This window comes from Rutidosis leptorrhynchoides, chromosome 5, assembly GCF_046630445.1.
Source record: "Rutidosis leptorrhynchoides isolate AG116_Rl617_1_P2 chromosome 5, CSIRO_AGI_Rlap_v1, whole genome shotgun sequence".
In the NCBI taxonomy this organism is placed as follows: Eukaryota; Viridiplantae; Streptophyta; class Magnoliopsida; order Asterales; family Asteraceae; genus Rutidosis; species Rutidosis leptorrhynchoides.
This window is the reverse complement of record NC_092337.1, coordinates 50,736,878-50,881,056: the sequence shown is the minus strand read 5'-3', so window position 1 is coordinate 50,881,056 and position 144,179 is coordinate 50,736,878. Positions and strand designations below refer to the sequence as shown.

Below are 144,179 nucleotides of genomic sequence, written 5' to 3'. Positions count from 1 at the left end.
CCGACTCTTCTTCCGGTTCCTCTTCGGGAACTTGTGAATCAGTCCACGAATCATTCCAATTTACATTTGACTCTTCATTATTATTAGGTGAGTCAATGGGACTTGTTCTAGAGGTAGACATCTATCACATAATATCAAACGCGTTAAGAGATTAATATATCACATAATATTCACATGTTAAAAATATATAGTTTCCAACAAAATTTGTTAAGCAATCATTTTTCAAGTAAACACGGTCGAAGTCCAGACTCACTAATGCATCCTAACAAACTCGATAAGGCACACTAATGCAAAATTCTGGTTCTCTAAGACCAACGCTCGGATACCAACTGAAATGTCCCGTTCTTATTGATTAAAAACGTTCCATATTAATTGATTTCGTTGCGAGGTTTTGACCTCTATATGAGACGTTTTTTCAAAGACTGCATTCATTTTTAAAACAAACCATAACCTTTATTTCATAAATAAAGGTTTAAAAAGCTTTACGTAGATTATCAAATAATGATAATCTAAAATATCCTGTTTACACACGACCATTACATAATGGTTTACAATACAAATATGTTACAACAAAATAAGTTTCTTGAATGCAGTTTTTACACAATATCATACAAGCATGGACTCCAAATCTCGTCCTTATTTAAGTATGCGACAGTGGAAGCTCTTAATAATCACCTGAGAATAAACATGCTTAAAACGTCAACAAAAATGTTGGTGAGTTATAGGTTTAACCTATATATATCAAATCATAATAATAGACCACAAGATTTCATATTTCAATACACATCCCATACATAGAGATAAAAATCATTCATATGATGAACACCTGGTAACCGACATTAACAAGATGCATATATAAGAATATCCCCATCATTCCGGGACACCCTTCGGATATGATATAAATTTCGAAGTACTAAAGCATCCGGTACTTTGGATGGGGCTTGTTGGGCCCAATAGATCTATCTTTAGGATTCGCGTCAATTAGGGTGTCTGTTCCCTAATTCTTAGATTACCAGACTTAATAAAAAGGGGCATATTCGATTTTGATAATTCAACCATAGAATGTAGTTTCACGTACTTGTGTCTATTTTGTAAATCATTTATAAAACCTGCATGTATTCTCATCCCAAAAATATTAGATTTTAAAAGTGGGACTATAACTCACTTTCACATATTTTTACTTCGTCGAGAAGTAAGACTTGGCCACTGTTGATTCACGAACCTATAACAATATATACATATATATTAAAGTATGTTCAAAATATATTTACAACACTTTTAATATATTTTGATGTTTTAAGTTTATTAAGTCAGCTGTCCTCGTTAGTAACCTACAACTAGTTGTTCACAGTTAGATGTACAGAAATAAATCGATAAATATTATCTTGAATCAATCCACGACCCAGTGTATACGTATCTCAGTATTGATCACAACTCAAACTATATATATTTTGGAATCAACCTCAACCCTGTATAGCTAACTCCAACATTCACATATAGAGTGTCTATGGTTGTTCCGAAATATATATAGATGTGTCGACATGATAGGTCGAAACATTGTATACGTGTCTATGGTATCTCAAGATTACATAATATACAATACAAGTTGATTAAGTTATGGTTGGAATAGATTTGTTACCAATTTTCACGTAGCTAAAATGAGAAAAATTATCCAATCTTGTTTTACCCATAACTTCTTCATTTTAAATCCGTTTTGAGTGAATAAAATTGCTATGGTTTTATATTGAACTCTATTTTATGAATCTAAACAGAAAAAGTATAGGTTTATAGTCGGAAAAATAAGTTACAAGTCGTTTTTGTAAAGATAGTCATTTCAGTCGAAAGAACGACGTCTAGATGACCATTTTAGAAAACATACTTCCACTTTGAGTTTAACCATAATTTTTGGATATAGTTTCATGTTCATAATAAAAATAATTTTCTCAGAATAACAACTTTTAAATCAAAGTTTATCATAGTTTTTAATTAACTAACCCAAAACAGCCCGCGGTGTTACTACGACGGCGTAAATCCGGTTTTACGGTGTTTTTCGTGTTTCCAGGTTTTAAATCATTAAGTTAGCATATCATATAGATATAGAACATGTGTTTAGTTAATTTTAAAAGTCAAGTTAGAAGGATTAACTTTTGTTTGCGAACAAGTTTAGAATTAACTAAACTATGTTCTAGTGATTACGAGTTTAAACCTTCGAATAAGATAGTTTTATATATATGAATCGAATGATGTTATGAACATAATTACTAACTCAAGTTTAGTAGGTAAACCTACTGGAAGTGACAAGAAATGATCTAGCTTCAAAGGATCTTGAATGGCTTGAAAGTTCTTGAAGTAGGATCATGACACAAAAACAAGTTCAAGTAAGATTTTTACTCGAATTAAGATAGTTTATAGTTATAGAAATTGAATCAAAGTTTGAATATGAATATTACCTTGAATAAGAAAGATAACCTACTGTATATAACAAAGGTTTCTTGATCTTAGATGATTACTTGGAATGGATTAGAAAGCTTGGAAGTAAATTAGTAAACTTGAAGGGATTTTTGAAGTGTTCTTGAAGTGTTCTTCCTATGATGATTATAGCTTGATTCTTGAAGTGATTTTTGATGAAGATTATGATTAACTACTGGAAAAATACGTTCATAATAGTGTGTGTGTTGAGAGAGAATTAGAAAGAGAATTGGAAGTGAAATGGAGTGAATGATGAGTGGTAATTGGTGAGTGGTGAGTGGTGTTAAAAGGAGTTCTAGTTAGTTGACTAGCTCATGGTAGAAGTTAAAATTGATTAGTCATACATGACATAATCAAGAGTGGAATCCCATGCTAGTTCTTATTGGTATATACCCATAGTAAGTACGTTTTGAAGCTGTGTATAATACGGGTAAGAATACGACTAGAATTCTTGATGAAAGAAAAGAATGGGAAAGTAACTGTAACCATTTTCGTTAAGTATGAGTGTTTTGATATATGTCTTGAAGTCTTCCAAAAGTATTTTAATACATCTAAATACACTACATGTATATACATTTTAACTGAGTCGTTAAGTCATCGTTAGTCGTTACATGTAAGTGTTGTTTTGAAACCTTTAAGTTAACGATCTCAATTAATGTTGTTAACCCATTGTTTATTATATCTAATGAGATGTTAAATTATTATATTACCATGATATTATGATATATTAATATATCTTAATATGATATATATACATTTAAATGTCGTTACAACGATAATCGTTACATATATGTCTCGTTTTGAAATCCTTAAGTTAGTAGTCTTGTTTATATGTATATAACTCATTGTTAATATACTTATGGAGATACTTACTTATCATAATCTCATGTTAACCATTTGTATATCCATATATATATCGTCATGTCGTTTTTACAAGTTTTAACGTTCGTGAATCGCCGGTCAACTTGGGTGGTCAATTGTCTATATGAAACATATTTCAATTAATCAAGTCTTAACAAGTTTGATTGCTTAACATGTTGGAAACATTTAATCATGTAAATATCAATCTCAATTAATATATATAAACATGGAAAAGTTCGGGTCACTACATTTGCTTAGATGTAGAGCCCCTAGTGAAATGGATTGTTATCATTTGTAAAAATTAAAAGGTAACTTTAGTATTTTTAACATTGAGCCTAATTAAAAGAACCATTATTATGTATTTGAATATTTAACCCCTGTCACTTAATTTCTTAGATTAAAATAACGAAAGTTATTTTTATTTATATAAATTAAGCTTCAACATTAAAAGTGATCTAGACGAACTTATGACTAATTTACTAACACTAAATTAAAAGTAAGGTTCAGTGGTTTGGGTAATATCACTAGTCATATAATAGTGAAATTGTAAAAAGGGAAACCGTTATGATTTGGGTTTTGGCGAAGGTCAAAACTGGGTTGGATCTCAATTTAAATACTTAAGGACTAGTAACTATCTAAATATAATCCAATGAAAATTAAATTTAATTTAGTTAGTCAAAACTTATTATTTATTCGAAAGGAAAATATAAGTTTTATACTAAACATTTTAATACGAGCTTAAACTTAAAACAATCCATGGATCTAGAGGTGACACATTTAAGTAAACACTCCCTATTTATATATTGCTAATTATTATTATTATTATTATTTACATTTATTTATTTAGTAAAGTAAAACAAAAAAAAATTATTACACGACATTATAATTCAGTTTATTCGTCACTGTTTTGTCACATCAATCATATCATACGCGGAACGCGTATAATTCTACACGATAAGCGTACATTTTAAAACATACGCGGAACTCGTATAATACTACGCGAAACGTGTAAGTATAAATACGAGTACTGTAGCGAATTAGGTTAAAATCTAGGGTTTTAAATATTTTATTATTATATTTAAGTTATTAATTTATAATTAGTATTAATTATGATAATTATAATTAGTAATTAGTTTATAATTAGTTAATTATTATAATTCCTCTTAATTTATATTAATTTAGTTAAAACATGCTATTTAGTTAATTTAAATAAATTTATATTATAATTGCGCAAAACAAAAATTCTAAACAATTAGTTTTATTAAAAGTTATTATTTTATTAATTATCATTTAGTAATAAATTTATTAGTATAATTTCAATTAATTCACTTTTAAGTTAATAATTATAAATAATGTATTCGTATAAATTAATAAGTAGTTCAATTAAATTAGGATTAAGTTATATTTTATTATTATGTAGTATTATCAATTCCTAATCCAAAACCCCCTTAAAATAAGTTTAACTTCAAAAACTATTAAAAACCATTGAACACTGTCTCCCTGTGGAACGAACCGGATTTACCAACAAACTAAACTACACGGATAGGACCAGTTGCCTATATATGTTTGAAACCAACCTAAAATCGTTAAAACACCATATAAACAATAAAACAATTCGTGTAACAAAACAACTCAAATCCGTTCATAAATAAAGGTACTGTTTCAACGCAACAGTGGTTCTTGGCTCGATTGTGTTAGCCGTTTGGTTACCTTGGGGATAGCATAATGGGACTTTGAGAAAGGGTACGATGCCTCATTATCGTATACTTTGGGTGGTAGTTACACAATAGCCATTATTGTGTACTACAAGGTGATTACGTGTATGTGTTTATTTGGGGTTATCTCTAGGTTGACCGCATTTGACTAGTGATAGGTGATGAGTGATATCTGGAAGGATTAGCTCTTCGTTAACCACTCTTGGTTGTGATTGATGGTGAGCCGTTTTCGGAAAGAACCATTACTTGTAGGTTTATGATGTTAATTGACCGTATGAATTGTGTACATAGCCGTTTTGTGCACATGGTGGTGAGTAATAGCCGATTTTTACTCACAAGTTGGTAATAGTGTTGCATAGCCGTTTTTGGAACACCTTGGGGATTAGTGATATATTTCGTTGTACACTAACGGTTGTTGGGAACACCGATGGGAAATTCGAAGTACCATTCCCTTGTATTATTGGTTAATCGTGGTATAACCATATCGGAATGGGAGTACCATTCATGTGTTTGTCCATATTCGATAGTTATGCACATAGCCGTGTTTGTGCATATGGCTGTGAGTAATAGCCGTGTTTTACTCACACGTTGATCAGGTGATGCCATAGTCGATTTGGACGTTAGCGGTTTTGGTCGCTTGCTTACGATATTACGATAGTTGCGCACTAGCCGTGTTTGCGCACTACGGGGGATCTTAGGTGGCAAGTGTAATCCGTAAGGATTCGTTGTTACTTGGTCTTCATCGTTTGGGTTGTTGACCTTAGGTTGAGACTTGCTTGTTTTTAGCATTGTACTTGGTGAGGGTACGCTCAGGGATTGATATCTCGGTACGAGATCGGTTGAGTTTTCCCGATTGGAGGGATTGAACAAATTCGTGTGCTTGGATTTGTGAATTTTAATAGATCGCGGGTGACGATTTGGTTATTAATGGTGACTCTTAGAGAAGGATTGCCTAGAGGAGTTGGAAGAGTACGTGGCGGTCTCGCATATTCTAAGTGATCGTTATAGACTTCGGATGTTGTGTGTATTGCACATTTCGGAAGTGTGTATTTAGTTATTGGATTAATCTTCGGGTTAATGTGTAATGTGGTGGAAATCAGATTGTAACGTTTGTTAAGGACCATAGAGTGCGGTTCCGGGTGGTTAAGTGACGAGGATCACGAGGACGAGATCGATTTTAAGTGGGGGAGAGTTGTAACACCTAAATATTTATGGTACAAAGAGTTATAATGATGTACGTATAGTGGGTAAAGCGTAGTTTAAATTTAAAAGCTGACTGTCTGATCTGAGCTTAGTGCGCGCCGCGCACCTCTAAGAGTGCGCTCAGCGCACTCACCTGACGACAGTTTTCTGTCTTTTTCTTTTTGAATTAAATGATGGGCATTTTGGTCATTTCACTTGGGGGCGGTTTGAAGCCTTCAAAGTTGATCCATTGATCATCTTATCCTCATTTGTACACCACAAACACTCTCATCTTCAACCTTAGAGAGAGAAGAGGTTTTAGAGAGAGGAAGCTTCATTTGGAGAAGAAGGAGTTGGATTCTCACCAAAGCTCGGGTTTTAAAGTTGTTCATCTCGTTCACGGGTACGTTGTGGTAGTTTTGGTAAGTTCAAACTCCGAATTTCATTGTTTGATTTTGATATTCAAGTTAGGGTTTGAACTTAAATTGTTAGGAAACCCATTTAAACTCTTGAAGTGAGTTTATTGATGCTAGTAATCGGGTTATTGGTTGTTGTTGGTGGATTTTAGGTTGGTGAACAAATTGGCCATGATTAGGACTTGTATTTGGGTTTAATCACTAGGATTAGTGATTATGGAAGTGTTAGAACCCATTTTGTGTATATGAAAGACTAATTTTGGAAATGAGTCAAAATTGAGGTTTTGGTTGATTTTGAGAATGATAAGTGTTTAACACTTAAAATTGGGTTCAATTGGCATAATAAGACCATTTTCACTTGTGTTAGTGATTATTGGTTAGTTTGGGCGCATTTTGGATTTGTAAGTGTAATTGGTCGAATTTGCACTAAGGGTCGAATTGAGTTGGTTTGTAAATCCACTCTAAGTGTGTTGTTGTATTTGTGATGATGGAATAGGTACATTCCATCGGCGAGTTGCGGATTATTCGGTAGCATTTCATCAAGGCAACAAGGTGAGTGGAATGATTATACATATGTGTATATAATGTATTTACTTGTACGAGGTTCGATGTGGGTTTAAGTCGGGCGTTCGATACCACATCGGGTCAATATATGGCATGGGTTTAAAGTTTGGGCGTTCGATACCATGTTATATATGTGTTTCTAGGCGTGTAGTGTGGGTTTAAAGTTCGGGCGTTTGATACCACATTACACGTGACGGGTGAGTTTAAAGTTCGGGCGTGCGATACCACCCAGGGGTTAGTGATATAATTCGTTGTACACTAACAGTTGTTGGGAACACCGATGGGAAATTCGAAGTACCATTCCCTTGTACGAATGGTTAACCATGGTTGTGTGTCGTAGTGTAGCATATTATATTATTCGAGTTATATATATGTTGATGTTGTGCTAGCTTGTGGTCTTGAAGAATTTAGAGTTATACTTGCGAAGGTATGCTATGTAAATTTGCTAGCGTGTATGAGGTATTTGTGTGAGTGTTTACAAGTAGGTATATTATATATGTATATGTATAATTATTGCATTCACTAAGATTTAGCTTACCCTCTCGTTGTTTACTTTTTTATAGATTTGCATTGGAGGCGGTGGCTCGGGTGAGCGCGGGGATTAGTGGACTTGCTTTTGGATTTGATTAGGATTGGGTAGCATATCCCCAATCACCATGCTCGGCTTTTATTTTGTGTTAGAAACATGTGGTCGAAAATTGTATTTCGTACTTAATTCGTAAAACGGGCCGATGTGGGCCCGGTGTCGTAAAACTTGTTTATTATCAAAACGTGTTAGTTTTACTTATGGTATTATGTTGTTAAAAGCGTTTCGTCTAAAAGTGTCGGAAAGTGGTAGATCTTTTCGCGTAAAACGAATAATTTGATCAGACCTGTCTCAGGCCACTGTACGCGCCGCGCACTGGGTGGGGTGCGCTCGGCGCACTACACTGTGTGTAAAAAAAAAATTATTGCTGCGTATTTGGTTGGATAACGGGTTGGGATGTTACATTATAAAGTTCACTTAATATTATAAAAATATAGTGATATGTATTATTATTGTAATTATATTACGTGTGGTAAAAATATCTTTGTATCACACATTTATTTGATAAAATAATATTGATAATAATAATAATAAGTAAAAGTTGTATTATTTTGTAATAATAATAACAATATTTATATTTACTAATGATGATATTAATTCTTATAAAATGATAATTCTAATAATGATAATTTTAATAATAATGATACTTTTTAATATTAACTTGTAATAATAATATTTTATATAAAATAATGATTCTAATCAAAATGTTAATTTTTAATAATAATAGTACTAAAATGATAATAATAATGATATTTTATAATAACAATGATATTTCTATTAAAAATGATAATTTTAATAAAAATGATAGTTTTAATATTAATGATGCTTTTAATAATAATAATGATAATAATAATAATAATAATAATAATAATAATAATAATAATAATAATAATAATAATAATAATAATAATAATAATAATAATAATAATAATAATAATCATAACAATAATAATAACTTAGTTATAATTACGATAGTATTAATAATAACAATAACGATTTTAACGATAATAAAGACGATAGTAATAATAATAATCATTTTAATAATAATACTAAAATTTTAGTTGGCCATAACTTTTAATCCGTTCATCGAAACGATACGTTTTCTAAATGAAAAGTTCTTAATTTTTTGCCAGCTTTCCAACGACATGCATATCATATACCTTATATCAGTAGCATATGTACTAAATTCATGATCTATCATAAACTATTTAACGACGAATTTAAACATACAAACATGCATAATCATATATACTCGAGCACTAGTCAGAGATACACTATTAATATATAAAAGTTAAGTTATGAGTGCTCACGTATCAATATTGTGATTCAATATTGTAGACGCAACAGAGATGATAAACACTAGATTGACCTCACGAGCATACCCATAAACTATACCCATAATCTCCATAGCTATAATCCATAATTTCCTTAGCTCTATCCCGCTCATAAAACCCATTTTGAAATAACTCGTGCATGACCTCGTCGTAGTATTTTATGTAATAATAATACGAATACTACTAATAATAATAAGATTAATAATAATAATATTAATCTTAATATCTTAATAATAATAATAATAATAATAATAATAATAATAATAATAATAATAATAATAATGATAATAATAATAATAATAATAATAATAATAATAATAATAATAATAATAATAATAATAATAATAATAATAATAATAATAATAATAATATTTTAAATATATATAGAGAGTGCAGAGATAGATAGATAGAAAATGAAAATGAAAAACGTAAACCAGAAATCGAACGTTTTAAAGAAGTTTTCCCCACCTACCCTACCATGCGATCGCATGACTTGAAGGGGTAAATCCCATGCGATCGCATGGGTACCTTTACCAGCTCACAATGCACTTAATCAGGCTGCCGACACTCGTTATTATATAATATATATTTATATATTTAATTTATATAATTAATTATATATTATATTATATTTACGTGCATAGTTAACTTGTAATTTTTGTTTCGACGACTCGTACATTGTCGTTCTACTAATGTCCCGTTTCCGGTTTCTCGAACTCATTTTTGTACGCTTAGAAAACTAGCATTTTACGTTACGCGACGTGTACCATTATCAATAATTAGACTTAAATTAATGGAAAATTAACCCACTCAAAGTGTAATATAATCTTTTGAGTGTTTTGGTCATTTGCTTCTGTAAATTGATGTTTCGTTGTTTACCAAAATATATTATTTTAAAACAAAACGTTTTATAACTTATGCTATTATTATATCTTATTACTTTGTAAAATATATTTTCATTTCGAAATATAAATTCTAAATATTCATTTAATAGTATTTAGTTTTTCAAAAGTAATTATATTTCAACGTTCATTTATAATTATTTAAATAATAGAAAAATATTATGTCGTATCACATTTACGTTTTTGAAATAATATATATATATAATATATATATATAGCTTAAATTTTTTTAATTCTATAAAACAATTTACTTTTAATAACAACAGGTTTTAATAACTCAGTTACTGAAATCGTTTTCATAAGTTTGAAACTAAATTAAATAAATTTTAGTTTTTCAAAACTAATTATATTAGACTTATTTTAAAGGTTGTAATAAATAAACCTTGTTAATTCATAAAACGTTATAGGAAAGTAGATTTACATATAAAGTCCAATGAATAAATAAACATATGAAATCATCTTAATGTAACTTGTCAAATGGGTTTATCTTGTCGGCAACGATTAACTCAATAATTTACTTTACATAATTTAAATTTTATGAAAGTTAAATGATTTAACTTATCCAGAGTCACGAGGAAATTATTGTAAGGAATGAATTAGGAATCTCCACTAACCTTTGTCTAGTTCCCGTTAATTGACACATTTGTTCTTACTTGTAATTCACTTTACCATTTTCCGAATACCGTTAAAAAGGAAAGGTTTCCTAAATCAAAGTGGACCTCTCAACAAAGACTCGTAATCATACAATGTATCTGATAAATCAATCATTTGATCTTATCTTCTAATTCCATCGATAAACATATTGAAACAAGTACGTTCATGTAAAGTATTATACGTTTAATACTTTGTTAATATTCTCAAGTTATAATATATATACATATATATATATAATCATATTCATTTATATAATGGTTCGTGAATCGTCGAAATTTGGTCGAGGTTAAATGAATGTATGAACATAGTTTAAAATTTTTGAGATTCAACATTACAGACTTTGCTTATCGTGTCGGAAACATATAAAGATTAAAGTTTAAATTTGGTCGGAAATTTCTGGATTGTCACACACGAAGTGTAGTTAAAACAGGGAAGTGATGAGAGCATATGAGCTCTTATGATCACTAGAGAGATCATTTGTATGTAGGGTGCACCCCTTTATTTATAGATGGGGTATTAGGGTTTTGGGGAATGAGCTTTATAAATCAAACCACCACGTCATTTGACAATCGCGTGTCATCTAAATCATTATATACCACTGAATTTTATCCAGGCTAGGCCCAAGAGATTCACCATCACAAGGCCCAGACGTAACCCAATTTTGATCAAAGGGACAAACTGCATTGTTTAGCCCATTAGGGCCTCGTGAATAAAGACTATTTGACCTACTAGAGCCCTTCCATAGATATATCATATATGTGGTCCATTGACTAAAAACTAGAATAATCAAATTGACGCTCCTACTTTGCTTGAGAAAAATCATTTTCTTCACACGCCCAATTTTTATTTATTTATTTATTATTATTATTATTATTATTATTATTATTATTATTATTATTATTATTATTATTATTATTATTATTATTATTATTATTATTATTATTATTATGTTATGATACTAAAGTCAAAGAAGGTGGATGCCAATTTCCACATGAATCCAAATTTCATTACTATTTCACCTAACATATATCATTGAAGACACGGATGTATAGTAAAATTTTAGTACTATAAATATCAATCACTTGTAAGGATATCGAGTACACAATCATTCAATAATATTTCATACTTCATTCTTTCTTCTCTATTATTACTCTGTAGTAGATTATAATTGAAATAAACCACTAAAGGTAGTTATAAACTACTAAATTATAACACGTTATCAGCACGAAGTGCTCCGTATAATCAAGGTTTATCTAAGCAAGCACAAGTCACTAATCAAGGTAAGAAATTCTTTAACGATATCTTCTATTATTTATTAGTAAGGTAAATATTATTATAATCATAAGTAAAATTATATTTCTGTAATCTAACTTTTATTAACTTCACTAACATTTATATTTATGTTATTTAAGTTATATATGGTCGGTTACACCGCCTGAATTATATTTCTGTAATCTAACTTTTATTAACTTCACTAACATTTATATTTATGTTATTTAAGTTATATATGGTCGGTTATACCGCCTGAATTATATTTCTGTAATCTAAATCTTATTAACTTCACTAATATTTATATTTATGTTATCTAACATTTATGATTACTTATGCAATTAATCATTATTTATTTCATGCATACTAATGTTTATTCTTAAAATTTATTATTTATGCATAATATGTTTATTCTCTTAATCTTCGTATTTATACTAAACGTATTTATACTAAATGTATTTATAGTAATCGTATTTCTACTAATAAAATTCTTTTATTAAAATTATTATTAATACAACGAGTACATAACAGTCGTTAACGTCAACAAACGACGTTACAACGGTCATATATACATAACGGTTGTTAACGTCAACTGACGACGTTATAACGACTATATTTTTCAAATATAAAATAAACATATCCGTTTTCACATTTTCACAAATCAATCTTCATTTTTTCAGATTACCACTTTCAAAAAGTTTTTTGTAAAGATGATTCACACAAGGATGATTTTTCCTATTGTATTGGTCATACTAACTATCATCATTGTTGCTAATATGCCACCGGGTGAACCTATATTCTATCCTGCTCTTGTGATTTTATCATTTGCAATCATGCCATTATTCTGTTGTTTGCTACTTATAAATTTAAAATGATTCTAATTTCATTTTATTATTTGTCTACGAATAGAAGTTGATTATGATTATGATTTATGTTGTTCATCTTTTTGATAATAGAAAATGTCGAATTTGAAAAGGCTTAAATTTGCTCCTTTAGAATCAAGTGGGAACAACTACTTAACAGGGTTATGAATGTAGAAAAACATCTCGAATCAATCGGTATTTTAGAAACCCTGAATGAAAATAACAATTGTTCCGAACAAGAGAAAGCAATAGCAAGTATTTTTCTTAGCAAACATATTGACGAGTCCTTAGAATCTACATATTATATGATCAAAGATCCAAGTGTATTATGGAAAATACTCAAAGGTAGATAGGATATTAATTATCAAGAAATAACGGTGATCCATGAAAGAATAAAATTGAAGATGTTAGTAGACGCTCTTATAAGAATTCCGGAGATTCTTATTAATGATCTGGTAACATGGATCATCAGTCTAGTATTTCTTGAATACACGAACATCTTGTTTATCTCTACAAATAAGTCCCAAAAGAAAAGAAAATGAGAGTGAATCTGTTGAAAAATCTCGATTAAATAAATCCTGAGCTACCTTGAGACTTGAATGGTTTGAATTTTCTAAGATGCCTAGCTTGTTATGTATCACTCATAAATAAATAGTTTTAGACCATAACGCATATGTTTATTAAGTGTTATCTTTTATATACTTCAGATTGTAACTTATTTGCAGGTAATATAATTTGATTATCTTGCTGAAATATAACTCATTATTTGCTTAACTTATTTGAAGTTTTAGTATGAATCCTGCTGAAATACAACATCAATTAAATGGTAAAGACCTATGTATTGCAGATAGTGGTAACATACACACACACACACACACTTTGATCAAATCTAAGAAATATTTCATTGATTTATATCAAATGAAGGAATTATAAATACTATATCAGGTATTGCAAACTTGATAAAATGAACGAGAAAGGCAAAATTCATGTTACCAAATGGTACGAATTTTCTGATAAATAAAGTCTTGTTTTTTCTCAAATCAAAAAGATATTTGTTAAGTTTTTCTGATATATATTATAATGGATATGATTATCAGTCAATGATAACCAGAAATGAGAAATACCTATGTAGCATCGAAAAGCACATATGATGAAAAGCTCAGCGCATATGATTAAAAGCGCATATGATAAAAAGCGCATATGATGAAAAGCGCAGTGCATATGATTAAAAGTGCATATGATGAAAAGCGCAGCGCATATGATGAAAAGCGCAGCGCATATGATGAAAAGCGCAGCACATATGATTAAAAGCGCATATGATGAAAAGCGCATATGATGAAAAGCGCAGCGCATATGATTAAAAGCGCATATGATGAAAAGTGCATATGATGAAAAGTGCAGCGCATATGATTAAAAGCGCATACGGGGAAAAGGATATATGATGAAAAGTGCATATGGTGATTAATGAAAAAGCACATATGGTGATTAATGAAAAGCACATATGGTGATTAATGAAAAGAATATTGAGAAAGAATCACCAATGTTTCTTGAAAGAACTCAAGGTTGTATATATGGACCAATTCATCCATCATGTGGACCATTTCGATATTTCATGGTTCTAATAGACGCATCTAGCGGATGGTCTCATGTTTGTGTGTTATCAAGCCGTAATATGGCATTTGCAAAGTTTCTTGCACAAATTATTAAATTGAGAACACATTATTCTGATTACACCATTAAAAGGATGAAACTTGATAATGCTGGTGAGTTAACATCTCAAGCATTTAATGATTATTATATGTTTAAAGGGATTGTTGTTGAACATCCAGTTGCTCATGTGCATACACAAAATTGGTTTAGCTGAATCAATAGATAAACGCTTGCAGCAAATAACTAGACAATTGGTAATGAGTACAAAACTCTCAAAATTTATATGGGGACATGTAAATTTACATGATGCGACATTAATTCGCATTAAACCAAGTGCAAGTCATAAATATTCTCCATTACCAACTTAATTTTGGTCGAGAGCCAAATATTTTTCATCTTAAACATTTGGTTGTGCAGTGTATTTTTAATTGCACCACCACAACAAATGGTTCCTCAAAGAAGGATTGAAATATATGTTGGATATGAAACATCTTCAATCATAAGATATATTGAATCCATGACGGGTGATGTTTTTACAGCACGTTTTTGCTGATTGTCATTTTAATGAAAAATTGTTCCCTAGATTAGGGGGAGAAATGAAAAAAATAAATAAAATGATGTTTCATGATGTAAACATCAATTAAGGTATCTTGATACTCGCACAATAGAATGCGAAACAAAAATTCAAAAAAATAATGCATATGCAAGAACTTGCGAATAAATTGCCCGGTGCATTTACAGATACAAAAAGGACTGACTAAATCATATATACCAACAGTAAATGCTTTAGCTAGAATTGAAATTCCAAAAGCTGGCAATAATGTCACTCATGAGTCTTTGCCACGTCTGAAACGTGGAAGACCAATTGGTTCCAAAGATAAAAATCCTCGAAAAGGAAAATCAGCCGATAATGAGGTAAAAGAAAGTGTTCAAAAAGGAACCACAAATCAATACTCCTTCTGCAGAGGATATTGATGATAAAATACAGAAATTTCAATAAAATATGCAATATTATAGAACCGAAATGAAATGACAAATATTGATGAGAATTTTTCAAATAATGTTACAATGACATCATGAATAAAGATGATGATCTGGAACCAAAATCTGTCATTGCATGTCAAAATAGACATGATTGGACTCAATGGATAGGAGCAATACAAGCTGAATTAGAATCGCTCAATAAAAGAAAAGTTTTCGGATCAATCGTTATCACTTTTAAAGATGTGAAACGTATGAGATAAAAAAATGAATTTTTATCCGAAAAAGAAATGAGAAAAAATGAAGTTACAAGATAAAGCTAGACTTGTAACTCAAGATTTCTCTCAAAGACCATGAATGGATTATGAGGAAAGCTTATTCTCCTGTTATGGATGCAATTACTTTTAGATACTTAATCAGCCTAACAGTTTCTAAAAATTTAGAAATGCATCTCATGGATGTTATTACTACTTATTTAAATGAATCACTTGATAGTGATATATACATGAATATCTATAAAGGGTTTAAGGTATCAGAAACATCTAATGCAAAACCCAAGGAAATGTATTCCATTAAATCACAAAGATTTTTATATGGGTTGATACAATGGTATAACTAATTAATTGATTACTTGATAAAAAAAGGGTATACAAATAATCTTATTTGCACATTTTTTATTAAGAAAAAAAATGTTCGGATATGTGATGGTAGTTATTTATGTCAATTATCTTAAATAAAGAAATCTATGAATCCATTCAACTTCTAAAGAAAAAGTTTGAAATGAAAAATCTTGGAAAAGCCAAGTATTACGTTGGTTTTCAAATTGAGCATATGTCTAATGACCTACTTGTATATCAAACAACTTATACCGAAAAGATTTTAAAACATTTTAATATGGACAAGACAAAATCATTAAGTACTCGTATGATTGTTAGATAACTAAATATTGACACAGATCAATTTCGTCCCCGTGAAGATCTTCTTGGATTAGAAGTTACATATCTTAGTGAAATTGGGGCTCTTATATATCTTACAAATTGTACAAGAACTGACATTTATTTTGCAGTTAATTTGTTGGCAAGGTTCAGCTCACAGCCCTACCAAAAGACACTGGAATGGGATCAAACACATATTTCGATACCTTCGAGGAACTACTGATTTAGGATTATTTTATTCTAACGTTTCAAAACAAGATTTGGTTGATTATGTATATGCGGGTCATTCATAAAATTCTCATAAAGATAAATCTCAAACTCGATATGTATTCCTAAATGGAGGTACCACAAAATTATGGTTTTCTTAAAACAAACACTTGTTGCAACATCCTCAAATCATGACGAAGTGATTGCATTATATGAAACTACTCAAAAATGTGTTTGGTTGAGATTAATGATACAAATCATTATTGATTCTTGTGGACTAGAACGCTATAAAAGACCAACTATCTTCACCAACAACTATATATGAAGATAATACAGCTTTCATAATACAAATGAAAGAAGAGTATCAAAACAAAATATAAATGCTGACGAGGCGCCAAAGCCATAGACGGTCTAAACGGTCATAAGTTTGATGGAAAAGAATGGTATGTTGGTAAGGCTCAGAAAAAGACTGAAAGGGAATAGGAATTGAAACAACGGTTTGAGCAAATCATGAAGGAGACTGTAGAGAAATCACAGCTGCTAAACTTGTACACAAAAGATTTAGATGATATAGTTTCAGATTAAAACCTCAAATTCTTCTGATATACTCAAGATCTCATCAAGGACAACCAGATTGAAATGAGATATGTTCAATCCAGCAAAAACTCTGCCGATCTTTTAACCCAAGCACTTCCAACTGCTATTTTCAGAACGCAAGTTCACAATATTGGAATGAGGCATGTTCAAAAGATGTAACAGCTCAGCAATGTCTACTTGAGGGGGAGACAACTCTATACTGCACTCTTTTTCCCTTAGCTAAAGTTTTTTTTCCCACTGGGTTTTCTTTAGCAAGGTTTTTAACGAGCCAGTACTAGTTGATATCTAATGAAAATAAATTGACATCCAAGGGGGAGTGTTATGATACTAAAGTCAAAGAAGGTGGATGCCAATTTCCACATGAATCCAAATTTCATTACTATTTCACCTAACATATATCATTGAAGACACGGATGTATAGTAAAATTTTAGTATTATAAATATCAATCACTTGTAAGGATATTGAGTACACAATCATTCAATAATATTTCATACTTCCTTCTTTCTTCTCTATTATTACTCCGTAGTAGATTATAATTGAAATAAACCACTAAAGGTAGTTATAAACTACTAAATTATAACATATTATTATTATTATTATTATTATTATTATTATTATTATTATTATTATTATTATTATTATTATTATTATTATTATTATTATTATTTTTGCCATTTTCATTCTCAGAAACATCACTACACCCTTAACAATTTGAGAAATCAATGCATGGTTCAATGCCACAAGACTTCTTATCCTGAACTCTCTCAACCTTCAGACCATCAACAATAATTGTTGATATTCTTGTTAGTAGTCTCTAATCTAATCATGAAATTAAGTGTTGTTCTTAGATACTTGTAGTGTATGGTTGAGAATTGAGATTAATGTGCAGCGTTTATTGTGACAGACTGACAATATGGATTCTAGAAGCTTATGATGTAAAAATTCAGAGATCAAGGGTGTTGAAATGTCAAGCTTATCTTGTGTTAATGGGTTTTCTAACTTGCTTTGTTTGTCTGTTATTTCCAGGACTGCTGGTGCAGTGTTTCTGGTCCTTCCTTGCATGATGGTTCATTCCTCAGGGGCTATTGTTGCTGTTTGTTTGATCAAGGGGGCTGGTTGTAACATTTTTGCTTTATGGAGGGTGGCTTATGTTACTCTTAGTGTATATATTGGCTGGTGATTGTAGTGACCCGAACTTTTCCATGTTTATATATATTAATTGAGATTGATATTTACATGATTAAATGTTTTCAACATGTTAAGCAATCAAACTTGTTAAGACTTGATTAATTGAAATATGTTTCATATAGACAATTGACCACCCAAGTTGATCGGTGATTCACGAACGTTAAAACTTGTAAAAACTATATGATGACATATATATGGATATATATAGTTAACATGATACTATGATAAGAAAACATATCATAAAGTATATTAACAATGAACTACATATGTAAAAACAAGACTACTAACTTAATGATTTTTAAACGAGACATATATGTAACGATTATCGTTGTAAAGACATTTAATGTATATATATCATATTAAGAGATATTCATACATGATAATATCATGATAATATAATAATTTAAAATCTCATTTGATATTATAAACATTGGGTTAACAACATTTAACAAGATCGTTAACCTAAAGGTTTCAAAACAACACTTACATGTAACGACTAACGATGACTTAACGACTCAGTTAAAATGTATATACATGTAGTGTTTTAATATGTATTTATACACTTTTGAAAGACTTCAATACACTTATCAAAATACTTCTACTTAACAAAAATGCTTACAATTACATCCTCGTTCAGTTTCATCAACAATTCTACTCGTATGCACCCGTATTCGTACTCGTACAATACACAGCTTTTAAATGTATGTACTATTGGTATATACACTCCAATAATCAGCTCTTAGCAGCCCATGTGAGTCACCTAACACATGTGGGAACCATCATTTGGCAACTAGCATGAAATATCTCATAAAATTACAAAAATATGAGTAATCATTCATGACTTATTTACATGAAAACAAAATTACATATCCTTTATATCTAATCCATACACCAACGACCAAAAACACCTACAAACACTTTCATTCTTCAATTTTCTTCATCTAATTGATCTCTCTCAAGTTCTATCTTCAAGTTCTAAGTGTTCTTCATATATTCTACAAGTTCTAGTTACATAAAATCAAGAATACTTTCAAGTTTGCTAGCTCACTTCCAATCTTGTAAGGTGATCATCCAACCTCAATAAATCTTTGTTTCTTACAGTAGGTTATCATTCTAATACAAGGTAATAATCATATTCAAACTTTGGTTCAATTTCTATAACTATAACAATCTTATTTCAAGTGATGATCTTACTTGAACTTGTTTTCGTGTCATGATTCTGCTTCAAGAACTTCGAGCCATCCAAGGATCCGTTGAAGCTAGATCCATTTTTCTCTTTTCCAGTAGGTTTATCCAAGGAAATTAAGGTAGTAATGATGTTCATAACATCATTCGATTCATACATATAAAGCTATCTTATTCGAAGGTTTAAACTTGTAATCACTAGAATATAGTTTAGTTAATTCTAAACTTGTTCGCAAACAAAAGTTAATCCTTCTAACTTGACTTTTAAAATCAACTAAACACATGTTCTATATCTATATGATATGCTAACTTAATGATTTAAAACCTGGAGACACGAAAAACACCGTAAAACCGGATTTACGCCGTCGTAGTAACACCGCGGGCTGTTTTGGGTTAGTTAATTAAAAACTATGATAAACTTTGATTTAAAAGTTGTTATTCTGAGAAAATAATTTTTATTATGAACATGAAACTATATCCAAAAATTATGGTTAAACTCAAAGTGGAAGTATGTTTTCTAAAATGGTCATCTAGACGTCGTTCTTTCGACTGAAATGACTACCTTTACAAAAACGACTTGTAACTTATTTTTCCGACTATAAACCTATACTTTTTCTGTTTAGATTTATAAAATAGAGTTCAATATAAAACCATAGCAATTTGATTCACTCAAAACGGATTTAAAATGAAGAAGTTATGGGTAAAACAAGATTGGATAATTTTTCTCATTTTAGCTACGTGAAAATTGGTAACAAATCTATTCCAACCATAACTTAATCAACTTGTATTGTATATTATGTAATCTTGAGATACCATAGACACGTATACAATGTTTCGACCTATCATGTCGACACATCTATATATATTTCGGAACAACCATAGACACTCTATATGTGAATGTTGGAGTTAGCTATACAGGGTTGAGGTTGATTCCAAAATATATATAGTTTGAGTTGTGATCAATACTGAGATACGTATACACTGGGTCGTGGATTGATTCAAGATAATATTTATCGATTTATTTCTGTACATCTAACTGTGGACAACTAGTTGTAGGTTACTAACGAGGACAGCTGACTTAATAAACTTAAAATATCAAAATATATTAAAAGTGTTGTAAATATATTTTGAACATACTTTGATATATATGTATATATTGTTATAGGTTCGTGAATCAACCAGTGGCCAAGTCTTACTTCCCGACGAAGTAAAAATCTGTGAAAGTGAGTTTCATTACTCCCTTTTTAAATGCTTTTGCAATATATATTTTTGGGACTGAGAATACATGCGCTATTTTTATAACTGTTTTACGAAATAGACACAAGTACATGAAATTACATTCTATGGTTGAATTATTAAACCGAATATGCCCCTTTTTATTAAGTCTGGTAATCTAAGAATTAGGGAACAGACACCCTAATTGACGCGAACTCTAAAGATAGATCTATTGGGCAGAGGAAACCCCATCCAAAGTACCGGATGCTTTAGTACTTCAAAATTTATATCATATCCGAAGGGTGTCCCGGAATGATGGGGATATTCTTATATATGCATCTTGTTAATGTCGGTTACCAGGTGTTCACCATATGAATGACTTTTATCTCTATGTATGGGATGTGTATTGAAATATGAAATCTTGTGGTCTATTATTATGATTTGATATATATAGGTTAAACCTATAACTCACCAACATTTTTGTTGACGTTTTAAGCATGTTTATTCTCAGGTGATTATTAAGAGCTTCCGCTGTCGCATACGTAAATAAGGACGAGATTTGGAGTCCAAGCTTGTATGTTATTGTGTAAAAACTGCATTCAAGAAACTTATTTTGTTGTAACATATTTGTATTGTAAACCATTATGTAATGGTCGTGTGTAAACAGGATATTTTAGATTATCATTATTTGATAATCTACGTAAAGCTTTTTAAACCTTTATTGATGAAATAAAGGTTATGGTTTGTTTTAAAATGAATGCAGTCTTTGAAAAACGTCTCATATAGAGGTCAAAACCTCGCAACGAAATCAATTAATATGGAACGTTTTTAATCAATAAGAACGGGACATTTCAGTTGGTATCCGAGCGTTGGTCTTAGAGAACCAGAATTTTGCATTAGTGTGTCTTATCGAGTTTGTTAGGATGCATTAGTGAGTCTGGACTTCGACCGTGTTTACTTGAAAAATGATTGCTTAACAAATTTTGTTGGAAACTATATATTTTTAACATGTGAATATTATGTGATATATTAATCTCTTAACGCGTTTGATATTATGTGATAGATGTCTACCTCTAGAACAAGTCCCATTGACTCACCTATTAATAATGAAGAGTCAAATGTAAATTGGAATGATTCGTGGACTGATTCACAAGTTCCCGAAGAGGAACCGGAAGAAGAGTCGGAACCGGAAGAAGAATCGGAACCGGAAGAAGAATCGGAACCAGATGAAGAAATAGAACCGGTGGGGGAAATAATAAAACGGTTAAGTAAAAGAAAATCCTCAACCAACCGACCAAGGTTAATTATGGTCAATGGTGTTTCCACCAAGGAAGCAAAATATTGGGAGGATTACCAATTCTCCGATGAATCGGATTCCGACGAGAATTCCGATGATGTTATAGAAATTACCCCAACTGAATTTAAAAAGGCAAAAGAAAATAATAAGGAAAAGGGCATAAAAATAGAGAAATCTAATTCCAACCCCGATGAACTTTATATGTATCGTCAACCCCCGAAGTCCTTAAGTTGTAACAATGACCCGGGTACCTCTAAACCACCAGGTTTTTCTAAACCAATGTGGAAAATTACGGCTCGTATTAGGGGAACATCATATATCCCTAGAAACTTGGCAAAACGAACCAAAACCGAAGAAGAAGAAACAAGCGAGTCGGAATAAGATAGTTGTATTCGTGTGGTGTAATATATGTAATATAGTGTGCTTATGCTTTATGATATATGTAAAAATTGCTTGTATTAATAAGTATTTTTTTTATGAATCTAACTCTTGTTTATTTTACAGTATAAAAACACAAAATGGATAGACAACCCAATATTTTAAGAGACCTACCCGGAGACATGATTGATGAAATCTTGTCTAGAGTCGGTCAGAATTCTTCGGCACAACTATTTAAGGCGAGATCAGTTTGTAAGACATTCGAAAAACGTTCCAAGAATACCTTGGTTTATAAAAGGCTTTCGTTCGAAAGATGAGGGATATCACATTGGGAAATCCATAAGTTACGATGTGTTTACTTTGACGCATATATTGCGGGGAACCCAAATGCTATTTTACGCAATGGGTTAAGAAATTATTTTGACTCAATATATCCGAATATTGGACTTCGTGATTTAGAAAAAGCGGCTAACATGCAACATAAAGAAGCATGTTATGCTTACGGATTAGTAATGTTCGCTTCTCACCAAAGTGAGAACAAGAACATCGGGCTACAACTATTATACAAAACGTTCCCACAAGTGACGGAGTCGGTAATTGGGGTAAGAAATGAGGTTTTTAGATTGTTACGGGACTGTTGGACATTACGTAACCCTCATCCCTTTGACGACGTTACAACACGCTGTCTTATCAACGGCCATAACGGTTATGTTCCACAAGACCAAGGATGGGAAGTAATCCTAGTAAAACCAGAATGCATGACTTGTTTCTGGACGTATGAATTACGTGTATTTATTGCCTTTGCTGAACGACTTGTGTACTAGCTAGAATTATCTTCACAACCATCTTGTATCAAATTTATTGTGTGCTATATTTCATGCTATATGTAAAATAAGCGGTATTGTAAGTTTGTAAAATATTGTGTAAAAGTTTGAACGCGAAATATTATTATAATCAGTTTTTCATATAGAATTGTAGTAGTTGAATTGTATATTAGCTACTAAGTATGAACTTAACGGGTAGGTACTACCCGAATTTAAACTTATAAAACGCTAATATGAAGAAAAAGCTTTTATAAATGAGTTCATATTATGCTACGAAATACTATTAACTACTCTTAATATTCTGTATGATTAACTTGTTCCATTTGACTATTTTGAAGGAAATGGCACCGACTACTCGACACACCGTGAATATGAATGAAGAGGAATTCCGTACTTTTCTAGCTTCAAACATAGCCGCAGTACAGGCTGCGCTACATACCAACAATAACCTTGGATCTAGCAGTACAGAAAATCGTGTAGGATGCACCTACAAAGAATTCACTGCCTGCAAACCTTTGGAATTTGATGGAACCGAAGGACCGATCGGATTGAAATGGTGGACCGAGAAGGTCGAATCGGTGTTTGCCATAAGTAAGTGTACTGAAGAGGACAAAGTGAAGTACGCTACGCATACCTTCACAGGTTCTGCTTTAACATGGTGGAATACCTATCTAGAGCAAGTGGGACAAGACGATGCGTACGCACTACCGTGGTCAGCATTCAAGCACTTGATGAACGAGAAATACCGTCCCAGAACCGAGGTCAATAAGCTCAAGACAGAACTTAGAGGGTTACGAACCCAAGGATTTGATATTACCACGTACGAAAGACGATTCACAGAATTGTGCCTATTGTGTCCGGGAGCGTTCGAAGATGAGGAAGAGAAGATCGACGCGTTTGTGAAAGGATTACCGGAAAGAATCCAAGAAGATATAAGTTCACACGAGCCCGCCTCCATACAACAGGCATGTAGAATGGCTCACAAACTAGTGAACCAGATTGAAGAAAGAATTAAAGAACAGACTGCTGAAGAGACCAATGTGAAGCAAGTCAAAAGAAAGTGGGAGGAAAACGGTGATAAGAATCACCAATACAACAACAACAGCAATTACAACAATAATCGCAACAATTATCCCAGCAATCGCAACATCAATCGCAACTACAACAAACGGCCCAACAACAACAACAACAACAACAACAACAACAACAACAGCAACTACAACAATCATCCCAACAACAATAATAACCGCAACAACAACAACAATCAGAAGCAGCTATGCCAAAGGTGTGAAAAGTATCACTCGGGGTTCTGCACCAAATTTTGCAACAAGTGTAAAAGAAATGGTCATAGCGCAGCGAAGTGTGAGGTCTACGGACCAGGGGTTAATAGAACGAAAGGAACAAATGGTGTCGGAACGAGTAATGGCGGAGCAAGTAGTGTCGGAGCAAGTTATGCTAATGTAGTTTGTTATAAATATGGAAAACCGGGCCACATCATTAGAAATTGCCCGAACCAGGAGAACACGAATGGACAAGGCCGCGGAAGAGTTTTCAATATTAATACGGTAGAGGCACAGGAAGACCCGGAGCTTGTTACGGGTACGTTTCTTATTGACAATAAATCTGCTTACGTTTTATTTGATTCGGGTGCGGATAGAAGCTATATGAGTAGAGATTTTTGTGCTAAATTAAGTTGTCCATTGACGCCTTTGGATAGTAAATTTTTACTCGAATTAGCAAATGGTAAATTAATTTCAGCAGATAATATATGTCGGAATCGAGAAATTAAACTGGTTAGCGAAACATTTAAGATTGATTTGATACCAGTAGAGTTAGGGAGTTTTGATGTGATAATCGGTATGGACTGGTTGAAAGAAGTGAAAGCAGAGATCGTTTGTTATAAAAATGCAATTCGCATTATACGAGAAAAAGGAAAACCCTTAATGGTGTACGGAGAAAAGGGCAACACGAAGCTACATCTTATTAGTAATTTGAAGGCACAAAAACTAATAAGAAAAGGTTGCTATGCTGTTCTAGCACACGTCGAGAAAGTACAAACTGAAGAAAAGAGCATCAATAATGTTCCCATTGCAAAAGAATTTCCCGATGTATTTCCGAAAGAATTACCGGGATTACCCCCACATCGATCCGTTGAATTTCAAATAGATCTTGTACCAGGAGCTGCACCAATAGCTCGTGCTCCTTACAGACTCGCACCCAGCGAGATGAAAGAACTGCAAAGCCAATTACAAGAACTTTTAGAGCGTGGTTTCATTCGACCAAGCACATCACCGTGGGGAGCTCCTGTTTTGTTTGTCAAGAAGAAAGATGGTACATTCAGGTTGTGTATCGACTACCGAGAGTTGAACAAACTTACCATCAAGAACCCGTACCTACTACCGAGAATCGACAACTTATTTGATCAACTACAAGGCTCGTCTGTTTATTCAAAGATTGACTTACGTTCCGGGTATCATCAAATGTGGGTGAAAGAAGATGATATTCCAAAGACTGCTTTCAGAACACGTTACGGTCATTATGAGTTTATGGTCATGCCATTTGGTTTAACTAATGCACCAGCTGTGTTCATGGACCTTATGAACAGAGTGTGTGGACCATACCTTGACAAGTTTGTCATTGTTTTCATTGATGACATACTTATTTACTCAAAGAATGACCAAGAACACGGTGAACATTTGAGAAAGGTGTTAGAAGTATTGAGGAAGGAAGAATTGTACGCTAAGTTTTCAAATTGTGCATTTTGGTTGGAAGAAGTTCAATTCCTCGGTCACATAGTGAACAAAGAAGGTATTAAGGTGGATCCGGCAAAGATAGAAACTGTTGAAAAGTGGGAAACCCCGAAAACTCCGAAACACATACGCCAGTTTTTAGGACTAGCTGGTTACTACAGAAGGTTCATCCAAGACTTTTCCAGAATAGCAAAATCCTTGACTGCATTAACGCATAAAGGGAAGAAATTTGAATGGAATGATGAACAAGAGAAAGCGTTTCAGTTATTGAAGAAAAAGCTAACTACGGCACCTATATTGTCATTGCTTGAAGGGAATGATGATTTTGTGATTTATTGTGACGCATCAAAGCAAGGTCTCGGTTGTGTATTAATGCAACGAACGAAGGTGATTGCTTATGCGTCAAGACAATTGAAGATTCACGAACAAAATTATACGACGCATGATTTGGAATTAGGCGCGGTTGTTTTTTGCATTAAAGACTTGGAGGCACTACTTATATGGGGTCAAAAGTATTATATATACCGACCACAAAAGTCTTCAACACATATTTAATCAGAAACAACTGAATATGAGGCAGCGTAGGTGGATTGAATTATTGAATGATTACGACTTTGAGATTCGTTACCACCCGGGGAAGGCAAATGTGGTAGCCGATGCCTTGAGCAGGAATGACAGAGAACCCATTCGAGTAAAATCTATGAATATAATGATTCATAATAACCTTACTACTCAAATAAAGGAGGCGCAACAAGGAGTTTTAAAAGAGGGAAATTTAAAGGATGAAATACCCAAAGGATCGGAGAAGCATCTTAATATTCGGGAAGACGGAACCTGGTATAGGGCTGAAAGGATTTGGGTACCAAAATTTGGAGATATGAGAGAAATGGTACTTAGAGAAGCTCATAAAACCAGATACTCAATACATCCTGGAACGGGGAAGATGTACAAGGATCTCAAGAAACATTTTTGGTGGCCGGGTATGAAAGCCGATGTTGCTAAATACGTAGGAGAATGTTTGACGTGTTCTAAGGTCAAAGCTGAGCATCAGAAACCATCAGGTCTACTTCAACAACCCGAAATCCCAGAATGGAAATGGGAAAACATTACCATGGATTTCATCACTAAATTGCCAAGGACTGCAAGTGGTTTTGATACTATTTGGGTAATAGTTGATCGTCTCACCAAATCAGCACACTTCCTGCCAATAAGAGAAGATGACAAGATGGAGAAGTTAGCACGACTGTATTTGAAGGAAGTCGTCTCCAGACATGGAATACCAATCTCTATTATCTCTGATAGGGATGGCAGATTTATTTCAAGATTCTGGCAGACATTACAGCAAGCATTAGGAACTCGTCTAGACATGAGTACTGCCTATCATCCACAAACTGATGGGAAGAGCGAAAGGACGATACAAACGCTTGAATACATGCTACGAGCATGTGTTATTGATTTCGAAAACAGTTGGGATCGACATCTACCGTTAGCAGAATTTTCCTACAACAACAGCTACCATTCAAGCATTGAGATGGCGCCGTTTGAAGCACTTTATGGTAGAAAGTGCAGGTCTCCGATTTGTTGGAGTGAAGTGGGGGATAGACAGATTACGAGTCCAGAGATTATACAAGAAACTACCGAGAAGATCATCCAAATTCAACAACGATTGAAAACCGCCCAAAGTCGACAAAAGAGCTACGCTGACATTAAAAGAAAAGATATAGAATTTGAAATTGGAGAGATGGTCATGCTTAAAGTTGCACCTTGTAAAGGCGTTGTTCGATTTGGTAAACGAGGGAAATTAAATCCAAGGTATATTGGACCATTCAAGATTATTGATCGTGTCGGACCAGTAGCTTACCGACTTGAGTTACCTCAACAACTCGCGGTTGTACATAACACTTTCCACATCTCGAATTTGAAGAAATGTTTTGCTAAAGAAGATCTCACTATTCCGTTAGATGAAATCCAAATCAACGAAAAACTCCAATTCATCGAAGAACCCGTCGAAATAATGGATCGTGAGGTTAAAAGACTTAAGCAAAACAAGATACCAATTGTTAAGGTTCGATGGAATGCTCGTAGAGGACCCGAGTTCACCTGGGAGCGTGAAGATTAGATGAAGAAGAAATACCCGCATCTATTTCTAGAAGATTCGTCAACACCTTCAACAGCTTAAAATTTCGGGACGAAATTTATTTAACGGGTAGGTACTGTAGTGACCCGAACTTTTCCATGTTTATATATATTAATTGAGATTGATATTTACATGATTAAATGTTTCCAACATGTTAAGCAATCAAACTTGTTAAGACTTGATTAATTGAAATATGTTTCATATAGACAATTGACCACCCAAGTTGATCGGTGATTCACGAACGTTAAAACTTGTAAAAACTATATGATGACATATATATGGATATATATAGTTAACATGATACTATGATAAGAAAACATATCATAAAGTATATTAACAATGAACTACATATGTAAAAACAAGACTACTAACTTAATGATTTTTAAACGAGACATATATGTAACGATTATCGTTGTAAAGACATTTAATGTATATATATCATATTAAGAAATATTCATACATGATAATATCATGATAATATAATAATTTAAAATCTCATTTGATATTATAAACATTGGGTTAACAACATTTAACAAGATCGCTAACCTAAAGGTTTCAAAACAACACTTACATGTAACGACTAACGATGACTTAACGACTCAGTTAAAATATATATACATGTAGTGTTTTAATATGTATTTATACACTTTTGAAAGACTTCAATACACTTATCAAAATACTTCTACTTAACAAAAATGCTTACAATTACATCCTCGTTCAGTTTCATCAACAATTCTACTCGTATGCACCCGTATTCGTACTCGTACAATACACAGCTTTTAGATGTATGTACTATTGGTATATACACTTCAATTATCAGCTCTTAGCAGCCCATGTGAGTCACCTAACACATGTGGGAACCATCATTTGGCAACTAGCATGAAATATCTCATAAAATTACAAAAATATGAGTAATCATTCATGACTTATTTACATGAAAACAAAATTACATATCCTTTATATCTAATCCATACACCAACGACCAAAAACACCTACAAACACTTTCATTCTTCAATTTTCTTCATCTAATTGATCTCTCTCAAGTTCTATCTTCAAGTTCTAAGTGTTCTTCATATATTCTACAAGTTCTAGTTACATAAAATCAAGAATACTTTCAAGTTTGCTAGCTCACTTCCAATCTTGTAAGGTGATCATCCAACCTCAAAAAATCTTTGTTTCTTACAGTAGGTTATCATTCTAATACAAGGTAATAATCATATTCAAACTTTGGTTCAATTTCTATAACTATAACAATCTTATTTCAAGTGATGATCTTACTTGAACTTGTTTTCGTGTCATGATTCTGCTTCAAGAACTTCGAGCCATCCAAGGATCCGTTGAAGCTAGATCCATTTTTCTCTTTTCCAGTAGGTTTATCCAAGGAAATTAAGGTAGTAATGATGTTCATAACATCATTCGATTCATACATATAAAGCTATCTTATTCGAAGGTTTAAACTTGTAATCACTAGAACATAGTTTAGTTAATTCTAAACTTGTTCGTAAACAAAAGTTAATCCTTCTAACTTGACTTTTAAAATAAACTAAACACATGTTCTATATCTATATGATATGCTAACTTAATGATTTAAAACCTGGAGACACGAAAAACACCGTAAAACCAGATTTACGCCGCCGTAGTAACACCGCGGGCTGTTTTGGGTTAGTTAATTAAAAACTATGATAAACTTTGATTTAAAAGTTGTTATTCTGAGAAAATGATTTTTATTATGAACATGAAACTATATCCAAAAATTATGGTTAAACTCAAAGTGGAAGTATGTTTTCTAAAATGGTCATCTAGACGTCGTTCTTTCGACTGAAATGACTACCTTTACAAAAACGACTTGTAACTTATTTTTCTGACTATAAACCTATACTTTTTCTGTTTAGATTCATAAAATAGAGTTCAATATGAAACCATAGCAATTTGATTCACTCAAAACGGATTTAAAATGAAGAAGTTATGGGTAAAACAAGATTGGATAATTTTTCTCATTTTAGCTACGTGAAAATTGGTAACAAATCTATTCCAACCATAACTTAATCAACTTGTATTGTATATTATGTAATCTTGAGATACCATAGACACGTATACAATGTTTCGACCTATCATGTCGACATATCTATATATATTTCGGAACAACCATAGACACTCTATATGTGAGTGTTGGAGTTAGCTATACAGGGTTGAGGTTGATTCCAAAATATATATAGTTTGAGTTGTGATCAATACTGAGATACGTATACACTGGGTCGTGGATTGATTCAAGATAATATTTATCGATTTATTTCTGTACATCTAACTGTGGACAACTAGTTGTAGGTTACTAACGAGGACAGCTGACTTAATAAACTTAAAATATCAAAATATATTAAAAGTGTTGTAAATATATTTTGAACATACTTTGATATATATGTATATATTGTTATAGGTTCGTGAATCAACCAGTGGCCAAGTCTTACTTCCCGACGAAGTAAAAATCTGTGAAAGTGAGTTTCATTACTCCCTTTTTAAATGCTTTTGCAATATATATTTTTGGGACTGAGAATACATGCGCTGTTTTTATAACTGTTTTACGAAATAGACACAAGTACATGAAATTACATTCTATGGTTGAATTATTAAACCGAATATGCCCCTTTTTATTAAGTCTGGTAATCTAAGAATTAGGGAACAGACACCCTAATTGACGCGAACTCTAAAGATAGATCTATTGGGCAGAGGAAACCCCATCTAAAGTACCGGATGCTTTAGTACTTCAAAATTTATATCATATCCGAAGGGTGTCCCGGAATGATGGGGATATTCTTATATATGCATCTTGTTAATGTCGGTTACCAGGTGTTCACCATATGAATGACTTTTATCTCTATGTATGGGATGTGTATTGAAATATGAAATCTTGTGGTCTATTATTATGATTTGATATATATAGGTTAAACCTATAACTCACCAACATTTTTGTTGACGTTTTAAGCATGTTTATTCTCAGGTGATTATTAAGAGCTTCCGCTATCGCATACGTAAATAAGGACGAGATTTGGAGTCCATGCTTGTATGATATTGTGTAAAAACTGCATTCAAGAAACTTATTTTGTTGTAACATATTTGTATTGTAAACCATTATGTAATGGTCGTGTGTAAACAGGATATTTTAGATTATCATTATTTGATAATCTACGTAAAGCTTTTTAAACCTTTATTGATGAAATAAAGGTTATGGTTTGTTTTAAAATGAATGCAGTCTTTGAAAAACGTCTCATATAGAGGTCAAAACCTCGCAACGAAATCAATTAATATGGAACGTTTTTAATCAATAAGAACGGGACATTTCAGTGATCCTCTAGGGTTAATCACCCGTTTTTGCACCCTTGCTACTGCGATTTCTTTGTTCTCACTTTCTCCCTAAAATCCAAACTTGTGTTGATCAATCAATTATTTGTCTCAATTGATTGATCCTGTTAATGTTATTGCATTTCATTCTCTGTAATCTTGGCACTTAATCTTGTCACCCGGTTGTATTTGGTTCTGCTTTCCTTGCGACTGATCGATTGGATATTTGTGTAATCTTGGTAATTGGTTGATTAATAAGATTGAAGATCTGTTGGTTTGGCTATTTTAAAATGGTATCAGAGCGTAGGCTTTGGATCTGTTGGTGATTTGATCAGATCGAAAGAAACCCTAATTTTGAAATTAGGGTTAGGGTTTGATCTGGTTCCGTTCGTGTTCTGGGCTGGTCTCCATCTGTTATCTTCTTTCGCTGTCTTCTGTTGCTGTGATTAGAGCGTAATTGCTCTATAGGGGAGTCCCTTTTCCTCTTTCTCTCCTTGTCTTTTCTTTTACCCTTGTGACTGAATCCCGATGCCCAACTCTTGATCCACGTTCTTGAAACGTGTGAAAACCTGATCAAGCATCTGGTTGATTCTTGCCCTCTTCTTATTGTTTTATGTTCCTGTCTCTTTTTCCTTACAGGTTTTGTGATCTTGCTTGTTGTGTGATTCTCTGTCTAATTGGTTGTGTCTGGTATATCTGTGTGTGGTTCTTGACTCTGGTGGGTTTGTTAATATGGGTGAAGTCACTTTGATTACCAAACTGGACTTTGGTGACCCTCTTTACCTTCATCCCAGTGATACATCTGCTACACCTCTTATCACCTTAAAACTAAAAGGAACTGAGAACTATAAAATATGGAGTAGGTCTGTTTTACTTGCTCTTGAAACAAAAAATAAAGTTGGTTTTGTTGATGGTACTTGCATTAAAAACACTACTGATGAAGTGCTTTCTAAACAATGGGATAGATGTAATTCTGTTGTTTTATCTTGGTTGCTTGGGTCTATTGCTGATGAACTTTATCATGGTCAAATTTTCTCTGAAAATGCTTCAACTGTATGGACTGAACTAAAAGAAACATATGATAAAATTGATGGATCTGTTATTTTCAATGTTCATCATAAAATCAACTCTTTGAAACAAAATGGGTCATCTTTATCTGAATATTATCATGGCTTAAATGCTTTATGGAAACAATATGATTCCCTGGTTGTCATACCTACTTGTGTTTGTGCTGCTGCTACCCATATTGCTGATCATAATAAGACCCTCAAACTCATGCAATTCCTCATGGGATTGGATGACTGCTATGTGTCTGTCAGGAGCAATCTCCTTTTAAGAGACCCCCTGCCTGATGTTAAAACTGCCTATGCTGTGGTATCTAGGGAAGAATCTCATAGAGGTTTCTCCAACAAAGATACCACACCAAAACCACAGACCTCTGCTTTCATTGCCCAAACCTCAAATCAAAGATTTCAGAATAATAATGGCCACAATAAAGGTCCCAACACCAACCTTAAGTGCAAGAAATGTAGTAAATTGGGTCACACAATTGAAAGATGTTATGAAATTATTGGTTATCCTCCTGGTTTTAAAAGAAATGGTCCTAATTCTAGTAATTGAAGACCTACTGCCCCCAAACCATCTATTAACAACAGTGTCACACAAAGTGTTCCTAGCCTTTCAGATGAGGGTAACCCCTTTTCTCCTGTCACACCCATGTCCTTTTCAAATGAACAAATGTTGAAGCTTCTTAGCCTCATCAATGATAAGCCATCTGCCTCTTCCAGTCATGCCAATGCTTTAGGTACTTTTGTCAACAACAGCAAAGAGTTTAACTCTAACTTTGATAAATTTTTTAACTTCAACTGTTCTCAAAACAAAGCCATTTATCCCAGTTGGATCATTGATTCTGGTGCAAACCAGCACATGACTATGTCTGAAAAACACCTTTGTGATGTCATTGATGTGTCAAAATTTAATCTTTCTGTTGGTCACCCAAATGGGACCAGGGCCAAAATCATGTGGGTTGGGAATTTAAAACTTACCAATGATCTGACCTTGTTTGATGTCCTTGTTGTTCCTGAATATTGTGTCAGTCTCCTATCTGTGCATAAGCTTTCCAAAGATAGTAAACTAATGGTTAGCTTCAATGATTCTAAATGCTATATTCAGGACTTGAAAAAGGGGACTATAAAGGGGACTGGTAGCCAACATGATGGCCTTTACTTGTTTGATTCAAGTCCTTATGTGAGTAACTGCTTTGTGTCTTCTAAACTTTGGCACTCTAGATTGGGAAATCCTTCCAATCAAGTCTTAAAAGTCTTAAAAGTCTTAAAACAAAAGTTAAACTTAAAAGATATTCATGAAAATGATCCCTGTGATGTTTGTCACCAAGCAAAACAAACTAGGGATCCCTTTCCTCTAAGTGACCATAAGTCCAATTCTCTTAGTGATTTAATACATCTTGATTTATGGGGCCCCTTTAGAATTCAAAGTAGAGAAGGTTTTAAATACTTCTTGACCATTGTTGATGACTATTCCAGGGCTGTTTGGTTGTATATGCTAAAAACTAAAGATGAGGTCTATGAAAATGTCAATATTTTTGTAAACCTCATTGAAAATCAGTTTTCTGCTAAAATTAAAACCTTTAGAAGTGATAATGGTACTGAGTTCTTGAACTCTAGGTTTTTTAATCTCATGTCAAATAAAAGAATCATCCATCAAACCACTTGTGCCTATACACCACAACAGAATGGAATAGTTGAAAGGAAACATAGGCACTTGTTAAATGTTGCAAGGGCACTTATGTTTCAAGGGGGTTTACCTTTGAATATTTGGAGTGAATGTGTTCTAACTGCTTGTTACTTGATTAATAGGACTCCTACTGCTGTGCTTTCTGGAAAGACCCCTTATGAAATGATTTTTAAATGTGAAACCAATCTCTCCCACCTAAGGTGTTTTGGCTGTCTGTGTTTTGCTGCTGTCTTAAATCCTTCTGATAAGTTTTAAAGTAGGTCTTTAAAATGTGTTCTTATTGGTTTTTCAAATGAGAAAAAAGGTTACAAACTTTATGATATAGAGTCAAAAACTGTTCTATATTCTAGAGATGTCAAGTTCTATGAAACTGTTTTTCCTTTAAAGTCAAAAGATTTTGTGAGTAATGAAAATGTTTTAAATCACAAAAACTTCTTCAATCATGAAAACTTCACCTTTTTTGAGTCAAATACTGAAAGTCCCAATGATGAAGGGAGAGATGTAAGTGATAATGATGGCAGTAGTGATGGTGATCATGGCTCTAGTCATTCTAACAATGACAATGAACCTGATCATAGTCATACAGCAACTTTAGATGATCACCTTACTTCTCCTGAGGGCAATGATGTCAACATTAATGATGGGTCACAGTAAACTGAGGTTCAAAATGAACCTGAAAATCTAAGGAGGTCTTCCAGAAATCCTGTCATGCCTAGAAAATTTGATGACTTTGTGGTTGAGGGTAAAGTTAAATATGGTATAGAAAAAGTGGTCAATTATTCTATGTTAAACTCTGAAAATTTGTGTTTTGTGTCTAATCTGAATAAATCTATTGAACCAAAAGATTATGAGCAAGCTTGCCTTGACCCCAATTGGGTTGAGGCTATGAACCTTGAAATGGAAGCTCTCATTAGAAATAACACTTGGGTCATCACAGACCTTCCCAATGACAGAAAACCTGTTGGTAATAAATGGATCTATAAGATTAAGTACAAGTCCAATGGGGAGATTGAAAGATACAAGGCTAGACTGGTAGCAAAAGGGTACAGTCAAAAGGAGGGTATTGACTATGATGAGACCTTTTCTCCCGTGGTAAAATATGTCACTGTGAGATGTTTCATCACTATTGCTGTTCAAAATGGCTGGCCTCTATACCAGCTTGATGTTAACAATGCTTTTCTGTATGGTGACCTTAATGAGGATGTTTATATGACTTTGCCCAAAGGATATTATGGTGATTCTGATAAAAACAAAGTCTGTAAACTGTCTAAATCCTTGTATGGGCTTAAACAAGCTCCAAGGCAGTGGAATGAAAAATTAAATGCTGCTTTAATTGAAAATGGCTTTACTCAAAGTGAATCTGATTATTCTCTTTATGTGAAAAACTGTGACAATGTGTTTGTTGCCTTGCTTGTCTATGTGGATGATATTGTGATTACTGGGAATAACCCTGGTGAAATAGACCAAGTCAAAACCTTTTTAAAATCTAAATTTATGATTAAGGATCTGGGAAAACTGAAATATTTTCTTGGTATTGAAATTCTGGATAATGATGATGGTATATGCATGTCACAAAGGAAGTATTGCCTAGATTTGTTAAATGACTATGGTCTGCTTGGTTGTAAACCTGTGTCTACTCCTATTGAGCAAAACCTTTGTGTTGCTTGTGAACCCAGTAACAATGACAAGCTGCTTGTTAACATCACTGAGTACCAAAAACTTGTGGGGAGACTTATCTATTTGTCTCTTACCAGACCTGACATTGCCTATGCTGTTCATGTTCTCAGTCAGTATATGCACGCCCCTCTGCAATCACATTTTGATCTGGCCTTTAGGGTTTTAAGGTATCTTAAAGGTGCCCCTGGAAAAGGAATTCAAATGATGAAGGGCAAGGGGTATTCTCTGTATGCTTACTGTGATTCAGACTGGGCAAAATGCAAGCTAGACAGGAAATCTGTCACAGGATACTTAGTATTCTTTTGTGGCTCTCTTGTTTCTTGGAAAAGTAAAAAACAAGCCACTATCTCCAGGTCCTTAGCTGAAGCTGAATATAGGGCCATGGGGTCCACTGCTTGTGAAATTGTGTGGCTGAAAAATCTTCTGCTTGACTTTAACATCAAAGTCAACCTTCCCATAACCCTGTTTTGTGACAATAGCTCAGCTATTCAAATTGCAGCCAACCCTGTTTTTCATGACAGAACAAAACACTTTGATATTGATCTTCATTTTATAAGGCACAAAGTTTCCTCTGGTCTTATTAGAACTGAAAAAATTGAGTCTGCACACCAACTTGCAGATATTTTAACAAAAGGGTTGAGCTCTGCCCAACATAATCTTCTTTCAAAAGGGTTGGGTCTTGTTGATATGTTCCAAAATAAGCTTGAGGGGGGATGTTGAAATGTCAAGCTTATCTTGTGTTAATGGGTTTTCTAACTTGCTTTGTTTGTCTGTTATTTCCAGGACTGCTGGTGCAGTGTTTCTGGTCTTTCCTTGCATGATGGTTCATTCCTCAGGGGCTATTGTTGCTGTTTGTTTGATCAAGGGGGCTGGTTGTAACATTTATGCTTTATGAAGGGTGGCTTATGTTACTCTTGGTGTATATATTGGCTGGTGATCCTCTAGGGTTAATCACCCGTTTTTACACCCTTGCTACTGCGATTTCTTTGTTCTCACTTTCTCCCTAAAATCCAAACTTGTGTTGATCAATCAATTATTTGTCTCAATTGATTGATCCTGTTAATGTTATTACATTTCATTCTCTGTAATCTTGGCACTTAATCTTGTCACCCGGTTGTATTTGGTTCTGCTTTCCTTGTGACTGATCGATTGGATATTTGTGTAATCTTGGTAATTGGTTGATTAATAAGATTTAAGATCTGTTGGTTAGGCTATTTTAACAAAGGGTTAACAGATGTCTTAGCTAAACTGAAAGGTTCTTTATGTAAATATATTTATTTCAGTTATTCAGTAGTTAGAGAGTGATACGAACACCACCGATTTCGGTGAAATTTGTACGGACCATCACCCATTTAACGTAATTTAGTCGTAGTAAGCTTCTGAGTTTATGATCATATCGAATCGATTATCATTGCGAAATCAAAATTAGGGTTCCTTTGTTATTTATCGGTAATTTACTGACATCTTGTGACAAATCCATTTCTGTTTGGGCAATGACGTTGATCTGTGGTGTACCGGGGTCATCGATTTCTGAACATTTAGGTTTTTTTATTCAGAAACCTAAAAGTTGAATCAGGATATCTTCAAACCCTAACTTGTTCTTGGTGTTGTTTGGATAGTAGTTCGACGGAATTTGATGTATCCGAACTTGAGAAATTGTGTTCTGCTACCGTCCCAACGAAAATTAATCCCATAGATGAGAAGAAAAAAGCTTCAAGTTCAGAACCTGAAAAAGTCCAATTGGTAATTAATGCCTTATCGTTTACTTTTACATTTTCTGTTTTTCACATTCTTATTCTTATTCTTATTCTTATTCTTATTCTTATTCTTAATGTTATCTATGTAACACAGAAATAACCGTGTAACAGTGTTGGTAATTCTTTATTAAAATGGAAAATTTCTTAGATTAATATTCTAGATTGATGTGAGGAGGGCCAATAAGTAATAACATCGGAATTATGCTTACAAAGGTTGAGATGCCGCTTCCTGTTATCACCGTAAATATGAATTTCACTTTCTAAACACGCGCCTTGATTTACTTGACTTATTTTCAGTATCTTTTTAATGATCGAGAGCTTTTGTGTCCTCCGCCCCCACCGCTATCCCGGGGAGCTCCTCCACCTCCACCGCTGCCCGGAAGAGCACCAGCTCCTCCTCCACTACCTATCGCACCACCACTTCCTCCCGTACCTTGGGGAGTTCCACCACCTCCACCGCTACCCAAAGGAGCTCCACCGCTACCCGGCGGAGCTCCTCCGCCTCCTCCACCACCACCAGGAGGAGCTCCTCCACCTCCACCGGTACTCGGGGGAGTTCCTTCACCTCCACCGCTACCCGGGGGAGCTCCTCCGCCCGAAGGAGCACCCGGACCTCTTTCGCCACCTGGAGCCCCGGGACCACCCAGTTGGCCTCATCTTCAGCCGGGTAGACTAGGTGGTCCAGGTACAGGGTGTGGACGTTTAAGACCTCTAGTGGAAAAATCGAACTTAAAGCCTCTGCACTGGAACAAGGTAGATAGGGTAGTCAAAGGAAGCTTATGGGAGGAATTACAGAGAGTTTCAAATGTCCAAAGGTATCTAAAGCATTACCAAGAATTAAGCTCATGCTTTCGTACGATAACTTGGTTACATCTTATTCTAATGACCGATTATTACATGATTGAATAGTAGTTCGACAGAATTTGATGCATCGGAACTTGAGAAATTGTTTTCTGAGGTGGCCCCTAAGAAAACTAATCCCAAAGATGCAACAGACAAGAAAAAAGCTTCCAGTTCAGAACCTGAAAAAATCCAATTGGTAATGCAAAGTAAATTGAATACCTTATCCTTTATATTTTTGTTTATGCATATTCTTAATGTGATCTTCGTAACAGAAAAATAACATTATTGTTACTTCCTAGTTATTATAGTTTTTTTTTTTCTAGATTGATATAACGAGGGCCAATAACACTGAAATTATGCTTACAAAGATTAAGATCCCGCTTCCTGATAACACTGTAAGTATGAGCCTCACATTCTAACACACATCTTGATCTACTTGATTAATTTTTAGTATCTTTTTATTTTAAATATATATTTTAGTTGGTTTTAAAGGTGAAGGGCCTTTGATCATTTGCAGGATGCAGTATTAGCTATGGATGACAAACTTTTAGATATTGATCAAGTAAAAAATATTCTAAAATTTTGTCCTACTAAAGAAGAGATGGAGCAACTCAAGGTGAAACCATTTTAACTTATTAATTATTAAAATGCATTTTAACTTATGGTGGATCAGTTTTATGTATTTGGTTGGGTATAAAGACCTTTCAGAATTTTGGTGGTGACATTGAGACACTTGACAAGTGCGAACAGGTCAGTCAGTATCAAGATCTGAATATATTAACATTAATATTGATTATTATTTCTGTTTTATGAGTATTATTATTATGTCTATTTCAATGAATGGTGTTTTAAATTTTTAACTCGGTCGCAGTATTTCCTGGAGCTAATGAAGATCCCACGTATGGAGACAAAATTAAATTGTTTTTTGTTCAAAATTCAGTTTAACACTCAGGTTTGTTTGTAATGGCGCTGCTAATACTTATATTTTCCCTTTTTTTTATTATATCTTATTTTGTTTTTCTTTCAGCTTGCAGAGTTTAAAAGGAGTCTAAACATTGTAAACTCTGCTTGTGACGAGGTACTTTTACTATTATATTCTATATTCTATAATTTAAATGATAATACTAATACTCTTATCTATTCTCTATCTAATAGATTATACGAGTAGTAATTTAGTTCTCTTGTTGGTTTATTAGGTACGAAAGTCAACCAAACTAAAGGAACTTATGAAGAAAATCTTACATTTGGGGAATATATTAAATCGAGGAACTGCCAGAGGTAGTAACATTTAGACACGCATCAATAAAAAAAATCATTAGTGTTTATTTACAGGTCTTTTTGTTAACCATAACAGAAGAATTTTGTGATTTTGTCTGTAGCATGTTTGAATAGATACTGTAAGTAGTGAGTATTTTTATTATAATTTAGTCTTGATGCTATCTAAAATTATACAGGTGCTGCAGTTGGTTTCAAGTTAGACAGTCTTTTGAAACTGAACGATATGCGACCTTCAACCGGCAAGATTACTTTAATGCATTATCTATGCAAGGTACATATTCTGTAATGCCCATATGGCATTGTTACACCAACTCTATAACGAAACGGTATTATATATCGATTATATCTGTAATTTATGTCTACAGGTTATTGCTCGAAAGACACCTGATCTTTTAGATGTCCACGAGGACCTTGTTAGCCTAGAAGCTGCAACAAAGGTTTAATTAAATCTTAGTTACGGATATAGTTTTTAGATACTCGTGGTCTATTATTATTAATGATGGGATTGACTTGCAGATACAATTTAATATATTAGCAGAAGAAATGCAAGCCCTAATTAGTGGACTGAAAAAAGTCAAACAAGAATTTGATGCGTGTGCAAATGACGGTCCGATATCCGAGGGTTTTCACCAGGTAGGTAGACAATATATATACATTATATATATAACCATCACCAGGGATAAGGGTCGGAAACGGTCATGGGTTAACCCAGTTAGACCAGTAAAAAATACGCCCCTTCCCCTAGTATCCTGAACAAGTAAAACCTTATCCGTTTACCTGTATAAGTTTGGGTTGAAGCAGGTCATATATTACATATGAAAGATATCGTAGCAAATATAAACTTCAAAATTGATCTATGAACCAAAATTCTCAGTTAATTCACGATATATATTTTCTATTTTCGGTTATCAATTGCTAACTAAAGAATTGGCGGGATGTTTATGTTAGGTAATTAGTGTCACACTAAGTGCCCCAATTGGAGATTTATAGAACACCGATTTAATTGTTATGATTAACTAATTTTTTTTTTTTTTTTTTTTCACATTGTTAGGCATTAAGAGAGTTTATTGGTCATGCTGATGCGGAAGTGACTAGTGTAACAAATTTCTATATCGTTGTGGTAAATTCCTATAATCTGATCTCAGAGTTAGGGCAAGTTGCATGTAAAAGGAATGTACAGTCACTTTCTATTTTTGGTAATGTACTTATTATTTTAATGGTATTTAAATGCTGATTTTGAAAGTACCTTTTCTAATATAAGAACCATCACAAGATAACCCGGTGGTTGGGTTCTAATATCCTTGCAAAAGGTTTGAGGTTCGAATGATCTTGTGCGTACATTAGAGTATAGGTCGTAATATTCGTCTGGGCAACCCGAACAGGAAAAAACCTTGTAACTTTTCTTCTTTAAAATAAGAATTAGTTGAAAGTATGTTTCATTTCGTGCAATTCAATATTATCTCACGTGTGTAGTTTTTTTATATTTTTATTATTGTTCCCGTCAAGCTACCTTTTGGATTATTCAATTGATTTTATTTTTTTCTGGCACAGGGAAGGAACGCTGATGCGTTAGCCTTATATTTTGGTGAAGACACTGCTCGTTGCCCTTTTGAACAAGGTAACATACTTATAGTTATTGGGAAAACTTTTAAAAACAATCCTAATGCGTTTTAATAATCACTTTGACCCAACCTTCTGACCCAACCATTTTGCCACCTTTTATCAAGATAAATTGTGTATTCAGTATGTCAGCACATTCTGTTTATGGTTTTTTGCAGCTACTCTCACCCTTTTGAACTTCATGAGATTCTTTCGAAAATCGCACGAGGAGAACATTAAAATGGCTGAAGCCGAAAAAAAGAAAGTTGAGAAAGAGGAGCAAAGGGTATAAAAAAGACGGTTGAAAGTAAGCAGCATCATTCAAATTTTGATTTAATTGAAAAATCCTTCATAAGATCATGTGAAAAGTCAAGTGTCTGGTAGTCATTGCACAGGCTTCCAATATGCGCTTGTTTTTTTGGTTCGCTGGTTTGTTACTAACGTGTTTTAGTTGGGAACGAACTGAATCGATGAGGATAATTTGTCATATATAAAACTAGCACGGAAGAGCTGGGAGTAACTAGAGGCTGCTGATGAATGTAAGTGTTTGTAAAAATGAGTTATAGGCTGCAGAGTTTTGGTACTTTTTTGTTTATGACATTAGATATAGACTGAAGAATTTGTTATCGATCACTACCCTTTTTTGTGACATTTTGTTTTATAAATTTGTGCGGCTGTAACAATGTTATATTTGTACGTCAGAAAATAACTTTAGAATCACAGGATTGGGTGAAAAATGTGATTTATTTGATAATTAGGATATCGAAGTTGCCAATTCTTCCGTGGAATTCTTGACGTAAAATAAGTGTTGTTTTGATGGTTAAAAACGCATAAAAACTACAAGGTTAAAGACACATAGAAACGAGACCTTGAAAAGATATGACCTTTTAAACAGATTTGACCTAGCCAAAACATCGAAAATACTAGAAAAAAGCACTCTAAAAAGGGTAAAAGGTTTTCCTGTTTAGACTACTCGGGAAGGCGAGTAATCCGACCCCATATGTACGCAACTCGCAGGGTTACTCGCTGGTTGTTTCCAACCCATGCCTGACTACTACTAAATATTTGTCTTAGACTGGATTCGAACATACCTCTTGCAAAGAACTTAAGACACCAATCAGTGAGCTATCTTGTGATGGTTCAAATGTCAACAACATAACCTTAAAAACTAAAAGGATTTCGAAACATGAAAGTGGGCTAATTCCAAGTATATTGCATGAAGTTCCTGACCGTCAATCACGCAAACTTAATTCCGGATATATCGCATGAAGTTCCTTACCGTCGATCACACAAACTGAGAGCGTCACCAGATCAACGGAAATAGCCTTTCAAACCTTCATCCCCACATGTTTTACGCTTCAATTGTTTTTTCCATATGACCTATATATAATAAAATGATGTTTATTTAAGAGGCTTAATTTTTTCTTCTTGTTACGAAAACACACCATCGCATTATTGAAATCACGCATCATTTAGATCAATATATACCACCTCATTCATACAACTAGGTCCAAGAGATTCATCATCACAAGGTCCTAACATAACCCAAAATTCATCAAAGGAAAATACTCTATTTAAGTCCATTAGGCCCACGTGAAAAACACCAGCCTAACCTTAGAAACATCACTGCACCTTTAGAATTCAAGAATGCAACACTTCGTTCAATGCCACAAGACTAATGAAGTCCCTCAACTTTTAGATCTTCAACAATAATTGTTGATTTTCTTGTTAGAAGTCGTGTTGGTAATAGATTACTTGGTGTGTGGTTGTGAATTGAGATTAATATTTATACGCAGGGTTAATTTTGTGAATATGAATTCTGCAAGGCTATGATGTGAAGATTCAGAGATTAAGGATTAACAGGATTCTTTGCTAAACTGAAGGGTTCTTTATGTAACTATTTATTTTACGTACACCACCGATATCGGTGAAATTTGTGCGGACCATCATCCATTTTAGTTTAGTCGGAGTATATATTTAGATTTAGAGCTCCTGAGTTTATGATCTTATCGAATTGATTATCTTTGTGAAATTAAATTTAGGGTTTCGTTGTTTCTTATCGGTTATTTACTGACATCTTCTGACAAATCCATTTCTGTTTGGGCTATGACGTCGACGGAATCTGAAGTATCGGAACTTGAGAATTTGTCTTCTGCAGCCGTCCCAAAGGAAATTAATCCCATAGATGAGAAGAAAAAAGCTTCAAGTTCAACACCTGAAAAAGTCAAATTGGTAATTAATGCCTTATAGTTTACTTTTACAATTTTTGTTTTTCACATTCTTAATGTTATCTCTGTATCAGAGAAATAACGTTATTGGTAATTCTTAGTTAATATGAAAAATTCCTTAGTTGTAGATTAATAATCTAGTTTGATATGAGGAGGGCCAATAAGTAATATCACCGAAATTATGCTTACAAAGGTTAAGATGCCGATTCTTGATATCTCGTAAGTATGAGTGTCACGTTCTAACACACGCATTGATCTACTTTTCTTATTTTCATTTTCAGCATCTTTTGAATGATGGAGAGCTTTTGTGTCCTCCGCCTCAACCGCTACCCCGGGCAGCTCCTCCGCCTCCCTGGGGAGCTCCTCCACCTCCACCACCTCCACCAGGAGCTTTTCCACCACCACCACCGGGAGGAGCTCCTCCACCACCAAAGGTACCCGGGGGAGCTCCTCCGACCGGAGGAGCACCTGACCCTCGTCCTCCACCTGGAGCACCAGGATCTCCTGGTGGGCCGCCTCTTTCACCTGGTGCACTAGGTGGTCCAAGTAGAGGGCGTGTACATGTAGGATCTAAGGTGAAAAAATCAAACTTAAAGCCTTTGAATTGGAACAAGGTAGATACGGTAGTCAAAGGAAGCTTATGGGAGGAATTACAAAGTGTTTCAGATGTCCAAAGGTATTTAGAGCATAACCAGGAATTAAGCTCATGCTTTCGCATGATATGTTGGTTACATCTTATTCTAACGACCGATCTTTATATGATTACGTAGTACATCGGCAGAATTTGATGTATCGGAACTTGAGAAATTGTTTTCTGCGGTGGTCCCCACAAAAACTAATCTCGAAGATGCAGACAAGAAAAAAGCTTCCAGTTCAAAACCTGAAAAAATCCAATTGGTAATGCTAAGTAAATTGAATACCTTATCTTTGCTTTTACATTTTTATTTTTTCATATTCTTAATGTTATCGAAATAACGTTGTAGTTTGTCACAGTAGTTCCTGGAGCTAATGAAGATCCCACGTATAGAGACAAAATTAAATTGTTTTTTGTTCAAAATTCAGTTTAACACTCAGGTCCGTAATGGCGCTCCAAATTCTTATATCTTCCCAATTTTTTATTATATCTCACTCGTGTTTTCGTTCAGATAGTAGAGTTTAAGAAATGTTTAAACATCGTAAACTCTGCTTGTGACGACTGCTAATGTAAATGCTATAAATAATACGCTCATCTATTAATTAGTTAACTACTATATTATTATTACTAATCTTGTTCTATTGTTGATTTATTAGGTCCGAATTCTATTAAATTTAGGGAAATTTTGAAAAGAATTTTTCATCTGGGGAATATAATAAATCAAGGAACTGCTAATGGTAATAACATTTCGGCACGCGTCAATAAAAATAGTATTATTATTCATTTACACTCTTTTTTTAACCATAAAAGAAGATACATATCTATAAGTACAAGTGTGTTTTTAGAAATCCAGTCTTCATGTTATCTAAAATTTTGCAGGTGCTGTTGTTGATTTCAAGTTAGACAGTCTTTTGAAACTGAACCATACGTGATCTTCAACCACCAAGATTACTTTAATGCATTATCTATGCAAGGTACAAAATACTGTGACACTTATATCACATTTCTACTCTAATTCTATATATAATAGATCACTTTTTTTTATTTTTTTTTTTATTATTTTTTTTTTTTTGGAAGGCATAAATCAGTTTTCTTTGACCATTATTATATCTGTTATTTGCGACAACAGGTCATTGCTCTAAAGGCGCCTGATCTTTTAGATTTCCACGAGGACCTTGTCAGCCTGAAAGCTGCAACAAAGGTTTAAGTAAATCTGATTTGTAAAGGGCGATCTTTCGTGCTCATGGTCTATTATTACTAATGACGGGATTAACTTGCAGATACAATTGAAAATATTAGCGGAAGAAATGGAAGCCCTTATCAGTGGACTAAAAAAAGTCAAGCAGGAACTAGAAGCATGTGCAAACGACGGTCCGATATCCGAGGGTTTTCGCCACGTAGGTAGACAATACATATAATATCCTCACAGACGGTTTGAGGTTCATACCTCACTAGCAGCATAATTTGGGGAGGCCAGGGAAAAGGGTTGGAAACGGTCACGGGTTAACCCGGTTAGGCCAGTAAAAGATACTCCTTTTCCCCTTGTATCCTATCCTGAACAAGTAAAACCTTATCCATTTACCTATATAAGTTTAGGTTGAAGCAGGTCATATTTTATTACAAATTAAAGATAGTGTTGCAAATATAAATCTGGCCATTGATTTATGAACCAAAATGTCAGTTAATTCACGCCGCATATTTTTATTTTCGGTTATTAATCGCTAACTAAAGAATTGACAACAGATTCTTATTAACTATTTTTTTTCCACATTGTTAGGCTTTGAAGGATTTTATTGGTCATGCTGACGCGGAAGTGACTAATGTATCAAATTTCTATTCAGTTGTGGTAAATTTCTATAAATATGATCTCAGGGATTGGGCAAATTGCACGTAATAGGAATGTACCGTCACTTTCTATATTTGGGAATGTGCTTATCATTATAAGTGTCTTTAAATGCTGATTTTGAAAGTACCTTGTCTAAAATAATAACCATCACAAGATAACCTAGTGGTTGGGACCCTAATATCCTTGCGAAAGGTCTCAGGTTCGAATCCTATTGTGGCTAGAGATGGGTTTCAAACGGCCGCGGAGTAATCCGGCGGCGGGGTGTATTAGAGTATGGGTCGTAATACTCGTCTTCTTCGTAACCCGGACAGAGAAAAACCTTATAACTTCTCTTTTCTAAAATAATAATTGGTTGAAAGTATCTTTCTTTTTCGTGCTATTCAATATTATCTTATTTGTGTAGTTTTTTTTTTTTTAATTTTTATTATTGTTTCCGTGAAGCTACCTTTTGGATTATTCAATTGATGATTTTCTGATACAGGGAAGGAACGCTGATGCGTTAGCCTTATATTTTGGTGAAGACCCTGCACGTTGCCCTTTTGAACAAGGTAACATGCTTATAAATATTGGGAAAACTTCTAAAAACAATTTTAATGTGTATTGATAATTATTTGACCCATCCTTCCGACCCACCCGTTTTGCCACCTTTTATCAAAATAAATTGTGTATTTTTGCAGCTACTCTCATCCTTTTTAACTTCGTGAGATTCTTTCGAAAATCGCATGAGGAGAACATTAAACTAGCTGAAGCTGAAGAAAAGAAAGCCAAGAAAGAGGTGCAAAGGCTAAACCGAAATGAAAAGCATGAAAAATTGATGTGAAAAGGGCTGATAGTCCTTGCACATGTCTCCAATATTCGCTTGTTTGTTTGGTTCATTACTAACCTGTTTTGGTTGGGAACGAACTGAATCGACGAGGATAATTTGTCGTATATAAAACTATGCACAGAAAAGCAAGTAGTAAATAGAGGCTGCTGATGAATGTAAGTGTAAACATGAGTAATAGGCTGTGTAGAGTTTTCGTATATTTTTGTTTATGACATTAGATATAGAATGAAGAATTTGTTATCAATCACTGCCTTTTATCGTGAAATATTGTTCTGTAATTTTGTTTGGTTGTAACAATGTTATATATCTACGTCAGAAAATAATTTTATTGTCACAAAATTGGCTGAAAAAAGTAATTTATTTAATAATCAGGATAAAGAAATTGACGATTCTTCTAAGGAATTCTTGACCTAAAATAATTTGTTGTTTTGATGGATAAAAACACATAAGAACGAGACCTTGAAAAGATACGACCTTTAAAACCAATTCTACCTAACCAAAACTACGAAAATACTTGAAATAGCACTCTAAGAATCAATCCCTCAAATGCCAACTATATAATCTTAGAAACTAAACGGATATTAAGACACGAAAGAGGGGCTAATTCCGAAAATATTGCATGACGTTCCTAAAGGCCGATCACACAAACTGAGAGCATCACGAGATCAACGAAAATAGCCATTTCATACTAAAAAGTTCATCACCACATCCTTTACGATTCAAATGTTCTTTTCCTTATGACTTGTATAATAAATTGAAGTTTTTTAAGGGACATAATTTTGTCTTCTTGTTACCAAAACGCACCACGCGTTATTTTTTTTTATTTTTTATTTGGAAAGGCAAGTTGTTTTTTTTTTTAACGGCAATTTTGTCATCGAATCTTCTCATTTGCCACCCACACACCCGTTAGGAAGAAACTCGTCGCATCTATCGCGCAAAGCGTACCTGGAATGCTTTATGTTTACTACTTGACCCGCACAGAGTGAAGAATACCAGAGGCACAACCTTGGAGAAGGTAACTCCGTTGGCAAACTGCCGTAGGCGGTTTGTCCCAAATATTTTTCGAAACGAGAACTCGAAAGCCTACAATTTTGCTTTTTTTCGATTTTGAATTTCATTCATATTATTCCATTTGTGTATGCATGACTTAGCATGGTAAATATTGTTTTAAGGCCTATTATTTCACTCGCAATGTAATTATGTATAACGCATATAAATTTGAATATAATGTCACTTCATTAAACATGTTTTTTTAAATCATTAATATGCGCCGCCAGATGGAGTACCATTTGGCGGCACATAACCTTCGGTTTCAGATTGCGCTGAAATTCCCGAGATCACCCTAAAATGACCCTAACATCGTGACTCCTGGATAGTGTCTTGACATTCGAGGTCGTCAGGATGCCGAAAAAAGACATTTTACTCATTTTTAATGTTCTCTTTGAACGTTTTCAATTTATATCTTATTATTAGTTTTGTGTATGCATGACTTAGCATGATATATATCGTTTCAAAGCCTATTATTTCACTCGCAATGTAATTATGTATAACAGATATAAATTTGAATCTAATGTCACTTCATTAGACACGTTTTTTTAAATCATTAGTATGCGCCGCCAGATGGAGTACTGATGTGTCGTAAAGTGGTATATGAATTGTCGTATAAAATAATATGGAAAAATACCGATTAAAGATTGCTACACACTAACGGGCAGTGTACCCGATCGTGTAGTAGTATAGTAACTGGTTTAGTTCCGTGTATCGTTCCAAGGACAGTTGTATTAGTCAAACTAGAATTATAAACTATATTATGATTAACTAAGTAAATGAAATTTAAAGGTACAAGATTTATGTTTTGTGGCTTATTTAACGATTAGCCAAATCAGAGAAGAGTAAAAGTAAAAACAATATTTTTGGTCTTTTAAGTTTATAAGTGCAAGGAAAGCAATTAAGATAGTTTTGATATCAAAGAGATGAAATATGCTCATCTAGACTTTTTACCCTCGATGTGAATGTTTATTTAGGATTAAGATCGGATCGATTGGTTATGCACGAGAACTAATTGATCGGTTTACCAAGAGTAGTCTTGAATAAACACTCAAACGGGATTACACGACGCAAGTGATGTTCTTGTCATCTAAGACCTCCTATTTGTAATCAACTAATTCAACTAGTCTAAAGACTTGAAGAATGATCAAGTCAATGGTGTGTTGATCATGATCCACTCCTATGTCAACTAATGGTTTAGCTTAGTTCATTCCCTTGGTCTGGTTAAATGTTCAATTCACCCAACCCAAGTAATCAATTAAGTGTGGTAATAAGATCCCTATAAACGTCACTAGATAAGGCAAATTACTAACACCTATTAGTTATATGGAATTGAGTAGTGAAAATATGCATGACAGATTCTAGGGAATTGATCGTTCACCTAGACAACCATACATATCAATTAAGCTATCTGAAAGTATCTACAAGAGTCGTTCTTACATTCCTATATAGACTAACCGTTTGAACGCAACTTACCCCTTTTTGGTAAAAGACGGGCAAACACTTGTCACTAGGTGTAAATCAATATACTAAATCAGCAAGATGGTGTTTCTTAGTTGAACAAGTATACTAACTAGTTGAATCGAAAAGATTAAACTTAACAAGAATGGTTCTTGTATTCAAACATCAAACTATCGTGCATGGTAACTATCAATCAAAAGTAAACATTCAACATCTCGGTTATTTATCTAGATGAACATAAAAGGAACTAGCCAACAATCATGCTAGAAAACTTAAACATAACAGTAACAAAGATAGAATTCATTGTAAATACAAGATTGACCTTTTTAGAGTAATCTTGGATGAAGCCCTTGAATGATCCTTGAATCTTCAATGATTTTAGTGTTTTTGATGCACTTTGATAAGCTCAAGAACTGTTTTGAATGATATGTTTTCGTCTCTGAACAGAAAGAAAACTGGCACCCTTGGAATGAAGCTGGAAAGAGGTTTAAAAAGGCTGAAAAGTAGCTGAAAAGCACTGTGCGAGGCGCGCACATAAGGGGTGCGCGGAGCGCACTACTCATCTACCACACTTTTACTTTCCAGTTCACGATCGCACTTCAATTTGAACGTTTCAGGTACTTGTGCGCGGCGAAGTGCGCGGCGCTCTCTGTTGTGCGCGGCGCGCTCTGTTGAACTTGCGCGGGGCGCTCTCTGGTTTCCATTTTAATCAAATGTTCTGATCAAAGTCTTGAGTGCGCGGTGGTGTGCGCGGATAGTGCGCGGCGCGCACTGTAGCTTTCATTTTTATGTTTCTTCGTTTCTTGTTCTGGTTTTGATCTTTGAGTTGTTTCATTCATTATCTTCAACATTTCTTCAAGTATTCAATGATTCTATGCTTAATTACAATACAACGGAATAATAATGGAAATATTACAAATTCGTATGAAATAACCGACGATAGGACTTGATATTGTGACTAATGACATGTCTATTTTGAGTAATATCAAAATCCCCCACACTTAACTCTTGCTTGTCCTCAAGCAAGTCTTGTTCTAATCATGCGTATACAAAACACAAATATATATGAATCAAAAACATTGTTTGAAGTACATTATACACAAATCACACGACTCACGCAAAACACACACAAAGACTCACGCTATATGGTACACAATTATCACACGATTCACACGAAGTACACAAAACACACACATTATTTTGTAACACAACTCACGCTATATGAACACATGTTTACACAATTGGAATACACACTCGTGAGGGTACACACACAATTTATGAAACACACGCACACATTTGGATTGCTTGGGAGAGGTGAATTTCGATGAAAGTTCTTTAAAAATTTGGATCCTTAGGGAAAATTGGATCTTTGAGAAAACGTTTTAAGATTTTGAAAATGTCATTGCTAGTTTTTTTAACTAGACACGTTTTCCGGTTTTAACCTCAAATTCCGGTTGAGGGTAACTGAAAATCGAAGTCTCAGTCGGCGATTAGCAAGCTATTCGCCCCCATGATTGTAGTATCATGGAACTCTTAACCGGGCGCCCCCTAACGCGATATAAATATCGGTCTTTCATGACAATTTTGTACAATTAAGATCAAGGGTTAAAACTACGAAGACTAAGCTATCGTGCGGGACAGATCCTGCTCCAGCTTATACACCGTAATCGGTCTTGCACTGGATAGCGACTTGGATTTACCCTACCAAGTTTATTTTCGGGTTTGAAAGTTCAAGACTTTCCCTTCCCACTGTACCTTATATCGTGAAATGATATTAGTATGAAATGACATAGTTTAGGAAGTTTGCTATATCAAGTAAGGCGAAATTCGGAAGACTTTACTTCCTTCAAGGATGAACTAGATGCATCCTTTCGTTTAGTGACTTTTATTCCTTTTTTAAGCCAAACGTACTTTAATCGTTTTAATTTTGCAAAATTTGTGATAGTAATTCGAAAAGATTGGTAAAATTCCCCACACTTGGCTTTTTCGTTAAGGATTTAATAATTATTTCCATTAAGAATGTGGTAAAACATGTTGATTATCCCTTTTATATGATTACTAGTTTTATGACTTTTAACCGAAATAAATTCAATCATTTGGTTGTTTCTAAATTTGTTTCATGATAATAATTTCGGTTTATACACCTAGTTTTAAAATCTACAAATTTTAAACAAAATTTGAATTTATGAAGATAAAATTTCAAAAAAAAATTTCACCATTCCATTAAGAATTCGAAAGTAAGCCAAGATGTACCTGAGAGAATTACCTCCCCCCACACTTAAGATTGAGTAAGGACCTCATTACTTAAAATCAAAAAAAAAAAAATTAAAAAATTCACGAAGGCATTTGTGTGAAAAGAGTTCGAAAAACGTTGATAATAAGCCTGAGATAGTGAAACTTAGGTGAGCGATGGCGCTGAACTTAATGCCAGCATAAGAACATCGTTCATTCCTTGATCTCTATCACAAATTCCAAAATGTTTGTATGTCGCTTGTGACGATCGCTCCAAATCCATATGGACGAACACGTCATTCATTGATTTCATTGCGAGGTATTTGACCTCTATATGATACGTTTTGTAAACATTGCATTCTTTTGAAAAGGCACACCATAAATGTATATTTAAATCAAAGGTTTTCGACATCTGATGATTTCTACATATAGACAATCACCGTATATAATAGTTTACAATAGTACTTTCGTTGACAATGCAGTCAAAATAAGGTACATGGTGATGAATTGGTGAATGCAACGTTTTCTTGAAAAATATGCCATGTAAGACTCCATGCACATAGCTTGTATATCATAGTAGCAAACAGCGGAAGACTTCTAGGGAACCTGAGAATAAACATGCTAACAAGTGTCAACACAAAGGTTGGTGAGTTCATAGTTTGTATGTTTCGCATAATCTGTATATAAAGATGGATCACAAGATTTCAGTTGTTTCATCCAGAAACGTTTATCAAAATATTCTACAAGATTGAGCACCCTGGTAACTAAACTTTAACATCTATATAATAAGTACCCCTGTTTTAACATACATGCAACCAACATGTACAATACACGCAAACCAACGTGTACTAAACTCAAATAGCATACGTCTGTTTAATAGTTCAGGCTAGGGTTTCTATACCTGGAACAGACGGGGATGTCAAGCCCTATGGATCCATATACAACTATTCACGCCCACCAGTTCTTATAACTGGCAGTTAACAGTTACCAAAGCTAAGGGATTTTCGGTTCAAACTCAGTGTAGAATTTAGTATGTACTTGTATCCATTGCGTTTAAAATAAAGTGCATGTATTCTCAGCCCAAAAATATATTGCAAAAGCAATTAAAAAGGGATCAATGAAACTCACCTTAGCAGCACATAAAGTTGTTCATCGTAATGTGACCGAAACCCGGAATATCAAATAATCGTAGATCTCAACCTAGAGAACATATGTTGGTCAATAAATGTCTATCAAGCTAGGTCTGGTCATAGTGTATCACAACCCTAATGCTCGAGATCGACATACAAAAGTTTATCAAAAGTCATTTCAAAAAGTCATTCTGACTTTAGTTCAACAAAACGAGACGTGCCTTATATAAGGATTCATTTACTCGGTTGGTAATATTTAAAAATCCATTTTATCAATCTCGTAAACAAGTTGTTTAAATCTTAATTGTAGATTCAAAAGCAATTTCAATTAACGTCAATCATAATTCAGTTGCTTATATCTTTTAATCCGTTCATCGAAACTATTCGATATCTAAATGAAAAGTTATTGATTTTTCGCTAGCTTTCCAAAAACATGTATATCATATACCTTTTACCAGTAATATATGTATTTAATTCGTGATTCATTATAAACTGTTTAGCGACGAAATTTAGCATACAAGCATGTATAAATATATATATACTCGAGCACTAGACATGGATACACAATTATTATGTAAAAGATAAAATATAAGTACTTACATATCAATATTGAGATTCAATATTGTAGAAAAGTACGTAGACGTAACGGAGATGATAAACACTAGTTTTGACTTGCAAACAAAACCCTTGAACAATACCCATAACCTCCTCAGTAATAACCCATATTTTCCTTAGCTCTATCCCGCTCGAAAACCCATTTTTGAAAGTGACACGCTCATAACCTCGTCGTAGTATTTTATGTATAATACTAATTATTAATAATACTAATAATAATAAGATTAATAATAATATTAATCTTAATAATAATAATAATAATAATAATAATAATAATAATAATAATAATAATAATAATAATAATAATAATAATAATAATAATAATATAACAGAGGGAGTAATTGTGCAACAAATGAACAAAAATCGTCGAAATTTATAGATGTTTGCTGGGATCTGTCACCATGCGATCGCATGGCTCCCATGACCAATTCCCATGCGATCGCATGGATTGGTTTTACAACTCACAATGTTTTATCGTGTACCTCGTCGACATATATTATAATCGTAAATTGAATTTAAAATTTTAAAAAGTCGTATTTATTAAATACTTCAGGGGTATTCTATGTAACTTATAATTAATAATTTCTATCATGTTGTTTTCATGTGAATAGTAAATGAATTAATTTAAATTCAACTATTTAAGCTACACGTTGTACGTTGTGCTTTACAAATTGTACATTATTAATTTAACTTTGTTTCTTAAAAAAAATACAAAAATTATATCATAGAAATAAAATGACTTAATACGTAAAAATTTTAATTTGAAATAGCATCGTTTAATAGTAAATTTTTAATCATTTCGTATATAAATATTATTCGCATGATTCCATATATATCGAAAACTCTTATATTTATTAAAATATATATATAATACATGTTATGACGTTCGTGAATCGTTGGACAAACAGGGTGGTCAACCGTTATATATGAAAAAAATCATTTTCAAAAGTTTCAAAATTCATTGCTTATCATGTCGAAAATATTAAATCATATAGAGAATTGGTTTAAATAAGTCGAAATTTTCCGGGTCATCACAGTACCTCCCCGTTAAAGAAATTTCGTCCCGAAATTTGAGTGAGGTCGTCATGGCTAACAATAAAAATGTTTTCATGACGAATATGAGTTGATAAATAGAATTTCTATCATCGTTGAATAATATGGATAAAACAATCCAATTACTCGAAGCGTATGAGGGAAGTTATCGTAAAAGAGTGAAATGAAGAATAGAGATGCATCTTATCTCTTGACGTAGTAACGATTGATTTCCGGAATTTAAAGAATAGAAAATCTTCTTAATCTAAATAAGATTTGATTCTTCGGAATTTACGGAAATTAAGATTTTTTTTTTTTGATTAAATGCGAAATCTGCCTCGATTGCTATGTCTGATATTTCGCTATAAATTGACCTCTTCCGTTTCATTTATTTTCACCACTCCTATAATCTTCTTTCTTATTTCATACATCCCAATAGATTGTGAAAATGCTTAATCCAGTTCTGATTCTTGATATTTTCCTACCTATCGTATCCTTCATTCTTCTTTTTCATCTGCCACCAGAGGAAGTTATTTTCTTCTACTATTACCTTGGGGTTATAGTATTTTTCATTCTCCCGTGTCTTTATATTGCTATACGCATTGATATACACGGTTTGTAATTTCGGGGTTGTTATCGGGCTTATATTCTCCTTTATATTTCGGAGCTTCATGCTTTCGTTTTCTCTTCCCGACTTTAAGTCAAACGAATAATGGTCCAAAATTCGTAGGTATGGATTTTGAAATGAACATAATTAATATTATAAGAAAGAAACGGTAATGGCACAATCTGACTTGTCAAATTACCAGAATACTTCGAAAAAACCGAATCATCAAGAAAAATATTTTCTTGATATGTTTAGAGGTTAAATAGAATGAAAAAGTTATGTAACATGATTCATGATGAGGGTGTGATCTGTGAACCTTTATCACGTTCCACTAGAAACTCAGCATGACTTACTGTAATATAATCACGTTGATCAAGTGTCATTATATTATACTAACCCATGCTTCAATTCCCAACATTACTTCAAAACATCTATTTTTCAAAATTTTCAGATTTTAGAAACTAAAATAGTTTCTTTTATGATGTAACACAGATAGAGAGAAGAGATGAATGATTTCAGATAAGAATGGTTATAAAAAAATATCTTCGGAAATATGGAGGATATTTATAATGGAAGATACGATGATATCTTAGAATTTCTAATATCAGAGGATGATGCGAAAAATCTGTCTGTGAAAGTTTAGAATAAGAAGTAAGGTTCTTACTAATGGTTTCAGCAGACACTGAATCATTTGGATTCTTTGAAGGCAGGTTCAGTCTTTGTGATTTATCCACAGCCTCCTTCATACTTTGCTCAATCCGTTTTCCAGTTCCAAACCTTCTCTTTTTCTCAGCTTTACCACCATACTATTCTTTATCATTAAACTTTTGACTGTTAAGGTCGTTTACAGTTTTTGCTGCTTCATCAGCATTGTTTCAATTTCAGAGAACTAGTTCATAGTTTGGGATGTTTTTCAGAAACTTCACATTCGAAGTATGTAAGTCTAGAAGATAGACATTATATGTATATATATAACTGATGACGTAGAATTGCTGCGATATTCGAAATACTGATTGCTAATTCCCGGTAGTTGATATGGCAATTATTGTTACAAGATGTGGATGAGTACATGATAGGGTTTCAATGAATATTATGATTTTTCGGAAGGTCAAAGATCAATGGAGTTGTTAGTAAATTTACTGCTAATGTGGTGGAACATGAAAGGTTTCCCAGTAACAAGAACGTATATATCAAAGTCACAATAAGGCTAATATGAAAAGTCGAAGTTGGTTGGAAGTGTGATAAAACTGGATACTTTGAAAAGGATTGCAAGATTATTTTCGGTAAAAACAACGCTAAAGGATCTTGCACAGTTATGAAGTCAAAATATAGCTTTGAAAGATATCGAGATCTAAGAATGATGTCACCGGTTCAGAGTTATGACTTGAATTCTGATCCGTCAATATGTAATCGAATTTGTATGAAAACGATTGTATATCGTTGTGAGCATTGTTAATAATTTTTGAATTAAAGTTGAAGAATGTACAGTGTAACATATTAATTGCGAACTTATATATCAAAGTTATAATAAGGCTTATTCGAATGAATAATTGAAGTTGATTTGTTGGAGCTGTGACAAAACTGTCTATGTTGAAAAGGGTTTGAAAAGTTATTTTTGCTAATAAATGCCAAATGGTCTGACACGATTACGTGTTAAACTATGACTTTGGTTTCGAGAGTTTTTTAGGTGCATAACTGTGAGTAACATGTGGTTGGATCATCATCTCGATGGTTCATTGTTTGAAGTGTTTTTCAGAAATTTCGGACGGTTTGAACACATATTGTAATCGTTAATATACATATGATGTTCTAGCACAGTTTTGAAATCAAAGTATAGCTTTGAAAGATGTAGGGATCTAAAAGTGATGATATCGGGTATATCTCGACTTGAATTCTGATATGTTAAAATCAGAATATGTAATTGATTTTGAATGAGTATGGTTGTTTTGATTTCTATGAAAGAATGTTTCTCGTTATGAAAGTAGTTGATGATTGGTTGAATCAGAATCGAAAAATGTAACATGTTAATTGTGAATTTATATATCTCTCGGGTATTACCTACCCGTTAAAATATTCTCACCATTAACAGTTTATACAAAAGAATTTTCTTAATTACAATCTTTATGAAAATATACCTACATATATATTTTCTTTAGATGTAATCATGGATTTAATGAGTTAACATAATATTAATCTCATCTGGTTTTTGACTAGGACTAGAATATATAATCTCTAAAACTTTTAGAAGCTACATATTCTCTGCAGAATATTTCTTCGATGAAGTTATGAATCAATACTTCATCGTTTGTTGTTGTTGGTATTCCTTGGTATCTATGGTGCGTATAACATTGATGTTCGAGGTACAGATTGTGATGTTGAGGTGTGCGATGCGGATGTTGTTGTTGGTGGTGGTAATGATACTGTTGACGTTGATGATGGTGGTACTGTTGATGCTGGTGATGCTGCTGGTGCTTGTAACCTTTGTACCATATTCTCTAAAGTCACCACTCGAGCACGAAGCTTGTTGACTTCTTCTACTACACCGGGATGAGTGTCGGTTCGGACGAGCAGACGAATAAGATTTAAAATGTGAGATAGTATATAATCATGACTAGATACTCTGAAAATGAGAGAGAAAATGGTATTACGAACAGGTTCGCCGGTAAGTGCTTCAGGTTCTTCGCCAAGAGGGCAATGTGGTGGATGGAAGGGATCACCTTCTTCTTGTCTCCAATGATTGAGGAGGCTACGAACCCATCCCCAATTCATCCAGAATAGATGATGGCTAATTGGTTGATCCATTCCGGTTACAATGTCTTCGGAGTTCAGGTGAATATCCATATCGGAATAGCTGTCGGAATTTAAGGAATTTGAACTAGATACGGGATCCATCTTGTATAATTAGGGAGATTATTTTTGATATGAATTAGATTATAGAATTTAGTTTGGTATTCATCAATACATAATTTACATATGTATATATAATACCAAATTTCATAAATCACGGAGAAATTTTCGGAAGATGTCAGAAAAAGTTTACAGTATCCGATATGCTAAGATATGTATTAGCAGATACGCTGAGATATGAATTTTATCTACACACTATTCATGCAATAATTGCAGGTAAACGTGTCTAGACTTAAGAATGATAAGCATGTAATTTCTGACAAGAAATGATAATTAAAACTTTTGACATGTAGACACAGTCGAAGTCCAGACTTACTAATGCATTCTAACAACTATCAGTTAGACACACTCATGCAAGACCTGGTTCACTAGGACCAACGCTCTGATACCAACTGTGATGATCGCTCCAAATCCATATGGACGAACACGTCATTCATTGATTTCATTGCGAGGTATTTGACCTCTATATGATACGTTTTGTAAACATTGCATTCTTTTGAAAAGGCACACCATAAATGTATATTTAAATCAAAGGTTTTCGACATCTGATGATTTCTACATATAGACAATCACCGTATATAATAATTTACAATAGTACTTTCGTTGACAATGCAGTCAAAATAAGGTACATGGTGATGAATTGGTGAATGCAAAGTTTTCTTGAAAAATATGCCATGTAAGACTCCATGCACATAGCTTGTATATCATAATAGCAAACAGCGGAAGACTTCTAGGGAACCTGAGAATAAACATGCTAACAAGTGTCAACACAAAGGTTGGTGAGTTCATAGTTTGTATGTTTTGCATAATCTGTATATAAAGATGGATCACAAGATTTCAGTTGTTTTATCCAGAAACGTTTATCATAATATTCTACAAGATTGAGCACCCTGGTAACTAAACTTTAACGTCTATATAATAAGTACCCCTGTTTTAACATACATGCAACCAACATGTACAATAAACGCAAACCAACGTGTACTAAACTCAAATAGCATACGTCTGTTTAATAGTTCAGGCTAGGGTTTCTATACCTGGAACAGACGGGGATGTCAAGCCCTATGGATCCATATATAACTATTCACACCCACCAGTTCTTATAACTGGCAGTTAACAGTTACCAAAGTTAAGGGATTTTCGGTTCAAACTCAGTGTAGAATTTAGTATGTACTTGTATCCATTGCGTTTAAAATAAAGTGCATGTATTCTCAGCCCAAAAATATATTGCAAAAGCAATTAAAAAGGGATCAATGAAACTCACCTTAGCAGCACATAAAGTTGTTCATCGTAATGTGACCGAAACCAGGAATATCAAATAATCGTAGATCTCAACCTAGAGAACATATGTTGGTCAATAAATGTCTATCAAGCTAGGTCTGGTCATAGTGTATCACAACCCTAATGCTCGAGATCGACATACAAAAGTTTATCAAAAGTCATTTCAAAAAGTCATTCTGACTTTAGTTCAACAAAACGAGACGTGCCTTATATAAGGATTCATTTACTCGGTTGGTAATATTTAAAAATCCATTTTATCAATCTCGTAAACAAGTTGTTTAAATCTTAATTGTAGATTCAAAAGCAATTTCAATTAACGTCAATCATAATTCAGTTGCTTATATCTTTTAATCCGTTCATCGAAACTATTCGATATCTAAATGAAAAGTTATTGATTTTTCGCTAGCTTTCCAAAAACATGTATATCATATACCTTTTACCAGTAATATATGTATTTAATTCGTGATTCATTATAAACTGTTTAGCGACGAAATTTAGCATACAAGCATGTATAAATATATATATACTCGAGCACTAGACATGGATACACAATTATTATGTAAAAGATAAAATATAAGTACTTACATATCAATATTGAGATTCAATATTGTAGGAAAGTACGTAGACGTAACGGAGATTATAAACACTAGTTTTGACTTGCAAACAAAACCCTTGAACAATACCCATAACCTCCTTAGTAATAACCCATATTTTCCTTAGCTCTATCCCGCTCGAAAACCCATTTTTGAAAGTCACACGCTCATAACCTCGTCGTAGTATTTTATGTATAATACTAATTATTAATAATACTAATAATAATAAGATTAATAATAATATTAATCTTAATAATAATAATAATAATAATAATAATAATGATAATAATAATAATAATAATAATAATAATAATAATAATAATAATAATAATAATAATAATAATATAATAGAGGGAGTAATTGTGCAACAAATGAACAAAAATCGTCGAAATTTATAGATGTTTGCTGGGATCTGTCACCATGCGATCGCATGGCTCCCATGACCAATTCCCATGCGATCGCATGGATTGGTTTTACAGCTCACAATGTTTTATCGTGTACCTCGTCGACATATATTATAATCGTAAATTGAATTTAAAATTTTAAAAAGTCGTATTTATTAAATACTTCAGGGGTATTCTATGTAACTTATAATTAATAATTTCTATCATGTCGTTTTCATGTAAATAGTAAATGAATTAATTTAAATTCAACTATTTAAGCTACACGTTGTACGTTGTGCTTTACAAATTGTGCATTATTAATTTAACTTTGTTTCTTAAAAAAAATACAAAAATTATATCATAGAAATAAAATGACTTAATACGTAAAATTTTTAATTTGAAATAGCATCGTTTAATAGTAAATTTTTAATCATTTCGTATATAAATATTATTCGCATGATTCCATATATATCGAAAACTCTTATATTTATTAAAATATATATATAATACATGTTATGACGTTCGTGAATCGTTGGACAAACAGGGTGGTCAACCGTTATATATGAAAAAAATCATTTTCAAAAGTTTCAAAATTCATTGCTTATCATGTCGAAAATATTAAATCATATAGAGAATTGGTTTAAATAAGTCGAAATTTTCCGGGTCATCACATCTGAAATGTCCCGTTCTTATTGATTAAAAACGTTCCATATTAATTGATTTCGTTGCGAGGTTTTGACCTCTATATGAGACGTTTTTTTCAAAGACTGCATTCATTTTTAAACAACCCATAACCTTTATTTCATCAATAAAGGTTTAAAAAGCTTTACGTAGATTATCAAATAATGATAATCTAAAATATCCTGTTTACACACGACCATTACATAATGGTTTACAATACAAATATGTTACAAAAAAATAAGTTTCTTGAATGCAGTTTTTACACAATATCATACAAGCATGGACTCCAAATCTTGTCCTTATTTAAGTATGCGACAGCGGAAGCTCTTAATAATCACCTGAGAATAAACATGCTTAAAACGTCAACAAAAATGTTGGTGAGTTATAGGTTTAACCTATATATATCAAATCGTAACAATAGACCACAAGATTTCATATTTCAATACACATCCCATACATAGAGATAAAAATCATTCATATGGTGAACACCTGGTAACCGACAATAACAAGATGCATATATAAGAATATCCCCATCATTCCGGGACACCCTTCGGATATGATATAAATTTCGAAGTACTAAAGCATCCGGTACTTTGGATGGGGTTTGTTAGGCCCAATAGATCTATCTTTAGGATTCGCGTCAATTAGGGTGTCTGTTCCCTAATTCTTAGATTACCAGACTTAATAAAAAGGGGCATATTCGATTTCGATAATTCAACCATAGAATGTAGTTTCACGTACTTGTGTCTATTTTGTAAATCATTTATAAAACCTGCATGTATTCTCATCCCAAAAATAATAGATTTTAAAAGTGGGACTATAACTCACTTTCACAGATTTTTACTTCGTCGGGAAGTAAAACTTGGCCACTGGTTGATTCACGAACCTATAACAATATATACATATATATCAAAGTATGTTCAAAATATATTTACAACACTTTTAATATATTTTGATGTTTTAAGTTTATTAAGTCAGCTGTCCTCGTTAGTACCCTACAACTAGTTGTCCACAGTTAGATGTACAGAAATAAATCGATAAATATTATCTTGAATCAATCCACGACCCAGTGTATACGTATCTCAGTATTGATCACAACTCAAACTATATATATTTTGGAATCAACCTCAACCCTGTATAGCTAACTCCAACATTCACATATAGAGTGTCTATGGTTGTTCCGAAATATATATAGATGTGTCGACATGATAGGTCGAAACATTGTATACGTGTCTATGGTATCTCAAGATTACATAATATACAATACAAGTTGATTAAGTTATGGTTGGAATAGATTTGTTACAAATTTTCACGTAGCTAAAATGAGAAAAATTATCCAATCTTGTTTTACCCATAACTTCTTCATTTTAAATCCGTTTTGAGTGAATCAAATTGCTATGGTTTCATATTGAACTCTATTTTATGAATCTAAACAAAAAAAGTATAGGTTTCTAGTCGGAAAAATAAGTTACAAGTCGTTTTTGTAAAGGTAGTCATTTCAGTCGAAAGAACGACGTCTAGATGACCATTTTAGAAAACATACTTCCACTTTGAGTTTAACCATAATTTTTGGATATAGTTTCATGTTCATAATAAAAATCATTTTCTCAGAATAACAACTTTTAAATCAAAGTTTATCATAGTTTTTAATTAACTAACCCAAAACAGCCCGCGGTGTTACTACGACGGCGTAAATCCGGTTTTACGGTGTTTTTCGTGTTTCCAGGTTTTAAATCATTAAGTTAGCATATCATATAGATATAGAACATGTGTTTAGTTGATTTTAAAAGTCAAGTTAGAAGGATTAACTTTTGTTTGCGAACAAGTTTAGAATTAACTAAACTATGTTCTAGTGATTACAAGTTTAAACCTTCGAATAAGATAGCTTTATATGTATGAATCGAATGATGTTATGAACATCATTACTACCTTAAGTTCCTTGGATGAACCTACTGGAAAAGAGAAAAATGGATCTAGCTTCAATGGATCCTTGGATGGCTCAAAGTTCTTGAAGCAAAATCATGACACGAAAACAAGTTCAAGTAAGATCATCACTTGAAATAAGATTGTTATAGTTATAGAAATTGAACCAAAGTTTGAATATGATTATTACCTTGTATTAGAATGATAACCTACTGTAAGAAACAAAGATTTCTTGAGGTTGGATGATCACCTTACAAGATTGGAAGTGAGCTAGCAAACTTGAAAGTATTCTTGATTTTATGAAACTAGAACTTTTGGAATTTATGAAGAACACTTAGAACTTGAAGATAGAACTTGAGAGAGTTCAATTAGATGAAGAAAATTGAAGAATGAAAGTGTTTGTAGGTGTTTTTGGTCGTTGGTGTATGGATTAGATATAAAGGATATGTAATTTTGTTTTCATGTAAATAAGTCATGAATGATTACTCATATTTTTGTAATCTTATGAGATATTTCATGCTAGTTGCCAAATGATGGTTCCCACATGTGTTAGGTGACTCACATGGGCTGCTAAGAGCTGATCATTGGAGTGTATATACCAATAGTACATACATCTAAAAGCTGTGTATTGTACGAGTACGAATACGGGTGCATACGAGTAGAATTGTTGATGAAACTGAACGAGAATGTAATTGTAAGCATTTTTGTTAAGTAGAAGTATTTTGATAAGTGTATTGAAGTCTTTCAAAAGTGTATAAATACATATTAAAACACTACATGTATATACATTTTAACTGAGTCGTTAAGTCATCGTTAGTCGTTACATGTAAGTGTTGTTTTGAAACCTTTAGGTTAACGATCTTGTTAAATGTTGTTAACCCAATGTTTATAATAACAAAAGAGATTTTAAATTATTATATTATCATGATATTATGATGTACGAATATCTCTTAATATGATATATATACATTAAATGTCGTTACAACGATAAACGTTACATATATGTCTCGTTTCAAAATCATTAAGTTAGTAGTCTTGTTTTTACATATGTAGTTCATTGTTAATATAATTAATGATATGTTTACTTATCATAATATCATGTTAACTATATATATAACCATATATATGTCATCATATAGTTTTTTTACAAGTTTTAACGTTCGTGAATCACCGGTCAACTTGGGTGGTCAATTGTCTATATGAAACATATTTCAATTAATCAAGTCTTAACAAGTTTAATTGCTTAACATGTTGGAAACATTTAATCATGTAAATATCACTCTCAATTAATATATATAAACATGGAAAAGTTCGGGTCACTACAGTACCTACCCGTTAAATAAATTTCGTCCCGAAATTTTAAGCTGTTGAAGGTGTTGACGAATCTTCTGGAAATAGATGCGGGTATTTCTTCTTCATCTGATCTTCACGCTCCCAGGTGAACTCGGGTCCTCTACGAGCATTCCATCGAACCTTAACAATTGGTATCTTGTTTTGCTTAAGTCTTTTAACCTCACGATCCATTATTTCGACGGGTTCTTCGATGAATTGAAGTTTTTCGTTGATTTGGATTTCATCTAACGGAATAGTGAGATCTTCTTTAGCAAAACATTTCTTCAAATTTGAGACGTGGAAAGTGTTATGTACAGCCGCGAGTTGTTGAGGTAACTCAAGTCGGTAAGCTACTGGTCCGACACGATCAATAATCTTGAATGGTCCAATATACCTTGGATTTAATTTCCCTCGTTTACCAAATCGAACAACGCCTTTCCAAGGTGCAACTTTAAGCATGACCATCTCTCCAATTTCAAATTCTATATCTTTTCTTTTAATGTCAGCGTAGCTCTTTTGTCGACTTTGGGCGGTTTTCAACCGTTGTTGAATTTGGATGATCTTCTCGGTAGTTTCTTGTATAATCTCCGGACCCGTAATCTGTCTATCCCCCACCTCACTCCAACAAATCGGAGACCTGCACTTTCTACCATAAAGTGCTTCAAACGGCGCCATCTCAATGCTTGAATGGTAGCTGTTGTTGTAGGAAAATTCTGCTAACGGTAGATGTCGATCCCAACTGTTTCCGAAATCAATAACACATGCTCGTAGCATGTCTTCAAGCGTTTGTATCGTCCTTTCGCTCTGCCCATCAGTTTGTGGATGATAGGCAGTACTCATGTCTAGACGAGTTCCTAATGCTTGCTGTAATGTCTGCCAGAATCTTGAAATAAATCTGCCATCCCTATCAGAGATAATAGAGATTGGTATTCCATGTCTGGAGACGACTTCCTTCAAATACAGTCGTGCTAACTTCTCCATCTTGTCATCTTCTCTTATTGGTAGGAAGTGTGCTGATTTGGTGAGACGATCAACTATTACCCAAATAGTATCAAAACCACTTGCAGTCCTTGGCAATTTAGTGATGAAATCCATGGTAATGTTTTCCCATTTCCATTCCGGGATTTCGGGTTGTTGAAGTAGACCTGATGGTTTCTGATGCTCAGCTTTGACCTTAGAACACGTCAAACATTCTCCTACGTATTTAGCAACATCGGCTTTCATACCCGGCCACCAAAAATGTTTCTTGAGATCCTTGTACATCTTCCCCGTTCCAGGATGTATTGAGTATCTGGTTTTATGAGCTTCTCTAAGTACCATTTCTCTCATATCTCCAAATTTTGGTACCCAAATCCTTTCAGCCCTATACCGGGTTCCGTCTTCCCGAATATTAAGATGCTTTTCTGATCCTTTGGGTATTTCATCCTTTAAATTTCCCTCTTTTAAAACTCCTTGTTGCGCCTCCTTTATTTGAGTAGTAAGGTTATTATGAATCATTATATTCATAGATTTTACTCGAATGGGTTCTCTGTCCTTCCTGCTCAAGGCATCGGCTACCACATTTGCCTTCCCCGGGTGGTAACGAATCTCAAAGTCGTAATCATTCAACAATTCAATCCACCTACGCTGCCTCATATTCAGTTGTTTCTGATTAAATATGTGTTGAAGACTTTTGTGGTCGGTATATATAATACTTTTGACCCCATATAAGTAGTGCCTCCAAGTCTTTAATGCAAAAACAACCGCGCCTAATTCCAAATCATGCGTCGTATAATTTTGCTCGTGAATCTTCAATTGTCTAGACGCATAAGCAATCACCTTCGTTCGTTGCATTAATACACAACCGAGACCTTGCTTTGATGCGTCACAATAAATCACAAAATCATCATTCCCTTCAGGCAATGACAATATAGGTGCCGTAGTTAGCTTTTTCTTCAATAACTGAAACGCTTTCTCTTGTTCATCCTTCCATTCAAATTTCTTCCCTTTATGCGTTAATGCAGTCAAGGGTTTTGCTATTCTGGAAAAGTCTTGGATGAACCTTCTGTAGTAACCAGCTAGTCCTAAAAACTGGCGTATGTGTTTCGGAGTTTTCGGGGTTTCCCACTTTTCAACAGTTTCTATCTTTGCCGGATCCACCTTAATACCTTCTTTGTTCACTATGTGACCGAGGAATTGAACTTCTTCCAACCAAAATGCACACTTTGAAAACTTAGCGTACAATTCTTCCTTCCTCAATACTTCTAACACCTTTCTCAAATGTTCACCGTGTTCTTGGTCATTCTTTGAGTAAATAAGTATGTCATCAATGAAAACAATGACAAACTTGTCAAGGTATGGTCCACACACTCGGTTCATAAGGTCCATGAACACAGCTGGTGCATTAGTTAAACCAAACGGCATGACCATAAACTCGTAATGACCGTAACGTGTTCTGAAAGCAGTCTTTGGAATATCATCTTCTTTCACCCGCATTTGATGATACCCGGAACGTAAGTCAATCTTTGAATAAACAGACGAGCCTTGTAGTTGATCAAATAAGTCGTCGATTCTCGGTAGTGGGTAGCGGTTCTTGATGGTAAGTTTGTTCAACTCTCGGTAGTCGATACACAACCTGAATGTACCATCTTTCTTCTTGACAAACAAAACAGGAGCTCCCCACGGTGATGTGCTTGGTCGAATGAAACCACGCTCTAAAAGTTCTTGTAATTGGCTTTGCAGTTCTTTCATCTCGCTGGGTGCGAGTCTGTAAGGAGCACGAGCTATTGGTGCAGCTCCTGGTACAAGATCTATTTGAAATTCAACGGATCGATGTGGGGGTAATCCCGGTAATTCTTTCGGAAATACATCAGGAAATTCTTTTGCAATGGGAACATCATTGATGCTCTTTTCTTCAGTTTGTACTTTCTCGACGTGTGCTAGAACAGCATAGCAACCTTTTCTTATTAGTTTTTGTGCCTTCAAATTACTAATAAGATGTAGCTTCGTGTTGCCCTTTTCTCCGTACACCATTAAGGGTTTTCCTTTTTCTCGTATAATGCGAATTGCATTTTTGTAACAAACGATCTCTGCTTTTACTTCTTTCAACCAGTCCATACCGATTATCACATCAAAACTCCCTAACTCTACTGGTATCAAATCAATCTTAAATGTTTCGCTAACCAGTTTAATTTCTCGATTCCGACATATATTATCTGCTGAAATTAATTTACCATTTGCTAATTCGAGTAAAAATTTACTATCCAAAGGCGTCAATGGACAACTTAATTTAGCACAAAAATCTCTACTCATATAGCTTCTATCCGCACCCGAATCAAATAAAACGTAAGCAGATTTATTGTCAATAAGAAACGTACCCGTAACAAGCTCCGGGTCTTCCTGTGCCTCTACCGCATTAATATTGAAAACTCTTCCACGGCCTTGTCCATTCGTGTTCTCCTGGTTCGGGCAATTTCTAATAATGTGGCCTGGTTTTCCACATTTATAACAAACTACATTGGCATAACTTGCTCCGACACTACTTGCTCCGCCATTACTCGTTCCGACACCATTTGTTCCTTTCGTTCTATTAACCCCTGGTCCGTAGACCTCACACTTCGCCGCGCTATGACCATTTCTTTTACACTTGTTGCAAAATTTGGTGCAGAACCCCGAGTGATTCTTTTCACACCTTTGGCATAGTTGCTTCTGATTGTTGTTGTTGTTGCGGTTATTATTGTTGTTGGGATGATTGTTGTAGTTGCTGTTGTTGTTGTTGTTGTTGTTGTTGTTGTTGTTGTTGTTGTTGGGCCGTTTGTTGTAGTTGCGATTGATGTTGCGATTGTTGGGATAATTGTTGCGATTATTGTTGTAATTGCTGTTGTTGTTGTATTGGTGATTCTTATCACCGTTTTCCTCCCACTTTCTTTTGACTTGCTTCACATTGGCCTCTTCAGCAGTCTGTTCTTTAATTCTTTCTTCAATCTGGTTCACTAGTTTGTGAGCCATTCTACATGCCTGTTGTATGGAGGCGGGCTCGTGTGAACTTATATCTTCTTGGATTCTTTCCGGTAATCCTTTCACAAACGCGTCGATCTTCTCTTCCTCATCTTCGAATGCTCCCGGACACAATAGGCACAATTCTGTGAATCGTCTTTCGTACGTGGTAATATCAAATCCTTGGGTTCGTAACCCTCTAAGTTCTGTCTTGAGCTTATTGACCTCGGTTCTGGGACGGTACTTCTCGTTCATCAAGTGCTTGAATGCTGACCACGGTAGTGCGTACGCATCATCTTGTCCCACTTGCTCTAGATAGGTATTCCACCATGTTAACGCAGAACCTGTGAAGGTATGCGTAGCGTACTTCACTTTGTCCTCTTCAGTACACTTACTTATGGCAAACACCGATTCAACCTTCTCGGTCCACCGTTTCAATCCGATCGGTCCTTCGGTTCCATCAAATTCCAAAGGTTTGCAGGCAGTGAATTCTTTGTAGGTGCATCCTACACGATTTCCTGTACTGCTAGATCCAAGGTTATTGTTGGTATGTAGCGCAGCCTGTACTGCGGCTATGTTTGAAGCTAGAAAAGTACGGAATTCCTCTTCATTCATATTCACGGTGTGTCGAGTAGTTGGTGCCATTTCCTTCAAAATAGTTAAATGGAACAAGTTAATCATACAGAATATTAAGAGTAGTTAATAGTATTTCGTAGCATAATATGAACTCATTTATAAAAGCTTTTTCTTCATATTAGCGTTTTATAAGTTTAACTTCGGGTAGTACCTACCCGTTAAGTTCATACTTAGTAGCTAATATACAATTCAACTACTACAATTCTATATGAAAAACTGATTATAATAATATTTCGCGTTCAAACTTTTATACAATATTTTACAAACTTACAATACCGCTTATTTTACATAAAGCATGAAATATAGCACACAATAACTTTGATACAAGATAGTTGTGAAGACAATTCTAGCTAGTACACAAGTCGTTCAGCAAAGGCAATAAAGACACGTAATTCATACGTCCAGAAACAAGTCATGCATTCTGGTTTTACTAGGACTACTTCCCATCCTTGGTCTTGTGCAACATAACCGTTATGGCCGTTGATAAGACAGCGTGTTGTAACGTCATCAAAGGGACGAGGGTTACGTAATGTCCAACAGTCCCGTAATAATCTAAAAACCTCATTTCTTACCCCAATTACCGACTCCGTCACTTGTGGAAACGTTTTGTTTAATAGTTGTAGCCCGATGTTCTTGTTCTCACTTTGGTGAGAAGCGAACATTACTAATCCGTAAGCATAACATGCTTCTTTATGTTGCATGTTAGCCGCTTTTTCTAAATCACGAAGTCCAATATTCGGATATATTGAGTCAAAATAATTTCTTAACCCGTTGCGTAAAATAGCATTTGGGTTCCCCGCAATATATGCGTCAAAGTAAACACATCGTAACTTATGGGTTTCCCAATGTGATATCCCCCATCTTTCAAACGAAAGTCTCTTATAAACCAAGACATTCTTGGAACGTTCTTCGAATGTCTTACAAACTGATCTCGCCTTAAATAGTTGTGCCGAAGAATTCTGGCCGACTCTAGACAAGATTTCATCAATCATGTCTCCGAGTAGGTCTCTTAAAATATTGGGTTGTCTATCCATTTTGTATTTTTAAACTGTAAAATAGACAAGAGTTAGATTCATAAAAAAAATACTTATTAATACAAGCAATTTTTACATATATCATAAAGCATAAGAACACTATATTCCATATATTACACCACACGAATACAACTATCTTATTCCGACTTGCTCGTTTCTTCTTCTTCGGTTTTGGTTCGTTTTGCCAAGTTTCTAGGGATATATGATGTTCCCCTAATACGAACCGTCGTTGTCCACATTGGTTTAGAAAAACCTGGTGGTTTAGAGGTTCCCGGGTCATTGTTACAACTTAAGGACTTCGGGGGTTGACGATACATATAAAGTTCATCGGGGTTGGAATTAGATTTCTCTATTTTTATGCCCTTTCCCTTATTATTTTCTTTTGCCTTTTTAAATTCAGTTGGGGTAATTTCTATAACATCATCGGAATTCTCATCGGAATCCGATTCATCGGAGAATTGGTAATCCTCCCAATATTTTGCTTCCTTGGCGGAAACACCATTGACCATAATTAACTTTGGTCGGTTGGTTGAGGATTTTCTTTTACTTAACCGTTTTATTATTTCCCCCACCGGTTCTATTTCTTCATCCGGTTCCGATTCTTCTTCCGGTTCCGATTCTTCTTCCGGTTCCGACTCTTCTTCCGGTTCCTCTTCGGGAACTTGTGAATCAGTCCACAAATTATTCCAATTTACATTTGACTCTTCATTATTATTAGGTGAGTCAATGGGACTTGTTCTAGAGGTAGACATCTATCACATAATATCAAACACGTTAAGAGATTAATATATCACATAATATTCATATGTTAAAAATATATAGTTTCCAACAAAAATGTTAAGCAATCATTTTTAAAGAAAACACGGTCGAAGTCCAGACTCACTAATGCATCCTAACAAACTCGATAAGACACACTAATGCAAATTTTCTGGTTCTCTAAGACCAACGCTCTGATACCAACTGAAATGTCCCGTTCTTATTGATTAAAAACGTTCCATATTAATTGATTTCGTTGCGAGGTTTTGACCTCTATATGAGACGTTTTTTTCAAAGACTGCATTCATTTTTAAACAACCCATAACCTTTATTTCATCAATAAAGGTTTAAAAAGCTTTACGTAGATTATCAAATAATGATAATCTAAAATATCCTGTTTACACACGACCATTACATAATGGTTTACAATACAAATATGTTACAAAAAAATAAGTTTCTTGAATGCAGTTTTTACACAATATCATACAAGCATGGACTCCAAATCTTGTCCTTATTTAAGTATGCGACAGCGGAAGCTCTTAATAATCACCTGAGAATAAACATGCTTAAAACGTCAACAAAAATGTTGGTGAGTTATAGGTTTAACCTATATATATCAAATCGTAACAATAGACCACAAGATTTCATATTTCAATACACATCCCATACATAGAGATAAAAATCATTCATATGGTGAACACCTGGTAACCGACAATAACAAGATGCATATATAAGAATATCCCCATCATTCCGGGACACCCTTCGGATATGATATAAATTTCGAAGTACTAAAGCATCCGGTACTTTGGATGGGGTTTGTTAGGCCCAATAGATCTATCTTTAGGATTCGCGTCAATTAGGGTGTCTGTTCCCTAATTCTTAGATTACCAGACTTAATAAAAAGGGGCATATTCGATTTCGATAATTCAACCATAGAATGTAGTTTCACGTACTTGTGTCTATTTTGTAAATCATTTATAAAACCTGCATGTATTCTCATCCCAAAAATAATAGATTTTAAAAGTGGGACTATAACTCACTTTCACAGATTTTTACTTCGTCGGGAAGTAAAACTTGGCCACTGGTTGATTCACGAACCTATAACAATATATACATATATATCAAAGTATGTTCAAAATATATTTACAACACTTTTAATATATTTTGATGTTTTAAGTTTATTAAGTCAGCTGTCCTCGTTAGTACCCTACAACTAGTTGTCCACAGTTAGATGTACAGAAATAAATCGATAAATATTATCTTGAATCAATCCACGACCCAGTGTATACGTATCTCAGTATTGATCACAACTCAAACTATATATATTTTGGAATCAACCTCAACCCTGTATAGCTAACTCCAACATTCACATATAGAGTGTCTATGGTTGTTCCGAAATATATATAGATGTGTCGACATGATAGGTCGAAACATTGTATACGTGTCTATGGTATCTCAAGATTACATAATATACAATACAAGTTGATTAAGTTATGGTTGGAATAGATTTGTTACAAATTTTCACGTAGCTAAAATGAGAAAAATTATCCAATCTTGTTTTACCCATAACTTCTTCATTTTAAATCCGTTTTGAGTGAATCAAATTGCTATGGTTTCATATTGAACTCTATTTTATGAATCTAAACAAAAAAAGTATAGGTTTCTAGTCGGAAAAATAAGTTACAAGTCGTTTTTGTAAAGGTAGTCATTTCAGTCGAAAGAACGACGTCTAGATGACCATTTTAGAAAACATACTTCCACTTTGAGTTTAACCATAATTTTTGGATATAGTTTCATGTTCATAATAAAAATCATTTTCTCAGAATAACAACTTTTAAATCAAAGTTTATCATAGTTTTTAATTAACTAACCCAAAACAGCCCGCGGTGTTACTACGACGGCGTAAATCCGGTTTTACGGTGTTTTTCGTGTTTCCAGGTTTTAAATCATTAAGTTAGCATATCATATAGATATAGAACATGTGTTTAGTTGATTTTAAAAGTCAAGTTAGAAGGATTAACTTTTGTTTGCGAACAAGTTTAGAATTAACTAAACTATGTTCTAGTGATTACAAGTTTAAACCTTCGAATAAGATAGCTTTATATGTATGAATCGAATGATGTTATGAACATCATTACTACCTTAAGTTCCTTGGATGAACCTACTGGAAAAGAGAAAAATGGATCTAGCTTCAATGGATCCTTGGATGGCTCAAAGTTCTTGAAGCAAAATCATGACACGAAAACAAGTTCAAGTAAGATCATCACTTGAAATAAGATTGTTATAGTTATAGAAATTGAACCAAAGTTTGAATATGATTATTACCTTGTATTAGAATGATAACCTACTGTAAGAAACAAAGATTTCTTGAGGTTGGATGATCACCTTACAAGATTGGAAGTGAGCTAGCAAACTTGAAAGTATTCTTGATTTTATGAAACTAGAACTTTTGGAATTTATGAAGAACACTTAGAACTTGAAGATAGAACTTGAGAGAGTTCAATTAGATGAAGAAAATTGAAGAATGAAAGTGTTTGTAGGTGTTTTTGGTCGTTGGTGTATGGATTAGATATAAAGGATATGTAATTTTGTTTTCATGTAAATAAGTCATGAATGATTACTCATATTTTTGTAATCTTATGAGATATTTCATGCTAGTTGCCAAATGATGGTTCCCACATGTGTTAGGTGACTCACATGGGCTGCTAAGAGCTGATCATTGGAGTGTATATACCAATAGTACATACATCTAAAAGCTGTGTATTGTACGAGTACGAATACGGGTGCATACGAGTAGAATTGTTGATGAAACTGAACGAGAATGTAATTGTAAGCATTTTTGTTAAGTAGAAGTATTTTGATAAGTGTATTGAAGTCTTTCAAAAGTGTATAAATACATATTAAAACACTACATGTATATACATTTTAACTGAGTCGTTAAGTCATCGTTAGTCGTTACATGTAAGTGTTGTTTTGAAACCTTTAGGTTAACGATCTTGTTAAATGTTGTTAACCCAATGTTTATAATAACAAAAGAGATTTTAAATTATTATATTATCATGATATTATGATGTACGAATATCTCTTAATATGATATATATACATTAAATGTCGTTACAACGATAAACGTTACATATATGTCTCGTTTCAAAATCATTAAGTTAGTAGTCTTGTTTTTACATATGTAGTTCATTGTTAATATAATTAATGATATGTTTACTTATCATAATATCATGTTAACTATATATATAACCATATATATGTCATCATATAGTTTTTTTACAAGTTTTAACGTTCGTGAATCACCGGTCAACTTGGGTGGTCAATTGTCTATATGAAACATATTTCAATTAATCAAGTCTTAACAAGTTTAATTGCTTAACATGTTGGAAACATTTAATCATGTAAATATCACTCTCAATTAATATATATAAACATGGAAAAGTTCGGGTCACTACAACATCGCTGAACTTAATGCCAGCATCACTAAACCTTAACAATAAGAAATAAACAAGCACACAAAAATTAAATAGATAAAAATGGTGTTTTTAACACAACCACCACAAACATTAGTCTACAATACAAATATTCAAATTATTACAAACCAAAGTTTCTGAAAAATCACCAAATTGTTACCAATCATCAAATAAGGTACATTTGCCCTCTAATCATCACTAGAGAAATTACCAAAAGGCCATCCGGAGTAGGTTCCCGAACCATCATTTCGAGGTCTCCCGCGCGGGTATTGGTCCTCAAAGCGCGTCTGTGCATCCTGCATAGCCACTTGCTCATCGTATAAGGGAGGACTCGGAATTCTGTTCGGTGTGTTATAATAGGTCGGGTTTTGGTAGGAAGTGGCATAATAATCCTGTGGGTGTTGCATATACAAACTAACATTATGACGAAGCCAATCGCCCCTGTAATTCCCCCACCTTTGATCATACCTTGAAGCCCTATTATGCTCCCGTTGTTCTTCCTGAAATTCGTTAAATTGTCGCCTTTGTTCTTCATATTGGTCATCTCTGTGTTGATAACCAACCCGAAAATCATGAAAACCGGAAATCACTTCCTCCAACTCTTCTTCCCGTGTCCTTTGCGTCTGCCTACGCCTTCTCCTTTGAAACTGAGGTAATTCTTCTTCACTTTCAGGTTCCTCCATGTGAACCACCTCCTGCACATTTTCTCGTCCGACACCGCTACCACCTGCTTCATGATCATGGGCACGGGGTGGGTTTTGAGGTGGTTCCATCCTAGGAACAAAGGGAATGAGCCGATTGTGTTGGTCGAGCTGCAAAAATTGGGCATTGATTAGTATATACTTCCCAAAGGTTCCATCATGTCTGGATTTGCTACTAGCCGGTCAAAGTTAATTCCAAACGAGCTCGCTATTCGAGTGATATAGTGACCACCTACAATTGGGTTTATATTTCTTGTCCCTGTTTCGTTTAGATATTTTGCCACGGTGGTTGGAATATCAACTGGACTTTTATTGTAGATTTTGTCCATCAGAAAAACGTCTAGCCTCGTTACCTTGTTGTTTCCTTCCCTTCTTGCATTGAATGTGCAAGAAACCAACCTCTGAATTAACTTCGCCTCTTGATGATGTATTTTCGTGAATGTGCTTCGACTAGCAGCGAATTGGTAATTACTTATGTCGCTCCAAAAAATTCTGGAATTGTAGCTGGAATCGTAATACTCTGTCTGTCGGAGATATGCGTCCAATTGATCGTCATCTAGCTCGTTATATATGTCCAAAGCACGAGCTAAATCGATTTGGCTCATTGATCGAGCCAAACCTCCCAATCTAAACCTCATAAAATCCTGCCCTCTCGGATTTAAAATGCATTGAAAGTTCAGAGTTGAGATGAATTCCTTGCACAACTCGGGGTAAATGGTTTCATTTATCCGCATAACCCGTTCCCATGCCCGAATTGTGATTTCTTGTCCGGATGACAATTGGTGTTTCACCTCTAACATTCGTGCGACTCTATTGTACTCTCTTGCTTGAACCAATGGTTCCGGGTCAAAATACCAAGTGGCCTCACATTTTTTTCTTACCACCCATTCATATTCTTCCGCGTAGTCCTCATGATCCCGAACATAAGCTAACCAAACAGCGGGATCATTTTGATCCGGTACGGGTGCTTGTTGTCTTCCTTGGTTTGAACCTTGTCCTTGTTGGGCCGCTTGACTAGATGACCTTGTCTACACATAAGAAACAACACCAAAACAAAAAGGCATATAGAAATAATACCTTGTTAGTGTTAGGTTAAATCAAAATACATGTTCAAAGATACATATAGCAATAGTTATGTTAATCCTTCAAGTAAATAAATCATTTTAAGAGCAAAGATTATCATGACTAGTATAGCATTATAGAAACCAAATTTGAACATAATCCTTAAGCACAATTTAACTCATCATGTTATTGTTACCCAAAAATCTATTAATCATATCACAACAAGCATAATTAAGTGGAACACTAAAGCTTTTCATGCTTACATTATCAATTTTTCATTCAATTCATGTTAGCATTCCAACTTTGAGACTTTTATTCAAGATAACAAGACTCATAAAACATCCAAAATCATCTTCAATCAACCCACAATTACCAATTACAAACTATCCTTAACACATTATTAAGCTAGCAATTCTATTGGCATGTAAACCCTAGATTCATAAGAATATCATAAAAATACAATGGAATCTCAATTTTAAGGCATACAAGGTGTACATAATAATTAGAGCATGTTAATGTTCACAAAAATCATGAATTTAAAGAAAACCCACTTAAATTCTTCAACAAATTCGAAATTAAGAGATTAAAATCGATGTATTAAAAAGAATAAAAAGTAGAAGAACATGAACATACTCTCCTCATCTTGAATTTGCTTGAAAATGGAAGAGATTTGGTGAAGATTGGATGAAAATTGGTTAGGGTTTGGTAGGTTTTTGAGTTTGGAAGAGATAGATGCAGAATTTGGGGATGAAAAATGGCAGAAATCGGGGTTGGGGTTTTTGTGGTTGAGAATTAAAAGTGGGCCCCACAATAATTGAACCAAAAAGTAGCTGAACGGAGGGGTGCGCGGAGCGCACACTGAAGTGTGCGCGGTGCGCACAAGCTTGCACGGTGTTTTTCTTTTTGGTTTTGCGCGGAGTGTACCAGAGACTAACTCAGGAAGCTTGCTGATCAAAATTTTTCTCGATTTAATGAATTCAGTGGTGTGCGTGGGGCGCACAAACAAGGGTGCGTGGCGCGCACCATGTGTTGTTCACTGTTTTTCGCTTTTGATCAGTTTAGCTTTAGTTGGTAACTTTAAGGTAATCACAGAAGTAAAAAAAAATCACACAGAATCACTCAAAATCACGCAATCCTAATTCTAACATTCGTGAAGGTTTAAAAATTGAGTCGCTTCACTCGACTCTTCCCCCAAACTTAGGTAGCTTTGAGGTTGAAGACGAGGTTGGCCTCATCTTCAATGTTCATGGGTCCATCAACATATAGTTTGACCCTGTGCCCGTTTACCTTAAACATGTCACCTTTTGCGTTCCTTAATTCCACCGTTCCATATGGAAAAACCTTATTAACCACAAATGGTCCCATCCATCGGGACTTGAGTTTTCCAGGGAAAAGATTAAATCGTGAGTTAAATAACAAAACACGATCACCCTCTTTAAAATCTTTTGGATTATTGAGACGGTTATCGTGCCAAACTTTGGTCTTTTCCTTGTAAATGAGTGAGTTTTCATAGGCATTTTGTCTCAACTCATCCAACTCATTAAGTTGGTTTAGACGAAGGTTTCCCGCTTCCGTAAGATCGAGATTACATGTCTTAAGAGCCCAATGTGATTTGTGCTCTATCTCCAAAGGGAGATGACATGCCTTCCCATAGACTAGGCGGTAAGGTGTGGTTCCAATAGGAGTTTTGTAGGCGGTTCTAAACGCCCACAAAGCATCGTCAAGCTTTGTTGACCACACCTTAGGATTTGATCCAACTGTTTTCTCAAGGATCCTTTTCAATGCCCGATTCGTGTTTTCAACTTGCCCACTTGTTTGTGGGTGATAAGATGTAGAAATTTTATGGGTTACCCCATATCGTTTCAACACCTTTTCCAATTGGGTGTTGCAAAAATGGGTACCACGGTCACTAATTAATGATTTCGGGGTACCAAATCGGGCAAAAAGCTCTTTAAGAAAAATTATAACAACTCGTGCATCGTTTGTGGGGAGAGCCTTTGCCTCCGCCCATTTTGACACGTAGTCAACTGCAACGAGTATGTATTGGTTGAAATTAGATTTTGGGAATGGTCCCATGAAATCAATGCCCCAAATGTCGAAAACCTCACAAACTTGGATTATGTTTTGAGGCAATTCGTCTTTCTGACTAATTTTTCCTGCCCTTTGGCAAGAATCGCATGATTTACATACTTGGTGGGCATCCTTGAAGATGGTAGGCCAATAAAAACCGGCCTCATAGACTTTTCTCCCCGTGACTTGGGGTCCGAAATGTTCACCAGTGGGAAAAAGATGAGATTGGAGAAGAATCTGATTGCATTCTTCCCCGGAGACACATCGACGGATTATCCCATCGGGACACCGTTTGAAGAGATACGGGTTTTCCCAAAAATAGTATTTTATGTCACTGAAAAAATTTTTCGTTTCTGATGTGACATACCGGTTTCTAGGAATCCACCCGCAAGATAGTTGGCTATGTCTACAAACCATGGATCATCAATTTTCTCAATCTTCATGAGATTTTTGTCTGGAAAGTTATCTTGGATAACAGTCTCATGGAGAACCCCAAGATTTGGGTTCTCAAGTCGAGAAAGGTGATCGGCAGCTAGGTTTTCGGCCCCCTTTTTGTCTTTAATATCGATGTCGAATTCTTGTAAAAGCAAGACCCAACGTATTAACCGGGGTTTAGCATCTTGCTTAGCAAGCAAGTACTTCAATGCCGAGTGGTCTGTAAACACAACCGTCTTTGCTAGTACCAAATAGGATCGGAATTTATCAAACGAAAAGACGATTGCCAGGAGTTCCTTCTCGGTGGTAGTGTAATTAAGTTGGGCTCCTTGCAATGTCTTGCTAGCATAATAAATGGGCTTGAAATGTTTTTCAATTCTTTGCCCCAAGACGGCACCAATAGCAAAGTCACTAGCGTCACACATAAGTTCGAATGGTATTGACCAATTCGGCGATATGAGAATGAGTGATTGTGTGAGCTTTGCTTTAAGTAGGTTAAAGGCGGTAAGTGATAATGCTAAAAACGAACATATATTTCATAGCATTATTCCTCAAGAAAGACAAGCTTTTAGTTGCAATTGTTCTATTTACAAGTGATATTCGTTTAAATAATAAAAGGTGAAGACAAAAGACAGATTCGACGAATTGAAGACGCAAACGACCAAAAAGCTCAAAAGTACAAAAGACAATCAAAGAGGTTCCAATTATTGATAAGAAACGTCTCAGAATTACAAGAGTACAAGATTCAAAACGCAAAGTACAAGATATTAAATTGTACGCAAGGACATTCGAAAATCCGGAACCGGGACCAGAGTCAACTCTCAACGTTCGACGCAACGGACTAAAAATTACAAGTTAATTATGTATATAAATATAATATAATATATAATTAATTATATAAATTATATATATATTATATTTATATACTAAACCGTCGGTAAACAAAGAGCCAAAATGGAGTGAGCTGTATTTACAAACTCCGCGACTCGTGGAGTTTGAAGGCAAAAAGGGCCGCGAGTCGCGGAGCCCCAAATTCTGAAACTCCCTATAAAAGCAAACGAATTCTGATCGCAAAAAACAAACATATATATCCATCCTCTCTATATCTATACGTAAATATTTATATTTATATTTTAATTTTAATTTTAATTTTAATTTTAATCCTAATAATAAGGGTATGTTAGCGAATATTGTAAGGGTGTAAGTCGAAATTCTGTCCGTGTAACGCTACGCTATTTTTAATCATTGTAAGTTATGTTCAACCTTTTTAATTTAATGTCTCGTAGCTAAGTTATTATTATGCTTATTTAATCCGAAGTAATCATGATGTTGGGCTAATTACTAAAATTGGGTAATTGAGCTTTGTACCATAATTGGGGTTTGGACAAAAGAACGACACTTGTGGAAATTAGACTATGGGCTATTAATGGGCTTTATATTTGTTTAACTAAATGATAGTTTGTTAATGTTAATATAAAGATTTACAATTGGGCGTCCCTATAAATTACCATATACACTCAATCGGACACGATGGGAGGGGTATTTATATGTACGAATAATCGTTCATTTAACCGGACACGGGAATGGATTAATAGCCACTAGAATAATTAAAACAGGGGTGAAATTATGTAAAAGGACACTTGGCATAATTAATAACAAAATATTAAAACCTTGGGTTACACTCAGTCGACATCCTGGTGTAATTATTAAACAAAGTATTAAAATCTTGTTATAGTTTAAGTCCCCAATTAGTTGGAATATTTAACTTTGGGTATAAAGATAATTTGACGAGGATACTCGCACTTTATATTTATGACTGATGGACTGTTATGGACAAAAACCAGACGGACATATTAAATAATCCAGGACAAAGGACAATTAACCCATGGGCATAAAACTAAAATCAACACGTCAAACATCATGATTACGGAAGTTTAAATAAGCATAATTCTTTTATTTCATATTTAATTTCCTTTATTTTATATTTAATTGCACTTCTAATTATCGCATTTTTATTGTTATTGTATTTAATTGCACTTTTAATTATCGTACTTTTTAATTATCGCAAGTTTATTTTATCGCACTTTTATTATTCGCAATTTCATTATCGTTATTTACTTTACGCTTTAAATTAAGTCTTGTATTTATTTATTATTTTACATTTGGTTTTAACTGCGACTAAAGTTTTAAAATCGACAAACCAGTCATTAAACGGTAAAAACCCCCCTTTATAATAATAATATTACTTATATATATATTTGTATTTTTATAAAAGTAAACTAATATAGCGTTAAGCTTTGTTTAAAGATTTTCCCTGTGGAACGAACCGGACTTACTAAAAACTACACTATTGTACGATTAGGTACACTGCCTATAAGTGTTGTAGCAAGGTTTAAGTATATCCATTTTCTAAATAAATAAATATCTTGTGTAAAATTGTATCGTATGTAATAGTATTTTCTGCTAAAAATATAAAGCTATTTTATATACACCTCGCGTAACTATCAAGTATTTTTGGCGCCGCTGCCGGGGATAAGCTTAAAAGCCGGAAGCGCAACGCTAATATAAAAAAAAGATTTTTAGTTTACTTTTATTAAAATTCATTTTTATAAAAATACGTTTTCAAATATTCGAAAATATAAAAAGAAAAACAAAAATATAAGTATTTTTAAGATTTTGTTAAATATTTAAGTTTTATAAAGTTTCTTTATTTTTATATAAGTTTTATTTAAGTATTTTGTTTTTATTTAAAACATAAAAAAACCGAAAAAAAAAATTTAATATATATAAATCTATTTTTAAGATATTTTTAAAATTATAAAGTAGTTCTAGTTTTATTTAAGTTTTTAAATATAAGTTTTTATTATATAAATATTTTGATATAAATAGAAAATATAAAACAGAAATAAATAAATAAATAAATAAAAAAACGCTTCAAATTTAAAACTGTACCAGAGTTGAATTTTGGAACCCCGCGACTAGCGGGGTTTGCTGCTTGGAATACCGCAACTCGCGGAGCCACTCTGACACCGACATAAATCCTAATCTGCATTTAATTAGGAGTAATTAATTATTATTATTATTTTAACCCTAATTAGTTTAATTATTATTATAATTTATTTTAAGTTTTAATTTAATTAGTATAATTAATTATAATTAGTTTTAATATATATAAAAAATTAATGCTTTTATAAAATAATATAAAAATTATATTTTTATAAAAATTTGTAACTTTTTACAACTTTTTGTATATTTTTATATTTTATCCCCTTTTAATCGTTTTAGCGTAATATTTGTATTTTTAGCTCATATTTAGTTTTAAACTTAGTTTTTGCCATAGTTATTTTTACTTCTAGATTTTTAGGCTTTGCCGTAGAATTCCTTAAGTGCTTTTTCTTTAGACTAAGATTTAGGTGCTTTAGAATTTTGCGACGCCTTTTTAAGTTTTAGTTTCTTTTTAAGTTATTTTCATTTGGGATTTAGTTTTTCCTTTAAGCTTTAATATTTTTAGACGACTTTTACCTATGTATCAATTATCATTCCAATTAGTAATCTAAATTTGCGATTAAAATTTTAAGTTAGTTGTAGTAATAAGGTTAGGTTAGTCAAGTATTTTTAAGTTTTATAAGTTTCTTTTATTTTTCCGTCACCTTTTATTTTTCAACTATTTTTCTTTTTCGACCTTTTTCGACGAACTCTTTTTCTTTCTTATTTCTCGCTATTCTAGTTTTAGGACATAGATTTTTATTCTACTTCTTATCTAAATTTCTTAAAATTACGAAAATTTATTTTAAGTGGTTAAATTAATAGACATCAAAATTTTCTGGTTCGTAGTAATAGTTGGATTTGTACGTGGACCGGGTTATTGGAGCCAAACAGTCCTCAATTATATTGAGACCAAACGAATCCTGCCCCTCTGCTGCATCTTTTGGCTATTCGAAACGTGGGCAAAATCAGAAAAGTCTATTGATTGAATAACTTATTATAATTTTTCTTTCCTTTTAAAAACTAATAGGATATTCAGTGAATGCACCGAGCAAGACGTTCACCACCTTTTGTACGTTCACCACCTGTAACTAGATCAAGACATTTAGCAAATATTACCACCGTTGATTTTTCTTTAGAATCGTCATCCAGTCGACCAAGTACTCCAGTTCAAATTTTCGATAATCCATTTTTTGAACCCGACCTCACAATTGAGAATCCGGAGAATATTCAGGAACGATTCGTAGATCCTGAACCATTAAATTTTCCTCCGGAACCACCAATCATTCAAACAGAGATTTTTGAGGAACGAACCATAAAATCAGAATCCTCTAGTGATTCCGATTCAACAAATTCAATTATGGAAGTAACAGAACCTTTAAGTATGGAAGACCGAATGAGAGCTAAACGCACTGGCCAAGGTCACGCAATTACTCATCCAGACATTAATGCGCCAGATTATGAAATCAAAGGACAAATTCTACACATGGTGACTAATCAATGCCAATTTAGTGGTGCGCCGAAGGAAGATCCAAATGAACATCTACGTACCTTTAATAGGATGTGCACACTATTTAAAATCCGAGAAGTGGAGGATGAACAGATATATCTCATGTTATTTCCCTGGACTTTAAAGGGAGAAGCCAAAGATTGGTTGGAATCGTTACCTGAAGGGGCGATTGATACATGAGATGTTTTAGTTGAAAAATTTCTTAAACAATTCTTTCCTGCATCTAAAGCCGTAAGACTTCAAGCAGAAATTGTTTTTACACAGAAGCCAAATGAAACTCTATATGAGGCGTGGACTAGATTTGGAAAGTTGTTAAGAGGATGTCCGCAACATGGTTTAGACACCTGTCAAATAGTACAAATATTCTACCAAGGATGCGACATCACTACAAGGAAAGACATAGATATAGCAGCTGGTGGTTCTATTATGAAGAAAACCGAAACTGATGCTTACAAAATTATTGATAACACTGCTTCCCACTCACATGAGTGGCACCAAGAAAAAGATATCGTTAGATCATCTAAAGCAGCTAGAGCCGATTCTAGCCATGACCTAGATTCCATTTCCGCAAAGATAGATGCTGTCGAGAGACGAATGGAAAAGATGACTAAAGATATTCACTCAATACGAATTAATTATGAGCAGTGTGGAGGACCACATTTGACAAAAGATTGTCTCAGTATTGAATTAACAATGGAACAAAGAGAGAATATTTCATACATAAACCAAAGGCCTGGAAATAATTATCAGAATAATTATCAACCGCCAAGACCTATTTACAATCAAAACCAAAATTATAACCGAAATATTCCATACAACAACCAACAAGGTCTGATGTCAAAGCTAAGGGGTATAAAATACTATTGAAGTTTACAACGAAACACTATTAAATACGATACAATTTTACACAAGATATTTATTTATTTAGAGAATGGATATACTTAAACCTTGCTACAACACTTATAGGCAGTGTACCTAATCGTACAGTAGTGTAGTTTTTAGTAAGTCCGGTTCGTTCCACAGGGAATCTTTTTTAAACAAAGCTCAACGCTATATTAATTTACTTTTATAAAAATACAAACATATATATAAGTAATATTATTATTATAAAGGGGGGTTTTTACCGTTTAATGACCGGTTTGTCGATTTTAAAACTTTAGTCGTAGTTAAAACCAAATGTAAAATATTAAAAATAAATACAAGACTTAAATTAAAGCGTAAAGTAAATAACGATAAATGAAATTGCGAATAATAAAAGTGCGATAAAATAAACTTGCGATAATTAAAAAGGACGATAATTAAAAGTGCAATTAAATAACAATAAATAAAAGTGCGATAATTAGAAGTGCAATTAAATATAAAATAAAGGAAATTAAATATGAAATAAAAGAATTATGCTTATTTAAACTTCCGTAATCATGATGTTCGACGTGTTGATTTTAGTTTTATGCCCATGGGTTAATTGTCCTTTGTCCTGGATTATTTAATATGTCCGTCTGATTTTTGTCCATAACAGTCCATCAGTCATAAATATAAAATGCGAGTGCCCTCGTCAAATTATCCTTATACCCGAAGTTAAATATTCCAACTAATTGGGGATTTAAACTGTAACAAGATTTTAATACTTTGTTTAATAATTACACCAGGATGTCGACTGAGTGTAACCCAAGGTTTTAATATTTTGTTATCAATTATACCAAGTGTCCTTTGTACATAATTTCACCCCTGTTTTAATTATTCTAGTGGCTATTAATCCATTCCCGTGTCCGGTTAAATGAACGATTATTCGTACATATAAATACCCCGCCCATCGTGTCCGATCGAGTGTATAAGGTAATTTATAAGGACGCCCAATTGTAAATCTTTATATTAACATTAACAAACTATCATTTAGTTAAACAAATATAAAGCCTATTAATAGCCCATAGTCTAATTTCCACAAGTGTCGTTCTTTTGTCCAAACCCCAATTATGGTACAAAGTCCAATTACCCAATTTTAGTAATTAGCCCAACATCATGATTACTTCGTTTTAAATAAGCATAATAATAACTTAGCTACGAGACATTAATGTAAAAAGGTTGAACATAACTTACAATGATTAAAAATAGCGTAGCGTTACACGGACAGAATTTCGACTTACACCCTTACAATATTCGCTAACATACCCTTATTATTAGAATTATAATTAAAATTAAAATTAAAATATAAATTATAAATATAAATATATCGTATGAATGAGGAGAAAAAAGATTATGAAAATGATCAGAATTCGGTTTGCTTTATAGGGAGTTTCAAAACTGGGGGCTCCGCGTCTCGCGGCCATTTTGGCCTTCAAACTCCGCGAGTCGCGGAGAATGAAATTACAGCTCAGTCCCTTGGAGTCTTTCTCTGCCGACGGTTTTTATTTATAAATATAATATATATATAATTAATATAATTCATTATATATTATATTATATTTATATACATAGTTAACTTGTAATTTTTAGTCCGTTGCGTCGAGCGTTAAGAGTTGACTCTGGTCCCGGTTCCGGATTTTCGAACGTCCTTGCGTACAATTTTATATTTTGTACTTTGCGTTTTGAATCTTGTACTTTTGTAATTTCGAGACGTTTCTTATCAATAATTGGAACCTTTTTGATTGTCTTTTGTACTTTTGAGCTTTTTGGTCGTTTGCGTCTTCAATTCGTCGAATCTGTCTTTTGTCTTCACCTTTTATTATTTAAACGAATATTACTTGTAAATAGAACAATTGCAACTAAAAGCTTGTCTTTCTTGAGGAATAATGCTATGAAATATATGTTCGTTTTTAGCATTATCAAATATTCCCACAGTTGAGCGTTGCTTGTCCTCAAGCAATATCGTCTTGAAATACTAGAATCACTTCTTTATTCTTCACACTTTATATATCAGTGATTTCTATACGGCGGTATAAACAATGGTAGTAACGATATGGTTTACAGTCCCACATGACTATAAAAATTTAGATCCATTAAGGAAATTGGATCTTTATGAAAACATTTGATATTTTGAAAATTAAATCTAGTTTTTACCCTAGATAAGTTTTCCGGAATAACCCTTTACCGGTGTTTGCAAAATATTTTTGTGGGTTTGGTGGGTTTCAGAATTGAAAATTTTAGCTCAAAACTTGCTGTTTTGTGTCACCCACTTGCTAACCTTGTATTTGGAAAGCAACACGTCCAGTTTACTTGTCCCGTATATTACCTTTCGATAAACTACCGTCCGGTTGTAAAGGAAAGCGTTGAACAAGCAACTGTTAAGGCAATGTCCCCTGACATGCTTTTAATTATGGTCTATAACGTGTCGGACGCAATTACTATCCTTGGTAGGAGCAATAGTAAAGCTCACCCTTATAATTTTTCGGTATGGCACAAGGTCCTGTCTTTGACCACTATGCAACCACCGTTCTTACGGTTGACACCCGATTTAGTTCAGGTGACCTAATGAATTCCAGGTGAATTCCTAGGTTTTTACGTTCAATGGTAATGAACGCATTGAAAATAGGGTTTTCAGAAAACAAATTGGTTTGTAATTTTGATCAAAATATTTTCTCGTTCAAGCTCGAGTTTAGATATCATTGAATTCCATGAGTTTGTAATTCTCAATCTTTAAAGTCAATCTCAAGGATTGAGTAATATCAGTCTTAAATGCTGATTTTTAATCTTTAAAAGGAGATTATCCTTTCTGGGGATCTGATTCATTAGTCTTATCCAGCTAATTTGCATGGTGCCCCCCCATTGTACGAGATAAATCCTTCTCATGGTTAGGATAAATCTGACCACTTGGCAACCCTGTTTAATGCTGAGGTCCGTGGATTTCCTGCTGATTTTAGTGATGACTTTTCAAGATTTTTCGTCAACCTACAGCTGGTCTGGATGACAACTTCATGACCTAAATCAAGAAGTGCGTTTCTTTTTCGGAAGACTTTACTTCCTTTTAATGATGGAATTGATTCATCGTGTAGATCCATCTCTTCTTTTCTTTCATCGGGTAAAAACAGTTTAGTTTAGTCCAAAGCAAAAGTATTTTCAGTTATTTGTTACAGATATATGTGACATATGTTTAAGATAACTTGGTAAATTTTCCCACACTTGGCTTTTATTTTCCTTTTTATCGTCCTCTATTCCATTTTAAATGAATTTTAACATTTTGGTTTGTTTCTCAATTTATGTCTTTTTTGAGGTAACAATAATTTCGGTGTTAAAACCTAGTTTTATCGTTCATAAATATGTATAAACATGATTTTTAGTTCATTTAATTGAAAATTTTGAAAAATTTTACTAGAATTGGGTAGTCAGTATATAAGACCAGGGCTGTTCTTTATTATCAGAGAGCACTAGATTCTAATACAACTACTGCTTTACTAGTATTTTTAATGGTAACCAAGTGTATAAAGTAAAATTTTTTAAAATCCGAAAGAATTTAACCCCTTCCCACACTTAAGATCTTGCAATGCCCTCATTTGCAAGAAATCAGTAACAATTTAAATTATTGAGGGTGATTTGTGTGAAAATGATTAAATTTTACCAAAGTTTCCAAATATATTGGCGTTTGTTTGCTGAATGATAAATGGTGCACATCATTTGTTCATTCCGTCTTGTTGTTATTTCACATATATTTTGCATCTTGTCGTCCAAATTAGTTGCTTTTGCTGAACTTAATGCCAGTCTTTGAAAATGCGTTGTTTTACCCTCTGTACAAGTAATTCCCTAATTGGCCCGGCCAATTCTACAGCTTCTAAGGGTCCCCATTCTATGACCCTCGGTACCTCAACAACCTTAGAATGAAGAGTATGCCAACCCCTTTGATATTTTGGATAATCTATCCAAAGTCTGTCAAATCTCAGGTTCGGGTGCAACTCTTCCAAGTGCATATCGGAAAAGGTCATGACTGGATGAGGTATATCCTGCTTGTAGTAGTTATCCACCTCCTGTTGTTCCAAATTCTCAGCAGGAGCATTGCGGGCTTGGGATGAAGATTCACCCCTTTCATTCTGCAAAACACATCAAACACAATTTTTGTGCATCCAAATATGCATTAGTGTCAGCAAAATCATCAATCAAAATAATTACAATGACATTATCAATTTATATCAAACTTAAGCTCATTTTCACATTTTTATCAAATCTACACTTTTTCAAATAAGCATATACGAAAATGTTCGCCAAGTTCATAAGCATTCAACTCAAACAACATGTCAAAATAATCATTACTAGCAATCAAACAAGTCTCAAATGACATTATCTTTCAAAAATCAAGTTCATGAATTTTTAGACTTGAAAAAGTCCACTTTAATTCTCAAAATCATGTTTAGGCTCAAAGTTTGGATCATTTAACTACCTAGACATGTTACACTACTCAATTTAGCAACAATTCATGACAAAAATCGGCCATAACCTGTTTATATCAAAAAGCCCCAAATTTGCTCAAGAACACAAACCCTAGATTACTCAAAATTTGAAGTTTAAGGCTTCTAATCATGTTAAACAGCATCAATCTAGGTTATACAAGCATAATACATAAACAATTTAAGCCTAATTACACTAAAAAGCATCAAAATCAAATTGGGAAAAAAATGACTCAAGAACACCAAATTTCGGATTAAATGGTGTTTAGGTGTAGAAATTTACCGTTTTTCTTGAGTAATTCTTAGATAGCATCCTTCTCAACATGATTTTAGCAAAAGATTTGATGATTAACGGTTAAAATTTGTGATTTTGGGGTGTATTTTTCGGGTTTTTTCGTGGGTATTTCGCTGTGTTTTTGAGTTTTGGGTTGTGTGGACTGAAACTGATCGTTCAGCTCTTTTTATTTTTTTTCTGATTTTCGGTCAATCCGCGAGTCGCGGAGATTTAAGCTCCAAACTCCGCGAGTCGCGGAGTTTGGTATTTTTTTTTTTTTTTTAATCATTAACTTATTAAAACAATTAAGTAATTAATTTTAAAATTTTGTTTCCCTTGTTATTTAGGACGAGGTCGTTTCGGATCGATGTCCTAGTCCGTCCCTCGACAAAATTTTAAAATTTGTCTTTTTGTAGCGATTGTTTTAAAAGCTAAGATTTTTGGGTTTTTTTTTTTTTTTTTTTTTTTTTTTTTTTTTTTTTTGTTTTTGGCATACTTTAATTCAATAAGATTTAAAAATAATGATAATAAAAGTTCTCGTCCCTCCCTCGGGTAAAGCAATTTCGGTTCAAAGACCTAGTCTTCAACTTACGACGAATTTTAAAAATCATATTTTTAACTTAATGAGATAGAGTAAATTTTTCTTTTTAAATTCACACAACTTAAATATAAAATTCAAAATTTATATTAAAAATTCACACCAAACTTAAAATTTGAAATGCATAAAATTAAAAATTTATATTTTAAAAATTAAAAATTCACACCAAATTTAATTTAAAAATTTATAAATTCATATCAAACTTATATTAATTTTTCAAATATTTACAATTTTAAATATATTGTTTTTACAAAGTTTACAATATTAATTTAAGATTTAAATATTAATTTTAAAAACATGGTAAAAATAAATTTAAAAATCTTTTTGTCTTTTTATCCCACTTTAATCAATCAAATATTATCAAAAATATGCGCCCCTCTTTTCGGTAAAGTAATTTCGGTTCCAAGACCTAATTTAACTCATGACGAATTTTTGAAATATTTTGGGTTGATTGTTTAAAGATATTTATACCTTAAGAATAAACGTTAAATTTCGCAGTGATGTAATAAATTTTTGAATGATATCAATAATTTCGGTCGCCAAACCTAATTTTATTTAATACCAATTTAATACTTTTTAGCGAACAAATTAGCGTTTATTATCAAAAGGTTAAAAATAAAAATAAAAATAAAAACTGTACAGACATACCTGTGGAATAGATTTCTTAGTTATATGATCTATCCCATTCATAAGATAGTAGGTTTAATTGATTTTCCATGGCTACATAGGCGTAACCTCGAGCATTCAGTGTCTTTTCTTCTAAACATATGAACGGTCCGTCTCTGCATAAAGTAATAAATTCGGTATTTGAATAGGTTTGATTATTTGAACATTTACCTCCATGTGACCATTTTCCGCATTTGTGACATCTTTCTAGGTGTCGTGCTCTTCTTTTCGCTGCGAATTTTGATTTTCCTTTACCAAATTGTAACTTATTATCTTCGCATCTGGATTCTTTTCTAACTCCGTCCATTCTTTCTCTGATTACTGATACTATTTCACTCGGTAGTATGTCATTATTACGTTTAGTGATCAAAGCGTGTAGCATTAGACCATGGTTTAGTTCACAGGCAGTCTTCATTTTGTAAAAACCTAAAAAAAATAAAAATTCAGAATGGGGGGAGAAGACTAGTTCTTTAGGGTCTGCTAGGGAAAGACCATTCGGGTTCCATTTTCGAGATTTACACGAAAACAGACAATCTAACTCTAACAGAAATACATATTATCCTTTAAAGACTTGATTCTCCCCACACTTAGTTAGCTGTGGTGTCGAAATTGTGATTAACTTCGTTGTCGACTTCCATCGGACCATGTATGTAATGTTTAACTCTGTGACCATTAACTTTAAATTCCATCCCATTTGAATTTATTAATTCTATCGTTCCGTATGGGAAAAATCTTTTGACTATGAATGGTCCAGACCATCTTGATTTCAATTTTCCAGGAAATAGCTTGAATCGTGAATTGAAAAGAAGAACTCTGTCTCCTTCTTTAAATTCTTTTGAACTTCTGATTATTTTATCATGCCATTTCTTCGTTCTTTCTTTATAGATTAACGAATTTTCGTATGCTTCATGTCTTAGTTCTTCTAATTCGTTTAGTTGACTTAATCGTAGACGTCCGGCTTCATGTAAATCAAGATTACATGTCTTCAAAGCCCAAAATGCTTTGTGTTCAATTTCTACTGGAAGATGACATGCTTTTCCATAAACAAGTCTAAAAGGTGTGGTTCCAATTGGAGTTTTGTAGGCTGTTCTAAAAGCCCAGAGTGCATCCTCCAATTTAATGGACCATTCCTTCGGATTTGATCCTACGGTTTTCTCTAGAATACGTTTTAAAGCTCGGTTGGTGTTTTCAACTTGTCCACTTGTTTGTGGATGATATGCGGTGGAGATTTTATGAGTTACTCCATATCTTTTAAGAACTTTCTCAAGTTGATTATTAAAGAAATGAGTACCCCGATCACTTATTAAAGCTTTCGGTGTTCCAAACCTTGCAAAAAGACGTTTTAAAAAGTTGACTACAACTCGTGCATCGTTAGTTGGGAGAGCTTGTGCTTCCGCCCATTTAGATACATAATCAATGGCTACGAGAATATAGAGATTATTATGAGATTTTGGAAATGGACCCATAAAGTCAATACCCCAAATGTCAAATACTTCACATACTTGGATGACATTTTGTGGCATTTCATCACGTTGACTTATTTTTCCGGCCCTTTGACATGCATCACAGGATTTGCAAAGAAGGTGTGCGTCTTTGTAAATTGTTGGCCAATAGAATCCAGCTTCATAAACTTTTCTTGCTGTTAGTTGAGGCCCATAATGCCCTCCTATTGGTCCTGTGTGACAATGGTTTAATATTTTACTAGCTTCATCTCCAAATACACATCGGCGTATTATTCCATCGGGACAACTTTTAAACAGATGTGGATCTTCCCAAAAATAGTGTTTTATATCACTGAAGAATTTCTTTCGTCTTTGGTACGATAATCCTTTTTCAAGGAATCCACATACTAAATAATTTGCATAGTCTGCAAACCATGGGATTTCTTTATAATCTATCTTCAATAGATATTCATCAGGAAAGTTATCTTGTATGGCCGATTCATTTAGAACTTCTAACTCAGGATTTTCAAGACGAGAAAGATGATCAGCGGCGAGATTTTCTGCTCCTCTTTTATCTCGGATTTCAATATCAAACTCTTGTAAGAGTAAGATCCAACGGATTAATCTTGGTTTAGCATCTTGTTTTGAAAATAGGTATCTAAGAGCAGAATGGTCGGTATAGACCACCGTTTTTGCTAGAACGAGATATGATCGAAATTTGTCAAAAGCAAAGATAATAGCAAGGAGTTCTTTTTCAGTAGTTGTATAGTTCGTTTGTGCTCCTTGTAACGTCTTACTAGCATAATATATAGGTTGAAATCGTTTTTCAATCCTTTGTCCTAAAACGGCTCCCATTGCAAAATCACTTGCATCGCACATTAGTTCAAATGGTAGATTCCAATTTGGTGTTATCATGATCGGCGCATTAGTGAGTTTCTCTTTAAGAATATTAAAAGATTTGATACACTCATCTGAAAAGATGAATGGAGCATCCTTTTCTAGGAGTTTATTCATAGGAGTGGCAATTTTAGAAAAATCTTTTATGAAACGTCGGTAAAAACCGGCATGCCCTAGAAAACTCATAACTCCTCTAACATTGGTGGGATGTGGAAGTTTAGCAATTACATCTACTTTAGCTCTATCCACTTCAATTCCTTCTTTTGAAATTTTATGTCCAAGAACGATGCCTTCTTTAACCATGAAATGGCATTTCTCCCAATTAAGTACTAGATTTGATTTTTCACATCTAATTAGCATTCGTTCCAGATTAACTAGACATGATTTAAATGTATCACCGAAGACTGAAAAGTCATCCATGAAAACTTCCATGCATTCTTCTATCATGTCGTGAAAAATCGCCATCATACACCTTTGAAAGGTTGCAGGGGCGTTACAAAGTCCAAATGGCATGCGTTTGTAAGCAAAAGTACCATAAGGGCACGTGAATGTGGTTTTCTCTTGGTCCTCGGGTGCTATTGGAATTTGAAAATATCCGGAAAATCCATCTAGAAAACAATAGTAGCTATTTCCGGCTAATCTTTCCAACATTTGATCAATGAAAGGTAAGGGAAAGTGATCTTTTCTGGTGGCGTCATTTAATTTTCTATAATCAATACATACACGCCATCCTGTTACAGTCCTAGTAGGAATAAGCTCATTTTTCTCATTTGTAATGACAGTCATGCCACCCTTCTTAGGCACGCATTGAACTGGGCTTACCCATGGACTATCGGAAATTGGATATATCAAACCTGCATCTAGCAGTTTAATAATCTCCTTCTTAACTACATCTTGCATATTAGGATTTAGTCTTCGTTGGCGTTGCACATACGTTTTATGACCTTCTTCCATAAGGATTTTATGTGTGCAATACGAAGGACTTATTCCTTTAATATCATGAATCTTCCATGCAATGGCTGGTTTATGAGCTTTCAACACAGAAATGAGTTGTGATTTCTCATTTTCAGTAAGAGAAGACGATATTATTACAGGTAATTCAGATTCACCATGTAAATAAGCGTATTCCAAATGGTTTGGAAGTGGCTTTAACTCTAATTTCGGAGGTTCTTCTATCGATGATTTATATCGATATCTGTCTTCTTCTTTTAGCATTTGAATTTCTTCTGTTGTTGGTTCATATCCATTAGCTATAAGTGTAGCTAACATTTCAGCTTCATCAATTGGTTCATTACCTTCTCCTAAAGAACATTCTCCTGTTCCTTGTAATTCTGGAAATTCTTCTAATAATTCTGCATGTGCATCTATAGTTTGAATATAATAACATGTATCATCTGCAGATTGTGGTTGTTGCATTGCTCTATCAACTGAAAAGGTAACACTCTCATCCTCTATACTTAGGGTCAGTTTCTTACCGAACACGTCTATCATTGCTTTAGCCGTGTTTAAGAATGGTCTTCCTAATATGAGAGGAACTTGAGAATCCTCTTCCATGTCCAGAACAACAAAATCTACTGGAAATACTAAAGTACCAACTTTAACTAGCATGTTCTCCATTATCCCTCTAGGATATTTTATTGATCTATCGGCTAGTTGTATGCTTATTCTGGTTGGTTTCAATTCTCCAAGGTCTAGTTTAGTGTATAGTGAATACGGCATTAAATTTATACTAGCACCTAAGTCTGCCAATGCTTCTATTGAACTAAGACTACCCAGAAAACATGGAATTGTGAAACTTCCTGGATCAGATAATTTTTCTGGTATCTTATTCAACAGCACTGCTGAACAATTAGCATTCACAGTAACAGCCGAGAGTTCTTCCATTTTCTTTCTATTTGAGATTAGATCTTTCAAGAATTTAGCATATCTAGGCATTCCTGAAATCACATCAATGAAAGGAAGATTTACATTTATCTGTTTAAACATATCCAAAAATTTGGATTGCTCGGCTTCAAGTTTCTCTTTCTTCATTTTACTCGGATAAGGAAGTGGTGGTTGGTATGGTTTAACATAAGGTTTAGCCTTAACTGTGTTATCTTCATTAACCTTCTCAACTACCGGTTCTTTTTCCTTATCTTGATCAGGTTGTGGTTCTTGTGGAGTAGGAATAGTTTCATCAGAAGTTACAGGTATTTTAGGTGGTTTAAGTGTTGTACCACTTCTTGTGGTAATGGCTTTAGCTGTTTCATTCCTGGGGTTAGCATTTGTATCACTAGGTAGACTTCCCGGTTTTCTTTCACCTATTAACCTTGCTAGGTTACTTACATCTTGTTCCAGATTTTGAATAGAAGCTTGTTGATTTCTAAATGCTTGAGCATTTTGTTCATTGGTTTGTTTCTGAGATGTGAAAAACTGCGTTTGAGTTTCAACTAGCTTTGTCATCATATCTTCTAAATTCGGCTTTTTATCATCGGTTTGTTGTGGTGGTTTGTTTTGAAAATTAGGTCTTTGCTGATTATAAGTATTATTGGATACTTGTTGATTGCTAGGACCTTGTTGGTTGTTGTATGGAATATTTCGGTTATAATTCTGGTTTTGATTGTAAATCGGTCTTGGCGGTTGATAATTATTCTGATAATTATTTCCAGGCCTTTGGTTTATGTATGAAATATTCTCTCTTTGTTCCATTGTTAATTCAATACTGAGACAATCTTTTGTCAAATGTGGTCCTCCACACTGCTCACAACTAATTCGTATTGAGTGAATATCTTTAGTCATCTTTTCCATTCGTCGTTCCACAGCATCTATCTTTGCGGAAATGGAATCTAAGTCATGGATAGAATCGGCTCTAGCTGCTTTAGATGATCTAACGATGTCTTTTTCTTGGTGCCACTCATGTGAGTGGGAAGCAGTGTTATCAATAATTTTGTAAGCATCAGTTTCGGTTTTCTTCATAATAGAACCACCAGCTGCTATATCTATGTCTTTTCTTGTAGTGATGTCGCATCCTTGGTAGAATATTTGTACTATTTGACAGGTGTCTAAACCATGTTGCGGACATCCTCTTAACAACTTTTCATATCTTGTCCACGCCTCATATAGAGTTTCATTTGGTTTCTGTGTAAACGTAACAATTTCTGCTTGAAGTCTTACGGCTTTAGATGCAGGAAAGAATTGTTTAAGAAATTTGTCAACTAAAACGTCCCATGTATCAATCGCCCCTTCAGGTAACGATTCCAACCAATCTTTGGCTTCTCCCTTTAAAGTCCAGGGAAATAACATGAGATATATCTGTTCATCCTCCACTTCTCGGATTTTAAATAGTGTGCAGATCCTATTAAAGGTACGTAGATGTTCATTTGGATCTTCCTTCGGCGCACCACTAAATTGGCATTGATTAGTCACCATGTGTAGAATTTGTCCTTTGATTTCATAATCTGGCGCATTAATGTCTGGATGAGTAATTGCGTGACCTTGGCCAGTGCGTTTAGCTCTCATTCGGTCTTCCATACTTAAAGGTTCCAGATTCTCCATAATTGAATTTGTTGAATTGGAATCACTAGAGGATTCTGATTTAATGGTTCGTTCCTCAACAATCTCTGTTTGAATAATTGGTGGTTCCGGATGAAAGTTTAATGGTTCAGGATCTACGAACCGTTCCTGAATATTTTCCGAATTCTCAATTGTGAGGTTGGGTTCAAAAAATGGATTATCGGAAATTTGAACTGAAGTACTTGGTCTACTGGATGACGATTCTAAAGAAAAATCAACGGCGGTTATATTTGCTAAATGTCTTGATCTAGTTACAGGTGGTGAACGTACAAAAGGTGGTGAACGTCTTGCTCGGTGCATTCACTGAATATCCTATTAGTTTTAAAAAGGAAAGAAAAATTATAATAAGTTATCCAATTAATAGACTTTTCTGATTTTGCCCACGTTTCGAATAGCCAAAAGATGCAGCAGAGGGGCAGGATTCGTTTGGTCTCAATATAATTGAGGACTGTTTGGCTCCAATAACCCGATCCACGTACAAATTCAACTATTACTACGAACCAGAAAATTTTGATGTCTATCAATTTAACCACTCAAAATAAATTTTCGTAATTTTAAGAAATTTAGATAAGAAGTAGAAAAAATTCTAAGTCCTAAAAACTAGAATGGCGAGAAATAAGAGAGAAAAAGAGTTCGTCGCAAAAGGTCGAAAAAGAAAAATGGTTGAAAAATAAAAGGTGACGAAAAAAAATAAAAGAAACTTTTAAAACTTAAAAATACTTGACTAACCTAATCTTATTACTACAACTAACTTAAAATTATAATCGCAAATTGAAATTACTAATTGGAATGATAATTGATACATAGTAAAAGGTGTCTAAAAATATTAAAGCTTACAGGAAAAACTAAATCCCAAATGGAAATAACTTAAAAAGAAACTAAAACTTAAAAAGGCGTCGCAAAATTCTAAAACACCTAAATCTTAGTCTAAAGAAAAAGCACTTAAGGAATTCTACGGCAAAGCCTAAAAATCTAGGAGTAAAAATGACTATGGCAAAAACTAAGTTTAAAATTAAATATGAGCTAAAAATACAAATATTACGCTACAACGATTAAAAAGGGACAAAATATAAAAATATACAAAAAGTTGTAAAAAGTACAATTTTTATAAAAAAATTATTTTTATATTATTTATTTTATTAAACTATTAATTTTACAATTTAATTAAACTAATTTAACTAAAATATAAATTAAATAAAACTTAAATTAAAAATAAACTTAATTATAATAATAATAATAATAATAATAATAATTAATAATAATCCGTAATAAATGCAGGATTAGGGTTTTGTCGCCTGTCAGAAAGTCTCCGCGAGTCGCGGTATTTATTGCATCAAACCCCGCGAGTCGCGGGGTTCAGAAATTCAACTCTGGAGCTGTTTTAATTTACGCGTTTTTTTTTTTTTTTTTTTTTTCTAATTTTCTGTTTTAATATAAATAAAAGATATTTAAATAAAACTTATATTTTTATAAACTAAAATAAAAATAAAGAAACTTATAAAACTTTTTAACAAACTCTTAAAAATATATAAATTTTTGTTTTTCTTTTTATATTTTCGAATATTCAAAACGTATTTTTACAAAAGCGAATTTTAATAAAAGTAAATAAAAAATCTTTTTTTTTTTATATTAGCGTTGCGCTTCCGGCTTTTAAGATAAGTTCCCCGGCAGCGGCGCCAAAAATTCTTGATGTCAAAGCTAAGGGGTATAAAATACTATTGAAGTTTACAACGAAACACTATTACATACGATACAATTTTACACAAGATATTTATTTATTTAGAGAATGGATATACTTAAACCTTGCTACAACACTTATAGGTAGTGTACCTAATCGTACAGTAGTGTAGTTTTTAGTAAGTCCGGTTCGTTCCACAGGGAATCTTTTTTAAACAAAGCTCAACGCTATATTAATTTACTTTTATAAAAATACAAACATATATATAAGTAATATTATTATTATAAAGGGGGTTTTTTACCGTTTAATGACCGGTTTGTCGATTTTAAAACTTTAGTCTCAGTTAAAACCAAATGTAAAATAATAAATAAATACAAGACTTAATTTAAAGCGTAAAGTAAATAACGATAATGAAATTGCGAATAATAAAAGTGCGATAAAATAAACTTGCGATAATTAAAAAGTACGATAATTAAAAGTGCAATTAAATACAATAACAATAAAAATGCGATAATTAGAAGTGCAATTAAATATAAAATAAAGGAAATTAAATATGAAATAAAAGAATTATGCTTATTTAAACTTCCGTAATCATGATGTTCGACGTGTTGATTTTAGTTTTATGCCCATGGGTTAATTGTCCTTTGTCCTGGATTATTTAATATGTCCGTCTGGTTTTTGTCCATAACAGTCCATCAGTCATAAATATAAAATGCGAGTGCCCTCGTCAAATTATCCTTATACCCGAAGTTAAATATTCCAACTAATTGGGGATTTAAACTGTAACAAGATTTTAACACTTTGTTTAATAATTACACCAGGATGTCGACTGAGTGTAACCCAAGGTTTTAATATTTTGTTATCAATTATACCAAGTGTCCTTTGTACATAATTTCACCCCTGTTTTAATTATTCTAGTGGCTATTAATCCATTCCCGTGTCCGGTTAAATGAACGATTATTCGTACATATAAATACCCCGCCCATCGTGTCCGATCGAGTGTATATAGTAATTTATAAGGACGCCCAATTGTAAATCTTTATATTAACATTAACAAACTATCATTTAGTTAAACAAATATAAAGCCTATTAATAGCCCATAGTCTAATTTCCACAAGTGTCGTTCTTTTGTCCAAACCCCAATTATGGTACAAAGTCCAATTACCCAATTTTAGTAATTAGCCCAACATCATGATTACTTCGTTTTAAATAAGCATAATAATAACTTAGCTACGAGACATTAATGTAAAAAGGTTGAACATAACTTACAATGACTAAAAATAGCGTAGCGTTACACGGACAGAATTTCGACTTACACCCTTACAATATTCGCTAACATACCCTTATTATTAGAATTATAATTAAAATTAAAATTAAAATATAAATTATAAATATAAATATATCGTATGAATGAGGAGAAAAAAGATTATGAAAATGATCAGAATTCGGTTTGCTTTATAGGGAGTTTCAAAACTGGGGGCTCCGCGACTCGCGGCCATTTTGGCCTTCAAACTCCGCGAGTCGCGGAGAATGAAATTACAGCTCAGTCCCTTGGAGTCTTTCTCTGCCGACGGTTTTTATTTATAAATATAATATATATATAATTAATATAATTAATTATATATTATATTATATTTATATACATAGTTAACTTGTAATTTTTAGTCCGTTGCGTCGAGCGTTAAGAGTTGACTCCGGTCCCGGTTCCGGATTTTCGAACGTCCTTGCGTACAATTTTATATTTTGTACTTTGCGTTTTGAATCTTGTACTTTTGTAATTTCGAGACGTTTCTTATCAATAATTGGAACCTTTTTGATTGTCTTTTGTACTTTTGAGCTTTTTGGTCGTTTGCGTCTTCAATTCGTCGAATCTGTCTTTTGTCTTCACCTTTTATTATTTAAACGAATATTACTTGTAAATAGAACAATTGCAACTAAAAGCTTGTCTTTCTTGAGGAATAATGCTATGAAATATATGTTCGTTTTTAGCATTATCAAGGTCCTAGCAATCAACAAGTATCCAATAATAATTACAATCAGCAAAGACCTAATTTTCAAAACAAACCACCACAACAAACCGATGATAAAAAGCCAAATTTAGAAGATATGATGACGAAGCTAGTTGAAACTCAAACGCAGTTTTTCACATCTCAGAAACAAACTAATGAACAAAATGCTCAAGCATTTAGAAATCAACAAGCTTCTATTCAAAATCTGGAACAAGAAGTAAGTAACCTAGCAAGGTTAATAGGTGAAAGAAAATCGGGAAGTCTACCTAGTGATACAAATGCTAACCCCCGGAATGAAACAGCTAAAGCCATTACCACAAGAAGTGATACAACGCTTAAACCACCTGAAATACCTGTAACTTCTGATGAAACTATTCCTACTCCACAAGAACCACAACCTGATCAAGATAAGGAAAAAGAACCGGTAGTTGAAAAGGTTAATGAAGATAACACAGTTAAGGCTAAACCTTATGTTAAACCATACCAACCACCACTTCCTTACCCGAGTAAAATGAAGAAAGAGAAACTTGAAGCCGAGCAATCCAAATTCTTGGATATGTTTAAACAGATAAATGTAAATCTTCCTTTCATTGATGTGATTTCAGGAATGCCTAGATATGCTAAATTCTTGAAAGATCTAATCTCAAATAGAAAGAAAATGAAAGAACTCTCGGCTGTTACCATGAATGCTAATTGTTCAGCAGTGCTGTTGAATAAGATACCAGAAAAACTATCTGATCCAGGAAGTTTCACAATTCCATGTTTTCTGGGTAGTCTTAGTTCAATAGAAGCATTGGCAGACTTAGGTGCTAGTATAAATCTAATGCCGTATTCACTATACGCTAAACTAGACCTTGGAGAATTGAAACCAACCAGAATAAGCATACAACTAGTCGATAGATCAATAAAATATCCTAGAGGGATAATGGAGAACATGCTAGTTAAAGTTGGTACTTTAGTATTTCCAGTAGATTTTGTTGTTTTGGACATGGAAGAAGATTCTCAAGTTCCTCTCATATTAGGAAGACCATTCTTAAACACGGCTAAAGCAATGATAGACGTGTTCGGTAAGAAATTGACCCTAAGTATAGAGGATGAGAGTGTTACCTTTTCAGTTGATAGAGCAATGCAACAACCACAATCTGCAGATGATACATGTTATTATATTCAAACTATAGATGCACATGCAGAATTATTAGAAGAATTTCCAGAATTACAAGGAACAGGAGAATGTTCTTTAGGAGAAGGTAATGAACCAATTGATGAAGCTGAAATGTTAGCTACACTTATAGCTAATGGATATGAACCAACAACAGAAGAAATTCAAATGCTAAAAGAAGAAGACAGATATCGATACAAATCATCGATAGAAGAACCTCCGAAATTAGAGTTAAAGCCACTTCCAAACCATTTGGAATACGCTTATTTACATGGTGAATCTGAATTACCTGTAATAATATCGTCTTCTCTTACTGAAAATGAGAAATCACAACTCATTTCTGTGTTGAAAGCCCATAAACCAGCCATTGCATGGAAGATTCATGATATTAAAGGAATAAGTCCTTCGTATTGCACACATAAAATCCTTATGGAAGAAGGTCATAAAACGTATGTGCAACGCCAACGAAGACTAAATCCTAATATGCAAGATGTAGTTAAGAAAGAGATTATTAAACTGCTAGATGCAGGTTTAATTTATCTAATTTCTGATAGTCCATGGGTAAGCCCAGTTCAATGCGTGCCTAAGAAGTGTGGCATGACTGTCATTACAAATGAAAAAAATGAGCTTATTCCTACTAGAACTGTAACAGGATGGCGTGTGTGTATTGATTATAGAAAATTAAATGACGCCACCAGAAAAGATCACTTTCCCTTACCTTTCATAGATCAAATATTGGAAAGATTAGCCGGAAATAGTTACTATTGTTTTCTAGATGGATTTTCCGGATATTTTCAAATTCCAATAGCACCCGAGGACCAAGAGAAAACCACATTCACGTGCCCTTATGGTACTTTTGCTTACAAACGCATGCCATTTGGACTTTGCAACGCCCCTGCAACCTTTCAAAGGTGTATGATGGCGATTTTTCATGACATGATAGAAGAATGCATGGAAGTTTTCATGGATGACTTTTCAGTCTTCGGTGATACATTTGAAACATGTCTAGCTAATCTTGAACGAATGCTCATTAGATGCGAACAATCAAATCTAGTACTTAATTGGGAGAAATGCCATTTTATGGTTAAAGAAGGCATCGTTCTTGGACATAAAATTTCAAAAGAAGGAATTGAAGTGGATAGAACTAAAGTAGATGTAATCGCTAAACTTCCACATCCCACCAATGTTAGAGGAGTTAGGAGTTTTCTAGGGCATGCCGGTTTTTATCGATGTTTCATAAAAGATTTTTCTAAAATTGCCACTCCTATGAATAAACTCCTAGAAAAAGATGCTCCATTCATCTTTTCAGATGAGTGTATCAAATCTTTTAATATTCTTAAAGAGAAACTCACTAATTCGCCGATCATGATAACACCAAATTGGAATCTACCATTTGAACTAATGTGCGATGCAAGTGATTTTGCAATGGGAGCCGTTTTAGGACAAAGGATTGAAAAACGATTTCAACCTATATATTATGCTAGTAAGACGTTACAAGGAGCACAAACGAACTATACAACTACTGAAAAAGAACTCCTTGCTATTGTCTTTGCTTTTGACAAATTTCGATCATATCTCGTTCTAGCAAAAACGGTGGTCTATACCGACCATTCTGCTCTTAGATACCTATTTTCGAAACAAGATGCTAAACCAAGATTAATCCGTTGGATCTTACTCTTACAAGAGTTTGATATTGAAATCCGAGATAAAAGAGGAGCAGAAAATCTTGCCGCTGATCATCTTCCTTGTCTTGAAAATCCTGAGTTAGAAATTCAAAATGAATCGACCATACAAGACAACTTTCCTGATGAATATCTATTGAAGATAGATTATAAAGAAATCCCATGGTTTGCAGACTATGCAAACTACTTAGTTTGTGGATTCCTTGAAAAAGGATTATCGTACCAAAAACGAAAGAAATTCTTCAGTGATATAAAACACTATTTTTGGGAAGATCCACATCTGTTTAAAAGTTGTCCCGATGGAATAATACGCCGATGTGTATTTGGAGATGAAGCTAGTAAAATTTTAAACCATTGTCACACAGGACCAACAGGAGGGCATTATGGGCCTCAACTAACAGCAAGAAAAGTTTATGATGCTGGATTCTATTGGCCTACAATTTACAAAGACGCACACCTTCTTTGCAAATCCTGTAATGCTTGTCAAAGGGCCGGAAAAATAAGTCAACGTGATGAAATGCCACAAAATGTCATCCAAGTATGTGAAGTATTTGACATTTGGGGTATTGACTTTATGGGTCCATTTCCAAAATCTCATAATAATCTCTATATTCTCGTAGCCATTGATTATGTATCTAAATGGGCGGAAGCACAAGCTCTCCCAACTAACGATGCACGAGTTGTAGTCAACTTTTTAAAACGTCTTTTTGCAAGGTTTGGAACACCGAAAGCTTTAATAAGTAATCGGGGTACTCATTTCTGTAATAATCAACTTGAGAAAGTTCTTAAAAGATATGGAGTAACTCATAAAATCTCCACCGAATATCATCCACAAACAAGTGGACAAGTTGAAAATACCAACCGAGCTTTAAAACGTATTCTAGAGAAAACCGTAGGATCAAATCCGAAGGAATGGTCCATTAAATTGGAGGATGCACTCTGGGCTTTTAGAACAGCCTACAAAACTCCAATTGGAACCACACCTTTTAGACTTGTTTATGGAAAAGCATGTCATCTTCCAGTAGAAATTGAACACAAAGCATTTTGGGCTTTGAAGACTTGTAATCTTGATTTACATGAAGCCGGACGTCTATGATTAAGTCAACTAAACGAATTAGAAGAATTAAGACATGAAGCATAAGAAAATTCGTTAATCTATAAAGAAAGAACGAAGAAATGGCATGATAAAAGAATCAGAAGTTCAAAAGAATTTAAAGAAGGAGACAGAGTTCTTCTTTTCAATTCACGATTCAAGCTATTTCCTGGAAAATTGAAATCAAGATGGTCTGGACCATTCATAGTCAAAAGAGTTTTCCCATACGAAACGATAGAATTAATAAATTCAAATGGGATTGAATTTAAAGTTAATGGTCACAGAGTTAAACACTACATAGATAGTCCGATGGAAGTCGACAACGAAGTTAATCACAATTTCGACACCACAGCTAACTAAGTGTGGGGAGAATCAAGTCTTTAAAGGATAATATGTATTTCTGTTAGAGTTAGATTGTCTGTTTTCATGTAGTTTTCGAAAATGGAACCCGAATGGTCTTTCCCTAGCAGACCCTAAAGAACTAGTCTTCTCCCCCCATTCTGAATTTTTATTTTTTTAGGTTTTTACAAAATGAAGACTGCCTGTGAACTAAACCATGGTCTAATGCTACACGCTTTGATCACTAAACGTAATAATGACACACTACCGAGTGAAATAGTATCAGTAATCAGAGAAAGATTGGACGGAGTTAGAAAAGAATCCAGATGCGAAGATAATAAGTTACAATTTGGTAAAGGAAAATCAAAATCCGCAGCGAAAAGAAGAGCACGACACCTAGAAAGATGTCACAAATGCGAAAAATGGTCACATGGAGGTAGATGTTCAAATAACCAAACCTATTCAAATACCGAATTTGTTACTTTATGCAGAGACGGACCGTTCATATGTTTAGAAGAAAAGACACTGAATGCTCGAGGTTACGCCTATGTAGCCATGGAAAACCAATTAAACCGACTATCTTATGAATGGGATAGATCATATAACTAAGAAATCTATTTCACAGGTATGTTTGTGCAGTTTTTAATTTTATTTTTATTTTTAACCTTTTGATAATAAACGCTAATTTGTTCGCTATAAAGTATTAAATTGGTATTGAATAAAATTAGGTTTGGCGACCGAAATTATTGATATCATTCAAAAATTTATTACATCACTGCGAAATTTAACGTTTATTTTTAAGGTATAAATATCTTTAATCAATCAACCCAAAATATTTTAAAAATTCGTCATGAGTTAAATTAGGTCTTGGAACCGAAATTACTTTACCGAAAAAAGGGGCGCATATTTTTGATAATATTTGATTGATTAAAGTGGGATAAAAAGCCAAAAAGATTTTTAATTTTATTTTTACCATGTTTTTAAAATTAATATTTAAATCTTAAATTAATATTGTAAACTTTGTAAAAATAATATTTTTAAAATTGTAAATATTTGAAAAATTAATATAAGTTTGGTGTGAATTTATAATATGAATTTTTAAATTAAGTTTGGTGTGAATTTTTAATTCTTAAAATATGAATTTTTAATTTTATGCATTTTAAATTTTAAGTTTGGTGTGAATTTTTAATATTAATTTTGAATTTTATATTTAAGTTGTGTGAATTTAAAAACAAAAATTTACTTTATCTCATTAAGTTAAAAATATGATTTTTAAAATTCGTCGTGAGTTGAAGACTAGGTCTTTGAACCGAAATTGCTTTACCCGAGGGAGGGACGAGAACTTTTTGCTATCATTATTTTTAATCTTATTGAATTAAAGTATGCCAAAAACATTAAAAAACCCAAAAATCTTAGCTTTTAAAACAATCGCTACAAAAAGACAAATTTTAAAATTTTGTCGAAGGATGGACTAGGTCATCGATCCGAAACGACCTCGTCCTAAATAACAAGGGAAACAATATTTTAAAATTAATTACTTAATTGTTTTAATTAGTATAAGATGTTATAAAAACAAAAAACAAAAAAAAAAAAAAAAAAACAAACTCCGCGAGTCGCGGAGTTTGAAGGGTAATATACCGCGACTCGCGGAGTTCCTAAAATCCAGAAAAAAATATAAATTCAGAACTGATCAGTCCACAACCCACAACACAGAAAAAACTGCGAAAATACTGCCGAAAAAACTCGCAAAAACACCCTCAAAATCACAATTTTTAACCGTTAATCATCAAATCTTTTACTAAAATCATGTTGAGAAGGATGCTATCAAGGAATTACTCAAGAAAAACGGTAAATTTCTACACCTAAACACCATTTAATCCGAAAATTAGTGTTCTTGAGCAATTTTTTTCCCCAATTTGATTTTGATGCTTTTTAGTGTAATTATGCTTAAATTGCTTATGTATTATGCTTGTATAACCTAGATTGATGCTTTTTAACATGATTAGAAGCCTTAAACTTCAAATTTTGAGTAATCTAGGGTTTGTGTTCTTGAGCAAATTTGGGGCTTTTTGATATAAACAGGTTATGGCCGATTTTTGTCATGAATTGTTGCTAAATTAAGTAGTGTAACATGTTTAGGTAGTTAAATGATCCAAACTTTGAGCCTAAACATGATTTTGAGATTTAAAGTGGACTTTTTCAAGTCTAAAATTCATGAACTTGATTTTTGAGAGATAATGCCATGTGAAACTTGTTTAATTGCTAGTAATGATTATTTTGACATGTTATTTGAGTTGAATGCTTATGAACTTGGCGAACATTTTCGTATATGCTTATTTGAAAAAGTGTAGATTTGATGAAAATATGAAAATGAGCTTAAGTTTGATATAAATTGATCATGTCATTGTAATTATTTTGATTGATGATTTTGCTGACACTAATGCATATTTGGATGCACAAAAATTATGTTTGATGTGTTTTGCAGACTGAAAGGGGTGAATCTTCATCCCAAGCTCGCAATGCTCCTGCTGAGAATGCGGAACAATAGGAGGTGGATAACTACTACAAGCAAGATATACCTCATCCAGTCATGACATTTTCTGATATGCACTTGGAAGATTTGCACCCGAACCTGAGATTTGACAGACTTTGGATAGATTATCCAAAATACCAAAGGGGTTTGCATACTCTTCATTCTAAAGTTGTTGAGGTACCGAGGGTCATAGAATGGGGACCATTAGAAGCTGTAGAATTGGCCGGGCCAATTAGGGAATTACTTGCACAGAGGTATGGTAATTCTACTTTTAACAACTGGGTACGTTTATTCACCATGCGTAGACCTGTATATAAAGTATGGTGTGAAGAATTGTTGTGTAGTATAGAATTAAATGATCGGGTAGCTAGTTTAACCGATTGATCTTTTATTAGATTTTTGTTAGGAGGTTCGATGCGCCACATGTCTTTACTAGACATGGCTCAGGCTTTACGTATATATACGCCTGAGGAGTTAGCATCTGCCGATTGTAGAGGGTTGATACTAAATGGTTGAAAGATAGATGAAAATTTTGATACACATGGTGTATGGAGTCAAATGACAAGCCATCACCGATTCAAAGGGGGAAATTACTCTTATTTGGATATAGATAGAGCTGAATTAAGAGTAATTCATAGGTTTTTAGCTAATTCGATTACACAAAGAGGTAAGAACAAGGAAAAGGTAAATGAACAGGATTTGTTTTACCATATGTGTATTCGAGACCCACAAAGCGCTGTAAGTATACCTTATTGTGTGGGTTATTATTTATCAGCTATGGTTAGGGGGATGAGACCGCATAGCATAATAGGAGGTGGTATTTTTATTACTTTGATTGCTGAATATCTCGGTGTGGATATAAGTTGGGGGGGATTATTAGTCGAAGAACCAGAACCCCGCGATACTATAGGTTTAAATGTATACCATGGTGCGAAAGTTTTGAAGAGGCGAAATAACGCCGCAGTACAATACCATGGTAGACATCCAGAGGTTGAGAAAAACCAACAGCAAGGTAATGTAGGAGGGGGAAATGAAATGCAAGAAATGCAAAGGTTTATAGCTTCACAGGAGTACGAAAATGCTAGACAGAGAGCATTTGAAGATTGGCAAGTTCATCAAAACAAAATCATAGCTCATTGCCAACATATAGGTAGAAACTATATTCCTACTCCAAAACCCATATTCCCTCCCTGGTCTATAGAGATGCAACCACCGTATCCTACGTATAACCCAGCCGAAGCATTCTATAGCACCTATGGTTATGCATGGAACCCCTATTGGTATCAGTATCATCCCTAGTCTACTTAGTTTTATTTATTTTGTAATTTGTAATGTTGATACGTTTAATACTTATTTAATATTGTAATAGTTTTTATAATTTTCTAACTTTTATTCTTAGATTTTAATAATTTTTGAATGTGGGGTAATATACCAAACTTCAAAAATATGTATATATGTTTGCAGTTTATCTTATGTACACAACAGGGTAAAACAACGCATTTTCAAAGACTGGCATTAAGTTCAGCAAAAGCAACTAATTTTGACGACAAGATGCACAATATATGTGAAATAACAACAAGACGGAATGAACAAATGATGTGCACCATTTATCATTCAGCAAACAAACGCCAATATAATTGGAAACTTTGGTAAAATTTAATCATTTTCACACAAATCACCCTCAATAATTTAAATTGTTACTGATTTCTTGCAAATGAGTGCATTGCAAGATCTTAAGTGTGGGAAGGGGTTAAATTCTTTCGGATTTTAAAATTTTTATCTTAAACACTGGGTTACCATTAAAAATACTTGTAAAGCAGTAGTTGTATTAGAATCTAGTGCTCTCTGATAATAAAGAACAGCCCTAGTCTTATATACTGACTACCCAAATCTAGTAAAATTTTTCAAAATTTTCAATTAAATGAACTCAAAATCATGTTTATACATATTTATGAACGATAAAACTAGGTTTTAACACCGAAATTATTGTAACCTCGGAAAGGACATAAATTGAGAAACAAAACAAAATGTTAAAATTCATTTAAAATGGAATAGAGGACAATAAAAAGGAAAATAAAAGCCAAGTGTGGGAAAATTCTCCAAGTTATTCAAAACATATATCACATATTTTTGTACAAATAACTGAAAATACTTTTGCTTTGGACTAAACTAAAAAGTTTTACCTGATTTACTGTAAGAAAGATGGATCTACACGATGAATCAATTCCATCATTAAAAGGAAGTAAAGTCTTCCGAAAAAGACACGCACTTCTTGATTTAGGTCAAGAAGTTGTCGTCCAGACCAGCTGTAGGTTGACGAAAAATCTAGAAAAGTCATCACTAAAATCAGCAGGAAATCCACGGACCTCAGCATTAAACAGGGTCGCCAAGTGGTCAGATTTATCCTAACCATGAGAAGGATTTATCTCGTAAAATGGGTGGCACCATGCAAATTAGCTGGATAAGACTAATGAATCAGATCCCCAGAAAGGATAATCTCCTTAAAAGATCAAAAATCAGCTTTTAAGCCTGATATTACTCAATCCTTGAGATTGACCTTAAAGATTGAGAATTACAAACTCATGGAATTCAATGATATCTAAACTCGAGCTTGAACGAGAAAATATTTTGATAAAAATTACAAACCGATTTGTTTTCTGAAAACCCTATTTTCAATGCGTTCATTACCATTGAACGTAAAATCCTAGGAATTCACCTGGAATTCATTAGGTCACCTGAACTAAATCGGGTGTCAACCGTAAGAATGGTGGTTGCATAGTGGTCAAAGACAGGACTTTGTGCCAGACCGAAAAATCATAAGGGTGAGCTTTACTATTGCTCCTACCAAGGATAGTAATTGCGTCCGACACGTTATAGACCATAATTAAAAGCATGTCAGGGGACATTGCCTTAACAGTTGCTTGTTCAATGCTTTCCTTTACAACCGGACGGTAGTTTACGGAAAGGTAATATACGGGACAAGTAAACTGGACGTGTTGCTTTCCAAATACAAGGTTAGCAAGTGGGTGACACAAAACCGCAAGTTTTGAGCTAAAATTTTCAAATCTGAAACCCACCAAACCCACAAAAATATTTTGCAAACACCGGTAAAGGGTTATTCCGGAAAACTTATCTAGGGTAAAAACTAGATTTAATTTTCAAAAGATCAAATGTTTTCATAAAGATCCAATTTTCTTAATGGATCTAAATTTTTATAGTCATGTGAGACTGTAAACCATATCGTTACTACCATTGTTTATACCGCCGTATAGAAATCAGTGATGTACAAAGTGTGAAGAATAAAGAAGTGATTCTAGTATTTCAAGACGATATTGCTTGAGGACAAGCAACGCTTAAGTGTGGGAATATTTGATAATGCTAAAAATGAACATATATTTCATAGCATTATTCCTCAAGAAAGACAAGCTTTTAGTTGCAATTGTTCTATTTACAAGTGATATTCGTTTAAATAATAAAAGGTGAAGACAAAAGACAGATTCGACGAATTGAAGACGCAAACGACCAAAAAGCTCAAAAGTACAAAAGACAATCAAAGAGGTTCCAATTATTGATAAGAAACGTCTCGGAATTACAAGAGTACAAGATTCAAAACGCAAAGTACAAGATATTAAATTGTACGCAAGGACATTCGAAAATCCGGAACCGGGACCAGAGTCAACTCTCAACGCTCGACGCAACGGACTAAAAATTACAAGTTAACTATGTATATAAATATAATATAATATATAATTAATTATATAAATTATATATATATATTATATTTATATAATAAACCGTCGGTAAACAAAGAGCCAAAATGGAGTGAGCTGTATTTACAAACTCCGCGACTCGCGGAGTTTGAAGGCAAAAAGGGCCGCGATTCGCGGAGCCCCAAATTCTGAAACTCCCTATAAAAGCAAACGAATTTTGATCGCAAAAAACAAACATATATATCCATCCTCTCTATATCTATACGTAAATATTTATATTTATATTTTAATTTTAATTTTAATTTTAATTTTAATCCTAATAATAAGGGTATGTTAGCGAATATTGTAAGGGTGTAAGTCAAAATTCTGTCCGTGTAACGCTACGCTATTTTTAATCATTGTAAGTTATGTTCAACCTTTTTAATTTAATGTCTCGTAGCTAAGTTATTATTATGCTTATTTAATCCGAAGTAATCATGATGTTGAGCTAATTACTAAAATTGGGTAATTGAGCTTTGTACCATAATTGGGGTTTGGACAAAAGAACGACACTTGTGGAAATTAGACTATGGGCTATTAATGGGCTTTATATTTGTTTAACTAAATGATAGTTTGTTAATGTTAATATAAAGATTTACAATTGGTCGTCCCTATAAATTACCATATACACTCAATCGGACACGATGGGCGGGGTATTTATATGTACGAATAATCGTTCATTTAACCGGACACGGGAATGGATTAATAGCCACTAGAATAATTAAAACAGGGGTGAAATTATGTAAAAGGACACTTGGCATAATTAATAACAAAATATTAAAACCTTGGGTTACACTCAGTCGACATCCTGGTGTAATTATTAAACAAAGTATTAAAATCTTGTTATAGTTTAAGTCCCCAATTAGTTGGAATATTTAACTTCGGGTATAAGGATAATTTGACGAGGATACTCGCACTTTATATTTATGACTGATGGACTGTTATGGACAAAAACCAGACGGACATATTAAATAATCCAGGACAAAGGACAATTAACCCATGGGCATAAAACTAAAATCAACACGTCAAACATCATGATTACGGAAGTTTAAATAAGCATAATTCTTTTATTTCATATTTAATTTTCTTTATTTTATATTTAATTGCACTTCTAATTATCGCATTTTTATTGTTATTGTATTTAATTGCACTTTTAATTATCGTACTTTTTAATTATCGCAAGTTTATTTTATCGCAATTTTATTATTCGCAATTTCATTATCGTTATTTACTTTACGCTTTAAATTAAGTCTTGTATTTATTTATTATTTTACATTTGGTTTTAACTGAGACTAAAATTTTAAAATCGACAAACCAGTCATTAAACGGTAAAAACCCCCCTTTATAATAATAATATTACTTATATATATTTGTATTTTTATAAAAGTAAACTAATATAGCGTTAAGCTTTGTTTAAAGATTTTCCCTGTGGAACGAACCGGACTTACTAAAAACTACACTATTGTACGATTAGGTACACTGCCTATAAGTGTTGTAGCAAGGTTTAAGTATATCCATTCTCTAAATAAATAAATATCTTGTGTAAAATTGTATCGTATGTAATAGTATTTTCTGCTAAAAATATAAAGCTATTTTATATACACCTCGCGTAACTATCAGTAAGACACTCGTCCGTAAAGACAAATGGAGCGTCTTTCTCAAGAAGTTTGTTCATGGGGGTTGCAATTTTGGAAAAATCTTTAATGAACCGCCGGTAAAAACCGGCGTGCCCCAGAAAACTTCTTACGCCTTTTACATTTGACGGTGGTGGTAATTTGGCTATGACTTCCACTTTAGCTCTATCCACCTCCAGACCTGCACAAGAAATTTTATGACCCAATACAATGCCCTCTTTTACCATAAAATGGCATTTTTCCCAGTTTAGCACAAGATTTGATTCTTCACACCTAATCAACATACGCTCAAGATTATGAAGACATGAGTCAAAAGAATCACCGAAGACTGAAAAGTCATCCATGAATACTTCCATAAAGTCTTCAATCATATCATGAAAAATAGCTACCATACACCTTTGAAAGGTAGCAGGAGCATTGCATAAGCCAAAGGGCATACGTCGATAGGAGAAAGTACCATAAGGGCATGTAAAGGTCGTTTTATCTTGGTCCTCGGGTGCTATAGGGATTTGGAAATATCCCGAGAAACCGTCAAGAAAACAATAAAAGTTCTTTCCTGCCAACCTTTCCAACATTTGATCAATGTAAGGAAGAGGAAAATGGTCTTTTCGAGTAGCATCATTTAATTTTCTGTAATCAATACATACCCTCCAACCCGCGATAGTCCTGGTAGAAATTAATTGGTCTTCTTCATTTGTGACAACGGTCATGCCACCCTTTTTGGGCACGCATTGGACCGGACTCACCCAAGGGCTATCCGAAATTGGATAAATGAGACCTGCATCTAGGAGTTTGACAATCTCCTTTTTAACAACTTCTTGCATATTAGGGTTGATTCGCCTTTGTCTTTGTACACATGGCTTGTAGTTATCTTCCATTAATATCTTATGCGTACAATAAGAGGGACTTATACCCTTGATGTCATGAATTTTCCATGCTAGAGCCGTTTTATTGGCTTTTAACATGGAAACAAGTTTAGACTTCTCACTTACAGAGAGTTCGGATGAAATGATAACCGGGAGAGTAGAACCTTCTTGTAGGTAAGCATATTCCAAGTGTTTTGGAAGTGGCTTGAGTTCTAAAACGGGAGGTTCTTCAATCTATGTTTTACATCGGTACTCATTTCCTAAATCCAACTTTCTGTATTCTTCATCATTTGGCTCATAACCGTTAGCCATCAAGGTGGTCAACATCTCCACTTCTTCCACCATATTCTCTTCATCACCTTCCACAAAAATGCATTCTCCCGTACCTTGCAATTCTGGAAATTCCTGCAACAACTTCGAATATGTGTCTATGGTTTGCACATAATAACATTGATCATCAGTAGACTCGGGGTATTGTAGGGCATGGTCAACGGAAAATGTAACCTTCATATCCTCAATACTAATGGTCAATTTCTGCCCATGAACATCTATCATAGCTCTAGCGGTATTGAGGAAAGGTCGACCTAATATAAGAGGCACACGTGTGTCCTCCTCCATGTCCAAAATTACAAAGTCAGCCGGAAATACTAGGGTACCTACTTTTACCAACATATTCTCTAAAATTCCACGAGGGAATTTAACAGAGCGGTCCGCTAATTGAATTGCCATTCGAGTTGGTTTTAGTACCCCGGGGTTTAGCTTAACATATAATGAATAAGACATTAAATTTATGCTAGCCCCTAAATCCGCTAATGCTTTAATGCATTCCAAATCTCCCAGGAGACATGGTATGGTAAAACTTCCAGGATCTGCTAATTTCTTTGGTATTTTGTTCATCAAAATTGCTGAACAATTAGCATTCATGGTGATGGATGAAAGTTCCTCCATTTTCTTCCGATTAGTAAGTAAGTCTTTTAAGAACTTAGCATACTTGGGCATACCTGAGATTACATCAATAAAATGCATATTTACGTTAATTTGTTTAAACATATCTAGGAATTTTGACCTTTCGGCCTCTAGCCTTTCTTGTTGTTGTTTTCTTGGGTATGGGAGCGGTGGTTGATATGGTTTCACTACGGGTTTTTCCCGTTCTTCCTTTTCAACCACTTTTTCCGGCTCCTTAACCGGTTCATCATTTCGGTTCAACGGAACACTAAAATCAGAATTTTCGGGCATTTTTGGAGCATCGTATGCTAAACCACTCTGTGTGGTGATAACATTGGCGTGCTCATTTCGAGGGTTCTTACTTGTATCGCCCGGTAAACTACCTGGTTTTCTCTCACTAAGTAAATTAGCTAAACCACTCATTTGTTTCTCCAAATTCTGAATTGAGGCTTGTTGATTTCGAAACTGGTGTTCGTTTTTCTCGTTGGTTTGGTTTATATTTGTGACAAGCTGAGTTTGTGATGAAATCAACTTTTCCAACATACTCTCCAAATTTGACTTTTTTTCTTCCTGTTGGGGTTTTTGATAAAAACCCGGAGTTTGTTGTTAGAACCCACTACTTGACCCTTGTTGATAATTGGAATTTTGACCTTGAGGGTTGTAGGGGTTGTTAAAGTTCCGGTTAAATTGGGCTCTTCCTTGAAATTGATTGTTATTTCTTTGGCTTATGAAAGCCACTTCTTCTTTTTGAGCCATTGTTAAACCGGCATCACAATCTTTTCCTAAATGAAGACCATCACAGTATTCACAACCTACTTTCATACTATGAATTTCCTTGGTGATTTTATCTATGGTTCGAGCAACACCGTCTATTTTAACACTTAGGGAACTAAGGTCATCATAGGCGCCGGCGCTTTGGACTTGAGCATTACGAGTAATTGGGCGTTCTTGATGCCACTCATGAGAATAATCGGCTAGCTTCTCGATTATTTCATAAGCCTCTTGCTCGGTTTTGTCCATAAGAGAACCACCGGCCGCTTGGTCAATTGAAATTCGGGTTGCTACATCACAACCTTTGTAAAAGATTTGGACCTTTTGAAAGGTATCCAAACCATGGTTTAGACACCCTCTTAGCATTTTGGAAAATCGATTCCATGCTTCATACAGGGTTTCCATCGACTTTTGACAGAATTAGGTAATTTCGTGTTGGATTCTCGCGGACTTGGATGCTGGAAAATATTTCTTAAGAAATTTTTCCAACTTACCATCCCACGTTTCTATAGTAGCCTCGGCCAATGAATCTAACCAACTTCGTGCTTCCCCTTGGAGTGTCCAAGGGAAAAGTCTTAAAAATATGGCCTGGTCAGTTTCTGGTTTAAGTTTAAAAAGAAGACATATCTCTTGAAAGAGACGAATATGTTCGTTTGCATCTTCATTCGGACCACCACCAAATTGACACCTGTTATTAATCATTTGAAGAATAGGTCCTTTTATTTCAAAAGTTACCTCACCAGTAGGCGGAGTAATAGCACTACCTTGTCCGGTCCGGGTTGCTTTCATCTTTGCTGCCATTGATTGTCGTGGTACCAACGGTCTTTCTCCTTCCATTTCAAAATTTGGGGGTTGAATGGGTTTACCAAAGTCTGAATATCGAGGCTTGGTCGTACTTGATTCTGAATCAAAGGTTTCTTGCTTTGATGAAGATTCAAAAATTTCAAGTACTTCTTTTGGAATCCTACCAAGCTTTCTATCAGGTTCTGTAAACGGTGTAAGTAATGGAGATTCTGAACTTCGGGTATGTGGCATATGCGACCTATAAACTGTCAATCACACAACTAATAAAAACTATTAAACATACCGATTCTATAAGTTTAAAAATCAAAGACTGTTAAAAATTGAAAATAATTAAGAAACTACTTAATCACAAATCAGTTAATAATTCTATTTTGACACAAAACTGTCCCCGGCAGCGGCGCCAAAAACTTGATGTGTCGTAAAGTGGTATATGAATTGTCGTATAAAATAATATAGAAAAATACCGATTAAAGATTGCTACACACTAACGGGCAGTGTACCCGATCGTGTAGTAGTATAGTAACTGGTTTAGTTCCGTGTATCGTTCCAAGGACAGTTGTATTAGTCAAACTAGAATTATAAACTATATTATGATTAACTAAGTAAATGAAATTTAAAGGTACAAGATTTATGTTTTGTGGCTTATTTAACGATTAGCCAAATCAGAGAAGAGTAAAAGTAAAAACAATATTTTTGGTCTTTTAAGTTTATAAGTGCAAGGAAAGCAATTAAGATAGTTTTGATATCAAAGAGATGAAATATGCTCATCTAGACTTTTTACCCTCGATGTGAATGTTTATTTAGGATTAAGATCGGATCGATTGGTTATGCACGAGAACTAATTGATCGGTTTACCAAGAGTAGTCTTGAATAAACACTCAAACGGGATTACACGACGCAAGTGATGTTCTTGTCATCTAAGACCTCCTATTTGTAATCAACTAATTCAACTAGTCTAAAGACTTGAAGAATGATCAAGTCAATGGTGTGTTGATCATGATCCACTCCTATGTCAACTAATGGTTTAGCTTAGTTCATTCCCTTGGTCTGGTTAAATGTTAAATTCACCCAACCCAAGTAATCAATTAAGTGTGGTAATAAGATCCCTATAAACGTCACTAGATAAGGCAAATTACTAACACCTATTAGTTATATGGAATTGAGTAGTGAAAATATGCATGACAGATTCTAGGGAATTGATCGTTCACCTAGACAACCACACATATCAATTAAGCTATCTGAAAGTATCTACAAGAGTCGTTCTTACATTCCTATATAGACTAACCGTTTGAACGCAACTTACCCCTTTTTGGTAAAAGACGGGCAAACACTTGTCACTAGGTGTAAATCAATATACTAAATCAGCAAGATGGTGTTTCTTAGTTGAACAAGTATACTAACTAGTTGTATCGAAAAGATTAAACTTAACAAGAATGGTTCTTGTATTCAAACATCAAACTATCGTGCATGGTAACTATCAATCAAAAGTAAACATTCAACATCTCGGTTATTTATCTAGATGAACATAAAAGGAACTAGCCAACAATCATGCTAGAAAACTTAAACATAACAGTAACAAAGATAGAATTCATTGTAAATACAAGATTGACCTTTTTAGAGTAATCTTGGATGAAGCCCTTGAATGATCCTTGAATCTTCAATGATTTTAGTGTTTTTGATGCACTTTGATAAGCTCAAGAACTGTTTTGAATGATATGTTTTCGTCTCTGAACAGAAAGAAAACTGGCACCCTTGAAATGAAGCTGGAAAGAGGTTTAAAAAGGCTGAAAAGTAGCTGGAAAGCACTGTGCGCGGCGCGCACATAAGGTGTGCGCGGAGCGCACTACTCATCTACCACACTTTTACTTTCCAGTTCACGATCGCACTTCAATTTGGACGTTTCAGGTACTTGTGCGCGGCGAAGTGCGCGGCGCTCTCTGTTGTGCGCGGCGCGCTCTGTTGAACTTGCGCGGGGCGCTCTCTGGTTTCCATTTTAATCAAATGTTCTGATCAAAGTCTTGAGTGCGCGGTGGTGTGCGCGGATAGTGCGCGGCGCGCACTGTAGCTTTCATTTTTCTGTTTCTTCGTTTCTTGTTCTGGTTTTGATCTTTGAGTTGTTTCATTCATTATCTTCAACATTTCTTCAAGTATTCAATGATTCTATGCTTAATTACAATACAACGGAATAATAATGGAAATATTACAAATTCGTATGAAATAACCGACGATAGGACTTGATATTGTGACTAATGATATGTCTATTTTGAGTAATATCAAGTACCATTTGGCGGCGCATAACCTTCGGTTTCAGATTGTGCTGAAATTCTCAAGATCACCCTAAAACGGCCGAACGGGCAAGACTCTCTAAACGTGCTTTCCATTCGAGGTCGTCTAGATTCCCAAAAAGACATGTTTCCTCTCAAAATCGCACCACGCACTTAACAGCACCGATGGTTCGTGGTGCTTGGTGTTTTGTGTCTTTGGCCAAAATGTTAGATCTATCGTATCTTTTGACTCGTAGCTCCGATTTAGTCACCATTTTTTTCAAATCGTGTATCTTTTGACTCGTAGCTCCGATAAAGTAAAAGTTGAATTAGGATTTCTTCAAACCCTAAGTTGTTCCTGGTGCTGTTTGGATATTAGTTCGACGGAATTCGATGTATCGGAACTTGAGAATTTGTTTTCTGCAGCCGTCCCAATGGAAATTAATCCTAATGATGAGGTGAATGAAGCTTCAATTTCAAAACGTGAAAAAGTCAAATTGGTAATGCATTATCGTTTACTTTCACAATTTTCGATTTTCACATTCTTAATGTTATAAAATAAAATAACGTTGTTGGTGATTCTTAGTTGATATGAAAAAATTCTTAGTTCTAGATTGATATGAAGAAGAGGGCTAATGACAACGAAATTATGCTTACAAAGGTTAAGATGCCGCTCCCTGATATCATCGTAAGTATGAATCTCACGTTCGAACACACATCTTGATCTACTTGACTTGTTTTCAGTTAAATTGATTGATTTTAGAGTTTAGACCATATATAACCGTCCGTCAGATCCATCTGTTACCTGAGCTGGCGAAAAATGACCCCGTTAACGGGGCGTCATCAGTTATAGGACTGATGAAAAATAATGTGATGTGTCACGATTTTATTGGTTGACCATACCTAGCCGTTTTCAAACGGCTATATAGCCGTTGGGGTGTCTTTTATTTTATTTTTCAAAAACTTTATTATTTTTATTTATAAATACCTTATCGTAATATGAATTAGTGTTTGTAATCTCAATTTTTAAAGTTTTTAGTTCATCTTTAATTTATAAAATTATGTAGTCTTTAAATTATGTATTGTTGAATTCTAGTGAAATGTATTTTATTTTTAATATTGTATGTATTTTATTTTATTTATGCAAAAGAAATTAATTACTCCGTAGATTATAAACTGGTGGACCCTACAGAAAACTGATACAAAAAGCTGACACAAGGATTTAAAAATATCAGAAAATGACATTGCCCAGTCGCAGGCAGATTGCACTTTTTGGCCAAAAAGTGCCTAAACTACCTCTGATATCACATACACCATTAGAAATGGTCTTATAGTGGTTTAATGATGGAGAGGTTTTGTGTCATGTGCAGAATGCAATTTTAGCTATGGATGACACAATTTTAGATGTTGATCAAGTAGAAAATATTCTAAAATTTTGTCCTACCAAAGAAGAGATGGAACAGCTTAAGGTAACTTATTAAAATGCATTATTAGCTTTGTATATCAGTTTAAAGTATGTATTTGTTTCGGTGACATTATGTCTTAATCTTTCGCGCCACGACTTTTTAGAATTTTACAGGTGATATTGAGACACTTGGCAAATGCGAACAGGTCCGTCTGTATCACGATCTTAAAATATTAGTATTATTATTATTATTATTATGTATATATGTATATGTATATTTCAATTTCAATTTCAATTTCAATTTCAATTTCAATCAATAGTGTTCTAAAATTTGAACTTTCTCACAGTATTTCCTGGAGCTGATGAAGGTACCACGTATGGAGACAAAATTAAATTGTTTTTTGTTTAAATTTCAGTTTAACACGCAGGTTTGTCTGTAATGGCGCTGTTAATCCTTATATTCTCTCATCTTTTATTATTACTCTAATTCGGCTTTTTTTTTTCAGCTTGCAGAGATTAAGAAAAGTTTAAGAGAAAATTGCGCGGATAGTCCCTGTGGTTTGTAGCACCCAGCGTGGATAGACAAAGTTAGTGATTTGAGTGTGGATGGTCCTTGTGACTTAAAAGTGGAGCAACGATAGCCCAGTTCACTAACACTGTTAAATTTTCTGTTAAAATCTAGTCATGTGCTATGCATTTGAGGTTATTTTAGTCATTTACCATTTTTTCTTGTTTGATACTCTGTATCTTCAACCCTCTTATAATTAAGAACACCATGTTCCTTTTCTTCTTCAACCCATTCTTTAAACCCAGATCACAATCCTTTAAAACCTAAAACTAAAACTAAAAATTAAAAACAAATTAAACCAAACAAGATTGTACATTTATCAATTAAAAACCTAGCCAATTATATCGGCCATAATAGAAGATTTCAAAAGTTTAGGGGTAGATTGATGTAGATTAATGTAGATTAATGTAGATTGGTTCCTTTTATTTAGGGGTAAGCTTCAACGCTTGATAAGAGCTGTGTAGGATGCAACTTCATATTCTACTTGTTAGTTGTTACCTGATGTACGTAAGCCAATTTCGGCTATGACGACAGATCAGTATGTGACCATTACACCATACAATTACCTCCAATAAAGACAACTTGATCAAAAATCCAAACTTTGTTTTTAACATTAAGAACACCCAAATATTCATTTTCTTCTTCAACCCATTCTTTAAACCCAGATCACAATTCATTTTAAAACATAAAACTAAAACTAAAAATTAAAAACAAATTAGAAGATAGAGATTGCACCCTAATATCATCATTTACACCATCAATTCGAAGCTGAGAGCTCAAATTAACAGATTCAAATCTAAATCTAGAAAAAGGAGCTTCAGTCTAGAAATTACAACCGTACGAACATTCTCATTTGGTACTTTAATCACTAGGTCACTCCATCTATATTGGTTTCCAGTTAAAAAACACAAAATTACTTTCATACAAATTATTAAAAGAAGTAAAAAAAAAAACTGTCACATATTTAAGCTTACTCTCATTATTGGGAAGAAGCAATTGACGCCGTCGTCTTCATCGCCATTCCGGTCGCCGGAATGTAGCCGATTCATTGCCGTAATTTCTGGTTATCGGAACCTGTTGCGGTGGTGACAATTAGCATAACGATGGACTATTCAATTGAGGACGAATTCATCGTCGTATTTCTGGTTGCCGGAATTTGTGGCGGTTGTGATGGTTGGTTCAGCTACGTATTAATCGATTAAAGGCAGTAACCTTTCATGTGTGAATGAGATTGAAAATGAATTACAGATCTGCTTTTATTATTATTATTTATTATTTATATTTATTTTAACATATAAAGATGACTATTTGCAGATTAGGTAGAAAGATAAAGATTTAGATTTAGAAGAAGAAATGGAGTTTAATTGGGTTTAAATATAAATATTTAATTTATATGTATATTTATATTTGTTCATTAAATATAAAACATAAATTGGAGAAAATACGAATTTACCCTCACATGTTTGGCACATGATTCAGTTTTAACGGAAAAGGTTAACAGTGTTAGTGAAGTGAGCACACTTTGCTCCACTTTTAAGTCACAAGGACCATCCACACTCAAATCACCAACTTTGTCTATCCACGCTGGGTGCTACAAACCACTGGGACTATCCGCGCAATTTTCTCAAAGTTTAAACATTGTACTCTCTGTTTGTGATGAGGTACTTATACTATTATAAATGCTATAATACTACTTATACTATTATAAATGCTATAATACTCGCATCTATTAATTAGTTTATTACTATATTACTATTACTATTACTATTACTATTACTATTACTATTACTATTACTAATTACTAATCTAGTTATATTGTCGGTTATTAGGTCCGTAACTCTACAAGATTGAAGAGAATTATGCAGACAATTTTATGTCTGGGGAATGAATTAAATCAAAGAACTGGTAGAGGAAATAACATTTTGACATGCATCAATAAAAAAATCGTCAGTATTTATTTGCATGTCTTTTTTTAACATTAACTGAAGATTAATATGTATAGCATGTCTAACTAGATTGTGATGACCCAGAAAATTTCGACTAATTTAAACCAATTCTCTATATGATTTAATATTATGTATATGTATATATATATATATATATATATATATATATATATATATATATATATATATATATATATTAAGATGTACAAGTAAAACACTAATTGCTACTGTAAAAACGACTTTGCTACAGTAAACACTATTTGCTACAGTGAAACCGTATTTTGCTACATTGCTACAGTAAACACTATTTGCTACAGTAAACACTATTTGCTACATCAACACTATTTGCTACAGTAAAACACTATTTGATATCGACGAACTATCAAACAAAAACGGAAAAGGCGGCCATGCGATCGCATGGCAAAAACACTGAAAACTCATGCGATCGCATGAGCTACAGTAAACGGAAAAGTACTATAAAAAGTCAGCTTGCTCGACGATTTTACATACACCATCTTTCTTTCTCTTTTTCTGTGATCTAAATAATATTTATAATTATAATTTTAAATTTAAGTTTAATAATAATAAGGTATATACGAGGGTGTTTTTAATTCGGGTTTCAAACCGCTTAAAGCTAAGGAAATATTGAGTATTGTTCGGGTATTGTTCTTGAATCTAAAGCCAATCATACAGTCGTCTACCATCATTACGTCTACGCAATTTGCCTACAATATTGAGTCTCAATATTGAACTATGAGTTTATAGTCTCCCTTTTTAAATACTTTAAATATTTTTGGGCTGAGAATACATGCAATTTATTTTAAATGCGATAAGACACAAGTACATACTAAATTCTACACTGAGTTAAACCGAAAATCCCTTAGCTTTGGTAACTAGTAGCTTCCAGTACATAGGATATGGACTGGTGGGCGCGAATAATTGTATATGGATCCATAGGGCTTGACATCCCCGTCCGAGCTAGAGCGCTAGCCTTTTAACGGACGTATGTTATTTGAGTTTAAGACACGTTGGTTTGCGTGTATTAAAACGAATAGGGTAATTATCATTATAGCGTTAAGTTTAGTTACCAGGGTGCTCTGTTACGTAGAATCTATTGATAAACTTTTGATGAAATCTTGTGGTCTATCTTTATATATGTTTATGACTCGAGCAATTAAACCTATAACTCACCAACATTCGTGTTGACTTTTTAGCATGTTTTATTCTCAGGTCCTTAGACTGCTTCCGCTGTGATGTGTTTGTTGCCTGCATGGAGACTCTCATGCTTTGTATAAAGTTTATTGCATTCTAAATAAAACTGCGTTGTGTAATAAATAATTGGACTGTGATGTCAATCTGTAAATTAAAGACTTATGTATTTTGGGGTTTTGCTTATACCTAAGCACTCGCCCACATGTTTATAACTTTCTATGTTTAGAAAGTCACTTATTTTAATGAATGCAATATTTTATCAAAACGTATCATATAGAGGTCAAAACCTCACTGTGGAATCAATGATTAACGTACCGCGTCAATAGCGATTTTGACGGGTCGTTACATAGATACTGAAAGTCTGTAAGTACGAGTTTTTTTAGAGTTCTCGTGTTCATACTATCCATATTTTTTGCAGCTTCTGCAGTTGGTTTCAAGTTACATAGTCTTTTGAAACTAAGCCATACAAGATCTTCAACCAGCAACATGACTTTAATGCATTATCTATGCAAGGTACAAAATTCTGTAACACATATATGTGTGTGTATCATTACATTTTTACACTAGTTCTATACAGAAACAGTTATCTATATCTATTATATCTGTTATTTATGTCTCCAGATTTTTGCTGAAAACTTACCTGATCTTTTAAATGTCCATGAGGACCTTGTTAGCCTAGAAGATGCAACAAAGGTTTAAATTAAATCTTATTTACCGATATAGTTTTTAGATACTGGTGGTCTTTTATTACTGATGACGGGATTAACTTGCAGATACAATTTAATATATTATCAAACGAAATTCAAGCCCTTATTAGTGGACTGAATAAAGTCAAACAGGAACTAGAAGCATGTGCAAATGACGGTCCAATATCCGAGGATTTTCACCAGGTATATATATTATATATACATTATATATTTACTGATTAGTGGGACGTTAAGCGTTAGGCATTGAAGGAGATTTGTAGAACACTGATTTAATGATTATGAATATAAACTCTAATTAATTATGTATTTCAAATTGTTAGGCATTGAAGGAGTTTATTGGTCATGCTGACGCGAAAGTGATTGGTGTAGAATACTTCTATAGGCTTGTGGTAAATTCTTAAAAACCCGACTACAAAGTTACGGCAAATTGCACGTAAAAGGAATGTACAGCCGGTTACTATAGTTAGAAATGTTCTTAGATGCGTATTTTAAAAGTACCTTCTTTGAAATAGGGATTGGTTGAAAGTATCTTTCTTTTTCGTGCAATTCACTATTATCTTATGATGTAGCTTTTTTACTACTATTTATTGTTCTCGTGAAGTTACCTATTGGATTATTGAGTTCATTTTTATGTGATTTAGGGACGGAAAGCTGGTGCGTTACCAGTGTATTTTGGTGAAGACCCTGGTTTCCCTTTTGAACAAGGTAACATGCTTTTTATTATTTGGAATTTTTTTTAAAAATCCAATTGCATTTTAACTTTGAAGTCCTCAAACTTCGTTGTTCACTTGTTTGCGTGATTAAATCCCTCTACTGATGAAACTGAATATTAAAGTCATTTTGAACAAGTTAAGGGATTTCATCATGCAAAGGTCAACGGAACGTTTATTTCATTTAATAGGCTAAAGGACCTTTTCGTTGAATATTAACAAGTTCAAGGACATAAGCATGTCAATTATTATTCTCTTTTGGTTTTATAAGTAGGGTTTAATCATGCAAAATTTAAGTTAAGAATTTGTTGGCCAAAACATGAAAATCCTTTGGGTTGTTCAGAAATATGCTCATGAAAAAACACTGTAACTATATGTGGATATTTTGACCCATTTACTAAGAACCGAGTCTAAGTTACCTTTTTCTTTTATTGGTCAAATAGGTAGGATAGAAAACTATTAGTAGCTTATAAGGAAATCGGTCGAAGTGGTCCAAACCACCTGATTGTAATTTAATGCGCACAACCTCTTAAATCGTGTTATTTTTATCATATATATCGTTATCATTGAAATATTATAGTTTGGTAGTCATGTTGGACATGGACACAAAATGAAAGCTTTTCTAATTAACATATCCAGAATCGACTGTACTCATTCATCTCGTACCAAAAGCAACTCATTTTGACCTAACCTTAATGACCCACCCACCCATATTGCCACCTCTTATCAAAATACAGTAATAGTTTATTCAGTATGTCTGTATATCACGTATTTGCAGTTATTCTCACCCTTTTTAAGTTCGTGAGAGACTTTCGAAAAGCGGATGAGGAGAACCGTAGAATGGTTGAATCTGATAACTAGAAAGCCAAGAAAGAGATGGAAAGCAAAGTAAGCAACATCATTTTTGATCCATGACTATATTTGTATAAAAATCTGTTGCTTACAATTATATGTATATTGAAATTTCACATAGTTGTGTTATAAGGTATCAATTGATTGTAATTACCAACATAACTAATATACAAAATTTATCTTATTTATTATAAATAGTACTATTCAATTTTTTATTTTTTTCAAACCAACCCCCTAACTTTTATTAAAATACAAATCGAACCCACTACTTTATACCTATATTATAAATTATTATTTATCCCATCACTAACACCAAAAACACCCACAACGCTTTACCGGCTTCTACACTGCGCTCAAACAGTAGGACCCACATAGGCCAATACTGTGCTGCATTTTTTTTTTGTCTCCAACGATAAAAGAAGCAACTTTCTTAAAAGGAACAACCCTTCAATGCTACTAAAAGATGTCGAAAAATATTTTTTTTTACAAAATAGATCAACTAACTTTAACGCTAAAAGAAGCAACTTTCACAAAAGGAACAACCCTTCAATGTTAGATGTCGAAAAAAATTCTTTTTTACAAAATAGATTCACAAAAGGAAAGACTTTTTTTTAACTCGCATTCAAAACGGAGCCCCCGACGCGAAGCGAGGGCTCCACAACTAGTTATTGTATAATTGCCAATAAAAGATAGTAACAGTTAAAAAACTTACTTGAGTGCTTGAACTTATCATGTGTTACTGAGTTATTATTACTCTACATATAAGTTATATATATATGAATACGTATAAGTAAGTTATATATGAATGAACTTATCTTTAAAAACATTTAAGACTATACGGAGTATATTTTAAATTAAACATATAGTAGTATAAAAGATGACGGATGTTGATATATGATTATATGAAGATCGAGGTTGTGAGTTTGATTTTTGTCGTGGACGACTATGGACGTGTGTTTGGCATTGTGACTTTATGTTGCAAGTATGTACATTGTTGTTTAGTTATTACAATGTTATATTTGCACGTCAGAAACTAACTTTATGTCATGAGATTGGGTGAAGATTTGATTAATTTAATACCGACGAGGACAAAATTCACATATTGTTATTTTCCTAAAGAATTTTTTTCGTAAAACAATTGTTTCTCTAATTGTTAAAAGATTATCAGATAACGTGTCTTTGTAACAAAATCTTACTTTCTTTTTTCCACAAAACAAAAATAAAAATAAAATAGATCCAAAAATCCAGCTGAGTTACATATTGATTTATATCATACATGTTTGATCGTCAAGGTCCAATAACATGATAAATTTCACAGAAGTTGATTAAAAAGTAGGGACTAAAATTGTTATAACTAAAACCACAGGGTTATTAGTGCCAACTCATCTAAACTTTAGGGGGAATATTAGAAAATCTGTAATGCGGCGAATGCATATCCGCTTAGTCTATGCTGACTCGGAGTTGAAAGGAAATACATCTCGAAAAGAATTACAACTTTATTATCAATCTCATGTTTTTTTAATTAAGTTTACATCTCTGGACGTGATCTTCCGCTATTACAAGGTAACTTTTTATTTGATTTCTGTTGTATTGTACTTTAACTATGATGTGTTTTGATTGATTCAGTTGTTCGATCTTTTTTTTTTCTTTCTGGATATTATTATGGATTAACATGTTTATTTAAAGAGAGTGCTAAAATGCTAATCTGGATCAAATATTAAGGAGAAATACCCAAAATATGATCATAGTGAAATTAATCTGTAATCAATGTAATGATGCATCTTTTATGGTGAATTTTGTATATTGTTAGTTGGTTTATATATATATATATATATATATATATATATATATTTTATCATGTTGGAAATGATTACTGTAGTATTTAGTTTTTAGTATATAACAATTAATCTGTAATCAGATATTAATGCTAATTTGTAATTAATGTAAATGGTGCATCTTTTATGGTGAATTTTGTACATGGTTAGTTGGTTTATATTGTTTTTGATGTTGTTGGAAGTAATAATTAGTATATATAAGGTCAACTGTGGTTAATATGTATGAAAAGTTTGACATATGTAAACATCTTTTTTTTTTTTTTTTTCATATGTTTATGATGTGATGAATCATGCTTTTATTTATGGCAGAAATATGGAGAGAAGAAACAGAGGAGTAGCTAGTATTGATACATTATTACATAATTACAAGCTCGGTAAAACGCTTGGTCATGGTTCTTTCGGTAAGGTCAAAATTGCTGAGCATATTTTGACTGGCCACAAAGTGGCTATCAAGATTCTTAACCGCCGTAAACTTAAGAACCCTGAAATGGAGGAGAAAGGTGTTATCATATTTCCTTTGGATTTTTTTTCTTATTTAATGTTTTCATTTTGAATTTTGATGTTTCATCTGAAAATTGAATTGTTATATGTGATGTGTTTTCAGTGCGACGAGAAATCAAAATTTGTAGATTATTTGTGCATCCTCATATTATAAGACTTTATGAGGTGATAGAGACACCACTCGATATTTATGTTGTTATGGAGTATGTGAAATCCGGTGAGCTTTTTGATTATATTGTAGAAAAAGGAAGACTACACGAAAATGAAGCTCGCAAAATTTTCCAGCAGGTATTTTCTTGACCATTTATTTTAAAACCTACTATAAACACCGCTATGTTATTACAAGAGTAATCTGGTTATTAATTAGATGTAACATGTTTATTTTTTTTTCAATTATGTTGTTTAAAAACAGATCATTTCGGGAGTAGAATTCTGCCACCGAAATATGGTGGTCCACCGGGATCTTAAACCAGAAAACATTTTGTTGGATTCACGAGGCAATGTTAAGGTTGTCGATTTTGGGTTGAGTAATATAATGAGAGACGGACATTTTCTTAAAACAAGTTGTGGAAGCCCAAATTATGCTGCTCCAGAGGTAATTCATACCTTTTTCTTTTGTACTAATTTTTCTAAGTAGCTCACCGTATTGTAGTTAAGATCCTGAAATATTCATACTTAAAAATGTGCAAAGGTTGTGGCTGGTAAACTTTATGCGGGCCCCGAGGTAGATGTTTGGAGTTGCGGTGTCATTTTGTACGCTCTATTATGTGGCACTCTTCCTTTTGACGATGAAAACATTCCCAATTTATTCAAGAAAATTAAGGTAATTTAAAGAACCTTCAACCCGTTGACTTATCAATCACCTGATTTGGGTGAATATAATTTCAGATAAAGTGTTGCTTTAATAATTTTACTTTGCTTTCAGTCTGGAATTTATACTCTTCCGAGTCATTTGTCACCCGGGGCCCGGGATTTAATCCCGAGATTGCTTGTGGTTGATCCCATGAAGCGAATTACGATAACTGACCTTCGTCAACACTATTGGTTCAAAAGTCAACTCCCTCTTTATTTAGCTGTTCCTGCCCCAGATGCAACAGAGCACCTTAAAAAAGTAAATCAAATCCAATATTTTTTTATTATTTATTTAAAAAATTTGTTGACTCGAGAACACATCTAACTTACTGCTTGTATTTTTCAGCTTGATGAAGATATTATGAAAAAAGTGATCAATATGGGTTTTGAAAGAAACCGTCTGATTCAATCACTTCATAACCGCATACAAGATGATGTATCTCATTTCTCTTGTTGTATTTTCGTAATTTTTATAATCTTTTTTTTTTCTGACTTTCGTCTTGAAAACTTTCATATTAGGCCACAGTTGCATATTATCTGTTGTTTGATAATCAGTCTCGTATGGCTGGTGGGTATCTTGGAGCTGAACTTTCAGAGACCTCGGTGAGTGTTTTATTCAAAATATTATGTTGTTATCGTTATCATAACAGCGTTCTTTGTGTATAAAATAAAAGAAAAAAATAAAAATAAAAACTTTAATAATTTGATGTTGACTAAAATATGGTGCAGGAGGGTGATTCTGCTACTATGAATCTAGACAACATGCCGGACCGGAAAACAACGCACAGGTTGACCCGAGATACCTCTATGAGATTGAACTTGCCTGGTGAGAAAAAATGGCAAGTCGGGATGCAGGTGCGTTAATTAAACTATGAATAACTTTTTTTTAATTAAAGATCATTTGAGCAAATTGTTGCACTTTGACTTTTGAGGTCAAACTTGTGACTTTTTAAACCCAATGTGATATGAAGTTCTGTTGGACTTGAACTCAAACATCACCTCTTTAACAATTATTTTAAGTTTATGTATTAGGTTTCGCATTATAGGCTTGATGATCTTGATTTTAGAGTTAAAAGATTATTCTTTTTGACCTTGAAGGTCAAAAATTTATTTCAATAGTCATCGATTAGTATGATCAACATGAATTTTACTTTGTTTTTGAAGATTCCAGCAAATCCCCGTGACATAATGACTCGAGTTCTTCAACTTCTGAGAGACCTAAATGTCTGCTGGAAAAAAATTGGGGTTTATAACATCAAGTGTCGTTGGGTTTACAGTGCCGTTCAAGCTGAACCAATTACAACCCAACAACAATTGTATGAGAATCATTACATCAATTCTGAAATTACATCCAACGATATTCGAACACAGAATGTCGTGAAGTTTGAAATTCAGGTAAACCTCTTTATATCTTCTTCAGCTTTGCTGCTTTTATTAACTATCCATTTAGCCCAATGAGATGGTGAAATGGGTAGGGTCAAAACTGGCAACTTTTTATGATGGTTTTGTGTAATGTAGCAATATTCCACTCCAAATGACTTTTGAGTTTTGACCCATTTTTTTTGTTAGAGATTTATCTTACTTAACCCATCTGACCCGTTAGAGATGCTAACATGGCCCAAAATGACTCATTCATAAGTAAATGGTTTCAAATTTCAAATGAAAATCAAATTAAAGTTATTTCATGTTGGTTTAATAGCTTTACAAGACTGCAGAAGACGGCTATTTGATCGATATCCAGAAGATAAGTGGTTCGCAGATGCCATTTCTTGATTTCTGTGCAGGTCTGATACTACAGCTTCAAACCTGCATCTTCTAAAGTACATATATCGCTGCATGTAAATAAATACTCACTTTTGTTTCTCCAATGATCTGTTTTTGTTCTCGTAAGTGATCAACAGAATCATTTTATGTTCACTTAACTTTTGAATACTTGTTTAGTGTACAAGACGTGAGTTCTGACCCGTTGTAAATCGAAATCAAACTTGTTAACAAAACCTTCAGATTTGTTTACCAACTTTGTTGTTCTATAATTTTCAGAGCTGTTTTCTTCTTTTTTTGGGCTTTTAAACTTTCTTCTGATGTAAAAAGTACTCCAACTTGCATCATTTTTGGTCTATTGCCTCTCTTTTTCACTAGAGTTTGTGAATAAACAAGCTATTGCAAGCTGATTGTGAAATTTGATGGTAAATCGATACATGGCCGGTTCCCATAATTTAAATGTCTAGAACGAGGTAAAAAAAATAGGCCCTTGTACACAGTAAATTAACGAATAATATAAATTATTTGAAAAAAATGACAACTAACGTCATATATAGAGAGAAACTAGAAAAAAATTCGACCGCGCGTTGCTGCGGCTGTATTCAACGCGCGGTCGAATTTGGATATACGTTGTTTGGTACCTAATATATCTAGTAGTTGAGTTGTTTGTTGGACATGTATGAAATACAGGTCGAAATATTTAGTGTTTTTTTAATGATGTCTGTTTCGCGTATAGTTAGTCTTTTGTGTTCGTAAAATTATTTCGAGTTGAGCGGTGGTCTCAAAAAAATTTAACTCGCACCGAGCGAGAATATAGGGCTCGTTATTTAGTGTTTTTTAACGACGTCCGTTTCGCTTATAAGCTATAGTTAGTCGCGTTGCGTTCATCAGATTTTTTCTAGTTGAACAGATTTTTTCTAGTTGAACGGTGGTCTCGGAAAAATTTAACTCACACCGAGCAAGAAGATCGGGCCGTTAAAAATTCGGGTGGAATTGGTTTCTTGTATTTTAATAAAATTATATAATTACGTTTTCTACCCTCGAAAAAGTGAAAACTCGAGGTGTCGTTGTGTAAAGTAAGCCGAAGTTGAGGGACCGGTTGTAATGTGAACGCAAGCTCAAAACGACAATTCGACATAGCTGAAACGGCGAATATGGCTACAAATTTTAGTATGTAGGGATAATTTTAATAAAATTATATAATTACGTTTTCTACCCCCGAAAAAGTGAAAACTCGAGGGGTCGTTGTGTAAAGTAAGCCGAAGTTGAGGGACCGATTGTAATGTGAACGCAAACTCAAAACGAAAATTCGATGTAACTGAAACGACGAATATGGCTACAATTTTCAGTATATAGGGATAATAATAATATATTGAAAATAGGCTTAAACAATAAACAATATCGTGTCCGAGTTCAAGTCACGATTAAACCCTATCGATGTATTGAGACTTGAACTTAGGAAGTGTTGGTCCAATTATGTTGCACTTTTTTTTATTATAAACAACGTAAATAAATTATACGAATTTTTTTTTTTTGTTAAAATATCAAATGATTTTGCAATGGCAGGTGATGTAAAATACTCCATCTCCTCAACCGGATACTCCACGTTACGAACTGTTTAATTTATTGGGCCCTACGGTTACCTAGATTTGTAAAAAAAAAATTTTTTTTTTTTTTTAAAATACTATTTTGGCAAGAGCACTCTTAACCATGAGGTTATGTCATGGTATCACGGACTGTCACATTAGCGCTACATCAACACCTTCTTCCCATCACTAATCAAAGACTAACTGCTAACAACCATGACGTACTCATCACACACTTCCTCACACCCATTAAATTAATTAATTAATTCAAGGTACAAGTTCAAAAGCATTATGTACAACAAATAAATACAAGTGTTCCGTGAACCAATTTGTCATCCAACGAAAATATGCATCACGGTGGTCCAACCACTAACCAACCACTTGTTGCTAATATTGGTGTGAGTGGTTGGCGGATCCAACCACGGATCCAACGACATAACCGATTAAAGTGCTCTAAATCATCTCCAAAAAAATAAATATTTTGAAAAAAAAATCCGTTACTGTCTGTTTAATTTATTGGGCCCTACTAGGCCGAACTTAACTATCCAACCAATTAAAAAGGTAGTTTAACATTCTCCTATAAACAGTGTTGCAAAAGTCGGCTGACTTAACAGACGCGTCGTTTTCTAGGCATGTTCAATGCTTCGTTACTAAAAAGTCGGTCAAATTCGGCAAAAGTCGGTCAAATTCGAAAAAAGTCGGTAAAAGTCGGTCAAATTTTTTTTTTGTAGTATTGTTAATAATTGTTAATTGTTAATTGTTCATGTTTATGGTAAATATAGTTTATATTTTAAGATTCGACCTATATAATATTACATATAAATATATATTTAATTAATAAAACTATTTTAAAAAGTCAACGTTAGTCAACGCCCGTTGCGCCCCCGTTGCGTCTGACGCGTCATTTTTTAAGCATGGCCGATGCGTCCGCAACTCACATCTTTTACAACCTTGCCTATAAGACCACTATTAACCCTGAATGTGACGTCAAAGGCAGATGTGGTGATGTGGCAAGGTAAAGAAGTGAAGTTTTTTAATTGGGAGTGTTAAATTTGAGTGTTAAATTTGTGATGGGTGATGTGGTAAAATATTTTTGGTCGTTGGGTATAAAAGATATTAATTAATAATATATAAATATTTATGCTGAAATCTGATTGGTCCATACATCCCTGACGCGCACATTTTTTCCGTTTTTGTGACTGACGCCCTTGGGGCGTCAGGGGACTTCAGGGCGTCAAATTTCTTGTCAAATCACATGTCATGTCATTTTGGGGGCGTCAAATTTCAAATTTGACGTCCGGTTAATGATGGTCTAACCACGGGGGTATAGTAAGGCGTCACATGTTTTTTCATTTTCATGTTGTGGGCCTATCAAATGTGATTTTTACGTTAGACTTGCCAAACATAATTATTTATTTATTAACGATTTGAAAATGTAATAATCAAATAATTAGATTGTAAACGCAAAGCCAAATACTCCTCCATAATTTATATTATAAGGCCTTACTTGGCCAAACTTTTTTTTTTTTTTTTTTTTTTTTGAAAGGCAAGCTTGCATCAGTCCGGACCGAAGCTTAGTCATCATTTGCACACACACACGCACTTTCGGGCAGGAAACCCGAACCACACTCTGTCGCTGGCCAAACTTAACTTCCCAACTCGGGCAAAAACGTAGATACAGCTTGCAATGAGTTTTGTCGTTAATGGTGCCATGGTGGAATAATTCAAATATAGATATAGTTTAAAATGGGTTCTGTCGTTAATGGAGGTATAATTCAAAGGAAAAACGGGCTCTTTTAAGTCATCCAAGGTTGTTGGTTCTTCGGTTTCCACTAGTGGTGGTTCAAAACAATTGGTTAGGGTAAGAACAAAGTGGATGCGGGGTTAGTCGATTTGTTTTTCTTACAGAATAATAGTTACGATATTGAGTTTGGAGAGACGATTCAAAACTTGTTTAAAGACGTTCTGGTTGCATATCGTCTTGGTTATTCAAATGTCTATGTTTCGGTTGTCGGTAATTCGCGTTCAACCTCACCTGATGGGTTTGAGTCTTTATCTTTTTGGTCTCGAGGTGGGAATCCAATCAATTATAAACAAGTGGAAGTAAAATCCTTACGACCGATCGTAAAGAGCAAGAAATCGAATAACGTTGTAGACAAGAGGGATGGTTTTTGATGTGCGAGTTCGGTTCTTCTTGTTTGCTTTTCGATGTTGTTATATTCCTTTTCTTCACCAAATGTGTTACTTTTGCTCCTGTTATGTATATTGTATAATGTTGAGTATTGTATATTGAATATTGTATATGTATATTGTTTATTGTGTATACTGATGATAAATAATAATATAATAATAATTTTAAATCATAATTAATTAATAATATAACATATTTAATATTAATATTAATTAATATTAATATTAATATTTAATATAATAATAAAGAACAAAATACTAAACAGAGTTGTGGTTGAGGGTGAAATAGGGAAAACATTAACTTCCATTTTAAAATTGATGATGATGCTTGTTGGCTCTTAGCCTCTACAAACCTTTTTTTAACTGATATTTTCTCTTTGTTTTATTAACAGAGTGAGTCTGTCAAAGCCCTCACAATCACAACAGTTGAAATTCGAAAGGCAATGCAAATCCTTGCTAAATCTCATGGCTTAACTTTTTGTCAAGTTTGGACCCTCCGCAATCTTAAAAATAAGAATGTAGAGTGTGCGTCCAAATTTGACGGTTATTATGCCGATGATTTTAAGGATTTTTATGATGCTTGTGTTGACATACAAGACGGGTCTGGGGGGCTTGCTCTGAAGACACTTGAAACTTACCAATCATACTTTTCCAGAAATATTAATATTACTAACGAGAAACTAAAGGCACGGCTCCCTGCCACCTCAGCATTAGAATCTAAGTGCTGTCTTGCCATATGCTTGAGGGATATTCACACTGGTGATTTTGATTATGCGTTTGAGTTCTTTTCTCATTGAATGACAACAACTACAACCCGTGTGTGTTCTTGGATTCACCCTTTTTGAAACTAGAGACTTGTTTGCCAAGTTTCAAGTTTTCTTGTGGCGCACAACTTGGTCGTCAGTTACTGGTTCTAGATGCTGATAATCTTAATGAAAGTTTTGACATTTTAGCTTTTGAAAAACAAGAAGAAAGTTGCCAGTGCCTTCCACCACAGAGAGCAATAAGGGTATGTGTTAATTTTTCTCAGATCTATCCAATTCTTTTGTGTTGTTATTTGGATCAGACAGTTAACTTTCTATATCTTTAGGTTTTTACTTTGGATTGGATTTGATATATGTATCATGTATGCAGTCGAAACAACAACATTTCATACTACTAGTATAATTTTAAACCTTTTCAATTTTCAATTCCATACACAAAACACTACTTTATCCATCTAAGTGTATTCTGTTTTTTTTTTCTCTCTAAACAAAACTATGACACTTTATGAAATTAGTGCAATTTAACAAGTACTCTATAAAGTTTTAGTTATTTTGACTATATAACTTTCATCTTTGAATAATTTATATAAAAATATTATTTTTATTACTAGTTATTAATTATTAATTGTTATTGTTAATATAATAATAATTATTATATTATTTTAATTATTTTTTATTTTAATTATTATTATTATTATTACTGTTATTAATTATTACTATATTATATTATATATTTATATTTTAATTATGAGTATATTATTGTTTTGATTACAGATTAAGTTTGAGGATGCCCTCAAACTCGCAACAGATGAAATTCAAGAAGCACTATCGATCCTTAGTGAATCTCATAGCCTAACTCTATGTCAAGTTTGGACCCACCGTTACGTTTTTAATGAGAGTGCGGAGTGTGCTATCAAATTAGACGGTTATTGTACTGCTCCTTTTAAAGATTATTATGATGCTTGTGTTAAAATACAAGACGGGGCAGGGGGGCTCGCTCTGAAAACACTTGTAACTTACGAACCATACTTTTCCATAAATATTAATATTATTAAGGGGAAGTTACATGCATTGATCCCTGCCACCTCAGCCAAATCTTGCTGCTGTTTTGCCATATGTTTGAGGAATATGAACACTCGAAACCTTAATTATGCGTTTGAGTTCATTTTCTCGTTAGATGACAACAAAGACCCTTATGTCTTCTTGGATTCATTCTTATTAAAACTAACGAGTTATTTGCCAAGTTTCAAGCTTTCTTTTGGTCATCAACTTGTTCCTCAGTTACTGATTCTAGATGGTGACAATCTTGCTACAAATTTCGACTTCTTAGCATTGATTAAGCAAGAAGAAGAAGATGATGATTGCAAGGAGGAACAATTTGGGACATTTATTTCAACATATCTTAAGACTAATAATACTGGTAATCATCAGAATCCATACTTTTAATTTGTTTTTATCTCATATGTATGTATAATGTATAATGTTTTTATGACGATGAATATAGGTGGGTTATGTGCTATGGATGTTCCTGTTTACATCCCTGCCTCATTGAAAATTGCTGATCTGAAGACGAAAATATCTGAAACTTTTCATCTGGTTCCCAGGTCTTATAGGCTAACCTACCTTATTCAGATGTGCAATGGTGGACCCGGCTGGGTCCGGCTAAAAGATGATCAAGACTTGAAGAATTGCATTTTTTATTTTGGAGGGCAAAGAAACAACCGGATTTTAATCCGTGTTCAACCTTGTCAAATATATTCTGAAGGTTGATAATTCCAGCAACACGAGAGCCTGCTAGCCTACTGCTTACGCCACAATATGAAGGGATATTATATATTAATGTTATGTTATTACCTTTAACTGTGAAGCTTGTTTTTTTGTATGTTTGAACCAGTCAATCTCCTTATGATTATACCTGCATGGTGTTAAAATCTTTATGGCGTTGCGATTTATGATGAAATAGGTATTTCTTGGTTTTGAATCCCCATCATGCATGATCATACTAAACTGTTACTTGTTTGCCATGTACACTATTGAATATTGGATTGGATTGGTACACTATTAGTTGATATTATAGCAACTACACTAGCTTACTTATGGCAACACCCAATGGTTTGAATCTGCTGTTGAGGTGTGGAGACATTTAAACAAAAGCTGAAAAAAAAAGTGTCACTAAAAACTGTTTAAACACTTGCACGGATTTTGCAGATTTCGGTAAGCGTGAAACAGAGCAAAACAGTGCAAAAACAGAGAAAAATGATGGTGCGCGGTGATGGTGCGCGGCGCGCACCCTGCGCGCACTAGGTGAAACTTGATCAGAAGGTTTGCTCGAAGAATCAAGAGTGCACGGCGCGCACGTTTAAGTGTGCACGGCGCGCACGTTGTCTGGCAGTGAGCTGTCAGCATGTTGATCAACTTTTGCACATGGGATCCGTATTTGGTTGTCCAAGTTGTCACTTTAGGTGCATGTGGGCTACTTTACACCTTGTTTTAGAGCTGTGATCATGCTAATACAAGGGTGTAAAGAGGATCAAGATGGCTAGTTGATGATTACTTGAAGCATGCTTATGTATTCTTGTTCTCCTATAAATGTTCCTGATTATAACTCATTGTAAACTCACCACCACGAAATTTAATCAATAAGAACACTCTTTGGTTGGCCGTGGACTAAAGCAATCACAAACGATTGCATATAACCACGTTAAATTCCCGTGTTTTTATCATTCTTGCTTGTGTTACGATTATCACTATATTTTTCGTTTGTTGGAAGTGGGTTAGATAACTTGGGTTATCTTGTCTTGTTTGGGCTCACCTAATCGGGTTTCCTAACATCTGCAAGTCGCGATACAATTTTATTTTTAATGTGCTTCATGGAATTTTAAATGACACTTATTTTAAGAAGAGATTGAAATTGAGTTAATGTGGCAGATATGAATCGGCTATATGCACTAATCACTATTGCAAAAAGGTTATATGATGTCATTTTCACATCTTAGTTACACACTATCAACATCATAAGTTCGTGGAGAGATTTCCAAGTAGAAGGCGTCACTTTATTTAGGGAAAGCAGCGCGTTCTCGATAAGCTATGGGTGATTTAAATACAATTTCTAAAGACTTTTTTGCTCCGTTGATCATTCGTTTATACACTAAATTGCAATCCGAGTTCCTCACGTTTTAATTGGAATTTTGAATTCTTTTAATTGCATAATTTGGCAATCCGCGTCCCTCAGTTCACCTGCCGTCTAAATTGGCTGTTGACTCCTGACATGCGCATTGCATTTGAGGGTAAAATTGTCTTTTACTCTATATAGAATTTGCAATATTTCCAATTTTCAAGTGAATCGAATGAAGTAAGTAGCTATTTCACTTGGATCATTCTTAGCTCCTCCATTAACGGAAAAAACGGCTGGTAATAAGAATTTATATCATCTATCATGAAAATTTGTGCAAAATATTCAATAGTTAAACAGATTTAGAAGTTTGGCGATTGTGATTGTTGTATCATAAGCTTATGCAAACTGCTTATATGATTAATAAACAATGATTTTGATGCACTATTGAATATTGAATATTAACATAATAGAAATTTCGTTTATTTTGATAAAACCCCCAATATCATATACATATATGAACTTTATACATATAACACCTAAGAGAAGAACGATAAATGGTGTCCACTTCCTCTCATTGTGTTCAAGCTAACCCGGTGGCCCGTCTGAGTCTTCTCTTTAAGGTCTCAAGGTGGGAAGCCAATCAATTATAAACAGGTAGAAGGAAAATTCCCTGGTTTTGATGGGTACTTTCGCTTTGACGAAAGTGCTATTGGTTATATAGTTATCATTTTTACGAAAGAGAAAAAAAAAAGTAGCCCTTATTTAGCTCATTTTCTTATTTTTTTAAGCGAAAAAAACAAGTATTAATATTAATTAAACCAAGTCATCTAAAAAATGAATGGGAATTAGTACAGATAATGCCCACATCTGAGAGCCCACGATTAGAGCCCAGACTATCTCTATTAGAGGCCTTATAACCAAAAATTAAAGCCCCATCTACAAACAAATGAACTGTGGTAGCAATTATAAATACCTTCTGTTATAAAATATCTAGATTGTGTTATAAAATATCTAGATTGGATGTTAATTTTATTATTATTATATTTCTTGCATAGTAATATTTTATACTATAAATAGACATGTATGGTAACCATTTAAGGTGCACCATTTCTCTTGAAATATCAATATCAATATTTCTTCTCTCCTTCTTCTCTCTTTTTCTCTCTTTGTTCTTATAACCATTAAAGGTAGTTATAAGCCTACTGAATTATAACACGTTATCAGCACGAAAAGCTTAGTGTAATTAAAAGATATCTCAAACGATCACGAATCACTAAGCAAGGTATGAAATTATTAATAATTTTCAGACTCGAATATATCAAATTTTGGACTACTAACATTTATATTTATGTTATTTAAGTTATATATGGTCGGTTATACCACCTGAATTATATTTCTGTAATCTAACTTTTACTAACTTCACTAACATTTATATTTATGTTATTTAAGTTATATATGGTCGGTTATACCACCTGAATTATATTTATGTAATCTAACTTTTACTAACTTCACTAACATTTATATTTATGTTATTTAAGTTATATATGGTCGGTTATACCACCTGAATTATATTTTCTGTAATCTAACTCTTATTAACTTCACTAACATTTATATTTATGTTAATAATTTGACAACACGGTACTTTATGTACGCAACACGTCATTTGACAACACGGTACCATGGGTCGAGATTAATTCCGATCAATACGAATACGACGGGGTCTTTATATGTTATCTAACATTTATGATTACTTATGCAATTAATCATTATTTATTTCATGCATACTAATGTTTATTCTTAAATTTATAATTTTAAAAGTTAAAATAAAAAAATAGTTTGTATTTTTATTAAAAGTAAATCTTAAAAGTTAAAATAAGAAAAAGTAGTTTGTACTTTTATTAAAAGTAAATCTTAAAAGTTAAAATACAAAAAGTAGTTTGTATTTTTATTAAAAGTAAATCTTAAAAGTTAAAATAAGAAAAAGTAGTTTGTATTTTTATTAAAAGTATATCTTAAAAGTTAAAGTAAGAAAAAAAAGGGGATGGTAAAATGGAATAGTTTTTTGTCAAAAATGAAGTATTGAAAATGAAGTGGTCTCCTTCTATAACTAAAAAAATATATATACTTTTATCAAATGAATTTTTTTGTGGCCGACAATTTCAAACACGAGTCCGTGTTTAGTTTATCAAGAATATCTCTTACTTTGGTGAAAGGTCACGATCACGATATCAGGTGTTGTGAAAGAATTAAAAAAATTGGTCAAGTGGCCTTTTAAAAACTAGAAAAAAAATTTAAACAAAAAGTTTTTTTTATATATTTATAATTTACGGGTAACGTAAAAAAAAGGAAGTTTTTTTTAAAAAAAAAAAAAAACAAAGAAAGTGTTTAAATGAGTTTTACAGAAAGGGGGAAAGCAAAGTAAAAAAAAACTTTTTTCCAAACAAAGGTAAATGAAAGTAGGACTTAATACAAGAAAAAAGTAAACATCTCCTAGACGTGATAAAATCTATCAATGATAAGTATTAGACTTGATGAGCTAAATGTGACAAAAATGTTTCAACATGTCTTATGTTAATTTTCTAAAATAAGTTATTATTATTCCGAGTTTAACACATATACATATGTTAATTAAAAACAACCTTTTTGTTCTTATGTAGTGTTGGGTTGCAATTTTGGTTGTATGCCATAATTCCATCCAGTAGAGTGACAATAGAAAACTTTTGATGATAATCAATAAAAAAACTTTTTTCCAAACTTGTCAAATGTTTTGTTAAAAACGTGAGCGTTGAAAAAAGGAGGTTGAATAATAAAACTTAAAATTCAAATTATTTTTTTAAGAGTGTGCATCAAAATGGCCCGTTTAATAATGGGGAGTAAAAATATAGTCAAATTGTTTCAACGAACAAGGGTTCAATTGGATGTCTCTTAAAAAAATCCGCGGGTACGGGTGATGGATCCAATGGATCCGCATCCACGACCCGCGGGTGCTATCCCTAATTATGACAAGTACAAATCAACTAAAAGTCTAAAAAATAAATGCTCTTATAGGGACCAAATGTTCACAATAATTGCCTAAGCTAGATATGAAACAAATAGTTCATAAAAAAAAATGTCGTTGTGCGTTTTCGGGATGATAGCCGAAATACACTTACAAAAGTAGGTCAGCCGTCAATTCTTTATGGCCATATCAACGTAGATCAATAAAATCATTTATGGTTTTGATAAAAGATTAATTAAAAATTAATTGTTTTTTGGTCTTGGATTCTCGGTAACAAAAGCAAAGGTTGTTTTTGGTTGCCACAACAAACAAGACAGAGGTTGTTGACTTTTGTTGTTAAACATGGCACAAGTGAACAATAACAATAGATTATTGTTTTTTGAAAAGAATAATGATGCGTTAATTTTATTGTATAAAATAAAATTAAAGAAAACGGTTTTCATTGATGACTATGAACAAACGCAAACAAAGTGTTTGTGGTATTTGGTGATTAAAAAAAAAAGTGCATCTAAAGCTTCTACTGAAAATAATATGCATCTAAAGCTTCTACTGAAAATTAATGTGCAAGGTACAACGTATAACTATATGGTCAAATTCATTTGAGCCTTCGGAGTCACAAGTATATGATGTATATATATATTACTCAATTAACAAAATAGTAAATCTAAATTAATTCATATGAATAGTAAAACGAAATTAATTAATTTACTATTCACATAAAAAAGCGCATATGATAAAAAGCGCATCGCATATGATAAGCGCATATGATAAAAAGCGAATATGATGAAAAGCACAACGCATATGATGAAAATCGCATATGATTAAAAGCGCATATGGTGAAAAACACAGCGCATATGATTAAAAGCGTATATGGTGAAAATGATATATGATAAAAAAACACATATGGTGATTTATAAAAAAAAAAAAAAAAAACACATATGGTGATTAATGGAAAGCACATATGGTGATTAATGAAAAGTATATTGTGAAAAAGAATCACAAATGTTTCTTGAAAGAATTCAAGGTAAGATATATGAACCAATTCATCCATCATGTGAACCATTTTGATATTTCATGGTTCTAATAGACGCATCTAGCGGATGGTCTCATATTTGTATGTTATCAAGCCGTAATATGGCATTTGCAAAGTTTCTTGCACAAATTATTAAATTGAGAACACATTATTCTGATTACACCATTAAAAGGATGAGACTTGATAATGCTGATGAGTTAACATCTCAAGCATTTAATGATCATTATATATCTACAGGGATTGTTGTTGAACATCCAGTTGCTCATGTGCATACACAAAATTGGTTTAGCTGAATCAATAGATAAACGCTTACAGCTAATAACTAGACAATTGATAATGAGTACAAATCTCTCAATATTTATATGTGGACATGTAAATTTATATGCTGCGACATTAATTCGCATTATACCATGTGGAAGTCGTAAATATTTTCACTTAATACTTGATTTTGGCCAAGAGCCAAATATTTTCTACCTTAAAACATTGGTTGTGCAGTGTATGTTCCAATTGTATCACCACAACACAATAAAATGGTTCTTCAAAGAAAGATGATAATATATTTTGGATATAAAACATCTTCAATCATAAGATATATTGAACCCATGATGGGTGATGTTTTTACAGCACGTTTTGCTGATTGTCATTTTAATAAAACATTGTTCCCTAGATTAGGGGGAGAAATAAAAATAAAAAATAAAATGATGCTTCATGATGTGAACATCAATTAAGGTATATTGAACTCGCACAAAAGAATGTGAAACGAAAGTTCAAAAATAATACATATGCAAGAACTTGCAAATTAATTACTTTATGCATTTACAGATATAAAAAAGTGACTAAATCATATATACCAGCGATAAATGCTCCAGCTCGAACTGAAATTCCAAAAGCTGGCAATAATGTCACTGTTGAGTCTTTGCCACGCATCAAACGTGGAAGATCAATTGGTTCCGAAGATAAAAATCCTCGAAAAAGAAAATCAGCTGATAATGAGGTAAGAGAAAGTGTTCAAGAAGAACCACAAATCAATATTCCTTCTGCAGAGGATATTGATAAATGTAAATACTAAAATTGCGATAAATTATGCAATATTATGGAACCGAAATGAAACTAAAATCTCTATGAGATATTTTCATATAATGTTACAATGACATCATGAATAAAGATGATGATCTGGAACTAAAATCTGTCATTGAATATACAAAATGGACATGATTGAGCTCAATGGAAAGGAGCAATAAGAGCTGAATTAGAATTGCTCGATAAAAGAAAAGTTTTCGGATCAATCGTTATCACTTTTAAAGATGTGAAACGTATGGGATACAAATGAATTTTTATCCGAAAAGAAATGTGCAAATGAAGTTACAAGGCAAAACTAGACTTGTAACTCAATATTTCCCACAAAGACCAGAAATGAATTAGGAGGAAAAATTATCCTCCTGTAATGGATACAATTACTTATTAGATACTTAATCAACCTGGTAGTTATTTAAATGCATCTCATGAATGTTGTTACTACTTATCTGTATGGATCACTTAATAGTGATATATATGAATATACCTAAAGGGTTAAGGTATCATAAGCATCTAATGTAAAACCCAAGGGAATATATTCCATTAAATCACAAAGATTTCTAAGTGGGTTTATACAAACGGGACGTATGTGGTATAACCGATTAAATGACTACTTGATAAAAAAAAAAGGGTATAAATATAAACTTATTTTGCACGTATGTTTTATAAAAACAATGTTCGGATATGAGATCGTAGTTGTTTATGTCAATGTTCTTAACATCATATGAACAAATAAAGAGATCTATGAAATCATTCAACTTCTAAAGAATTATTTTGAAATGAAAGATCTTGAAAAAACCAAGTATTACCTTGGATTGCAAATTGAGCATATGCCTAATGGTTTACTTGTACATCAAACAACTTATACCGAAAAGATTTTAAAACATTTTTTTTTAAAGACAAACTCATTGTTGTTAGATCACTCAATATTGACACTGATCTATTTCATCCCTGCGAAGATCATGAAAATTTTAACAGATCGGAAGTTCTATATTTTAGTGCAATTGAGGTTCTTATGTATCTTATAGATTATACAAGATCTGACATTTCTTTTGCAGTTAATTTGTTGACAAGGTTCAGCTCAGCCCCTACCAAAAGACATTGGAATGGGATCAAACAAATAGTTTGATACCTTCGGGGAACTACTGATTTATAATTATTTTATTCTAACAACTCGAAACAAGATTTGTTTGGTTATACAGATGCAGATTATTTATCCGATCTACATAAAGCTAAATCTCAAACTGGATATGTATTCCTAAATGGAGGCACCGCAATATCATGACGTTCTCAAAACAAACACTTGTTGCAACATCATCAAATCATGCCGAAGTGATTGCATTACATGAAACTACTCGGGAATGATTTTAGTTAAGATCAATGATACAAATCATTATTGATTCTTGTGGACTAGAACGCTATAAAAGCGTAACAACTATCTATGAAGATAATACAGCTTACATAATACAAATGAAAGAAGAGTATCAAAAATGACAGAACAAAACATAAATGCTGACGAGGCGCTAAAGCTATAAACGGTCTTAACGGTCATAAGTTTGATGGAAAAGAATGGTATATTGGTAAGGCTCAGAAAAAGACTGAAAGGGAATAGGAACTGAAACAACGGTTTGAACAAACCATGAAGGAGACTGTAGACAAATCACGAGGGCCAAACTTGTACATAAAAGATTTAGACAAATCACGAGGGCTACAGTAACTTTGCTACAGTAAAACGCTATTATAAAAATGTATTTTAACAAATAGCGAGACGATGATTTATAGAAGTAAATGACCAAAACACTCGAAAGTTTAAGATACACTTTGAGTGATATAATTAAGGGATAATTTAAGGCTATATTTTGACAAAGGTACGTGTCACGAAATGTAAAATGCAAGTTTTCTAAGCGTACGAAAATGCGTTCGAGAAACCGGAACCGGGACATAAGT

At 33.5% G+C, this 144,179-nt stretch overlaps 4 protein-coding genes across 5 annotated transcripts; all 4 read left to right on the top strand.

The window, feature by feature from the left end:
- Positions 1 to 32,228: 32,228 nt before the first annotated feature.
- On the top strand, positions 32,229 to 33,116 carry LOC139848612 (uncharacterized). Its single transcript, XM_071838335.1, has one exon. It carries the CDS (start codon positions 32,229 to 32,231, stop codon positions 33,114 to 33,116), a length of 888 nt encoding a protein of 295 aa, XP_071694436.1.
- Positions 33,117 to 38,546: 5,430 nt separating this feature from the next.
- On the top strand, positions 38,547 to 42,037 carry LOC139846715 (putative formin-like protein 15b). Its single transcript, XM_071836203.1, has 13 exons — positions 38,547 to 38,723; positions 38,851 to 38,922; positions 39,045 to 39,143; positions 39,227 to 39,277; positions 39,399 to 39,479; positions 39,555 to 39,605; positions 39,724 to 39,805; positions 39,982 to 40,076; positions 40,171 to 40,242; positions 40,322 to 40,438; positions 40,857 to 40,925; positions 41,357 to 41,423; positions 41,584 to 42,037. The coding sequence occupies exons 2-13, from the start codon at positions 38,884 to 38,886 to the stop codon at positions 41,694 to 41,696; spliced, it is 936 nt and encodes a 311-aa protein (XP_071692304.1). The 5' UTR covers positions 38,547 to 38,723; positions 38,851 to 38,883; the 3' UTR covers positions 41,697 to 42,037.
- Positions 42,038 to 44,400: 2,363 nt separating this feature from the next.
- Positions 44,401 to 124,532, top strand: LOC139848611 (putative formin-like protein 15b). Its single transcript, XM_071838333.1, has 21 exons — positions 44,401 to 44,529; positions 44,629 to 44,706; positions 44,923 to 45,003; positions 45,146 to 45,240; positions 45,396 to 45,467; positions 45,547 to 45,663; positions 46,044 to 46,112; positions 46,594 to 46,660; positions 46,790 to 46,887; positions 117,737 to 117,811; positions 118,494 to 118,592; positions 118,693 to 118,734; positions 118,876 to 118,958; positions 120,709 to 120,757; positions 120,926 to 121,001; positions 122,673 to 122,767; positions 122,876 to 122,947; positions 123,028 to 123,144; positions 123,282 to 123,350; positions 123,603 to 123,666; positions 124,450 to 124,532. Exons 4-21 carry the CDS (start codon positions 45,223 to 45,225, stop codon positions 124,530 to 124,532), a joined length of 1,365 nt encoding a protein of 454 aa, XP_071694434.1. The 5' UTR covers positions 44,401 to 44,529; positions 44,629 to 44,706; positions 44,923 to 45,003; positions 45,146 to 45,222.
- A 1,459-nt stretch (positions 124,533 to 125,991) lies between these two features.
- On the top strand, positions 125,992 to 129,675 carry LOC139846878 (SNF1-related protein kinase catalytic subunit alpha KIN10-like). Of its 2 annotated transcripts, none has more exons than XM_071836425.1 (11): positions 125,992 to 126,086; positions 126,668 to 126,858; positions 126,963 to 127,147; positions 127,272 to 127,454; positions 127,551 to 127,682; positions 127,785 to 127,970; positions 128,058 to 128,147; positions 128,231 to 128,314; positions 128,441 to 128,566; positions 128,876 to 129,106; positions 129,496 to 129,675. In XM_071836425.1, the coding sequence occupies exons 2-11, from the start codon at positions 126,672 to 126,674 to the stop codon at positions 129,499 to 129,501; spliced, it is 1,410 nt and encodes a 469-aa protein (XP_071692526.1). In that variant the 5' UTR covers positions 125,992 to 126,086; positions 126,668 to 126,671; the 3' UTR covers positions 129,502 to 129,675. The 2 variants fall into 2 exon arrangements, with proteins under 2 accessions (XP_071692526.1, XP_071692525.1); XM_071836424.1 differs by having other exon boundaries at positions 129,411 to 129,675.
- Positions 129,676 to 144,179: the final 14,504 nt, after the last annotated feature.

Coding starts and splice junctions, on each gene's coding strand:
- LOC139848611 (XM_071838333.1), top strand. Junction 118,959..120,708: donor TTTCAGTTTAACACGCAGGT/TTGTCTGTAATG, acceptor ACTGGGACTATC/CGCGCAATTTTCTCAAAGTT. Junction 120,758..120,925: donor TACTCTCTGTTTGTGATGAG/GTACTTATACTA, acceptor GTCGGTTATTAG/GTCCGTAACTCTACAAGATT.
- LOC139846715 (XM_071836203.1), top strand. CDS start 38,884: ATGCTTACAAAGATTAAGATCCCGCTTCCTGATAACACT. Junction 40,439..40,856: donor TATCCGAGGGTTTTCACCAG/GTAGGTAGACAA, acceptor TCACATTGTTAG/GCATTAAGAGAGTTTATTGG. Junction 41,424..41,583: donor TCGTTGCCCTTTTGAACAAG/GTAACATACTTA, acceptor GGTTTTTTGCAG/CTACTCTCACCCTTTTGAAC.
- LOC139848612 (XM_071838335.1), top strand. CDS start 32,229: ATGGGTGAAGTCACTTTGATTACCAAACTGGACTTTGGTGACCCTCTT.
- LOC139846878 (XM_071836424.1), top strand. CDS start 126,672: ATGGAGAGAAGAAACAGAGGAGTAGCTAGTATTGATACATTATTACAT. Junction 127,455..127,550: donor CAAATTATGCTGCTCCAGAG/GTAATTCATACC, acceptor AAATGTGCAAAG/GTTGTGGCTGGTAAACTTTA. Junction 129,107..129,410: donor TCGTGAAGTTTGAAATTCAG/GTAAACCTCTTT, acceptor TTGGTTTAATAG/CTTTACAAGACTGCAGAAGA.